General features: G+C 43.4%; 1 protein-coding gene across 3 annotated transcripts; it reads right to left on the bottom strand.

Annotated features, from left to right (window-relative positions):
- Positions 1-4,615: 4,615 nt before the first annotated feature.
- Positions 4,616-78,828, bottom strand: LOC140478673 (transmembrane protein 255B). Of its 3 annotated transcripts, none has more exons than XM_072571918.1 (9): positions 78,713-78,828; positions 74,431-74,573; positions 58,114-58,176; positions 15,734-15,823; positions 15,142-15,222; positions 11,580-11,665; positions 9,536-9,695; positions 7,805-7,954; positions 4,616-6,580 (listed from the first exon to the last, which is right to left on the bottom strand). In XM_072571918.1, the coding sequence occupies exons 1-9, from the start codon at positions 78,744-78,746 to the stop codon at positions 6,434-6,436; spliced, it is 954 nt and encodes a 317-aa protein (XP_072428019.1). In that variant the 5' UTR covers positions 78,747-78,828; the 3' UTR covers positions 4,616-6,433. The 3 variants fall into 3 exon arrangements, with proteins under 3 accessions (XP_072428019.1, XP_072428020.1, XP_072428022.1); XM_072571919.1 differs by having other exon boundaries at positions 7,805-7,951; XM_072571921.1 differs by lacking the exon at positions 78,713-78,828 and adding an exon at positions 77,942-78,126.
- Positions 78,829-121,896: the final 43,068 nt, after the last annotated feature.

Here is a 121,896-nt window from a genome sequence, read left to right as displayed (position 1 = left end):
CCCGCTGTAACCTGCCACATCCTTCCTCACTGTCTACAACTCCTCCGACTTTTGTATCATCCGCAAACTTGCTCACCCAACCTTCTAACCCTTCCTCCAGGTCATTTATAAAAATGACAAACAGCAATGGTCCCAAAACAGATCCTTGCGGAACACCGCTAGTGACGGCACTCCAAGATGAACCTTTGCCATCAACTACTACCCTCTGTCTTCTTCCAGAGAGCCAATTCCTAATCCAAACCTCCAACTCACCCTCTATGCCATATCTCTGTATTTTCTGCAGTAGCCTACCATGGGGGACCTTATCAAACGCCTTACTAAAATCCATATATACCACATCTACCGCTTTCCCCTCATCTACCTCCTTAGTCACCTTCTCAAAGAATTCAATAAGGTTTGTGAGGCACGACCTGCCCTTCACAAAACCATGCTGACTATCCTTGATCACATCATTCTTATCCAGATGTGCACAAATCCTATCCCTTACAATTCTCTCTAAGACTTTGCCCACAACAGAAGTGAGACTCACTGGCCTATAGTTACTAGGATTATCCCTACTCCCCTTCTTGAACAAGGGAACCACGTTTGCTAGCCTCCAGTCCTCTGGCACTACTCCTGTCGACAAAGAGGACACAAAAATCAAGGCCAATGGCTCTGCAATCTCCTCCCTTGCTTCCCAGAGAATCCTAGGATAAATGCCATCAGGCCCAGGGGACTTATCTATTTTCACCCTTGCCAGAATTTCCAACACCTCTTCTCTACATATCTCAAAGCCATCCATTCTACTTATTCGTGCCTCAGTATTCATATCGACAACAATGTCCTGTTCCTGAGTGAATACTGACGAAAAGTATTCATTCAGCGCCTCCCCAATCTCTTCAGCCTCCACACGCAACTTCCCATTACTATCCTTGATTGGACCTATTCCTTCCCTAGTCATTCTTTTATTCCTAACATACCTATAGAAAGCCTTAGGGTTTTCCCTAATCCTACCAACTAAGGACCGTTCATGTCCCCTCCTTGCTGCTCTTAGCTCTCTCTTCAGGTCCTTCCGGGCTACCTTATAACTCTCAATTGCCCCTATTGAACCTTCACGCCTCATCTTTACAAAGGCCGCCCTCTTCCATTTAACAAGGGATTCCAACTCCTTATTAAACCACGGCTCCCTCACACGACCCTTTCCTCCCTGCCTGATAGGTACGTACTTATCAAGGACACTCAATAGTTGCTCCTTGAACAAGTTCCACATATCAATTACGCTCTTGCCTTGGAATCTACTTTTCCAATCCACACATCCTAAGTCATGCCTCAACGCGTCATAATTTCCCTGCCCCCAGCTATAACTCTTGCCCTGTAGTACACACTTATCCCTCTCCATCACTAGAGTAAAAATCACCGAATTGTGGTCACTGTCCCCAAAGTGCTCACCCACCTCTAGTTCTAATACCTGGCCTGGTTCGTTACCCAGAACCAAATCCAGTATGGCCTCACCTCTTGTTGGCTTATCTACATATTGTGTCAGGAAACTCTCCTGCACACATTGCACAAACACTGACCCATCTAACGAACTTGAGCTATAGCTTTCCCAATCAATATCAGGAAAGTTAAAGTCTCCCATAACAATCACCCTATTACTGTCACTCTTCTCCTGAATCATCTTCGCAATCCTTTCTTCAACGATTCTAGGACTATTAGGAGGCCTGTAAAAGACTCCTAACAGGGTGACCTCACCTCTCCTATTCCTAACCTCAACCCAAACTACCTCAGATGGCAAATCTTCGTCCATCTTCCTTTCAACCGCTGTAATACTATCTTTGACAAGCAAAGCCACACCCCCCCCTCTTTTGCCCCCACCTCTAACCCTACTAAAACATTTTAACCCTGGAACCTGCAACAGCCAATCCTGTCCCTGATCTAGCCACGTCTCCGTAATAGCCACAACATCGAAGTCCCAGGTACCAACCCACGCTGCGAGTTCACCTACCTTATTTCGTATACTTCTGGCATTAAAGTATACACACTTCAAGCCACTCTTCTGTTTACAGGCACCCTCCTTTAAGATTGATGCCATATTCCTAACCTCCCTACACTCCAGGTCCTGCACCTATGTAATGGAAGGGGACAAATGGAAGCAGACCCTTTGGTCCAACCAGTCCAATCTCAAACTAAACTGTTCCCACCTGCTCATACCAGGCCCCGTTCCCTTCAAACCTTTCTTATTCAAATGTCTTTTAAACATGGTTATGGTACCTGCATCCACCATTTCCTCTGGAAATTCAGTCCACACACAAACCACTCTCTATATAAAAAAAGTTCCCCCTCGGGACCTTCTTGAATCTTTCTCCTCTCACCTTAAAAATATGCCCCTTAAAAATAGTCTTCAAATCCTCCACCCTAGGGGAAAGAGACCTGCCATTCACCTTATTTATATCCCTCATGATTTTATTAACAGCTATAGGTCACATCTCAACCTCCTATGCTCTAATGAAAGAAGTTCCAGCCTCTCCTTGTAGCTCAAACCATCCATTCCCAGCAATCATCCCGGTAAATCTTTTCTGAACTCTCTCCAGTTTAATAATAACCTGTCGATATCATTTCACTGATGCATTCTCCATGGCAGTGATATGCCAATCAGAGTGTACTTGCCAACCAATTGGCACTTTCCTCTTGTACAGTATCAATGTTCTTTTTCCTTTACATTGGTAGTTCCTGTGAATTGTCCAAATGAATGTAACACAGAAGGTTTTGACAAATTGTTTTTTAGTGTTGCTCAATTACAGAACAATCACGGTTATCCAAATGAGACGGGTGGGAGTATTTTGTTTGGATAACTGAGAGTTCAGATATGAGATTGTTTGGATAATGGATAGCATTTTTACTGGACCTTGAGATCTCGTTCAGATATTCCGAAATTTGGATAATTGATGTTCAGATAATCGAGGATGTTCTGTGTACAGAACTTGACATTAATTCTAGTATGTAATGATCTTCTCGCTATAAGAATTGGTCACTCAATTTCTGAGGTGTAATAAAATGAAAATTTCAAAAAACGTGGTCAGTTTTATTTTAAAATTTTAATAGTCATTGTATTAATTAACATCACAATATGCTAGATCTCTTTCATACACTTTCAAGATGTATATGTATCAAAGTAGTAAATTCAGCATTATTTTCTGAATTGTTTGCTGAGATGGAGATCTGAAAAATTGTTGCTGGAAAAGCGCAGCAGGTCAGGCAGCATCCAAGGAACAGGAGAGTCGACGTTTTGGGCATGAGCCTTTCAGCAATCGTGAAGAAGGGCTCATGCCCGAAACGTTGATTCTCCTGCTCCTTTGATGCTGCCTGACCTGCTGCGCTTTTCCAGCAACACATTTTTCAGCTCTGATCTCCAGCATCTGCAGTCCTCACTTTCTCCGCTGAGATGTAGGTGTAGAGTGAGAGCTTGCACTTGGTTACACAAAACAGATGTTGAAATAATTACTTTCTTAACATGAGTCACTTGATCCACAGAAGGTGCTGCACTCTCCACTTCCTGTTAGTCTCACATGAAGTTGATGTCAGATTGTTTTAAGATAAAGAGCTAGGATTTGACTGGAGGTGCAAAGTATTTATTTTCACATCCTGAGAGATCAGATCGTCAGGTCACAGCAGGAAACAGGGTGGTGTTGGGTCGTTTCTCAGACTGGAGGCTTGTGACCAGCAGTGTTCCACAGGGATTGGTGCAGGGCCCACTCTCTGTCATTTACATAAATGATTTGGATGAGAATACAGGGCGGCCCCTGTATCCACAGAGTTGTTTTCTGAGGTTTCAGTTAGCTGCAGTTTGCTGCAGCCCAAACATATTATAGGGAACCTTCCAGAACCAAGGACCAGGAGGCTGCTGGGAAGGTAAATTTCCCATTTAAATGAATGGGGTTGTTCCTATCCGTAGTTTTTGGGTTCCGCAGTCGGTCTTGGAGCATATCCCCCACGGGTACGGGAGGCATAGTTAGTAAGTTGGTGGATGATACCAAAACACGTGGCATAGTAGACAGTGAAGAAGGTTTTCTAAGATAGCAAAGGGATCCTGACCAAATGGGTCAATGGGCTGAAAAATGGCAGATGGAGTTCAATCTGGATAAAAGCGAGGTATTGTATTTGATAAAACAGACAATAGAAGAGCTTATACAGTTAATGGTAGGGTCTTGGGTAGTGTTGTAGAACAGAGGGACTGAGGGATTCAGGAACATAATTCTTTGAAGTTTGTGTCACATATAGACAGGGTGTTAAAAAGGTATTTGATATGCTTTCCTTCATTGCTCAGTCCTTTGGAGTGTAGGAGTTGGTGACATCATGTTCAGGTTGTACATGACATTGGTGAAGTGTCTTCTAGAATACAGTGTCTAGTTCTGGTTGCCTAGTTCTAGGAAGAATATTATTAAGCTGGAGAGGGTTCAGAAGAGATTTACCAGGATGTTGGTGCACATGAAAGGCTTGAGTTATAAAGAAAGGCTGAGACATTTTTCACTGGAGTGTAAGAGATTGAGAGGTGACCTTATAGGAGTTTATAAAATAATGAGGGATATAGATAGAGTTGGTGTCTTTTCCATGGATGGAAGAGTTCAAGACTGGGGGGGGGGGGGGGGGCACATTTAAAGTGAGAGGAGAGAGATTTTAAAAAAGACAATAGGCAAATTTTTTACAGAGGGTGGTTCATGTATGGAATGAACTTCCTGAGGAAGTGGTGGATGTGGGCCCAATTGCAACATTTAAAAGACATTTGGATAAGTACATGAATAGGAAAGGTTTGGAGGGATATGGACCAGGAGCAGCCAGGAGGGATTAGTTTAGTTTGGGACTACGTTCGGCATGGACTGGCTGGACACAGGGTCTGTTTCTGTGACATATGACTCAGAGAAAAAGAGCAAGGAGGGTATAGGAAATTTATATAAATCAGCATCCAACCTTAATTGGATATTGTGTCTGGTTCACACTTTCAGAATGATGCATAACAGACAATGCATAAAATATTCAAAATAATTATTCCAGGTTAAATTGCAGAGATAAATTGGGAAATTCAGAAGAGTTTGCTCTTGAAAGGGAAATTGAGAGGAAGGTTCGAGGAGGGGTTCAAGATTGTGAAGAGTCTGAACAGAGGGGACATGGAGAAACTGTCTGCAGCAATGAAATGCTCAGGAACCAAAGGGAACAGATTGAAGGTCATTGACAAAAAATGTAATGACAACATGAGGAAAAACTTTCATGCAGGGACTGTTGAACAGCGTCTTCTCCCTATTCACTTGCACATTCTTCTTCCTTCAATAATAATCCAATTCACTTTTAAAAGCCTTGAATGAACCTGCCTCCACAATTGAATAAGGAGAAGGTGAGATAATGCCACTAGATGTATTGCTGATTGAGAAAGCCAAGGTCAGTCACAGCTGATCTAGTTGTCACCTTCTTTGCAGTCACCAATCTGTAATTCTGATTGGATTATATCGTAAAGGAAAGGGAGCATTTGAGCAAGACTATTCAGAGTGCAGTCTCAACAGTATGGCTAGCAATTTGAGGGGAAGTAATTAGGAGATGCACAAAAAGATAGAGTTGGAGGAACACTGTGAGTTAGAGGGCTATAGGGCTGAAGGAGATTATGGCGATAGGGAAGTGGCGTTGGAGCCAATACACATGAATAGAGGCAGTGGGGAGTGGGTGAACAGGACTTAGTGTGATTTCAGATATAAGCAGTTGTGTTTTATAGGCTCAGGTTTAAGCAGGATTCAGGAGGACAAGAGAACATGCAAGTTTAATCCTGAAACACACAGTCCATTCAAGCCAATGCAATTAGTATAATGGTGCTTCAGAAACTGGAGTCCTGTTTGTCTATATGATTCTTTTGCACCGTTCCTAATGGATTGAATCGGATTAGCTACAGATGATAACTGCATGTAGGAGTAGGAATGTCGTCCCATTCTGCAGTATTATAGGTACTTTCTTTATAAATGGATTCTATTTAACAGTTAATAGTTTGAAAATACCGTTTGCATGATATAAATATTTACAATGGTTTAACAGAGAGCCAATACTTAATATTATCTACATCATATGTATGACATACTGATGACACAATGACTAAATAAATCTATAGGGTAAATTTTAATCTTTTAATTCATTTAAAGAGATTTTGTGGAATTATGTTGCTGGGTGAAGCAGGAGAAGATGGTTTTGTTCACACAGGCAATTCCAAGTCAGTAGCTATTAAACATTGAAATCAATAAAAATTGGAGACAAAGGTAATAGAAACTGGAAAGATTTAGAACTTGCTGCTAACTCACTATCACCAGTTTCATATCCCTCAAAATCATTTCTTTGATCTAATCTTTTTAAGCCTCAGATCTGAAGGCTCAACTTTTACTGCTGGAGCTGTTCACTTTACACAGAAGCGGGCGATCACTGATCATATCGGATATCCCAGTGGCTTTTCTGGCAAAAAGTTATACAGTGGGGCAAATGGTGGGGGGTTGTTATCCATCTTCGTGTGGCTGTGATTATAACAAGGTAAAGATGTAGCTGCTGGCATTGACATGTAATGAACAGAGGGTCTCTGAGGGGAGAGAGAGGACAACAGTATTAATCCATATTTGTGTTTTTTTAAAGTGCTATTATCCAAAATTCTATAAATGTTAATTGCAATGATTATAAACTCATCTTCTAACCAAAGTTACACTTTGATTACAGAAATGTATCTTCATCAGTGAGCTTTTATCACAGTCGTTATGAGCTAGAGACAGAGGAATGTTTGAAAATGATTCAGTAAATTTGTCTTACGAAGGTACAAAGCCCAGTTCCTCACAAGGAGGCTACAGTATGAACATTTGGATTCCTGACCCATTTACACTGAAACAGTAAAATCTCCAGCTGAGATTACAAGTTCAGAGACAGGATGATCCTCATGGACCAGTTAAGTTTGTAAGTTTTTAGCTCAAACATAGAGAAGTGAGATGAGAGGGACAATCCTGGAATTTTTAAAAATACAGGATGAGGGTATTGCTGTCATCAGACAGATAAGAGTCAACCACATTGCTGTGGGTCTGGAGTCATATGCAGGCCAGGATGATTCTTCTGTAAAGGACATTAGTGAACCAGATGCACTTTTCTGACAATCAACAATGGTTTCTTGGTTATCATTAGACCCCTAATTCCACATTTTGACTGAATTCAAATTCCACCATCAGGATTCAAACCCAGGTTCCCAGAACATTCCCTGGGTTTCTGGATGAACAGTCTGGCGATAATACCACTAGGCCATTGCTTCCCCTGTATCAAGGTACCATTTGACTGGGACCTAATGGAGGTGTCTCAGATTATGAGGGCCATGCACAAGGGGGATACAGCACAGCTGGGCCCAGTGGTTGAAGGGTCAATAACAAGGGGGGATAATTTTACGTGGTAAGGAAGGAAACTGAGGAAAAGCTTTTTTTATTGAGAGGGTGGTGTGGGTTTGGAATGTACTGCCTGGGAGGGGAGTTGAGGAGGGAAACCTTATATTCTTTAAAAAGTATTTGGACAATCACTTGAAGGGTGATAACATTCAAGGTGATTTAAATTGATGTCAGTACTTGAATGGAAAAAGAAAATATTTTTTCTTCACTGACTATTCCCAGATGTAGTGAAGTATTACTGAATTCAACTAATCCATCATGAAGGGGAGACTTCAAGAGAAATAGGTCAAATGGTAAATTGTTTCCAACTTGCAGCAGATCTCAGGTGGAGACACTTAGGAATAATACGCAAACTTTTAAACATCCAAATCAGAAAGGCAACATACCTGCTGCACTGTATCGACACCTTGTTCTTGAAGAAGGAGAGGTGCTGAGGGAGATGTGTGGGGCTGGCTCTGTGTCTCCTCTTTAGCATTACACCTGGAATTGTGAAAGTTGAAGAGCTGGACACTAACATCAGGTGCAATGAGAGACTCCTCGAAAAAGCACAAGCAGAAGGTTTCAAAGCAAACAGTATCTTTATTGGTGAGGTAAGCACCACAGCAGTTAATGTGCTGCCTTAAAACATATTCTTCCTATATTGCAAAGAGGTTGATAGTACAATGTTGCAATTAATTTTTAAAAATGCAATCAACTTCAAGAAAATGAATATGAAATGGAAAAAAATTTGGCACTCACAATGTAATATTAGTTATATCTGCTAAATATTACAATAAGTACCACCATCCCATTGAAAATGATACACCACTCATCTACCTTTTTTGCTCCATAATGTACATCCATTTTTATATCCCTTTAAATTATTGTGATTAAGCTTTATTGTCTGTTAATACTGCTGTTTTCAGTGGGGTTTTTTTCCACTGTACTTCCAATGCTTTAAAATGTAACTTATTTACTGAAACTTTAGCTTTGAACATTGTCCAGCATGGAATGTGACTAGTTTATTGGATAATTTAATAACCTTGTTCTTGTTTGGCTCCTAAAATAAACCATTCTGTTTACAAACCTCCTAAACTGGGATTAATTCCTGCCATCAACACTAACGGTTTCTAGTCTTCACCAGCTGATTTACCCAATCAGTGCCACTTGTTAAATCTTCAGGGAATAACGGAAAAAATTTCAATGACAAATGCAACATAGTGCTGTCTGGCAAGGCACTGATGTCGATATTGCCCAGAAGAGTAGAAAAGTCACAAAGTATAAGAAAGGTGACATGATGTGAACTGGAGGACAATTATTAACCAGGGGTACTTTTTAATATCATTTCACAGGATCTGGGTTCTGCTGACTAGGCCAGCATTTATGTCCCATCATTAATGTCCCTGGAGAAGTCAGGGACATTATGTAGTAGACACATGTAGTAGACACACTGTTTCGGTGTTCAAGGATTGTGACCCAGTAATACTGAAGGAACGGTAATATATTTCCAAGTCAGGATGGTAAGTGGCTTGGCGGGGGAAGTCTTGAAGGTTTTGGTGTTCCCATGTATCTTCTGCCCTTGAACTTCTCAATGGTAGTAGTTGTGAGTTTGGAAAGTGATCAAGAGGGTTACTTTGTCATGAATGGTTTTGAGCTTCTTGAGTGTTGATGTTTGATTATAGCTTTACTGTATTGCATGCTGTATTCACTGGTAAGCATGTGTATGTTCCTGTGTTGTATCTTTACCAGGTTTCTATCCTTTTGCTAGTCCTGGTGCTGCTCTGGGCATGTCCTCCTGCACTTTCATTGAATCTGGAGAGAAGCCCTGACAGAGTGAAGGATGCTGGGCTGTGAAGTTATAGACTGTGGGTAAATACAATGCTGTTGATGGCTCACAGTCCTCTGTGGGTGCCCAGTGTTGAGCAACTGCAGCTGTTTTGAATCCACCACAGTTGGCATGGCCAGAGTGTTATACAGCAGGCAGGAGGGGATAATTAAGCTATTTAAATAAGTAAAATATGTTACAAAACTGTAAGATCTTTCTCATAAGTACTTTATGTAATTGCACAGCTGTTAAGTACACACAATAAAAACACTGACTGCTAACTGAAAGAAAGAAGTATCTTTCCTCGTCTTACCGTGTTTTTAAAGTTCCCGAGAATAGCGGAGGTGGCAATTCCCAAAATGAAAGCAGATATGTTGAGTGTGGTTACCAGCCAAATCATGATGTATACAGATTGAATCTCCTGGCAACTCTTCACTCCAACAAACTCAAAGTAATTCTTCAAATAATCACCACTGCAAAACAGAAAGAATAGTTTTCTACCACACACAAGTTGATGGAGTGATTTCATACAGCAAGTTGTGAAGGAGCTTTTCTGATACAAATTTGATGGAACAGTTTGTCACTCTTTCACTGGGCTTCTTTAGCAAAATCTCACTGATCAAGGTCATTAAGGCAAGAGTCATCGGTCATAGGAAATAGTGTTTTTATAGAGTCATAGAGTTACGCAGCACAGAAACAGACCCTTCAGTCCAAACTGCTCAATGACAGCCAGTTGAGTAAACGTTAGATACAACAGAGACCAGGCACATTGTACACTTTCCACAAGGCCTTGGATAGAATGCAGGGAAAATTTACCAACAGGATAACAGGATTTAAAGGATTTTGGATCTTTGGCAAACTTGAGATTGTTCTCTTTCAAGTAGAGCCGATTAAGGGCAAATTTACAAACAGCTTTCAAGAAGAGATTATTTTATTCACTCATGAATATGGGCATCACTGGCTGGCCAGCATTTATTGCCTGTTCCTTCGAGTCGTGTTGGAGCTGCACCCATCCAGGTAGGTGGGGAGTATTCCATCACACTCCTGACCTGTGCCTTGTATATGGCGGACAGGCTTTGGGGAGTCAGTATTCCTAGCTTTTGACCGGCTGTTATAGCCACTCTATTTATGTGGTGAGTCCTGTTGAGTTTTTAATCAATGATAACACCCAGGATGTTGATAATGAGACATTCAGTGATGGTAAAACCATTAAACGTCAAGGGGCGATGGTTAGATTGTCTCTTCTTGGTGATGGCCATAGCCTGGCATTTGTGTGGTGTGCATGTTACTTGTCACTTGTCAGTCCAAGCCTGGATATTGTCCAGATCTTGTTTGAGACTAGATTAGATTCCCTACAGTGTGGAAATAGGCCCTTTGGCCCAACAAGTCCACACCAACCCTCTGAAGAGTAACCCACCCCAGTCCACACCCACCCTTTGACTAATGCACCTAACACTATGGGCAATTTATCATGGCCAATTCACCTAACCTGCACATCTTTGTGACTGTGGGAGGAAACTGGAGCCCCCAGAGGAAACCCACACAGACAAGAGGAGAATGTGCAAACTCCACACACACAGTCACCCAAGGCTGGAATCGAACCTGGGACCCTGGTGCTATGAGGCAGCAGTGCTAACTACTGAGCCACCGTGCTGCTCTTGCAATTAAACACAGATTGCTTCAGCATCTGAAGAGTCACGAATAGTGCTGAACACTGTGCAATAAACAGTGAGCATCCCTACTTCTGACCGTATGATAGAGGGAAGATATATTTTCATTTTTATTGTTCCTTGGGTGACATATAAAGCTAACTTTTTTTAGCAACTAATGTATCAACTGTAAGTAATTAATACTTTGCCTCAGTGATCTAAATATTAGATATAAAGATGTGTACAATAAACATACTGAGAACAAGAGCGCAGTGGCTCAGTGGTTAGCACTGCTGCCTCACAGCACCAGGGACCTGAGTTCGATTCTAGCCTTGGGTGACTGTCTGTGTGGAGTTTGTACACTCTCCCTGTGTCTGTGTGGGTTTCCTCCCACAATCCAGGAAGGTGGATGAGGTATGGGAAATGCAGGTTTATAGAATAGGAGAGGGGATAGGTTTGGGTGGGATGCTATTCAGAGGGTTGGTGTGGACTTAATGGCTTGCTTCCACACTGTAGGGATTCTATGATTATCAATTTAAATTGTGCAAAAGTATTTTTGCCTGAAATTGACTACTTCTGTCTTTAGGATCATTATGCATCTCTCTGGCTGAGTGCACGTGTCTCTTTCCCATTCCCAAGTGCATCTTCTCATTCTCCACCGAAATGAGCATAACCAATCTGTGCGGTACTGAGAGTTAAAATACTCACTTTGCACAATTGTACAATTCGCAGCAATAACAAGTGTTACTTCGCACTTTCAGGTTGCACGACTCTGTGAAACTCTGGCAAGGCACCTGCTCCCAACAGAAAAAACAGGCAGATGTGAAACAATTCCCATCCATGGGTCATAGAAAACCTGAAAATACATGTTCAAAAAAAACAAAATGAAGAAGGATCACTGAACCCGAAACATTAACTCTGCTTTCTCTCCACGGCTGCTGCCAGATCTGCTGAGCTTTTCCAGCAATTTCTCTTTCTGTTTCTGAAAATAATTGTTTTGATGATCATCATTATCTGATTCTGTTCAGTGTTCCAAAAAAACACATCACAACCAGCAGCTTCTGCATTGTATCTCTGAGCTGGAGTTACTCAACATCCTGTTGTGGTCACCGACTTGGCCAAGTCTCTCATGGTATTAGACGTGGCAATGTTTCTCACATTCAAGATATAACCGAAATAGGAGGGTCCTGTAGTACAGTGTTGTTGACCTTAGCTCTGGTCCAGAAGCTCCAGGTTCAAGTTGAACCTCAGGATTTTATGGCCATGGGAAGTGTATCATTATGTGGCCAAGTTGATTACCAATCTGTAAATCCTTCTGCTACACTTCCATCAAATGGGAAGAGGCAGGTTTCCTGCTCAGCCTCCATTCACAGGTTCTTGCCATGGGCAAGGGTCATTATTGTAAGGAACTAACCCCTTTCCCCACATACAATCAGCAAGGGGTATATATTTATTAAGATTACTTACATGCCCTTCAGCCCAACCAGTCCAAACCAACCCTCCGAAGAGCAACCCACCCAGACCCATTCCCCTACATCTAACACTAGGGGCAATTTAGCATAGCCAATTTACCTGACCTGCATATCTTTGGACAGTGGGAGGAAACCCACGCAGACACAAGGAGAATGTGCAAACTCTACACAGACAGTGGCCCGAGGTGGGAATTGAACCCGGGTCTCCGGCGCTGTGAGGCAGCAGTGCTAACCACTGAGCCACCGTGCTGCCCTTATATGGATATAGAAAAGTGAGAATGAATTTCTGAGATATGACAGGCTTCACACATACATGTTGTAGGCAAATAATTAAAGCAGTTCCAATCTGCTGTTGACATCATATGGTGCTATCGGTAATAACTCTTTGTGTTTATTCGCTATAACGCTACACCTTCGTCCAAATGTTGTGTAGGTTTTTATTGACCATTGGACTTTTACACACAGAAAGAGACCATTCAGCCCATCATGTCAGCACTGATTAACATTTTCTAGCTCTTGGTCCATAGACCTGGAGGCTATGGAAATGCAAGTGAATATCTAAAAACAGCTCAAATATAATGAGAGTTTCTGACTCAACCATCCTTCCCGGCAATGAGTCTCAGTTTCTCCTCAAATCTCCCCTTAGCTTTCTACTTCTTACCTTAAACCTCTGTCTCTGGCTATTGACCCTTGTATTAGTGGATAAAGTAGGAGAAAGTGAGGACTGCAGATGCTGGAGACAGGAGTCAAAGAGAGTGTTACTGGAAAAGCACAGCAGGTCAGGCAGCATCCTAGAAGCAGGAGAGTTGACATTTTGAGCATAAGCCCTTCATCAGGAATGTGGGAGTGGAACGGGGGTGCCCAAGGAGGCTAAAAGATAAATGGGAGGGAGGGGGAAGGTAGCTGGGAATACGACAGGTAGGTGAAGATGGGGAAGGTGATAGGTCAGAGCAGAGGATGAAGCAGGTAGATGGGAAATAAGATGAAGTTCAAGAGAGCGGTGCCAAGTTGGAGGGTTGGATCTGGCATGAGGTGGAGGAAGGGGAGATAGAGAAACTGGTGAACTCCACATTGATCCTGTGTGGTTAGAGGGTCCCAAGGCGGAAGATGAGGCGTTCTTCCTCCAGGCATCAGGTGGCTAGGATTTGTTGGTGGAGGAGACCCAGGATTTGCATGTCCTTGGCAGAGTGGGATGGGGTGTTAAAGTGTTCGGTCACAGGGCAGTGGGGTTGTTTGGTGCATGTGTCCCAGAGATGTTCTCTGAAACATTCTGCAAGTTGGCGTCCTTCTCCCCAATGTAGAGGAGACTACACCCTAACCCTAACCCTAATCCTCCCTGCACCTCCACATGCAACCTCTACTGTGTCCATTGCTCCCGATATGGTCTCCTCTACACTAGGGAGACAGGGCACCAACTTGCAGATCATTTCAGAAAGCATCTCTGGGACACACGCACCAACCAGCCCCACTGCCCCTAGGTTGAACACTTCAACTCCTCCCCCACTCTGCCTAGAACATGCAAATCCTGGGCCACGTCCATCGCCAAATTCTAGCCACCCAACGCCTGAAGGAAGAAAGCCTCATCGTCAGCCTTGGGGCCTCCAACCATACAGGATCAAAGTCGATTTCTCCAGTTTCCCTATCTCTTCTACCCCACCTTATCCTGGATCCAACCCTCCAACTCAGCACCACCCTTATGATTTGTCCCACCTATCCATCTTCCTTTCCACCTATCCACTCTAGCCTCCTCTCTGACCTATCACCTTCGCCCCTACCTTCACCAACTATCGCATTCCCAGCTACCTTTCCCCCAGCCTCACCTAGTTGCCCCCCTCTGAAGTGTTCAGAGTCTTCTATGTGGCTCTGAATAAACTTGAGGGCGATATGATAGATAATAACTTGGGCGGGATTAATTTCCCAAAGCTTTCTCCACATGTAAAAGAAGGAGAAAATCAGGCAAATGTTGTTGCAGATAAGGAATATCTGGAATGGTCGAAGAGAATAGAACAATAAAACTTATCCAAAGACAAATGAGGCTAGTATTGAGGGAGCTTGGGCAGCATGGTAGGCACAAGGGTTTTAACAGGTGGTTGAAGACGTCTGCAAAAAGGAAAAGTGAAAGATAGTGAACAAGAAGACTAAGGTGTGGGAAATACAAGAGAAATTCCTAACAACACTGGACATCCTTCGAAATGGCAGCTCATCACTACCTCCTCCAGATTAATTAGGGAAGGACAATAAATGTTGGCTGAACCAACAAGCCCAATTTCCCATGAGCGGAAAGAAATAAAATGGCTTTGTGTTTGGACATAGACATTATACAGTACAGTGCAAAAATTCACCAAAGATCCTCAGACAGCACCTTCCAAACCTACAACCACTTCCATCTAGAAGGACAAGGGAACGCCACCACTTACAAATTCCACTCCAAGCCACTCACAATCTCGACTTGGAAGTCTGTCACCACTCCTTCAGTGTCGTTGGGTCAAAATCTTGGAATTCCCTCCTTCAGGGCATTGTGAGTCAACCTATACCACATCGGCTGCTCACGTTAATTTCTTGCATTTCCATGTCTTAGAATGTATTGTTACAGATATTCAACTTTGTAACTATAAAAATATTGAATTATTTTTGTTTTATGTTTTTATATATTTTGGTTCCCTTCATTCTGCAAATGAAATCCATCTCTGCCTTTAAATCAACCTACAGTAAGACAAAACTTTGACTCAATTTTCAGACAAAATTAAAGTTACAAACAGTTTCTGATTATTGCTTATTCATAAATTACTCCCACTTACAGTTGCCAGGTAATTCTCATAAATAAAGTTCTGTCCACTGGTGTAATACTGGCATCTCCCTGCACGCAGTGGTCTTAAATCCTAGGAACAAAACATGCTTTTTAAAAAAAATCATCAATAATGTCATCATTCAATAAATTTCTAAAACAATCCAAACCAACATCTTCATTAAGAGAGTTTTATCAACAGATTACTAACAAAAGTTGTTCCCATTCACTCTCACTGATCTTATCACACACCCTGTATCTGACATGCACCCACACCCACATTCCCTAAGGATTGATTTAAAAAATCCCATTTCTGCTTCAGGCCCTGTTCTACACGGAGACTTGTTGCTTTGTCCCAACTCTCAGCCTCTGTTTCTGACCTCCAACTAAAGGGTCACAGAGAGATCTCTCTGTTTTACAAAAGTTCTCTGAAAGGTTGGATTAAGTAGTTGGTGCCTCAATCTAACACCTCATTTAAAGATCAGGAATAATGCTGCAAAGTTTAAGGTGAGATGAGTGCTGCAAGAGAGACACACATCCACCTGCTTGTTGAGGACTGGTATTTTGGTAACATGCTGCTCGATTGAAAGATAAATGTGACTCACAATGCTGTCAGCTGTGAAGACACCATCCACAATGACACAGATGAAAGCTCCAATAATTCCAAAACTGAGGAAGATGATGGCTGCAATCAGCTGTCATGTGAAAAAGGAAACAAATGCAAATTAAAAACTGAACTGATTCATTATTTTAGTATGAAACTCAAAAGACACTTTCCTTTTATGAATAAATGCTTAATGCTGAGCAATGATGGGTGTTACAGTTTCTGACAGTACAACTTGTGACTGATTTATTGTAGTGATGTGTAATAAGATACAGTGAAATATGTTGTTTTGCGTGCTCTACTGGGAGATTGTACCCTACAAAGTGCATCAGAGTTGCAGAACCAAGTGGTACAGCCACAGAGAAGGTGCATAGAGAGAGAGAGAGAGAGAGATCAGAATTAACATTTGAGAGGTCTATTCAAAAGTCTGACAACAGCGGGCAAGAAGCTGCAGTTGAATCTGTTGGTACGTGTTTTCAAACTTATGTATCTTCTGCCCGATGGAAGAGAATGGAAGAGAGTATAACCGGGGCGGGAGGGGTCTTTGATGATATTGGTTGCTTTCCCAAGACAGCAGGAAGTGTAGGTGGAGTCAATGGATGGAAGGCTGGTTTGTCTGATGGACTGGGCTGTGTTCGCAACATTCTGTGGTCTTGGGCAGAGCAGTTGCCATACCAAGCGGTAATGTGGCCGTCAGGATGCTTTCTATGGTATATCTATACAAATTGTAAGAATCTTAGTGGACATGCTGAAGTTCCTTAGCCTCCTGAGGACTTGGAGACATTGTTGTGGTTTCTTGACCATGATGTCAACGTGGGTAGACCAGGACAGATTGCTGGTGATTGTCATTCCCAGGAAAGTGACGCTGTCAATCATTTCCACCTTGGCCCCGTTGATAGGGACAGGGGTGTGCCCTCCACTCTCTTTCCTGAAGTTAACAATCAGCTCCTTCGTTTTGTTGATGTTAATGGAGAGATTGTTGTCTTGACACCATGCTACTCTCAATCTCCTTCCTGTACTCTGCCTTGTCATTGTTTGAGATCCAACCTACAACAATGGTGTTGCCAGCAAACTTGTAAATGGAGTTAGAGCTGAATTTGGCCACACACTTGTGAATGTGTAAGGAGTATATTAAGGGGCTGAGAACGCAGTCTTGTGGGAGACTAGTGTTGATGATTATAGAGGAGGAGATGCTGTGGCCTATTGTTCCTGGTTGTTGCAATCCATGGATCAGGAAGTTGAGGATCCAGTTACAGAGGGGAGAGATGAGTCCTAGGCCTGAGAGTTTGGAAGTCAGTTTGTTTGGAATGATGGTGTTGAAGGTGGAGCTGTAGTCAGTAAGTAAGAGCCTGACGTAGGTATCCTTGTTATCCTGATGTTCCAGGGATGAGTGTAGGGCCTGGGAGATGGTGTCTGCTGTGGACCTGTTGCAATGGTAGGCAAATTGCAAAGGATCAAGGTAATCTGGTAGGCTGGAGTTGATGTGGACTATGACTAATCTCGCAAAGCACTTCATAATGATGGAGGCCAGAGCCACCATGTAGGAGTCATTGAGGCACACTGCCTGATTTTTCATTGGTACAGGGATTCTTGAAACAGGTGGGGATTTCAGATTATAGTAAGGAGAGGTTAAAGATGTCTGCAACTACTCCCACCAGCTGGTCCACACAGGATCAATGTGCACAGCTCGGGATTCCATCCAGACCAGTCACTTCCTGTGGGTTCGTTCCTATCTAACATCTGCAGTGGTGACCATGGGTGCAGGTGCATCCTGGGCTGTTGGGATAGGTGACAGCATTTCACTGACCTTCTGTTCAAGGTGAGTGCTTATCTTTATTTATATTGTGTCTTTAATGTGGTGAACAGGAGTATGATGGCATTTGGTGCAAGTTTGGACCCTGGAAGCAGAGTTTTAGATCACCTCAGATGGGAGTGTGTCAGAATAGTCAAGTCTAAAGGCAATGATGGCATGAGTGAGGGTTCAGCAGCACCAGAATGTAATGTCAGGAAGGTTGCTTTAGTAATGGTGCTAATAGCTAACTACGATATCAAGACTGCAGACAGTCAAGCTGAACCTGGGACAATTGCCATGGAGTGGGAGTTGGTGGCTAGGGAGCTGAATTTGCGTTGGGCAAATTGAATGGTTTTGGTTTCCAAGTATTTAGTTGGAGTAAATTTTGGAACATCTAGAACTGGCAGCTGGACAAGCAGCATGCAAAGAACTCCAAGGCACGGTGTCATCAGCATACATGTAAAAACGTGTTTGGGTGGTGCGGCTGAGGGGGAGGCTGCCATGAGGAGAAGGAGATCGTGATCATTAGGGTCACCAGAGTGAAGGATACAGGACTGGGAAGAGAAACCTCTTGTTATTGCATGTCACTCGCTACAGTAATTAGCATGTGGACGTTTGTGGAGTGGGTCGTTTGCACTAAGGTACAGCTGATGATGAGTGAACTGTGTTTCTTGAAGAAGGTGGAAAGCTCCTCCGTCTGATTTGTACCTGCTCCCTCCAACTTCCCATCCTCCTGTGACATCTCATCTTTTAAAAAACGCACGTGCTCATTCTGAGATTCTTACAACACCATTCAAGTTTGCATTGTCAGGTTATCTTGTGAATTAAATTTTTAATAGTAGTTACGAATCTCACTCACATCGTTTCACCCAGTCAGGGACCTGTCGCAGTTAAATCTGTTTGCCGCTCTGTGAGAGGGTTGAAAGCATGATGGTTGCTTTCAGAATGATGGGAGATAGCAACTGTAAACTTCCACTTCCTCCAGCCCCACTGTCTGTCCTGACAGTGAAGACAGCAGCAATCACACTAAGAAAGGCACTAAAGGTGAGCAGTTTCCACCCACACGGAATCTCATTCAGGGAGGTCCCACTCAATGATGAAAAGATTAAGTGAGGACTCTACAGGGTCTGACCGCTTTGACTGAATTGCTGGGAATTGCTTTGCACAGAAGTCCTGCCCCTGCATTACCAACGTTGGACGTGAAGGGGCTGAAATCTGCTGAATTGTGGCCCTATGCTGTTTGTTTGTGCTAGCCCTGGGTTTTGTGTTGAGGTCACATCAAGGGCAGGACTTGTTCCAAGCTGCCCCTTTGCTGAAAACCTACTTGGGAGATTCTGTAAATAAATTCTTTAGCATCCTAGACAAACAAGTCCCACTTAGTGCGGTGTCATTTAGGAATATATTACAAAGTTCAAGCAGAGCAATACTGAAGAGTACAGTAAACACAGATAGTTAATGGTGAACTCGACCTCCGACTCAATAAATATGTGACTCCTTCTCCCGAAAGTCCAGACAGTTGTGTGTAATTTTAGCAGACGATATTGCTAGCTATTTTCTTTGTCATTTATGCAGTGTAAGTGTTCTACAAAATTATGAGAGGCATAGTTATGGTGGATAGTCAGAAGCTTTTTCCCAGGGTTGAAGTTTCAACTACAGGGGACCACAGGTTCAAGGGGAGAGGGGGAAATTTTAAGGGAGATGTCCGAGGGAAGGTTTTCACACAGACAGTGGTAGGAGCCTGGAGCACATTACCAGAGGAGGTAGGGAAAGCAGGCACACTGGTGACATTTAAGAGGCATCTGGATGGTTACATGATTAGGGAGGGAATAGAGGGAAACGGACTGAATAAGGGCAGAAGGTTTGATTTTTAGTTTAGTTAGGGCAAGATGATCAGCACAGGCTTGGAGGGCCAGAGGGCATGTTCCTGTGCTGGACTTCTCTTTGTTCTTTTTGTTCTGCATCTCTATGTCTTGCTGAATTTTACCACATTCTCATGTTTTACTGGATTAGGTTTATGGTGCCCACGTGACTATTCTTAGAATCTAACGTTAAAGGAGTTCAGCTCTGGTATTCGCTTTAGCTAAGCTTGGTGCTTGTTATCGTTTCCCCAAGTTATCTTAAGTCCCAGACAATATTTTATTCACATAGCTTTCATTTGGAGTATTATATTGAGTTGATATTTCTCTACTTTGAAACATCAAACTCTTTAGCTGCATTGGATAGATTTTCCCAGAGTGCTTTTCATCCAAAGCTAATGCTTCTCTGCTGGCAAACAAAATAAACAGAATATAAAATATGGCAAGTGTAATTAATAGCCAGGGCAATTAGAGAAATAAAGGAGAAATCGAGAAAGTTAACTTGGAGGAAATCAGAGGTTATGTGAAAAGATTAGCAGAAAGCATTGAACCCTAAAACCATTAATTTTAAAACTCTGATCTTTTTTACATTCTCAATGACCTTGCGCCTTTATTATCTCTATTACTGCCTCCAGAACCACAATTCTGGATTCCAATAATTCTGGCTAGTTATAAATTTCTGATTTTAATTGTTTTCAGCTGGCCTGGACTCAAAGCCTTGGAAGTTAATCTCGATCCCTGTCTACCTCGACCTCATTTTCCTCCTTCTTTTGTTATAGATATTTTTTATTGAGAAAAGAAAATTTTTTAAAGTTTTTTTTACAAAATTACAAAAGTAATACCAACAAGTATAAACACCAATATAAAATTAAATTAAAAAAGAAAAAGAAATAAATAATAACCGAAACAACAAAAAAAGAGAAAAACCCCAACTAACTACTAATCTATCCTACAAACAACCAAAACATAAAATAGGAGATCATACATTACTAGCGATATACAACAGAATAATTAAGTAACTAAGTACATGCTCAAAATAGATTTACATCAAGTCATAATAAACCCATATTTATATGGGATTCCTCTTCCCAGGAGTCCCCAGACCAGCCAGAACCATTACCACAGCTAGACAAAAGCCCTGGACAGTGTGGCTGAAATATCCGTGTCAATATAGTTCAAAAGGGCTGCCATATTTTATAGAATAATTCAGTATTTTGGTGCACCATATTTGTGAGGAAGTCAAGGGGGATATATTCCATGATTAACCTATGCCAGTTCAAAAGTCCTGGAGGGCCTTCAGCTGCCCAATTCACTAAAATATTCTTCCTTGCACAAAAGGAGAGAATGATAAATAAACTCCTCTTGTGCACATCCAGGGAGGGAAAATCTGAAGGGTCCAAAAGTAGGGACACTGGATCCAATCTAATCTTCGTACCCAAGATCTCTGTCAGGGCATTCGCTACTCTATCCCAATACCTGCGGATCTTATGGCATGTCCATAGACAATGCGTGAGTGTGCCAACTTCTGTTTTACATTTAGGACACATTGGGGACGCTCCTGCCTTGAATTTTGTGAGTCGTTCAGGTGCCACATGAGCCTTGTAGGGTATCTTTAATTGAATTGCCTGAGTTCTATTACAGACAGAGATCTTTTTGGCATTTTCCCAGATGTCATCCTACATTTCTAAAGAGACTTCGAACTCTAATTCTTGATTCCAGGTCTTAAATAATCGTTCCATGTTCTTCGATACCTTATTATATAATGAGTGATAAAGAGTACTGACTGAGGGGGCCCCCATCAGCCACAGCACTCTCCTTTCCCTTTATTGGGATTAACTATCAGTGTGGTCTTCTTTAGTATATAGTCTCATATTTGGCAATACCAAAAAAGGTCCCTGTTAGACAGTCCAAACTTCTGCAGCAACAGCTCAAAGGACATCATAACCTCCCCATCGAACAGGTCTCCCAAGCAGGAGATTACCCTGGACTTCCAAGTTTTAAATGTAGCATCTGTCAGCCCTGGCTGAAATCCTGATGCTCCCACTATAGGAGTATAAGGGGAGGTTTTTTGCAGGTTACCCTCATCTTGTCGCATTATCCTCCAGGCTTTAATTGTATTAATGCAATAGGGTTTTTACAATAGTCCATGATAACCCTCATCTTGTCCATAAATAATTAAATAAATTAAAGGGGACATTTTGCTTGGGAGGTCTCAATATCTAACCAGATTGATTGTGGGTCACAAGAGACCCAATCAGCTACATAGGATAATAAAGGAGCTTAATTGATACCTCCTAAAGTCTGGAAAATCCAGTCCCCCCCTTGCTTGTGGAAGCTGCAGCTTTTCTAATTTGATAACGGGCCGTCTTTGATTCCAAATAAAGGAGCCGTGCCAGGTGTAGAGCTTACTCAACGCCTGTCTCGGCAGCATCAGGGGGAGCATTCTCACAGGATAGAGAAGACGAGGTAGAATAATCATCTTAACTAGGGCTACTCTGCCTAACCAGGATATTGGGAGATCTCCTCAGCGTTGAAGGTCCTGCCTTAGTTTCTCTCAGTGCACAAAATTGGCTTTATACAGCTGACCAAATACTGGGGTAGCTAATCAGGCAGCATCCGAGGAGCAGTAAAATCAATGTTTCGGGCAAAAGCCCTTCAGGTATTCCTGATGAAGGGCTTTTGCCCGAAACGTCGATTTTACTGCTCCTTGGATGCTGCCTGAACTGCTGTGCTCTTCCAGCACCACTAATCCAGAATCTGGTTTCCAGCATCTACAGTCATTGTTTTTACTAAGTACTGGGGTAATAAAAATACCTAAGTATAGAAAACCTTCCAGTGACCACCGAAAGGGAAAGCAAAATCCGTCCGGTAAGTTGGATACACTGGCAAGACCTTCCAATGGCATGGCCTCCGATTTCAAAAAATTGATTTTATAACCTGAGAACAAACCAAATAGATTGACCACTCGAATTAATCAGGGTACAGATATCAAAGGATCACTTAAGAAAAGGAGGACATCATCCACATAGAGAGTGATTTTATGGTTACCTGAACCAACCCTCTGAGCCGTTATGCTCGGGTCAGTTTGTATAGCTTCTGCCAGTGATTCAATCACTAGCATGAATAATAATGGTGAGAGAGGACATCCCTGACAATATCTCCTGCCACACTGAGGCTATCCGAACCTAAAGCATTAGTGATTACGGCTGCTTTGGGATCATTATATAATACTGAAATCCATTTAGTAAATACCTCTCCAACACTGAACCTTTTCAGTGTATAAAAGAGATATGGCCGTTCTACCCGATCAAATGCCTTCTCTGCGTCCAAGGAGACAACTAAACCCGGTATTGTTCCCTGTTGACAGGCTTGTATCATATTTAAGACCCTTCTAATATCATTAGTTGATGTATGGCCCTTTATAAACCCCGTCTGGTCCTCTTTTATGATGTGTGGTAAGACCCTCTCCAATCTTAATGCTAACGTTTTAGAAAGGAATTTAAAAACCACATTTAGCAAGGATATGGGTCTATATGATAAGCAATCTTCTGGGGCCTTTCCTTTTTTAAGAATGAGAGAAATATTTGCTTCTCTCAACGAAGGCGGGAGACAGCCCTGAGTATGTGAGTGATTATACATGAATTTAAGTGGACCAGCCAGTTCCCCTATAAATTCTTTATAAAACTCAACCTGGAATCCATCTGGTCCAGGTGTTTTGCCACTCTGGAGCTGTCTAATTGCGTTGAGTACTTCCTGGGTAGTCAGGGGGGCATTCAAGACCACTACCTGCTCCGAGGTTAAACCAGAAAGGCCAAGTTTTTAAAGGACTCCATCTTCTCAGTTCTATCCTCACAGTCCTACGATTTATACAGTTCAAAATAGAACTTTCTAATGGCTGTATTAATCTTTTTACAATCACAGGTCAGAATACCAGCACTTTCTCAAATGGACGTAATAGCTTTAGGAGCCTTTTTATTCCTAGCAAGATATGCTAGGTACCTGCCGTGCTTGTCGCCATATTCATATAATCTCTGCTTTGCGAATAATATTTCCCTCTTTGCTGTTTGGGTAAGTGTGGTATTCACTTTGTAGCTTGATAACAGAGGGCCTATCAACATACGCTGCCTTCAAGTGAGCCTCGAGCAGGTGCTGTTGTTCTCCCTTTTATCTTTTCTGGGTCACAGAATATGAGATGATCAAATCTCGTGCATTAGCTTTAATGGTCTCCCACATCGTCGATGGGTTACTGCCCGTGCCTGAATTAATTTCCAAAAAGGTTTTGAATTCCTGAGAAAAATATTTTATAAATTTGCTATCCTTCAATAAGAAAGAATCCATACGCCAATTTCAGGGGCCTATCCCATCGTCCCTAGTCTTGACTTCCATATACACTGTGGCATGATCAGAAATAACTATATTACCTATTTTATGGAATTCAGAAGGATCGAGGGAGCAAAGAACATATCAATTCTGGTGTGGCACTTGTGTGGGTTAGAGTAGAAAGTAAAGTCTCTCCCCTGGAGATGAAGGCACCTCCACACATCTACTAGTCCGAGCTCCTTATTCAGATCTGCCAGTTGTCTAGATCTCAGAGATATACCCGTAGTGCTCCTAGGTATCCTACCTGTCTCTGGGTCCATAATACAGTTAAAATCTCCTCCTATAATTGTATGGCGGACGCCAAAAGCCATCAACTTAGTGAATGTTTCCATTACAAATTTAAATGGGTGCGCTGGGGGGGGCAATAAAGATTCAAAATTCCATACTCCTCTCCATATATAAGGGCTTTGATCAGTATATACCGTCCAGACTAATCTTTTATCTGGCTTAACATTTGGAAAGGAAGATTTTTCTGAATGAGAATGACTACTCCCTACTTTTTGAACTGAAAGGTGAGAAAAAAGCCTAATCGAGCCCACCCTGTTGTAGTTTTAAGTGCTCTTTGTCGAGTAGATGTGTCTCCTGTAAGAGAACCATGTCAACCCTTTCTTTTTTGAGACTTGATAATAACTTTTTCCTTTTGATTGGTGAATTACTCCTCTTGACATTCCAGGTGCACCACCTAAACGAATGGCTAGCCATGATCGTCCAAGACCCCCAGGAGGAAGAACCCCATCCAAAATACCTTGAATAGAAACCGTAGAAAATTCACAAATGAAAAAATTCTTTAAAACATTTGCACCAACACAATTAAAAACTATTCCAAAGTAAAAAAAAACAGAAAACATATTTAAAAGGAGACTTTCCCCCTTGCCCCCGGGGGCGTGATTACCTGTCAGTAACCCCACCACAACCTCTCCTAACTAGGGCCCTGCCCTTGGCCCAGGCATTGTAGAATGGAGTAGACAAATTCAAGTGTTCTATAAAACCAAAGTTAAAAGTGTGTCCCACCCACCCCCCCCACACAAATTGAATAAGCGCATGACTTGTAAAAAGGAAACCAAAGAGAGAGTAAAGAACAAGCCCCCCACCACCCCACCCCCAGGGAAAAATAATGGAAAAGAGATGAAGAAGGATAGATTGGGGGGGGAGGGCAAAATAAAATTGTTATCCAAATGGTTTCAGCACCGCAGTCTATTTAAGAGAGTCCAAGAATTCTTTAACTTTTTCTGGTGATCCAAAGTTATATACAGATTCTTCATGGCTAAAGCGCAGCATTGCAGGGTAACGCAAGGAGTATTGGATATTTAGGTCTCTCAGATGCTTTTTCGCCTCATCAAATGCCCTCCTCTTGCGGACCACGGCTGGAGAAAAGTCCTGAAATAGGATTATTCTGGAATGCTTGTGCATCATGCCCTGGGGATCCTTCCGCAGGACTCTGGAGGCTTCCAGGAGCATTTGTTTTTCTCTATAACATTGGAGCTGGACTAGAACCAGGCGGGGGCGCTGCTCCGACCCAGGCCTGCATACAGCAACCCAGAGGGCCCACCCCACCCGCACCTGGCCTGGTCCCGACTCCAACTTTAATATTTGTGGGAGCCGTCACTCCAGAAAGTCTACAAGCTGGCCTTCCTCTTCCCGTTCGGGAAGGCCCAGCAACCGAATATTTTTCCAATGGCCCCGATTGTTGAGGTCGTCGATGTGCTCCTCCAGGATCCGGATTCGCTGCTCGAGAGCCCAGACCTGACCCATGGCCGACTCGGCAGCAGTCTCCAAGGCCGTGGCCCGTCGCTTCGCCCTCCAACGCGCTGTTCGAGTTTTTCGATTTCTCTGTCGTGCTTCTGTAGCATGAGAGTAACGACTCCCACCTGGACTGGGACTCCTCAATAAAGGTGTCGATCTTCTCTTGGAGTTTGGTAATCCTGGAGATCAGATTCGCTGCAGCAGGTAAGTCCCCCCAAGGTCCCTGCGGACGTCTCTGCTACTGCGGGAGGGGATGGGGGAGGGGGTGGGGGAGGAGTCCCTGCCTGTTGCGAACTGCGGGAGTTTTTGCCTTTAGTCATTTTAAAAACAACACCAAACTGTCAAAGTTTGATGTAAAATGACTAACTATGCTGGGCAAAAGCTATCCTAAATGATTTAAAGTGTGTGGTGGAGACAGGCAGCCCACTTTGCCCGAGTCTTAGGCAGAGCACTACTCACTCAGACTTGCTGGGTCACCGCCATCTTGAATCCCCCTACTTTCCTCCTTTAAGGCACCCATTACAACATAATTATTTAACCAAGCTTTTCATTATCAACCACTTGTGTATCAGTGTGTGAAATGTTCTTTGATAAATCGCCTGAGACACTTTGTGTGGTAAAAGCTGTGCAGTATATTTAAAAATTGAGGTGCATCGATGTGTTCTGTGAAGATTTTTGTAAATATCAACAAGACATTTGCAACATTGAACTGAATATATTAATTCAAAAGAAAACACATGACTGCAGCAAAGTGTTTGTGTCAACCCTGTAATAGACAATAGACAATAGATGCAGGAGTAGGCCATTCTGCCCTTCGAGCCTGCACCGCCATTCAATATGATCATGGCTGATCATTCCTAATCAGTATCCTGTTCCAGCCTTATCTCCATACCCCTTGACTCCACTATCTTTAAGAGCTCTATCCAATTCTTTCTTAAAAGAATCCAGAGACTGGGCCTCCACTGCCCTCTGGGGCAGAGCATTCCACACAGCCACCACTCTCTGGGTGAAGTAGTTTCTCCTCATCTCTGTCCTAAATGGTCTACCCCGTATTTTTAAGTTGTGTCCTCTGGTTCGGCACTCCCCCATCAATGGAAATATGTTCCCTCCTGCCAGAGTGTCCAGTCCTTTCATAATCCTATACGTTTCAATCAGATCCCCTCTCAGTCTTCTAAACTCAAGGGTATACAAGCCCAGTCGCTTCAGTCTTTCCGTGTAAGGCAATCCTGCCATTCCAGGAATTGACCTCGTGAACCTACGCTGCACTCCCTCAATAGCCAGAATGTCTTTCCTCAAATTTGGAGACCAGAACTGTACACAGTACTCCAGGTGTGGTCTCACCAGGGCCCTGTACAGCTGCAGAAGCACCTCTTTGCTTCTATACTCAATCCCTCTTGTTATGAAGGCCAGCATGCTATTAGCCTTCTTCACGACCTGCTGTACCTGCATGCTTGCCTTCATTGACTGGTGGACAAGAACACCCAGATCTCTCTGAACAGCCCCTTTACCTAATTTGATACCATTGAGGTAGTAATCTGCCTTCCTGTTCTTGCCACCAAAGTGGATAACCAGACATTTATCCACATTAAACTGCATCTGCCATGCATCTGCCCACTCACCTAACTTGTCCAGGTCACCCTGTAATCCCCTAACATCCTCATCACATTTCACCCTACCACCTAGCTTTGTGTCATCAGCAATTTGCTAATGTTATTGCTGATACCATCTTCTATATCATTTACATATATTGTAAAAAGCTGCGGTCCCAGCACGGATCCCTGCGGTACCCCACTGGTCACTGCCTGCCATTCCGAAATGGAGCCGTTAATCACTACCCTTTGTTTCCTATTAGCCAACCAATTCTCTATCCAATCTAGTACTTTGCCCCCAATCCCGTGCGCCCTAATTTTACTCACTAACCTCTTGTGTGGGACTTTATCAAAAGCTTTCTGAAAGTCCAGGTACAGTACATCCACTGGATCTCCCTCGTCCATCTTCCGAGTTACATCCTCAAAAAATTCAAGAAGATTAGTCAAGCATGATTTCCCCTTCATAAATCCATGCTGACTCTGTCCTATCCTGTTACTATTATCCAGATGTGCCGTAATTTCATCCTTTATAATAGACTCCAGCATCTTTCCCACCACTGAGGTCAGACTAACTGGTCTATAATTTCCTGCTTTCTCCCGCCCACCCTTCTTAAAAAGTGGCACAACATTAGCCGCCCTCCAATCCTCAGGAACCAACCCCGATTCTATTGAACTCTGGAAAATAATCACCAGCGCATCCACGATTTCCCGAGCCACCTCCTTCAGTACCCTGGGATGCAGGCCATCAGGTCCCGGAGACTTATCAACCTTCAGACCTAACAGTCTCTCCAACACCAAATCCTGGCAAATAGAAATTCCCTTAAGTTCAGGTCCTTCAGCCACTGTTACCTCAGGGAGATTGCTTGTGTCTTCCCCAGTGAACACAGATCTGAAGTACCCATTTAATTCCTCTGCCATTTCTTCGTTCCCAGTAATATATTCCCCTGCTTCTGTCTTCAACGGCCCAATTTTTGTCCTAACCATTTTTTTGCCTTGGACATACCTAAAAAGGCTTTTACTATCCTCCTTTATATTCTTGGCCAGTTTACCTTCGTACCTCATTTTTTCTCTGCGTATTTCCTTCTTACTAATCCTCTGTTGTTCTTTAAAAGCTTCCCAGTCCTCCGTTTTCCCGCTTATCTTCGCTAAGTTATACTTTTTCTCTTTTAACCTTATATGTTTCTTTACTTCCCTTGTCAGCCACGGCCGCCCATGTCTCCTCCTGGGATCTTTCTTCCTTTTAGGAATGAACTGATCCTGCATCTTCTGCATTATACACAGAAATATCCGCCATTGTTCCTCCACGGTCTTCCCTGTTAAGGTATTAAACCATTGAACTTTGGCCAGTTGCTCCCTCATAGCTCCATATTTCCCTTTATTCAACTGAAATATTGTCACTTCAGATTGTACCCACTCCCTCTCAAATTGCAGATTGAAGCTTATTGTATTATGGTCACTACTTCCCAATGGCTCCTTCACTTCGAGGTCACTGACCAATTCTGGTTCGTTACACAATACCAGATCCAGAATCGCCTTATCCCTGGTCGGCTCCAGCACCAGCTGCTCTAAAAATCCATCTCTGAGGCACTCCACAAAGTCTCTTTCTTGAGGCCCGATACCATCCTGATTCACCCAGTCTACCTGCATGTTAAAATCCCCCATAACAACTGTAGTAACATCTTTGCGACAAGCCAATTTCAGCTCCTGATTCAACTTACCTCCAACATCCAGACTACTGTTTGGGGGCCTGTAGATGACTCCCATGAGGGTCTTTTTACCCTTAGTGTTTCGAAGCTCTATCCACACTGACTCTACATCCCCTGACTCTAGGTCCGCCCGCGCAAGGGACTGAATATCCTCCCTTACCAACAAGGCCACCCCACCCCCTCTGCCCGTCAGTCTGTCCTTACGATAACACATGTAGCCTTGAATATTCATTTCCCAGGCCCTGTCCCCATGAAGCCACGTCTCAGTTATCCCCACAATATCGTATCTGCCAATTTCCAAAAGAGCCTCAAGCTCATCCACCTTGTGTCTAATGCTTCGTGCATTCATATATAGAATTTTTAATTTGTTACTGCTCTCACCCTTCCCCTCAACCCTTATTTCACTCAACTTTACAGCATGATGCCTTTTCTAGTTTTCTGCCTCCTTGATACAGTTGTCTTTCTTGACTTCTCTTGTTCTAACTACCCCTTCAATTTCCTTTTTAAACATCCAGCTTGTCCCAACCCCCCCGCTACTTAGTTTAAATGTAGCGGTGTTGCAGCAGAAAACCTGCCTGCCAGAATGCCGATCCCTGTTCTATTAAGGTGCAAGCCATCTCTCTTGTAGAATTTATGGTTACCATAAAATATACCCCAGTGATCCAAGAACTTGAAACCTTGCTTCCTGCACCAGTTCCCCAACCACACGTTCAAGTCCATTATCTCCCGGTTTCTGGCCACACTAGCCCGAGGAACTGGAAGCAAACTGGAGATAACCAGTTATGGATAAAGCATTCAACCCAGGTGAATAACGGTCTGGTATGGCAACTAGGAGAAAGTGAGGACTGCAGATGCTGGAGATCAGAGTCAAGAGTGTGGTGCTGGAAAAGCGCAGCAGGTCAGGCAGCAGCCAAGGGCCAAGGACTGCCAATATATGCCAGTATTGAATGGTGGAGCAGACTTGATGGGCTGAATGGCCTAATTTCTACTCCTATGTCTTATGGTCTTATCCTCAGCCCAGGACTGTAAGAAAGCACAGAAAGTTGTGTGCACAGCCCAGATCATCACAGAAGCCAACCTCCCATCCATGGACTCCATTTTCATCTGTTGCCATGGAAGGACTGCTGACTGGTGAAGGAGGGCAGGTTTCAGATACGTAGATCATGGGGCACTTTCCGGGAAGGTGGGATCTGTACATGAAAGACAGGTTGCACTTAAACTGGAGGGGCACCAATGTCCTGGGTGGGAGATTTGCTAGAGCACTTCAGGACGATTTAAACTAATTTGGCAGGGGAATGGGAAGCAGAGGAGAGGGTAGTTGTTGAATGGGCAGAAATGGAATGCAGAGAGTCTGTCAGCATGGATACACAGTTGTGAGGGCAAAGGGATGGATCAAAGTATGTCTGATTCAATGCAAGGAGTGTCAGAAATAAGAGTGATGAACTTAGAGCATGGATCAGTACTTGGAACTATGATATTGTGGCCATAATGGAGACGTGGATTTCCCAGGGGCAGGAGTGGTTGCTGGATATTCCACACTTTAGATCTTTTAAAAAGAACAGGGAGGGGGGTAAAAGAGGAGGGGAAATAGGATTGTTAGAGAGTGCATCACAACTGCAGATAAGGATGTTGTCTACTGAGTCAGTATGGATGGAAGTCAGTAACAGGAAAGGAGCAATCACTTTATTGGATGTTTTCTATAAAACCCCAATAGCAGCAGAGAGATGGAAGAACAGATTGGACAGCAGATCTTGGAAAGGAGCCTTGGATGACAAGAGCAGAGGAGCTTCTTATCAAGAGGAAGAAGGAAGCTTACTTAAGGTTAAGGAAGCAAGGATCTGGCACGGCTTTAGAGAATTACAGGGTAGCTAGGAAGCAACTCAAAAAAGGACTAAGGAGAGCAAGGAGGGGGAAAAGGAAAAGCCTTGGTGGGAAGGTTTAGTGAAAACCCAAAGGCGTTCTAGACGTACATGAGGAATTAGAGAATGATCAGAGAGATGGAGGATGATCAGGGATAGTGGAGGGAACGTGTGCCTGGAGTCTGAAGAGGTAGGGGAGGCTCTAAATGAGTTTTTTGCTTCAGTATTCACTAGAGAGAGGGACCTTGTTGATAGTGAGAACACCGTGGACCAGGTTAATTGACTTGAATAGATTGATAATGAGGAAATGGATATGATGGAAATTCTGGGAAGCATCAAGATAGATAAGTCCCCAGGGCTGGATCAAATATATCCAAGGAAGCGAGGACTGAGATTGCTGCGTCTTTGGTGGTGATCTTTGCATCCTCTCCACGGGAGTAGTACCGGATAATTGGAGGGAGGCAAATGTTGTTTCTCTGTTCAAGAAAGGGAATAGGGAAATGCCTGGGAATTACAGACTAGTCAGTCTTACGTCTAACGTACTGGAAAGGATTCTGAGAGATAGGATTTATGATTATTTGGAAAAACATTGTTTGATTAAAGATAGTCAGCATGGCTTTGTGAGGGGCAGGTCATGCATCCCAAGCCTTATTGAATTCTTTGAGGATGTGACAAGACAAATTGATGAAGGTCGAGCAGTGGATGTGTTGTATATGATTTCAGTAAGGCATTTGATAAGGTTCCCCATGGTAGGCTCATTCAGAAAGTTAGGAGGAATGGGTCACAGGGAAAATTGGTTGGTTGGATGCAGAATTGGTTGGCCGAAAGAAGACAGCAAATGGTAGTGGATGGAATGTATTCTTCCTGGAGGTTAGTGACCAGTGATGTCCCACAGGGATCTGTTCTTGGGCCTCTGCTCTTGTAGTTTTTATAAATGACATGGATGAAGAAGTGGAAGGGTGGGTTAATAAGTTTGCCAATGACACAAAGGTCGATGGCGTTGTAGATAGTGTTGAGGGCTGTTGCAGGCTACAACAAGACATTCTGTTTCCTGAGGAAGGGCTCATGCCCGAAACGTCAATTCTCCTACTCCTTGGATGCTGCCTGACCTGCTGCGCTTTTCCAGCAACACATTTTCAGCTCTGATCTCTAGCATCTGCAGTCCTCACTTTCTCCTACAACAAGACATTGACAGGATGCAGAGCTGGGCTAAGAAGTGGCAAATGGAGTTCAACCTGGATAAATGTGAAGTGATTCATTTTAGAAAGTCGAATTTGAATGCTGAATACAGGGTTAAAGACAGGATTCTTGGCATTGTGGAGGAACAGTGGGATCTTGGGGTCCACATACATAGATCTTTCAAGTTGTCACCCTGGTTGATAGGGTTATTAAGAAGGCATATGGTTATTTGTCTTTCATTAACAGAGGGATTGAGTTTAGGAGCTGGGAGGTTTTGCTGCAGCTCTATAAAACCCTGGTTAGAACACACTTGGAATACTGTGTCCAGTTCTGGTCGCCTCATTATCGGACGGATATAGATGCTTTAGAGAGGGTGCAGAGGAGATTTACCAGGATGCTGCTTGGATTGGAGGGCTTGTCTTATGAAGAGAGGTTGAGTGAGCTTGGGTTTTCACACTGGAGAGAAGGAGGAAGAGAGGTGTCTTGATAGAGGCGTCCAAGGTAATGAGAGGCATCGATAGAGTGGATAGCTAGAGACTTTTCCCCAGGGCAGAAATGGTTCTATCGAGGGGTCATAATTTTCAGGTGATTGGAGAAAGGTGTAGGGGAGATGTCAGAGGTCGGTTCTTTACACAGAGGGTGGTGGGTACATGGAATGCACAGCCATGTGTGGTAGTAGAGTCAGAGACATTGGGGACATTTAAGCGACTACTGGACAAGCACATGGATGGCAGTAAATTGAGGGGTGTATAGGTTAGGATGACCTTAGATTAAGATAAATGCTTGGCACAACATTGTGGGCCGAAGGCCCTGTACTGTGCTGTACTGTTCTATGTTCTATATTCTATGTCAAAGACCACTCCCACCCTGGTACCCCTCTCCTACAACCTCTTCCATCAGACAGAAAGTGCAGAAGCTTGAACACAGGCACCAACAGATTCAAGAACAGCTTCTTCCCTGCCATATTAGACGCTGAATGGATCTCTCTAATTTCAAATGATGTTGATCTTGCTTTGCGCACGTTCTGTGCAGCCGTAACCTTGCATTTCTCTCTCTATCTAAGTACACTATCATCTGTATCATGGGTCGAAAAATGTGGTGCTGGAAAAGCACAACAGATCAGGCAGCATCCAGCGAGCAGGAGAGTCTACATTTCAGACATAACCCCTTCATCGTTCTGTTTTTGTTCCCAAACTGGATAACCCCCCGTTTACCCGCATTAAATATGTTTGCTCACTCACTCGAATTGTCCCACTGAGACTGCAGTATCCCTGCAACCTCTTCACAGCTCACCCTTCCACCCAGCTTTGTGTCATATGCAAACTGGGAGATTTGACAGGTAGTTTCCTCCTTAAAACATTAATCCAGGTTGTGGATAGCTGAGGTCCAAGCACTGATCCCTGTAGTACCACACGGCCTGCTGATCAGAAAAAGACCCCTTTATTCCTACTCTTTGTTTCCTGGCTGCCAGTTTTCTATTCATTTCGATATACCATTGCCAATGTGCTTTCATTTTTTGTGTTAATCTCTTCTGTGGGACTTTGTCGAAAGCCATTCTGAAAGTCCAAGCGAACCACGTCCACTGGCTCCATCTCATCAACTGGTGGGCTTGTTAGTGGGTGAACATTTTGGTGATGGCGACCACAATTCTGTGACTTTCACCTTGGTTATGGAGAGAGATAGGTGCGCACAACAAGGAAGTTTTTACAATTGGGGGAAGGGAAATTACGATGCTGTAAGACAGGATTTGAGGAGCATACGTTGGGAGCATAGGCTGTCAGGGAAGGATGTGGTGGAAATGTGGGACTTTTTCAAGGAGCAGATACGACGTGTCCTTGATATGTATGTACCGATCAGGCAGGAAAGAAATGGTCGTGTGAGGGAGCCTTGGTTGACGAGGGAGGTTGAATGTCTAGTAAAGAGGAAGAAGGAGGCTTACATAAGGTTGAGGAAACAAGGTTCAGACAGAGCAGTGGAGGGATACAGGATAGCCAGAAGGGACCTGAAGAAAGGGATTAGGAGAGCTAAGAGAGGGCATGAAAAATCCCTGGCGGATAGGATCAAGGATAACCCCAAGGCATTCTATGCGTATGTGAGAAACCTGAGAATGACGAGAACGAGGGTAGGTCCAATCAAGGACAGTGGTGGGAGACTGTGTATTGAGTCGGAAGAGATAGGAGAGGTTTAGATTAGATTAGATTAGATTAGATTAGATTAGATTACTTACAGTGTGGAAACAGGCCCTTCGGCCCAACAAGTCCACACCGCCCCGCCAAAGCGCAACCTACCCATACCCCTACATTTACCCCTTACCTAACATATGGACAATTTAGCATGGCCAATTCACCTGACCTGCACATCTTTGGACTGTGGGAGGAAACCGGAGCACCCGGAGGAAACCCACGCAGACACGGGGAGAATGTGCAAACTCCACACAGTCAGTCGCCTGAGGCGGGAATTGAACCCAGGTCTCTGGCGCTGTGAGGCAGCAGTGCTAACCACTGTGCCACCATGCTGCCCAAGTACTTCTTGAACAAGTACTTCTCTTCAGTATTTACGAACGAGAGGGACCGTATTGTTGAAGAGGAGAGTGTGAAATGGACTGATAAGCTAGAAGAGATACCTGTTAGGAAGGAAGATGTGTTGGACATTTTGAACAACTTGAGGATAGACAAGTCCCCCGGGCCTGACGGGATATATCCTAGGATTATGTGGGAAGCAAGAGAGGAAATTGCAGTACCGTTGGCAATGATCTTCTCGTCTTCACTGGCAACTGGGGTGGTACCAGGGGACTGGAGAGTAGCGAATGTTGTGCCCCTGTTCAAAAAAGGGAATAGGGATAACCCCGGGAATTACAGGCCAGTTAGTCTTACTTCTGTGGTAGGCAAAGTAATGGAAAGGGTACTGAGGGATAGGATTTACGAGTATCTGGAAAGACACTGCTTGATTAGGGACAGCCAGCACGGATTTGTGAAGGGTAGGTCTTGCCTTACAAGTCTTATTGAATTCTTCGAGGAGGTGACCAAGCATGTGGATGAGGGTAGAGCAGTGGATGTAGTGTACATGGATTTTAGTAAGGCATTTGATAAGGTTCCCCATGGTAGGCTTATGCGGAAAGTCAGGAGGCATGGGATAGAGGGAAATTTGGCCAATTGGATAGAAAACTGGCTAACCGGTCGAAGTCAGAGAGTGGTGGTAGATGGTAAATATTCAGCATGGAGTCCAGTTACAAGTGGAGTTCCGCAGGGATCAGTTCTGGGTCCTCTGCTGTTTGTAATTTTTATTAATGACTTAGAGGAGGGAGTCGAAGGGTGGGTCAGTAAATTTGCAGATGATACAAAGATAGGTGGAGTTGTGGACAGTGAGGAGGGCTGTTGTCGGCTGCAGGGGGACTTAGATATGATGCAGAGCTGGGCTGAGGAGTGGCAGATGGAGTTCAACCCTGCCAAGTGTGAGGTTGTCCATTTTGGAAGAACAAATAAGAATGCGGAATACAGGGTTAATGGTAGGGTTCTTGGTCAGGTGGAGGAACAGAGGGATCTTGGGGTCTATGTACATAGATCTTTGAAGGTTGCCACTCAGGTGGACAGAGTTTGTAAGAAGGCCTATGGAGTATTATCGTTCATTAGCAGAGGGATTGAATTCAAGAGTCGTGAGGTGATGTTGCAGCTGTACAGGACTTTGGTTAGGCCACATTTGGAGTACTGTGTGCAGTTCTGGTCGCCACACTTTAGGAAAGATGTGGAAGCTTTGGAGAGGGTGCAGAGAAGATTTACCAGGATGTTGCCTGGAATGGAGAGTAGGTCGTACGAGGATAGGTTGAGAGTTCTCGGCCTTTTCTCGTTGGAACGGCGAAGGATGAGGGGTGACTTGATAGAGGTTTATAAGATGATCAGAGGAATAGATAGAGTAGACAGTCAGAAACTTTTTCCCCGGGTACAACAGAGTGTTACAAGGGGACATAAATTTAAGGTGAAGGGTGGAAGGTATAGGGGAGATGTCAGGGGTGGGTTCTTTACCCAGAGAGTGGTGGGGGCATGGAATGCGCTGCCCGAGGGAGTGGTAGAGTCAGATTCATTGGCGACCTTTAAGCGGCATTTGGATAGGTACATGGATGGGTGCTTAATCTAGGATAGAAGTTCGGCACAACATCGTGGGCCGAAGGGCCTGTTCTGTGCTGTATTGTTCTATGTTCTATGTTCTATGTTCTAACTGTACTCGCTAAATCCTCGAAGAATTCTAATAGATTTGTCTACCATAATTTCCCTTTTGTAAATCCATGCTGACTATGACAATTAGGTGCAGTAATGCCATAATCTTAACATTGTTTATTGAGTGAGACTCAATGGTTGGTCCAGGAAGGGGATGTTCTTCATCTGTACTGGACTGCTCCTGGATTGATAGAGCCCTCACCCACATCAGCGCCAATCCTGCAGGTTCCCCTTCCATGGCACATGCCTTCCTGATTCGCACTAACTCTGCTGTGGCTTCACTGTTGCTGGGTCAACCTCCTTGATGTCCCTTTCTAACAGTAGTGTGAGTGAGGCTACACCACACAGACTGCTCTGGGTCAAGATGACAGCTCATCACCACCTTCCAAAAGCCAATGATAGCAGATGCTGACCCTGACACTACTCTGTTCAAGTACTTCAATGAAAATCATGACACATGCTAACAAAAAACTGAATGAAATGGTGCCTTTACTCGTTATCACAATTTCCTGACAACAATTAAAATCAAAGTGACAGATCTGTATTTTATTATCGACCACAACAGTCCTCAAGAAAAACATAAACAGCACCAGAAGTTTAGAAAGGGATCTGTCCCTCAGAAGTTTTTAACATGTTGGATGATCACAGTTTGTGGAAGATAAGCAAATTGATTTTGAACAACTGTGTTATATTAAATGTTTATTTACAGCCTGACCAGATCTGTGCACAATAACTTATTTGGCATCTCTTTTGGTTTTACTGGAGCAAATTTGCAATTTATTTTTAAGTCACTTTTAAATTACTTGCCCAGATCAAAACCTCGCTACATTGACACCCTTTCATCTTTTCAATAATTGATCTTAGACAGCTCCTGGAGTCCAATATATCTGTTTATGAAATTGCTTGCAACATACACAAAGGGATGTTCAGACTATGTTGACAGCAATCCCTTAATACCCAGAAATCATTACAAATTAATGTGGCACCTACATTTGCCATACCAATGACTTTTTAATTCTTTCTAACTCAATTACATAGGAATACATAGAATTTATAGCTGCTGCCCTTCCATCCTACTCTACCTGACCCTGTCAGCAGGCAGCCTCTGGAAGGACATTGATGGCGATAGCTGTTGTTTATGAAAGTAATTTCACACACTTGTTGATAAGGCTGACAATGTTATATGATCAAACGTTCTCTTTTTGGATGAGAAACTGTGCTGAGAGCCTGTGGTTTGTGATTCACAGTTTAATTCTATTCAGAAAAAGGAAGAAAACCATTTTGATTAGTAACATACAAGAATCAAAAGTTACAGGGAGAAGGCAGGAGAATGGGGTTCAGAAACACATCAGCCATGATCAAATAGCAGAACAAACTCAAAGGGCTGAATGGCCTCATTCTGCTTCCATATCTTATGGTAAACTAACCTATTTATTTCAAATAGTTAAACCACTTTTTGTTTTATATTAGATTCCCTACAGTGTGGAAACAGGCCCTTCAGCCCAACCAGTCCACATCGACCCTCCAAAGAGTAACTCACCCCCGTCTGACTAATGCACCTAACACTATGGGCAATTTAGAATGGCCAATTCACCTGGTCTGCATATCTTTGGATTGTGGGAGGAAAACGGAACACCTGGAGGAAACCCATGCAGACACGGGGAGAATGTGCAAACTCCAAACAGACAGTCGCCCGAGGTTGGAATCAAATTTGGGACTCTGGTGCTGTGAGGCAGCAGTGCTAAACACTGAGCCTCCGTGCTACCCCAGAAGCAAGGAGCAATCTGGTAGATCCATCTTGCCATAGAATGAAACATTTATGTTCTGGCTTTACCCCGGTGGCTTTCCTTTAGAAGTCAGTTTAGAATCCACACCACTGCGATGGCCGGGAATCGAACCCTGGTTCAACTGCTTGGAAAGCAGCTACACTCACCACTATACCACCACTGCTCCTGTTTCATAAATAATATACATATGTTTCTCCCCGAGGAATGTGATTGATTGACTGACTACACTAAGAAGACCCATATTGCACTTCAAAGGAGAATTAGATCATTAAAATTATTTCTCTTGACAGTTCAGATGACAAGGTTGGTTGATATCCAACTCCACTGTCAGCCTCTCCCCATCCTGGTCTCCTCTCTGTTCCTCTTTGACATCTTCCAATTTTCTTCCAAGGACACTACCCTGAGGAACTCCTGCAGAAATGCCCTGGAGCTGAGAGAACTGACTTCCAACAACCACAACCATCTTCTTATGTGTAAGTATGACTCCAGCCACTGGAGTGTATACCTCCTGATGCCCATTGATTCCGATTTTGCTTGGGCTCCTTGATGCTACACACAGTCAAATGCAGCCTTGATGTTAAGGGCTGTCACTCTCACCTCACCTCTTGAATTCAGCTGCCTCCATCCACACTCCTTGCTGCACAGAACAGTGTCAATCCCCCTCGCAATATTAGCCTTCTCACCACCACGATCCTTTCTGCCCTCCCGCTTGAATAGCTTCCTATATCAAGACTCCAGGGTCATTTCGTTTGGGGCAGCATGCTGGCTCAGTGGTTAGCACTACTGCCTTACAGTGCCAGTGACCCGGGTTCGATTCCAGCCTCGGGCGTCTATCTGTGTGGAGCTTGCACATTCTCCCCATGTCTGTGTGGGTTTCCTTCGGGTGTTCTGGTTTCCTCCCACAGTCCAAACGTGCAAGTCAGGGTGAATTGGCCATGCTCAAATGCCCGTTCTGTTCAGGGATGGGTAGGTTAGATGCATGAGTCAGGGGTAAATGTAGAATAATGGGGTAGGGAACTAGATCTGGGTGGGATACTCCTCAGGGGGGGTCGGTGTGGACTCATTGGAGCGAAGGGCCTGTTTCCACACTGTAGGAATTCTTGATTCTTTCTGCAAATCTTCATGAACAGAAAGATATCAATCTTAGGATAAAAGGGATCAAAGTGTATGGGGGAGAAAGCAGAAACAGGGGTTGACTTGGATGATCAGCCAGGATCCTATTGAATGGTGGAGCAGGCTCAAAGGGCTGAATGGCCTCCTCCTGTTCCTACCTTGTATGTTTCTCTGTTTTCCACCTGCTTTGCAACCTGCCAGTAGTTCCAGTCGACATGATCTTTAAAACTGCAACCATTTTCCACACAGTCCCTTGGTTCAAAGCAATCCCTCTTCCAGTTTTAGAGCATGAGAATGAAGAATGTAGATAGCTGTGATCTTTACATTATCACTGCCTTAGCACTGGGGTTTGGCCTCTGGGGACTGAGTGGCTTTATCCGTAATATTAAGAATATACCATTTTGCTGCTTTCACTTTCGCCCCACCAACACCTCACCACATGGCGACAGAGAACCTAACATGGGAACTAAAGGTTTGTGTTATTCCCACTGTCTGGCATGTGTGGCATGCTTTACAAAAAAAGCTGTCCCACATCCCTCTGAAGATCCAGCCAGTAAACACACTGACTTCTCCAATTCCGATCTTTCCTGCCACAGGAATTTACCAAATTATTGTTAATGGTTCTTAATGATACTTGGGCAGTCCCACTATCTGGTGAACCACTATCCAGTCTTCAGCCACGGGGCTGGGAGGAGATCTCCACTTCCCCATCCAAATCCCGCTTCTCCCTCCAGAATTCCCTCAGCTTTAAGTTTAGTTTGAAGTCACATGACACCAGGTTATAGTCCAACAGGTTCATTTTAAATCACAAGCTTTCGAAGACTTCACCTAACGAAGGAGCAGCGCTCTGAAAGGTTATGATTTCAAATAAACCTGTTGGACTGGCATCATGGGACTTTTGACTTTGTCCACCCCAGTCCAACGCTGGCACCTCCAAATCATGTTTAGATTAAGCTGATTGTTGGTTAGAATAAAGGAACCCAATGTGCTGAGCATCAATCAGAGAAGGTTAATCAAACACCTCCTTCAGATTATCCAGATACACCAAACGGTTTCAGATAAACAGCTGTCTGTCTGCAGAACCAATTCAATCTCCAGTGATGGACTTTCTTTCATCATAGCTTGGATCACTCCACAAGGAGAACCTTTTCCAGTAACTACTCCATCTCTCTGACCTCGTTGTCGTTCAGTGACACCTGGAGAAGCTACAAACTTCACTCCTGCCCAATCATTCCCTGGGAGATGATCATTTACAGGGAACCTATTTCGAGTCTGATTATTACAGTTCCAGACGTTAGGTCACGCTCAAGGTCTCCCTAACACAAAAGCTCCGGAATATACTCTCCGCTGATAACATTTATTTCAGCTTTGGGATTCATGGCACTGTTTGGTGAAAAAACCCATCCCATTCCCCAGCACCTCTCACTGTGACAATAGTTTTACTTGCTTCACTCAAAGAATAAAGAGTTACTTTTCCTTTGGACAAGAATCCCCTGTACCTTGTTTACTTTCCTCACACTCACAGCGGTGTTTGGTCTCATTGCTTCATACAACAGGATCCATTTGTACTCTCAGTCAAAGCTATTCTCTCTGTGGATGCTGATAATCCCCTCAAATTTACCCGGCAACTTCCAGCAATCGGCACAAAACTCATTTAGTTCATTCATGGGCTAGGGGCATCGCTGGCTAGGCCAGCATCCCGAATTGCCCAGAGGGTAGTTAAGAATCAACCACATTACTGTGGGTCTGGAGTCACATGTAGGCCAGACCAGGTAAGGATGGCAGATTCCTTCCCTAAAGAACAAAGAAACTTTACAGTCCAGGAACAGGCCCTTCAGCCCTCCAAGCCTGAGCCGATCCAAATGTACTGTCTAAACCTGTTGGTCAATTCCTAAGCATCTGTACCTCTCTGCTCCCCACCTGCTCATGCATTTATCCTGATGCATCTTAAATTAATCTACTCTGCCTGCCTCTACCACCTCTGCTGGCAATGCGTTCTAAATGCCCACCACCCTCTGTGTGAAGTAATTACCGCGTGTATCCCCCTTAAACTTTCCACCTCTCACCTTGAAAGCGTGACCTCTCATTACTGAATCCTTCACCCTGGGAAAAATCTTGTCTCTATCCACGCTATCTATACCCTCCATGATTTTGTAAACCTCAATCAGGTTCCCCCTCTATCTCCTTTTTGCGAATGAAAACAAACCTAACCTACTCAATCTCTCTTCATAGCTAGCACCTTCCATACCAGGCAACATCCTCATAAACCTTCTCTGCACACTCTCCAAAGCATCCACATCCTTTTGGTAATGTGGCGACCAGAAATGTACACAGTATTCTAAATGCGGCTGAACCAAAGTCTTGTACAATTTTAACATGACTTGCCAGCTCTTACACTCAATACCCCGTCCGATGAAGGCAAGCATAGCATATGCCTTCTTGACCACTCTATCCACCTGTGCAGCAACCTTCAAGGTACAATGGACCTGCACTCCCAGATCTCTCTGCCCATCAACTTTTCCCAAGGCTCTTCCGTTCATTGTATAATTCGCTCTAGAATTAGACTTGCCTATATGCATCACCTCACATTTGTCTGGATTGAAAACCATCTGCCATGTTTCCGCCCAACTCTCCAGTCTATCTATATCCTCCTGTATTCTCTGACAGTCCCTTATGCTTTCTGCTACTCCACCAATCTTTGTGTCATCTGCAAACTTGCTGCTCATACCAACAGTGCCCTCTTCCAGATCATTTATGTATATCACAAACAACAGTGGCCCCAACACTGGTCCCTGCAGAACACCACTGGTCACCTTTCTCCATTTCAAGAAACTTCCTTCAACTACTACTCTCTGTCTCCTGTTGCTCAACCAGTTCTTTATCCACCTAGCTAGAACATCCTGCACACCATGTGACTTCACTTTCTCCATTAGTCTACCATGGAACCTTATCAAACGCCTTATTAAAGTCCATGTATATGACATCAACAGCCTTTCCTTCATCTATCAACTTGGTCACTTCCTCTAAGAACTCTATTAAGTTGGTAAGGCACGATCTCCCCTGCACAAAACCATGTTGCCTATCACTGATAAGCCCATTCTTTTCTAAATGTAAATAGATCCTATCCCTCAGTACCTTCTCCAGAAACTTTCCCACCACTGACGTCAGGCTCACTGGTCTGCAGTTACCCGGAATATCCCTACTACCCTTCTTGTACAGAGGGACAACATGAGCAACCCTCCAGTCCTCCGGAACCTCACCTGTGTTTAAGGATGCCACAAAGATACCTGTCAGGGCCCCAGCTATTTCTCTCTCACCTCCCTCAGCAACCTGGGATAGATCCCGTCCGGTCCTGGGGATTTGTCCACCTTAATAACCTCTAGCCTACCCAACACATCTTCCCTACTTATGCCAACAAAAAAGGGCATGAGTGAACTAGATAGGTTTTTCTGACAATTGACAATGGATTCATGGTCATCATTAGACTCTTAATTCCAGATTTCTATTGAATTCAAATTCCACTATCTGCCATGATAGGATTCAGGTCATTTTTGGGGGACTTCAACTTTCCAAATATTGACTGGAAACACTATAGTTTGAGTACTTTAGATGGGTCAGTTTTTGTCCAATGTGTGCAGGAGGATTTCCTGACACAGTGTGTAGACAGGACAACAAGGGATGAGGCCACATTGAATTTGGTACTGAGTAATCAACCCGCCACGTGTTAGATTTGGAGGTAAGTGAACACTTTGGTGATAGTGACCACAATTCAGTTACGTTTACTTCAGTGATGGAAAGGGATAGGTATATACTGCAGGACAGGAGTTATAGTTGGGGGAAAGGCAATTATGATGCGATTCGGCAAGGTTTAGGATGCATAGGATGGGGAAGGAAACTGCAGGGAATGGGCACAATTGAAATGTGGAGCTTATTCAAGGAACAGCTACTGGGTGTCCTTGATAAATATATATCTGTCAGGCAGGGAGGAAGTGGTCGAGCGAAGGAGCTGTGGATTTTTTTGATAGGTATTTTATTGAAAAAGAAAATTTTTAAGATTTTTTACAAAATTACAAAAGTAATACAAACAAGTATAAACACCTATATAAAATAACATTTTTAAAAATTAAATAATAATCAAAAAGAAAAGGAGAAAGAAAAACCCAACTAACTACTAATCTATCCTACAAACAACCAAAACATAAAATAGGAGATCATACATTACGAGCAATAAACAACAAAATATTTAAATAACTAGATACATGGTCAAAATAGATTTACATCAAGTCATAATAGAACCCGTATTTATAAGGGATTGCTCCCCCCCGGGATCCCCGAACCAGCCAGCACCATTACCACGAGGAGAAAGTGAGGAGTGCAGATGCTGGAGATCAGAGCTGAAAATGTGTTGCTGGAAAAGCGCAGCAGGTCAGGCAGCATCCGAGGAACAGGAGAATCGACATTTCGGGCATCAGCCCTTCTTCAGGAATCTCCTGTCGATTCTCCTGTTCCTCGGATGCTGCCTGACCTGCTGCATTTTTCCAGCAACACATTTTTCAGCACCATTACCACAGCCAGACAAAAGCCCTGGACAGTGTGGCCAAAATATCCGTGTCGATATAGTTCAAAAAGGGCTGCCATATTTTATAGAATAATGCCGTTTTTTTGGTGCACCATATTTGTGAGGAAGTCAAGGGGGATATATTCCATGATTAACGTGTGCCAGTTCAAAAGTCCTGGAGGGCCTTCAGCTGCCCAATTCACTAAAATATTCTTCCTTGCACAAAAGGAGGGAATGGTAAATAATCTCCTCTCGTGCACATCCAGGGAGGGAAAATCTGAAGAGCCCAAAAGTAGGGACACTGGATCCAATCTAATCTCTGTACCCAAGATCTCTGTCAGGGCATTCGCTACTCTGTCCCAATACCTGCGGATCTTATGGCATGTCCATAGACAATGCGTGAGTGCGCCAACTTCTGTTTTACATTTAGGACACATTGGAGACGCTCCTGCCTTGCATTTTGTGAGTCGTTCAGGTGCCACATGAGCCTTGTAGAGTATCTTTAATTGAATTGCCTGAGTTCTATTACAGATAGAGACCTTTTTGGCATTTTCCCAGATGTCGTCCTACATTTCTAAAGAGACTTCCAACCCTAATTCTTGATTCCAGGTCTTAGATAATCATTCCATGTCCTTCGATACCTTATTATATAATGAGTGATAAAGAGTACTGACTGAGGGGGGGGCCCCCATCAGCCACAGCACTCTCCTTTCCCTTTATAGGGATTAACTACCAGTGTGGTCTTCTTTAGTATATAGTCTCGTATTTGGCAATACCAAAAAAGGTCCCTGTTAGACAGTCCAAACTTCTGCAGCAACAGCTCAAAGGATATCATAACCTCCCCATCGAACAGGTCTCCCAAGCAGGAGATACCCCTGGACTTCCAAGTTTTAAACGTAGCATCTGTCAGCCCTGGCTGAAATCCTGATGCTCCCACTATAGGAGTATAAGGGGAGGTTTTTTTGCAGGTTACCCTCATCTTGTCGCATTATCCTCCAGGCTTTAATTGTATTTAATGCAATAGGGTTTTTACAATAGTCCATGATAACCCTCATCTTGTCCATAAATAATTAAATAAATTAAAGGGGACATTTTGCTTGGGAGGTCTCAATATCTAACCAGATTGATTGTGGGTCACAAGAGACCCAATCAGCTACATAGGATAATAAAGGAGCTTAATTGATACCTCCTAAAGTCTGGAAAGTCCAGTCCCCCCCTTGCTTGTGGAAGCTGCAGCTTTTCTAATTTGATAAGGGGCCGTCTTTGATTCCAAATAAAGGAGCCGTGCCAGGTGTAGAGCTTACTCAACGCCTGTCTCGGCAGCATCAGGGGGAGCATTCTCACAGGATAGAGAAGACGAGGTAGAATAATCATCTTAACTAGGGCTACTCTGCCTAACCAGGATATTGGGAGATCTCCTCAGCGTTGAAAGTCCTGCCTTATTTTCTCTCATCAGTGCACAAAATTGGCTTTATACAGCTGACCAAATACCGGAGCAATAAAAATATCTAAGTATAGAACACCTTCTCGTGACCACCGAAAAGGAAAGCAAGATCCGTCCTGTAAATTGGATACACTGGCAAGACCTCCCAACGGCATGGCCTCCGATTTCATAAAATTGATTTTATAGCCTGAGAACAAACCAAATAGATTGACCACTTGAATTAGACGGGGCACGGATATCAAAGGATCACTTAAGAAGAGGAGGACATCATCCACATAGAGAGTGATTTTGTAGTTGCCCGATCCAACCCTCAGAGCAGTCATGTTAGAGTTGGTTTGTATAGCTTCCACTCGTAGTTCAATCACTAGCATGAATAATAATGGTGAGAGAGGTCATCCCTGACAATATCTCCTGCCACACTGAGGCTATCCAAACTAAACCATTGGTGATTACGGCTGCTTTGGGATCATTATATAATACTGAAATCCATTTAGTAAATACCTCTCCAACACCGAACCTTGCCAGTGTATAAAAAAGATATGGCCGTTCTACCTGATCAAATGCCTTCTTTGCGTCCAAGGAGACAACTAAACCCGGTATTGTTCCCTGTTGACAGGCTTGTATCATATTTAAGACCCTTCTAATATTATTAGTTGACCTTTATAAACCCCATCTGGTCCTCTTTTATGATGTATGGCAAGACCCTCTCCAGCCTTAATGCTAACATTTTAGAAAGAAATTTGAAATCCACATTTAGTAAGGATATGGGTCTATATGATGAGCAATCTTCTGGGACCTTTCCCTTTTTAAGAATAAGAGAGATATTTGCTTATCTCAAAGAAGGCATCAAGCAGCCCTGACTATGTGAGTAATTGTACATATTTATGAGTGGCCCGGCTAGTTCCCCTATAAATTCTTTCTAGAACTCAACCTGGAATCCATCTGGTCCAGGCGCTTTGCCACTCTGAAGCTACCTAACCGCGTCAAATATTTCCTGGGTTGTCAGGGGGCCAGAGGGAGCCATGGTTTATTAAAGAAGTTAAATCTCTTGTCAAGAGGAAGAAGGCGGCTTATATTACGATGAGACATGAAGGCTCAGTTAGGGTGCTTGAGAGTTATAAGTTAGCTGGGAAGAACCTAAAGAGCGAGATAAGAGGAGCCAGGAGGGGACATGAGAAGTCATTGGCAGGCAGGATCAAGGAAAACCCTAAATCTTTCTATAGGTACGTCAGGAATAAAAGAATGACTAGAGAAAGATTAGGGCCAATCACGGACAATAGTGGGCAGACAATGTCGCTGAGGGGAATAGTGAGATATAGGCTATTAGACTAGATGGGATTAAGCTTCACAAGGAGGAGGTGTTAGCAATTCTGGAAAGCGTAAGAATAGATACGTCCCCTGGGCCAGATGGGATTCTCTGGGAAGGTAGGGAGGAGATTGCAGAGCCTTTGGCTTTGATCTTTATGTCGTCATTGTCTACAGGAATAGTGCCAGAAGACTGGAGGATAGCAAATGTTGCCCCCATGTTCAAGAAGAGGAGTACAGACAATCCTGGTAATTATAGACCAGGGAACTTTACTTTGGTTATGGGTAAAGTGTTGGAAAGGATTATAAGAGATAGGATTTATAATCATCTAGAAAGGAATACAATTTGATTAGGGATAGTCAACATGGTTTTATGAAGGGTAGGTCATGCCTCACAAACTTTATTGAGTTCTTTGAGAAAGTGACCAAACAGATGGATGAGGGTAAAGCAGTTGATGTGGTGTATATGGATTTCAATAAAGCATTTGATAGGGTTCCTCACGGTAGACTATTGTGGAAAATACTCCCAATTGATTAAGGGCGATTTAGCGGTTTGGATCAGTGACTGGCTAGCTGAAAGAAGATAGAGGGTAGTGGTTGATGAGAAATGTTCATCCTGGAGCTCAGTTACTCGTGGTGTACTGCAAGGATCTGTTTTGGGGACACTGATGTTTGTCATTTTTATAAATGACTTGGATGAGGGCATAGAAGGATGGGTTAGTAAATTTGTGGATGTGACTAAGGTCGGTGGAGTTGTGGATAGTGCCGAAGGATGTTGCAGGTTACAGAGGGACATAGTTAAGCTGCAGAGCTGGGCTGAGAGGTGGCAAATGGAGTTTAATGTGGAAAAGTGTGAGGTGGATCCTTTTGGAAGGAGTAACAGGAATACAGAGTACTGCGCTAATGGTAAAATTCTTGGTAGTGTGGATGAGCAGAGAGATCTCTGTGTCCATGTGCATGAATCCCTGAAAGTTGTCACCCAGGTTGATAGGGTTTTTTTTACATTAGATTCCCTACAGTGTGGAAACAGGCCCTTCGGCCCAACAAGTCCACACCGTCCCTCCGAAGAGTAACCCACCCAGACCCAGTCCCCTACCCTGTATTTACCCCTGAATAATGCACCTAACATTACGGGCAATTTAGCATGGCCAATTCACCTAACCTGCACATCTTTGGACCGTGGGAGGAAACCAGAGCACCCGGAGGAAACCCACGCAGACACGGGGAGAACGTGCAAACTCCACACAGACAGTTGCCTAAGGCGGGAATTGAACCCGGGTCCCTGGCGCTGTAAGGCAGCAGTGCTAACCACTGAGCCATTAAGTTTTATTGGTAGAAGGATTGCGTTTCGGAGCCATGAGGTCATGTAGCACCAGCTCTACAAAACTCTGGTGCATCCACAGTTGGAGTATTGCATACAGTTCTGGTCGCTGCATTATAGGAAAGATGTGGAAGCTTTGGAAAGGGTGCAGAGGAGATTTACCAGGATGTCGCCTGGGATGGAAGGAAGGTCTTACAGGGAAAGGCTGAGGAACTTGAGGCTGTTTTCGTTAGAGAGAAGGAGGTTGAGAGGTGACTTAATTGAGATATATAAGATAATCAGAGGGTTAGATAGGGTGGGCAGGGAGAGCCTTTTTCATCAGATGGCGATGGCTAGCACGAGGGAACATAGTTTTAAATTGAGGGGTGGTAGATATCGAACAGATGTAAGTTGTAGTTTCTTTAATCAGAGCATAGTTGGAGCATGGAATGCCCTGCCTGCAACAGTAGTAGACTCGCCAAATTTAAGGGCATTTAAAGGTCATCGGATAAATATATAGATGATAATGGAATAGTGTAGGTTAGATAGGCTTCACATTCACAGGTCAGTGCAACATTGAGGGCCGAAGGGCCTGTTGTGTGCTGTAATGTTCTATGTTCAAACCCAGGTCCCCAGAACGTTACCTGGGTCTCTGGATTAACAGTCCAGCGATGACACCTCTCGGCAATCACTTCCCCAAAACCCTCCCACTTCGTGTCAATGGAAACACTGAGAATAGCCCTTTAATTGTATAACCTCTTAACCTACAGAAGTCTCCTCGAAAGCAAGATATCAATTCATGTACCCTGCCTGTCAGCCTGATTTACATAAACAGTAAGCAGTTTTCTTTAGCTCACCTCAGCTTTCACATATAAACACATTTAAAGTGTCTCAGTGTCCCTTTCACCAAATTGTGGGAGATGCTGAACCGATTTAAACAGCTTGGATCAGAGAGTGGCCTTTCCTTATCAGAATATCCCACCACAGTTAGAGTCCTTCTCCTAATTGAAGCGTTTTAAGCTCCCATTATCTTTCGAACATAGAACATAGAACAATACAGCACAGAACAGGCCCTTTGGCCCACGATGTTGTGCCGAACTTCTAACCTAGATTAAGCACCCAGGTTAGGATAAAAGGGTTTCTCTCCCTTTTATCTGAAACGCACATTCATTTCCTTTCTCTATCCTCCTAAGTGCTGCGTCTCTCCATCACCTCTCCCTCTGAAGTGCTCTTTCCCTTTCTTTATCCTCAAGCTCACATTGATTTTAAGTTTAATTTCATTTTGCATTTCAAGTTCTTCATTAGTGATTGAACTCTCATGAACATAACTGACTCACCAAATGGTTTGTATTGTTGTTCTTCCAATTTCAAAAGCTGAGCCATTACATCCATCATATCTACTTTCCTAGCACCCACTTTTCAGTCTAACCCGAACTCTCCAGCCAATTCTATTCATCTAAAGCTGGCTAGTCTTTGTGAATCATTGAGGGATAAATCTTCCTCTTCCCAAAGAGTCATAGTAACTGCAAAGATATTTTGGTCTAATTGTGCACAAGAAACCTGATGCGTTTCCCTTCATCCTTTTCCATTTGTTAGCAATCCACTTCCAATTAAGGAGTGTCCTGGACGAACCCCCAGTCTCTGTGACAATCAAGGCCATCTGTTGAGTAGATTGTCATTCTATTCTGACCACGCCAGGATGCAGCAAAACATAGAATGTAGAACATAGAATGTAGAACGTTACAGCATAGTACAGGCTCTTTGGCCCTCGATGTTGCGCCAACCTGTGAAATTAATCTGATGCCCAACTAATCTACACCACTCCGTTATTATCTATATGTATGTTCAATGCCCATTTAAATGCCCTTAGCATCAGCGAATCTACTATTGTTGCAGGCAGACTGTTCCACGCCCCTATTACTCTCTAAATAAAGAAACTACCCCGATATTTGTCTTAAATCTATCATCCCTCATTTTTAAGCTATGTCCCCTCGTGATAGCCTTCACCATCCAAGGAAAAAGGCTCTCACTGTCCACCCTATCTAACCCTCTGATTATCTTATATATCTCAATTAAGTCACCTCTCAACCACCTTCTCTCCAATGAAAACAGTCTCAGTTCCCTCAGCATTTCCACATAAGACCTTCCTTCCATTCCAGGAAACATCCTAGTAAATCTCCTCTGAACCGTTTCCAAAGCTTCCATATCCTTCCTATAATGCGATACTCCAGATACAGCCTAACCAGCCTAACAGCTAAAGCATGACCTCGTGGCTCTGAAACTCAATCCCCCTATCACTGAATACCAACACACCGTATGCTTTCTTAACAACCCTATCAACCTGGGCAGCAAATCTCAGGGATCTATGCACCTGGACACCAAGATCTCTTTGTTCATCTACACTGCCAAGAAGTTTACCATTAGCCAGTACTCTGCATTCCTGTTACTTCTTCCGAAGTGAACTACCTGACACTTTCCCACATTAAACTCCATTTGCCACTTCTCAGCCCAGCTTGCATCTTATCTGTGTCCCGTTGTAACCCGCAACATCCTTCGGCACTATCCACAACTCTGCTACCTTAGTGTCATCTGCAAATTTGCTAACCCATCCTTTTACATCCACATCCAGATCATTTATAAAGATGACAAACAGCAGTGGACCCAAAACAGATTCTTGTGGCACACCACTGGTTACTGGGGTCTAGGATGAACATTTCCCATCAATCACCACCCTCTGTCTTCTTTTAGCTAGCCAATTTCTCATCCAAACTGATGAACCACCTTCAATTCACTCCATATTTTGTGCAGTAGCCTACCACGTGGAACCTCATCAAACCCCTTACTAAAAGTCCATATACACCACATCAACCACTTTACCTTCACCCACATGTTTGTCACCTTCTCTAAGAACTCAATAAGGTTAGTTAGATAAGACCTACCCTTCACAAAACAGTGTTGACTAACCCTAATCAAATTATTCCTTTCCAAATGATTATAAATCCTATCTCTTAAAACCTTTTCCAACACTTTACCCACAGACAAAGTAAGGCTCACTGGCCTATAATTATAAGGGTTGTCCCAACCTCCCTTCTTAAACAAGGGAACAACATTTGCTATCCTCCAGTTTTCTGGCACTATTTCTATACACAATGATGACATAAAGGTCCAAGTCAAAGGCTCAGCAATCTCCTCCCTGGCTTCCCAAAGAATCCAAAGATAAATCCCATCTGGCCCAGGGGTCTTATCCAGTTTCAGATCTTCTAAAATTGCTAAAACCTTTTCTTTGTCGACCTCAATCTCATCTAATCTAGTAGCCTGTACCTCCGTATTCTCACTAACGTTGCCCTTTTCCAATGTTTATACTGACAAAAAGTATTCACTAAGCACTTCCTCCTATGTCCTCAGATTCCACTCTTAACCTCTCACTATTGTCTTTGATTTGCCCTAATCTTACTGTAGTCATTCTTTTTTTTCCTGATAAACCTATAGAAGGCCTCATATAACCGTAGTTTTCCCGGTATTACCAAGTGTCTGTTACAAATATGAGTTTATTACAAAAACAAAACTTTTTCAATAAAAATACAATAATTAAAATATATAGTTATTAATATAAAAACATAACATTTAATCCCCAAACATTCAAAACTCACGCTCTTCAGGAAACTTGGAAGCAAAAGAATACAGCACACAATGTTCTGGAATCTCTTGCTCTGATGTTCTGGCACATTTGGTCAAGTAATTAATTATGCATCACTGTCTCTAAAATTTCACAGATGCAGTTTACTGAGAAAATACCATCTTAAGATGTTTCATCACTCTATCTTTCAAAAGGTTTCACCCTGAAGTGATGCTTTTCAGAAATGAGAGCAATCAGCTGGGCAGCTTGTCCATGCTAAGCTTTCCTCCAAATCAGCTGGTGCTTAGTAGGCTTCTCTCCAACTGAGCCAAATAAAACAAGCCCCTGTCCAAGCCGGTCACTGTACAAAACAGCCCCAGCTGGGTCAGCAGCAAAGCAAGCAGGCATCATTGGTCACGTGGTATCTAGGAACTCTTACTGAAAACAAGGTCCACTTTAAATGACCTAGCAGAAGTGGAACTCTTTATTCAGCTTTACGTTGTAAAGGATAAAATAGACTGGAAACAGACACTTTATGGTGTGACAGTTGATGAGCAGTGGAGGACCTTCAAGGCAATTTTTCAAAGTGCTTCCGGTGAGAAGGAGGGACTGTAAGAGGAGGGGTAATCTGCCGTGGGTCTCTAAGGAAATAAGGCAGACTATTGAAGTGAGAGAGAAGGCATACAAAGTGGCCAGAAACAGCAGGAATCTAAAAGACTGGCAAAACTTTAAAGGTCAACAGAAAGCCACAAAAAGATCTATAAAGAAAAGTGAGATAGAGCATGTGAAAAAACCAGCACAGAATATAAAGATAGATAGCAAAAGTTTCTATAAATATGTAAAATGATGTTGTTGGGACCACAAATTATTTCTAATTTATATAAATGATTTGGAGTTGGGGACCATGTGTACGGTATTATACCTTCAAGCTCAGCGAGCTAACTTACATACTTGTTGAGGGAGGATGTTATAGAATCATATAAAATAATGAAGGGAATCAATAAAACAGAAATAGATGGGATGTTTCCACTGGTAGGTGAGGCTAGATCAAGGGGACATAGCCTCAAGGTTAGAGGAAGCACGTTTAGAACGGAACTGAGAAGGAACTGCTTCACCCAGAGGGTTGTTAATCTATGGAATTCCTTGTTCAAAAATATAGTTGACACAACTTCAGTAATTGCTTTTAAAGCTAAGGTTTTTGAAAAATAAAGGAATTAAGGAATATGGTTAAAATACAGATAAGTGGAGCTGAGTCCATGAAAAGACCAGCCATGCTCAAAAGGCCAAATAGCTTATTCCCTGTCCCTATTTTCTATGTTTCTGAAGAAGTCATAGTCACCATTTAAACATTAACTCTGTTCCTCTGTCCACAGATGCCAGACAAGCCAAATGTTTCATATATATTTGGTGTTTATTTCAAAGAGTTTTAGCAACTGCAGTATTTTGCTTCAATTTCAGGATCAGACTTCGTCAGCTCTTACAGGACTTATTTGAAAAACTCTCAGATCGTTAATGGTATAAAAAAGTTTAATGTGAACTTCATAAAGCCTTTAAGAATCTTTGAGACAAATTGCACGTTGTTTTACTTGAACCCATGCAGAGCTGCTAATAGCACAACATGCTTGACTACAGTCAAATATAACATACACACGCTGAGCAAAATTATGTTTTAATGCATATCCAGCTGGGTCATCTGGATTTGAAAGCCCAATTGGTTTCTTGGAAGAAAGTGCTGTAGAAGGACTAACATGAGGGGATATGAGACAGCCTTGGCAGAGGAGGGTAAGAAAAATTCAAGGAGATTATACAAGTACATTAGAGCAAAAGGGCAGCTAGAGAGAGAGAGAAGGGCCCTTAAGATCAATGAGGCCATCTTTGTGTTGAACCTCAGGAGATGGGAGAGATAATAAATAAATATTGTGTCAGTTTTTTACTGTTGAGAAAGAAGCTAGAGAACTCAGGGAAATAAATATTGATGTTTTGAAAACAATTCACATTACAGATGAGGAAGTGCCAGAGATCTTAGAAAACATAAAGGGGGATAAATCTCCCAGACTTGATCAAGTGTATCCCAGGATGTTGTGGGAAGTTAGGGAAGAAATTGCAGGACCCCTAGCAGATATATTTGTATCATCTATAACCACTAGTTAGGTGCTGGAGGACTGGAATGTGGCTAATGTTATGCCTTTGTTTAAGAACAGTTGTAAGGAGAAGCCTGAAAACTATACACCTCTAAGTCTGACATCTGTGGTGAGTAAGTTGTTGGAGGTGATTCTGAAAGATAGGATTTACATGCATTTGGAGATGCAAGGATTGATTAGGGATAGTCAGCATGGTTTTGTGTGGGGGAAACCATGTGTCTCAAACTTGATTGAGTTTTTGGAGGATGTAACCAAGAAGATTGACGAGGACAGAGAGGTGGACATTGTTTACTTGGACTTTAGTAAAGGTTCCACATAGTAGACCAATCAGTAAAGTTAGATCACATGGGATTCAGGATGAATTTGTCAATTGGATACAAAATTGGCTTAACAGCAGGTGACAGAGAGTGATGGTGGAGGGTTGTTTTTCAGACTGGAAGCCTGTGACCAGTGATGTACCACAGGGATCGGTGCTGGGTCCACGTTTGTTTGTCTTTTATATAAATGATTTAGGTGAGAATATAGAAAGCATGATGAGTAAATTCACAGATGTCACCAAAATTGGTTGTACAGTGGACAGTGATCTTGATCAACTGGGTCAATGGGCTGAGGAGTGGCAGGTGGAGTTTAATTTGGATAAATGTGAGATATTGTATTTTGGTAGAATAAATACAGGCAGGACCTATACGGTTAACGGTAGGGCCCTGCATAGTGTTGTAGAACAGACAGACCTAGGGATTCAGGTACATAATTACTTGAAACTTGCACCACAGGCAGACAGAGTGGTTAAGAAAGTGTTTAGCACGCTTGCCTTCATTGCTCAGAGCTTTGAGTATAGGAGTTGGGATGTCATATTGAGGTTGTACAGGACATTGGTAAAACCTCTTCTGGAGTACTGTGTCCACTTCTGGTTACCCTGCTATAGGAAGGATATTATTCAATTGGAGAAAAAAATTACCAGGATGTTGCTGGGAACGGAGGGTTGAGAAAGAAAGATAGATTGGACAGACTGAAACATCTTTCGCTGGAGCGCAGGAGGCTCAGGAGTGATCTTATTGCGGTTTATAAAACTACGAGGAGCATAAATAAAGTGAATAGCAAAAGTCTTTTGCCTAGGGTGGGGGAGTTCAAACATAAGGGGCATATTTTTAAGGCGAGAGGAGAAAGATTTAAAAAGGACATGAAAGGCAACTCTTTTATAGAGAGGATGTGTGGAATGAACTGCCTGAAGAAGTAGTGGATGCAGGTACAGTCACAACGTTTAAAAGATATTTGGGTAAGTTTGTGAATTGGAAGGGTTTGGAGGGATATGGGCCAAGCGCAGGCATGTGGGACTAGTTTAGTTTCGGAATATGGTCGGCATGGACTGGTTGGACTGAAAGGTCTCTTTCCGTGCCGTATGACTCTATGAACATAAAGGAGAATGCAGAGATAAGGAAAAATAGGAAAACTATGCATTTTATAGGTACAAAGGCAATATTAGCAAAATTGAAACCACACAACTGGAAAGAGGTCTTATGGCACTATCGGCAGTGTCCCTGCCTTGGAGCTAGAAATCCTAGCCTAAGTTTTGATGGCCATGACAGGCGTGTTAATTGTGGTAGCCAAGCAACTTGCAAAACCATCGGACACATTCCGATGGCTTGTATGAAATCTGGAGCCTTGATGGTCCATTACTCCAGACTGATGGAAAGTCCATGCTGCTCCAGACACTGACCCTCCCCGTGTGAGTGATAACCATTGAGAACACCAGTACTTTTCTTTTTCTCAGTTTTGTTTTGGAACTGCAAGCTCTAGTTCTGGATTGAACATTAAACAGCAGCTTGTCTTTAATTCGAAAGGAGAGAACAGAAAGACTGATGTTTATTATTGGGGGTCTGGCCTGAAAAGACAATGCAGGTTAGTTACTGCTCGAAGAACACTATAGATGATTCAGTATTGGCATGTCCTTATACCCAGGAGCTGGCAGCTAGCGGGATGTTCAATTGGTCAATCAGGGAAGGACTGGCACTGACCAGCTAACCCCAGCAACTGCTGAAAAGAAAACAGAAACTAAAGCTGAACTGGATTTGAAAGAAACGGGCCCAAGGGTGTGCTGTGGGTAGTACAGATATCCTATTTTGTTTCTTTCTAATTTATAAAAATGAGTTTTGAGATTAATGGGAGTATATTTTTAAGGAGTTATTAAAAATCTTTGAATTTGTGTTATGTGGTTTGGTTTATTCTATTTTACATTTTTTTGTAATAAACTTCTTTATATTATTAAAGCAAAATCTGCAGCATTGCTGCTTCTCTTTCAGTGAGAGATAACTTTGTTAAAACTAAATCAAAATGTGATCTTGCAAGCCAGGTTTCTGTCTGAAATTGATTGGTGGAAATATCAGCTGGGATCATAACACAAACGATGATGCAATATTTTGGCTTGGTGTTCAAATTGCAACAGTCCAGGACAAGCCTCTCCCAGGACTCAAAGTGAATTCAAGCCTCCTGAGCATGTTTGGCATGTGTCCTTTGACTGTTACAAGAGCACACTGCAAACCCACAGGAGATTTTGTTTGTTCAGTGAATATTAGGCGTTCAGGCTACATAACCAGCCCAGCTCAGCTGTGACCGGGTCAATATGGCTTGGCACCTCCCGGCCTGGTCTTTTGTTCTGTCACCTGATGCCCAGGACTTTCCAAAAGCAGCTGAAATGAAAGTGTTGAGCTTCTTAGCAAGATGCACGTACACAATCCACATGTTTCATGAGTAAAACATTGGTAAGGCGACGGACTCCTCTTTCATTCCTAAACTGATTTCAGAAGTATTTATCAAAAACATCCCATAAATAAAGGAATTTCTAACATCTAACACCACAGCATAAACAAAATCTCTCTTTTTCATTCAGAAAATTAAGACCATTTATTCACAAGAACTACACCTGTAACATCACTGCTGTAAGTATAGTTTATTTTCCTCTTTGAGCATATAGAGTCACTTTCCAAATATTTAAATCACAAACTACTAAGGTGTATATTTTTTCTTTTTACTGGAAGGGACAGCAGATATTGGTTGGAGATATGAATAGACCATCAAATAATCATCTAGTGTGGGGCATGCTATTAATAAGAAAATGAGTCAAACTAATAACATTGGCAACAGGGTTACTGAAGGTGACTCTATTCTGTATATAGACTGATTAAACTAATTGAGCGTTAAAGCTGTGGAGGATTACAATCATAGAATCCCTACAGTATGGAAGCAGGCCATTTGGCCCATTGAATCCACATCAACCCTCTAAAGGACATCCCACCTAGACCACCCTATCCCTTAACCCTGCATTTCCCATGGCTAACCCACCTAGCCTGCACATCCCTGGACACTATGAGCAATTTAGCATGGCCAATGCATCTAACCTGCACATCTTTGGACTGTGGGAGGAAACCAGAGCACCCGGAGGAAACCTGCACAGACACGGGGAGAATGTGCAAACTCCACACAGACAGTCACCCGAGAGTGGAATCGAACCCAGGTCCCTGGCACCGTGAGGCAGCAGTGCTAACCCCTGAGCCACCATGATGAGTTTCTGAAGTGTGTTAGGAATGGTTTTATTGAGCAGTATGTTGAGGGGCCAACTGGAAGACATTGTATTTTAGATCTAAAATTAAATAGCATGAAAGGGCCAATTAACAATTGTCTAAAGGGGACGTTAGGGATGAGTGTCCACATTGTGAAAGAATTTTACATTATGTTTGTAAGCGAGATAGTTCAATCTGAAGCCAAGGTGTTAAATTTGAATAAGGGAAATTATAAAGGTGTGAGCCATGAATTGGTTGAGATGGATATGGGAAAATACCTTTAAGGACAGGATTCCGTATAAGTAATGGATCCATTCCTTCAATCTGCAAGAAGTCAGAAGTGTTCAGTTCACTCTGACCAATAAAAGAAGGAATGGATTAAATAGGCTTAGGAAAAGACTTCTATAGCTGCCAGAGAAAGGAGTTTAGTGTTTTTAGAATGGAGCAAAGGAGGACCAAGAAGCTGGGCGAAAGGGAGAAAAGATTACGAATGTAATCTTGCAAAATGCATTAGAACTGATAACTGTCCAGCATGGACGAGGACGACCCAAGGGTCTGTTTCCGTGCTGTGTATCTCGATAACTCTATGAAAGTTCCTGTAGGTGTGTAAAAACATTGGGCCGAAACAAAAGTGGTTCCATTATAGTCAAATGTTTTTACCATTATAGTCAGAGTCAGGAGAATTTAAAATGGGAAATAGAGAAGTAAAATGATTATTTGTCTGTTTTCTCTGAGGAAGATACATGAAATCATACAGAATACGGGTAAGTAGGGGGAAGAGGATTCGAAGAATATTAGTATTTATAAGAAAGTCATACTGGAGAAAATAATGAAGCTAAAAGTTGATATGTCCATCTCAGGTGATCTCCATCTCAGAATGTTGAAGGTGATGGCTATAGAGATAGTTGATGCATTGGTGAATTCCTTCCCAAATTCTACAGATTCTCGAAGGATTCCTACAGATTAGAAGGTTACAAATGTTACTCCATGAATTAAGAAAGGGGCGAATGTAAAAACAAGAAATAAAGACTGTCAGCCCTGCACCTGTAGTCGTATAACAAGTAGATTCTATTCTAAAGGATGGGATAAACAGACACTTGGAGAATAATGACCTGATTGGACGCAGTTAGCATGTACGATCTTCTCTAGGGCACTCAGAACTGGGCAATAAACGCTGGTCCAGCCAATGACACCTACATTCCATGAACAAATAAAGAAATTTAAGTGATTATTAAAACACCTTACCAGTTGCTTCCGATTTTCATCCAGGAAGAGTCCCAGCAGTCCCAGAAATGATCCAAAAGCAAGCTTTGGAAAAAATATGAACATAGAAATGTGAGTTACATATATTCTAAACATAATTTTTTTTTACAGCTACTATTGCAACAAACTCAGATGAGATAATGTGTGACATTGCTGTGACTTTAAGAGTTGTATTTTAGTCCTGGTTTCTTTTAAGAGAGAGATTGAGCAAGGGATGGTGAGCAGAATGTGGGCATGTAAACAGCTGGTGAGGCCTTGGGTTTTTTTTAAGTTGGAACAATACAAGCAGCCTGATGGGTGCTGTCAACTCTCACAATCCAGGATTTCCAAGGTTTTCTTGCTTCTAAATACTGCTGAAGCTGCTGGAGTAAGCTATTTTCCCCCTCTCTCGGTTTCAGATAGAAGCTGAAGTTTCTCTTCCTACTGCAGGCGTTACATGTGAGAAAATCTGTTTTCTGAATTTGCCTTTTCGCTAAGGGTGTATTTATGGGATGTTACTGTATTGCAACAGTTAATTAGTAATAGTTACTGTATCTATTATTCCGTTATTCTAAGTTCTTCTTTCTTTAGTTGTAATTTACAATAGTGTTTGAATAAATTGTGTTTTGCTTAACATCAACTAGATTGATCAGTTGAATTGTGTCTGGAACACCACGCTTTCCACTTCCTTTTAAAATAAGAACAAGTTTGGGTCTAGGCTACCACCTTCAAATATTTCAAGGGGACCTGGTCTGGTCCGTAACAAATGTGAGTATTCAGCTATTTTAAGGATTCCATCTGTATGCAAATCCATCACAGCAAGTTGCAGAACCCTGTATTCTGTTTAACTATTTGGTACATTAGTAAATTTTTAAAAAAAGGAAAGAATTCAAATGATCAACTCAGGACAAATAGGTGTTCTTTGTTGAAATCACAGATGTACCACAGGAGAAAGCAATGCACTGGCAAATTGAGCAAATGTATAAGGTATGAGCAGGTGGCATTGTGGGTTGTGGAACAAAGGCTCAGCTAACATGACTTTGACCAGATAAGAACTTGCAGTAAACAATGAGGTGCTGGAGGCAAGGGTAGTGGGTTAACGAGGTAAAGAACATCAATTGTATAATGCCGGTTAACGAGGTGGGGAATATCCATTGTGAAATGCGAGATGACTTAATCTTTACCATTGATGTTCACTGATTATAACAGTCACCCAATCAATATAGATGTTGCCTTATTTGAATACTGCTGCACGTAGTGATTATATAAGTCATCAAGAATCTGCTGTTTGAGAGAAGACCAAAACCTCATGTCTCTTTACACATGGGTGATCGTTCACATCCCTCCAGGGGCCAGAATAAAGGTGAAGGAGGTAAAGGCATACATTGTCTCTGAATGTTTACTTCAACTGGTACAGGGATAGGGAAACAGGACGACAATATAGCGAGCCAGGTAGGAGTCCAAACGAATAGTTACGATTGGACGGTGTCAGTGATCGCGCAGAAAACCGGTATCTCGAGACCGATGGGCCCACAAGGTAAGATTTTAAACCTTGGTCCCTCTTGATATTTCTGCATGTCAGAAATGGTCTCCTCGTTCAATAGCTTTCTATTCTATAGACTCCTTGAACGGTAACTAGATTAGATTAGATTACTTACAGTGTGGAAACAGGCCCTTCGGCCCAAAAAACCCACACCGACCCGCCAAAGCGCACCCATTCCTCTACATTTACCCTTGCACCTAACACTACAGGCAATTTAACGTGGCCAATTCACCTAAGCTGCACATTTTTGGACTGTGGGAGGAAACCAGAGCACCCGGAGGAAACCCATGCAGACACGGGGAGAATGTGCAAACTCTACACAGTCAGTCGCCTGAGGTGGGAATTGAACCCAGGTCTCTGGCGCTGTGAGGCAGCAGTGCTAACCACTGTGCCACCGTGTTCACCTAGTTCACCGTGCCAACTAGTTCAGTCAAGAGACACAGTTTGTAAACACGCTGACAAACAGGTGTTTGAGTCCCCTGGGTTTGAGTGGGGTTCCAGTCCCCGGGTTTCGTTGGGTTCGAGTCCCTGGACATAAAGAGTAAGAAAAGGGGTTCGAGTGTGAAAGGGGTTAAAGTCCCTAGTGGTGAAATTTGAGGCTTTGTGAGTCTTTGTTCTGGGGGAAGAGAGTGGCCTGGACTGCGGTGCGTGTTCTCTGCTGCGCGGTTTTTTTTTTACGGGTGTGATTTTGTTGTCGGGATACAGCTGGTCTATCTTTCCTTCACACCTTTGTCTGGGAGTGGGCTGGCATTCCTCAGTCCAGTTTCCACCAAGGTGAGGATGTTTTGGTGATCTTGTGTGTGTGCACCAGGTGCTGTGGGGTTCACGGAGTGTTGGGAATCTTGGACCAATGCTTGTGGTTTTTTCCCCATCTGTGGTGGTTGAGTCAGAGTCTGTGGACGTAATTTATTTTTTTCCAACTCTGGTGTGGATCTTTTGGAGCCACCTCCTCCTCCATTTTTTTGGCTCTTCATTTTCCATTTTATGGATCATCACCAGGTGAACTGAGGGGGGGTCTCAAATGTGCATGTTTTCCCCCCATATTGAAATGAGAAGATTTCTGACCAGAGGCTCTTAAAAAAATGAGAAATGCTGAGATTAAGATTGTACTAATATTTGGGTCACAAAAGAAAGTTGAAATGTAAATTGTGCCATGCTGAGAGTGTTTGATGTTTAAAAAGTTTGTTTTTTTTAAAATGCTGCTTCAGAAAATCCTTTTAAGTAATTGTTTTGTTTTATTTGAAGCAGGATCTCAATTCAGTGTGTTTTGTGGGCTACGTAATGGGGCAGATTTTATTTTTATATTGAAATTGTATAACATTATGCCTTTTTAAAATTATCAAAGTTGTAACCTTAAAACAAATTGATTGACTGCCTTGAACGAGCCCCTGATTTGCCTGTTTAAAAAGGGACAGATGGTTCAGTGGTTATGCTTTAGCCAGACGAGACTATTGTACTAAAATATCTTTGCTGCTGTGTTTTTAATGCAGAGTGGTCACAAAAAGAAGAGTGCATTTTAATTTTGATGTTTTGTTAAGATTTTAGAGAATATTATAACATGAGGCTAAACTGTTTCAGTTTGGTTAATTATTGTTAAGACTTCATTGGCCCCCTTCATATTGCATATTCAGAAAATGCTGATCTCTACCAAAGTTGCCACTGTAATTTTGACTGTACAATTTAGAAGTTTATGGATTGTATAAAACGTGATAATGTCATAAATAGTGAACAGAGTAACAGAGAGCAAGACGACTGAGCATATTGAAATGGGCAGACACAATTTAGTGTAGTTAAATATGCGACTGTCTTCATACTGATAACCACCTTGGCAAGGAAGGAATGAGAGAGGAAATGCAGAGATACTTTCAGCAGCTAATATCATTTCTAGAATATCATATCATTCACAGGTAAAGCACACCTTCGGACCACCGCCCACCCCTCCAAGACCTGGTCCAACAGATACAATCAACTCCCCAGTTATGAGCACGAAAAGTAAAGAAGCTAACAACCGTGAAGAGGAGGTCGGTTCACTTTTTGTCAGTGGCCTTCCTATGGACATTAAACCACATGCGCTTTACCTTGTCTTTCAATCATTTAAAGGATATGAAGGTTCATTGATCAAGGTCACATTAAAAAGCCATTGGCTTTGTTACATTTAACAGCAGAGCAGGAGCAGAAGCAGCAAAGAATGCTGTGTTCACCGTGCCTGCAGCATTTCACGTGCAGATGCGCTGGTATCCTCCAGCTGAAGCAACTCCGCAAGGATGGAAGCCTCGTCAGTTTTATTAAGTATTTAACTGCGCTTACACAAGAATTCAGATTTCTCTGCGGAATGGTGTGCAAGGACAGACTGGATTTTGTTTTCAGGTTGGACTCTACTGAAGGAGATTTTGGATAACTGGTTCATTTCCACTCAACTTGAAGGGGATGAAGGGTTCACTAAGAACTATGGATTTAAGAACTTTACTGGTGAACTTTTTCCCATGTGGGAAGATCCTAGAAATTCTATTTACTGCATGGGCTATTAATTTTTGTTGTTATAATCATTGCATGTTGTGTATCAATAACTTGCCTAAATATTGGCTGTCAGAATCTTATGAAAGCTGGTAGTGCCATCTAGGTGGTTATCATGAAATGATAAAAGGTGGGAATGAGAAAGTATATAAGGTATGAGCAGGTAGGGAAAGAGTTAAGTTTTGGGTCGTGTAACAAAGGCTCAGCTAGCATGACTTTGACCAGATAAGAACTTGCAGTAAACAATGAGATGCTGGAGGCAAGGGTAGCGGCTTAACGAGGTAAAGAACATCCGTTGTATAATGCCAGTTAAGGAGGTGAAAAGCATCCATTGTGTAATGCCAGTTAACGAGGTAGAGAACATCCATTGTGAAATGCCAGATGACTTAATCTTTACCATTGATGTTCACTGACTATAATAGTCACCCAATCAATATAGATGTTGCCTTATTTGGATACTGCTCCCTGTATGTGACTATATACGTCATCAAGAATCTGCTGTTTAAGAGAAGACCGAGAACTCATGTCTCTGTGCACATGGGTGATTGTTCTCTCTCCCTCCAGGGCGTGGAATAAAGATGAAGGAGGTAATGCCATACTGTGCCTCTGAATGTTTGCTTCGACTGATACGGGGATAGGAAAATGGGACGACAAAATTACCTGCACTTTGAGCTAATTTTGCCCTCCCAGATCTGGAGCAGCTTTATTTAGCTGCACTCTTGAGTTCTGAAATAATACTTCGGCTTTTTTTCCATCTATTGCACTTTTCAGCCACAATACCCCACTCTTTTCAAAACCACTTTGTATGTTAATTCTATCCTGATTTTCAAATCCCTCCTTTAAATCAAACTCCCTTGCTATGCTTTCCATGTGCTACCATTCAACAACATATTTTTCCCCTAACTTCTTTCTTTCTTATGTTGGTTTTGATGTTAACTTATACCTTCTAATTACTGACTCATTAAAATACAAACACGTTTTCCCTTATTCTACTTACTTAACATCTGGTCAAATGCTTTTAGTAATTCCATACATTCAACCACTCATTTATTTTAGCAATTCACTCTTATATCCCAATTAAACATGGTGGCTCAGTGGTTAGCACTGCTGCCTCACAGTGCCAGGTACCTAGGTTCAATTGCTGCCTCGGGCAACTCTCTGTGTGGAGTTTGCACATTCTCCCTGTGTCTGCATGAGTTTCCTCCCACAGTCCAAAAAAAAATGTGCAGGTTAGGTAAATTGGCCATGCTAAATTACCCATAGTGTTAGGTGAAGGGTTAAATGTAGGGGAATGGGTCTTGGTGGGTTGCTCTTCAGAGGGTTGGTATGGACTTGTTGGGCCAAAGGGCCTGTTTCCACACTGTAAGAAATCTAATCTAAACTGTTAAATGCAACTTTTTAAATCTACATTACATCATTGATTAACCTCTGTCTTTTCACCCATAGTAGGGTTTGTATCTAATATTATGGCCTTTAGATGTTTACTTAGTCACGGTATTGGTTTATTGGTTTATCTTATAGTGACCTTTACCATTCAGTAATCAGACCTGCAATGGCAGTATGCATTAGTTAGGGCTGCTGTGGGTTCAAGTTCCACCTGTTCCTGAATGTTGTAATAACATCTCTGAGCCAGTTGTTTCGGAAAATACCCATACAATGCATCACACAGGTATATCCTAAATTCCCTCTGCCACAGAACAGCAGTCAATCAGATGCTGGGACATCACAGATGGCCTGTGCTCAATATCAGCGATGGTTTAATCATTTTAAACTACAGTGCCAATTTACTGGACAGCCTTTCTGAGGCATTGGCAGCAGAAGGATTAGGATGAAAATTAATCAACTAGATTTAAGTTGATTCTTTGAAGTTAAGGAAAAATAATTTTATTTATTGTCTAACAAACTGCACACAGAAACATAGAAACTAGGAACAGGAGTCCTGTCTCATCTCACTGTCTCTTTCATCCTTTTAGTCAAAGCTGTGATAGACCCAAGATGGTCAGACATTTCCCATGGTTACTATGTTGGCCAACAGTAAAACATTACTTTCCAAGATAGCAGGAAATCTCTGAGACTGACTTCAGCAATTCACTCATTTTCGAAACTAAGGAGAACCACAAGTTTCTCTTGAATAAGTTAACAAAGGAAATGGCCTATCAAAGATTTATAACATTTGCAAATAAATACCAGATGATAATCAGGGAACCATCAAGCCTGGTGTTAATTTTAAATATCTCTGATCTTTTAAGTGAACTGAACATCTGGGGCGATGTAAGCTCAAGGCTGGGGGTCCATTTCAGGCTGTGATGAGGAGAAATGTCTTCACCCAGAGAACGGGGTGAGCACTGCCACAGAAAGTGGTGGAGACCAAAATATTGAAAGTTTTCAAGAAGGACAAGGTTAAAAATCGCATAACTAGTTGCCCTGGTGAAGCAGCGGCGCTCCGAAAGCTAGTGCTTCCACATAAACCTGTTGGACTATAAACTGGTGTTGTGCGATTTTTACCTTCATCCACCCCAGTCCAACACCACTTCAAGAAGGAGTTGCATATAGTTCCTGAGGACTAAAGGGATCAAAGGATATGGGGAGAAAGCAGGAACAGGGGACTGAGTTGGATTATCAGCCATGATCGTATTGAACAGGGAAGCAGGCTAGAGGAGCTAAATGGCCTACTCCTGTTCCTAGTTTCTATGTTTCTTTGTGCAGTTTGTTAGACAATAAATAAAATTATTTTTCCTTAACTTCAAACAATCAACTTGAATCTAGTTGATTAATTTTCATCCTAATCCTTCTGCTGCCAATGCCTCAGAAAGGCTGTCCAGCAAATTGGCCCTGTAGTTTAAAATGATTAAAATACTGATATATCCACAAATTCCTGTTAAATGTTCTAATGACCTGAAACTCAGTTTGGAAGCACAGATACAAAACTGTAGAACACATCGTAAGACAGCACAAAACTGCCATCTGATTTTATGATGACTTCGACACTAAAACACAAGCAAAATTTGCAACCTCTTTAAAAAGTCTGTGGATTCTGTAATTGATGATATAAAATTTTAGGAAGGTGCTTTTAAGAGTTTCTCTCATTGTTGAGGGATTGTAAATTGTAATTTTCTTGAATAGTATGAAATACTGAGCCATGCCACTAGGCAACACTTCACCTGAAAGCAGTACCAACAGGAAGGAGTTCAATGTATGAAAACCCTGTGGCTTGTAGACATAAGAGACAACTTCTGACAATACATAATTGCAGTGGGAATAGAATAGAGAAGGCATATTTGCCAACCAGTCTCCCATGGGGAATCTTGCAGAACGCTTTACTGAAATCCATATAGATCACGTCCACCGTTCTGCTCTCATCAATCCTCTTTGTTACTTCTTCAAAAAACTCAATCAAGTTTGTGAGACATGATTTCCCACGCATAAAACTATGTTGACTATCCCTAATCAGTCCTTGCCTTTCCAAATACATGTACATCCTGTCCCTCAGGATTCCCTCCAACAACTTGCCCACCACTGAGGTCAGGCTCACCAGTCTATAGTTCCCTGGCTTGTCTTTACCACCCTTCTTAAACAGTGGCACCACGTTAGCCAACCTCCAGTCTTCCGGCACCTCACCTGTGACACAAATATCTCAGCAAGGGGCCCAGCAATCACTTCCCCAGCTCCCCACAGAGTTCTAGGGTACAGCTAATCAGGTCCTGGGGAGTTATCCACTTTTATGTGTTTTAAGACATCCAGCACTTCCTGCTCTATAATAAGGACATTTTGCAAGATGTCACCATCTATTTCCCTATAGTCTATATCTTCCATGTCCTTTTCCACAGTAAACAATTATGCAAAATGCTCATTTAGTATCTCTCCCATCTCCTGCGCCTCCACACAAAGGCCGCCTTGCTGATCTTTGAGGGGCCCTATTCTCTCCCTAGTTACCCTTTTGTCCTTCATGTATTAGTAAAAACCCTTTGGATTCTCCTTAACTCTATTTACCTCATATCCCCTTTTTGCCCTCCTGATTTCCCTCTTAAGTATACTCCTACTGGCTTTACACTCTTCTAATGATTCACTCGATCTATCCTGTATATACCTGACATATGCTTCCTTCTTTTTCTTAACCACACCCTCAATTTCTCTAGTCATCCAGCATTCCCTATACCTACCAGCCTTTCCTTTCACCCTGACAGGAATATACTTTCTCTGGATTCTTGTTATCTCATTTCTGAAGGCTTCCCATTTTCCAGCCGTCCCTTTACCTGCGAACATCTGCCTCCAATCAGCTTTTGAAAGTTCTTGCCTAATACCGTCAAAATTGGCCTTTCTCCAATTTAGAACTTCAACTTTTAGATCTGGTCTATCCTTTTCCATCACTATTTTAAAACTAATAGAATTATGGTTGCTGGCCCCAAAGTGCTCCCCCACTGACACCTCAGTCACCTGCCCTGCCTTATTTCCCAAGAGTAGGTCAAGATTTGCACCTTCTCTAGTAGGTACACCCACATACTGAATCAGAAAATTGTCTTGAACACACTTAACAAATTCCTCTCCATCTAAACCCTTAACACTCTAGCAGTCTATGTTTGGAAAGTTAAAAATCCCCTACCATAACCTCCCTATTATTCTTACAGATAACTGAGATCTTACAAGTTTGTTTCCCAATTTCCCTCTGACTATTGGGGGGGTCTATAATACAATCCCAATAAGATGATCATCCTTTCCTATTTCTCAGTTCAACCCAAATAACTTCCCTGGATGTATTTCTGGGAATATCCTCCCTCAGCACAGCGGTAATGCTATCCCTTATCAAGAATGCCACTCCCCTTCCTCTCTTGCCTCCCTTTCTATCCTTGCTGTAGCATTTGTATCCTGGAACATTAAGGTACCAGTCCTGCCCATCCCTGAGTCATGTTTCTGTAATTGCTGTGATATCCATGTTCCTAACCATCCCCTGAGTGCATCTGCTTTCCCTGTTAGGCCTCTTGCACTGACATAAATTAAACTGCATTTATCAGTCCTACCTTGTTCCTGCCTTATCCCTGCTTGCCCAGACTGTTTGACTCGCTTCTTTTCTCAACTATACCAGTCTCAGATTGAGACCAAGACTGAGACCGACTCAGTCTCTTTACTCACCATCTCCCTGGGTCCCACCCCCAACCACCCGCCCACCTTACTAGTTTAAATCCTCACAAGCAGCTGTAGCAAATTTCCCTGCCAGTATATTAGTCCCCTTCCAATTTAGGTGCAATCCGTCCTTCTTGTACAGGTCATTTCTACCCCAAAAGAGATTCCAATGATCCAAAATTTCAATTATCCAAAAATGTGAATCCTTCTCCCATACACCAGCTCCTCAGCCATGCATTCATCTGCTCTATCCTCCTATTCCTACCCTCACTAGCTCGTAGCACTGGGAGTAATCCAGATATTGATACCATTGGGAATATCCTTTTTAAATTTCTGCCTAATTCTATATTCTCCCTTCAGAATCCCAACCTTTGCCCTTCCTATATCGTTGGTTCCAATGTGGACAATGACCTCCTGCTGGCCCCTCTCCCCTGTGAGAACATTCTGCACCCTCTCTGAGACATCCTTGATCCTGTCACTAGGGAAGCAACACACCATTCTGATTTTTCTCTGCTGGCCACAGAAATGTCTGTCTGTACTTCTGACTAGAGAGTTCCCTAACACAATCGATCTCTTGGAACACAACATACCCATCATCACATTACAGCAGTCTCGATACCAGAAACTTGGCTGGCCATGCTACATTCCCCTGAGAATCCATCACCTCCTACATTTTCCAAAACAGCATTTTTATTTGAAATGGGGATAGCCACAGAAGACTCTTGCACTACCTAGGCAAAAGTGAGGACTGCAGATGCTGGAAACCAGAGTTTAGATCAGAGTGGTGCTGGAAAAGCACAGCACGTCATGCAGCATCTGAGGAGCAGGAAAATCGACATTTCAGGAAAAAGCCCTTCATCAGGAAGAGGCAGGAAGCCTCTAGGGTGGATTTTTCTACTCCTCGGATGCTGCCTGACCTGCTGTGCTTTTTTAGCACCACTCTGATCTAAGCTCTTGCAATACCTGCCTATCTCTGTTACCTTTCCTGGAGTTAACCTATCTCTGTGACTTTATCTGCAACTTTTCTCCCTTCCTATAACTGCCATCCATCACACCTCCTTGCTCTTGTAAGTTCCGCATTGCCTCTAACGGATCCATTCGATCTGATAGGATTCGCAACTAGCGGCATTTATTGCAGATATAATCCCCAGTAACACGTAAACTCTCCCTAAACTCCCACATCTGACAACAGCATATCACTCTACTAAGGGCCATTTTTTGTTTCTTTCAATCTAATCCTAAGGGACAGGATTTACACGTATTTGGAAAGGCAAGGACTGATTAGGGTTAGTCAGCATGGCTTTGTATGTGGGAAGTCATGTCTCACGAACTTTACAGAGTTTTTTTGAAGAAGTAACAAAGAGGGTAGAGCAGTGGATGTGATCTATACGGACTTCAGTAAGGCATTAAACAAGGTTCCCCATGGGAGACTGGTTAGCAAGGATAGATCTCATGGAATACAGGGAGAACTAGCCACTTGGATACAGAACTGGCTCAAAGGTAGAAGACAGAGGGTGGTGGTGGAGGGTTGTTTTTCAAAATGGAGGCCTATGACCAGTGGTGTGCCACAAGGATCGATGTTGGGCCCTCTACTTTTCATCATTTATATAAATGATTGGGATGTGAACATAGGAGGTGTACTTAGCAAGTTTGCAGATGACACCAAAATTGGAGGTGTAATGGACAGCAAAGAAGAGTACAACAGGATCTTGATCAGATGGGCCAATGGGCTGATGAGTGGCAGATGGAGTTTAATTAAGAGGTGCTGCATTTTGGAAAAGCAAGTCTTAGCAGGACTTATATACTTAATGGTAAGGTCGTAGGGAGTGTTGCTGAACAAAGAGACCTTGGAGTGCAGATTCATAGCTCCTTGAAAGTGGATTCACAGTTAGATAGGATAGTGAAGGTGTTTGGTATGCTTTCCTTTATTGGTCATAGCACTGACGATAGGAGTTGGGAGGTCATTTTGTGGCTGTACAGGACACTTGGTTAGGCCACTTTTGGAATATTGCATGCAATTCTGGTCTCCTTCCTATCGGAAAGATGTTGTGAAACTTGAAAGGGTTCAGAAAAGATTTACAAGGATGTTGCCAGGGTTGGAGGATTTGAGGAGAAAGTGAGGACTGCAGATACTGGAGATCAGAGCTGAAAAATGTGTTGCTGGAAAAGCGCAGCAGGTCAGGCAGCATCCAAGGAGCAGGAGAATCGACGTTTCGGGCATATGCCCGAAACGTCGATTCTCCTGCTCCTTGGATGCTGCCTGACCTGCTGCGCTTTTCCAGCAACACATTTTTCAGCTTGGAGGATTTGAGCTATAAGCAGAGGTTGCATAGGCTGGGGCTGTTTTCCCTGGAGCATTGGAGGCTGAGGGGTGACCTTATAGAAGTTTATAAAATCATGAGGGGCATGGATAGGGTAAATAGGCAAAGTCTTTTCCCTGGGGTTGGGGAGTCCACAATTAGAAGCCATAGGTTTAGGGTGAGAGGGGAAAGATATAAAAGAGACCTAAGGGGCAACATTTTCACGCAGAGGATGGTACATCTATGGAATGAGCTGCCAGAGGAATTAGTGGAGATAGATACAATTACACCACTTAAAAGGCTTCTGGATGGGTACATGAATAGGAAGGGTTTAGAGGGATATGGGCCAAGTGCTGGCAAATGACTCTAGATTAGGTTAGGATATCTGGTCGGCATGGACGAGTTGGACAGAAGTGTCTGTTTCCGTGCTGTACATCTCTATGACTCCGTGACTAGACTCTAAATGGTTTAACTGCACAGCAGCAAACTGCATTTGATCCAAAGATAATATTCATCTTTGATCGCCCAGCATTTGCCCTGAACTGAAGAAAAATGGTTGAATACATTGGACTCCACAGAAAACATCAGTCAAAATAACTTCTTGATTTCTAAATATTGTCAGCGTGCCTGGAAAAGTAATGTGAGTCTTATGTTTTCAAGGCATCTCTCTCAAATGCTGTCCTTGGAATCAGTGCCAAAATGAGTAACATAGTTCTTGCTACCAATGAAGCAACATGTGGTTTTAACTATCAATTTCACTCCCCATGTAGAGAACCCATAGGTCAAATAAAAACATTCATTGCTTGTTATTATATCAGGCTCACAGGATATATAGTTAGCTCCTGTGTAATCTCCTTGAGGTGCCTTAGGTTATAAACTGCAAAACAGATTCATTAAACAGTGAATATTAGCAAAGATATCCAGTGAGTTCCACAGTAATATACAGACTTCGATGTGCTTTCAAATATTGAAAATAAACAATTGTGCTTTTGCACCTAAAATGTAACGTAGACCGCTTTCAAAACAGGGCCTAAATTCATAGCCCTGTGCAGTCCTCTGCCTACCCTTCCATATTGGAGCCATACCTTCTGGAAATTGACTGAAACAAAGGAAATGTATTGATTAAAACCAGGTAGCACTGACAATCAAACATGTACTCTCAAACAAAAAGGTAAAAGCTGCCAGTGTCTTAACTGAATGGTTTAGTCTATTCCTGAAAAAATACTTTCCACTTTCAAATGATTTGGACAAACTGAGCCCAAGGGCCAGTCCAGTCAGTTTCCCCACGAGGTCTGTCAGCCAGAGGAGGTGAGTTTCCCTCCTTCATGTGGCCCCTTGGGCTCTACCCATCTTCCCCTAACAGTCCACCCACTCCACAGGGAGAACTTCTCTTCGATTCACCACTCCAACTCTGACCAGCTACACTTTCCATTCTGCTGCTCCTCCAGGGCAGAAGCAGTAAAGTGTACGAGCGATGCTTACTGGGTCTGTTTCACCTTCTATAACTCAAACTGTCTTTACTCCAAAACACCCGAAACCCCAACCATTGAGCCACATCCTGATCCAACAGCTGTTCCAATGTGGTGGTGACCTGCTGGTGGCCTCATGGGTTTCCTGGTCTTGGGAAATCCCAATTTGACTGGCTTCAGGGCAGACAGCTTTCCCCTCGGCACGCTCCTCCTCACCATCCCCCCCCCCCCAACTCATTTGTTGGGGCTCAAGGAATCTGATGTCTGATATAAACCAGCCCAGTGAGTCTGAAGGATCACCCCATTACTTCACGGTGCTCACAGTGTTAATCTCGTGCATTTCACCTCTTTTAAAAGTTCATTCATGGGAGATAGGAATCTCTAGCCAGTTCAGCAATTACTGTCAATCCCTAATTGCCCTTGATAGGAGTGGTCTGCTTGGCCATTTCAGAGGGCAGGTAGGAGTCAACCACCATAAGATATTGGAGCAGAATCAGGCTGTTCTTCTCATTCAGTCTGATCCACCACTTGAATCATGGCTGATACGTTTCTCAACCCCATTCTCCTGCCTTCTCCCATAACCTTTAACTAATCAGAGAACTATCTGTCTCTGTCTTAAATGAACTTAATGACTTTGCCCCCACAGCCCTCTGCAGCAATGAGTTCCACAGATTACCTACCATCTGGCTGAAGAGATTCCTCCTCATCTCAGTTCTAAAGGGTCTTCCCTTCACTCTGAGGCTGTGCCCTCAGGTCCTAGTCTCTCCTACTCATGGAAACATCTTCTCCACATTCAGTGCCGGTGTTGGATTTGGGTGGACAAAGCCATAAGTCACACGACACCAGGTTATAGTCCAACAGGTTTATTCAAAAGTCATAAGCTTTCAGAGCGCAGCTTCTTCATCAGAGAAAATCCACCCATCCAGGCCTCTCAGTATTCTAGGTAAAAACAATGACTGCAGATGCTGGAAACCAGATTCTGGATTAGTGGTGCTGGAAGAGCACAGCATCTGTGCTCTCTCAGTATTCTGTCAGTTTCAATCTGATCCCCCTCATTCTTCTAAACGTCATCAAGTTCAGACCCAGAATCCTCAACCCCTCCTCATATGACAAGGCCTTCATCCTCTGGATCATTCTTGTAAACCTCCTCTGGACCCCCCTCCAACACCAACATATCTTTCCTTTGATAGAGGGCCCAAAACTGCTCTCAATACTGCAAATGTGGTCCGGTCAGACCAGAGCCTTAGACAGCCCCAGCAATACATCTCTGTTCTTGCATTTGCCTTCCTGACTGCGAACTGAACCTGCATGTTAACCTCAAGAAACTCTTGAACTGGGTTTCCCAAGTCTCTTTGCACTTCAGATTTCCAAAGGCTTTTCTCTATTTTGAAAACAGTCTCTGCCTCTATTCTTCCGACCAAAGTGCAGAATCTCACACTTTTCCCACATTGTATTCCATCTGCCACTTCTTTGCACACTGTCCTCGCCTATCCAAGACCTTCTGCAGCCTTCTTATCTCCTCAACACTACCTATCCCTTTACCTATCTTTGTGTCATCTGCAAATTTAGCCACAATGCCCACAGCTCCTTCATCCAGATTGTTAATGTATAACATGGTCCCAACACTGAACACTGCAGAACTCCACTAATCACCCAATGCAACCCTGAAAAAGACCCTTAATCCCTACTCTCTGTTTTCTGCCAGTCAACCAATAACTCACCCCTAACACCATGTGCTCTTATATTACTGAGCAACCACCTGTGTGGCACATTGTCAAAGGCCTTCTGGAAATATGTCATATGTAGGCCAGACCACACAAGGATGGCAGATTTTCTTTTCTGAGGGATATTAGTGAACCCGATGGGTCTTTACAACAATCGACAATGGTTACATGGGTGCTATTAGACTAACTTTTTTTTAAACTCCAAAGTTTATTAAATTCAAATTCCACCATCTTGTCATTGTGGGATTCGAACCTGTGACTCTAGAACATTAGCGTTAATCTGGGATCACCACTAGGACTGAATTACTGCCAAGAAAAAATACCTGAGTAGTTTACAAGTTTGCAGTAAATGCCACGTTGCCTTACAAAATTAATGAAATATCAATTCTTTTGACTTTCTGTCAGCAACTTCAGTTTGTAGGATTGAAGAGAAATTTGACCTAATTAAATTGGCATGCAGCAGACAAACACTGGATTAGTGGTGCTGGAAGAGCACAGCAGTTCAGACAGCATCCAACGAGCAGCGAAATCGACGTTTCGGACAAAAGCCCTTCATCAGGAATAAAAAGTTGAGTGTGATGAATAACAGAATTGTAGAGACCATCTAAATAGCTCAGACGGTGCACGGCATGCACATTTGTAAAGCGTCAGAGGCTGAGGGGTGCCCTTTATAAAATTATGAGGGGTATGGATAGGCTAAATAGATATAGTATTTTCTCTGGCATGGGGGAGTCTAGAACTAGAGGGCATAGGTTTAGGGTGAAAGGAGAAAAATTTAAAAGAGACCTAAGGGGCAATTTTTTTCACATACACGATGGTGCATGTATGGAATGAGCTGCCAGAGGAAGTGGTGGAGGCTGGCACAATTTCAGCATTTAAAAGGCATTTGGATGGGTATATGAATAGGAAGCATTTACAGGGATATGGGCCAGGTGCTGGCGAACGGGACTAGATCAATTTAGGATATCTGGTCAGCAAGGACAAGTTGGACCAAAGAGTCTGCTTTTGTGCTGTACATCTTTATGATTCTATAAGTAGAATGGATATAACATGCAACTAAGCTCATTGCATTTAAATTCAGAGAATATTTCAAACTACTCGACAGAGTCACATCTTAAAGCCTATGATGGCAACCACAGTTAATTCCAGCCAGGCAATAAATTATATAAATGAATGTATACAGCTATATCTAAAAGGGAAGTATTCAGAAATCATTATCCAAAACACATGTGAATCTGGATTTCCTTTTTGCTGTAATTCTGGAACCAAATTGAAATAAAACTTTAATACAAAGTCTTAACTAACTTTGAGGGGTTTCCCTGTTGACAACATGTATGGAATGAAAAGGAGAGGTATATAAACTTCATAGCCAACCCCATCTCCTACATATTAGTTGCTATATCTTGCTTGATCTTTGGTAACAGGGGGGATCATCATTTCCACTGGATCTCACTATCTTCCCAACTGACAGCAGAACTTGGAACTGAGGAATGAGGAAGTGTGGGGATACAGAAGCAGTGCAATTAATCTAAATGCATAAAACAGTGTCATCACCAATGTTCTTTAAGTGAGTGTAAGTGGCTTTGGGTATTTACATGGAGTTGGGGAATATTACATATTCTCATTCACGGGAATTTCTCATTTTGACTTACAATTATTCCAGATGCATAGCCGATGATGCTGATATTCTCTGTCCTTGTTTCAGTGAAAATACCAACGGCAGTAATTACAAGTGAGAGGAGAAGCAGAATGCTTGAAAGCCATACTGCCCTTTTTTTTCTTTTCATCAGTAACTCTGAAAAAGGAAATTCCCAGTCACTTTAATCCTAAACAATATATTAGTTTTCTTTTTAATGACAGATTACATTTACAAAATCAACCTCGCAATGTCTGCTGTCCAATTAAATCCTAGTTACATAAAAGGTTGTGAAACATTTTGATACTTGTACATTCCAGAGAGAATCATCATTAATTCTACTGACTTTAATTCAAAATTATTTACAACACATACCTTCAATTTCAACCACCATTGTGTATATACCTGAAGGAAATGAAAATCTGTGGATCTGGAACCAATTACATTTAGAAAAGACTGGGTATGAGCAACAGATTTTGTTCCTTAAAGGGCATTAAGATTAGATTACCTACAGTGCGGAAACAGGCCATTCAGCCCAACCAGTCCACATCAACCCTCTGAAGGGTAACTCACCCCGGTCTAATGCACCTCGGACTATGGGCAATTCAGCATGGCCAATTCACCTAACCTGCACATCTTTGGACTGTGGGAGGAAACCAGCGCACCTGGAGAAAACCCACACAGACACGGGAAGAATGTGCAAACTCAACACAGACAGTTACCTGAGGATGGAATCGAACCTGGGACCCTAGTTCTGTGAGGCAGCAGTGCTAACCACTGAGCCACCGTGCCACCCCACGAGCCTGATCATTTTTCGCAACAATCTAGTAATTCCATCATCACCATGAACAATACTAACTGTTTATTCCAATTATTTAATTAAATATAAGTGTGTACGCATACTCGAAAGAATTAATTCTGGCCTTTTGATTACCATAACTAATTATTATAATCATTACTATAAACAACACTATAACTATTCCTAATCTAAATGATACTGCATAAAGATCATATGGGATGTTCAGTAACTCTCCTGTGACTGTTTCAAAGGAGACAAAATTCAAGTTGTTAGCCCAACGTATACAGGATGGAATGAATAAATTTTACTTACATAAATTACATTTTTAATTTTCAACGGGTTAAGTAGTTACAGACAGCTGGCTGGAAAGAGGAGTTAAGGCCGAGATGAAGTCAGCCACAATTCTATTAAATGGCAGAGTTGACTCAAGGAGTTTAATTCTGGAATAGTAGTGCTGGAAGAGCACAGCAGTTCAGGCAGCATCCAAGTAGCTTCGAAATCGACGTTTCAGGCAAAAGCCCCTCATCAAGGAGTTTAATTGCCCACTCCTGTTCCTACTTCTTATAATCTTACATTTTCAGCAAAAATTGTTTTTTGTTGCCATAATTGGCATAAGCTGCTGATGCTTGTTACACTCTGTAGGACAAATTCTGACTGTATATCCCCTCAGCAATGATACTAATGTAAATCATGTTGGAGCCATGTCGAGTGGTTCTGGGGGTGAGTGAACAAAATGGGGGCTAGTTCAGAGCAGCCCAAGTGAACTACATGAACACACGGAAACAGAAACAGCAGTCCGAGCTTCCCACTTAGCTCCATATAACAAATCTCATCAATTATCCAATAATCTCCTGCAGACCCTTTAAGGCTGCTATATCCTGACGAAGCTATTCAGAATCTGTGCTGTACAAGTTAGACTGATCCTTTCACAAATATTACAAGCTGGTCCCAGTGACAGTGAGGGCACCTCTCACCAGCAGCATTAAAGTCCAGCTGTTTTCTCATTCCAACCTCTAGTTAAATACATTGAAAATCACAGGATTCATGAAAGTAGCTATGGGACAGACTGCTATTCTGACCAGAAAGAAATATTTAGCAGTGTTTCTCGGGGGTGATATTAACATCTCTGATCTTTTGATTTCTATTAATGGACAGGACCTCTGTGCAGACAGAATAATTTCAAAGTTTGCAGATGACAATGAAACTCAGAAACGTAAAGTGTGAGGAAGACAATGGCAGACTTCAGGATGAAATGGGTGCACACATGGCAGATAAGATTGAACACAGAAGTATGAAGTGAATCATTTTAGTAGGAAGAATGGGGAGGAGGTGATATAAAAACCGCATGGTACAATGTTAAAAGGGTATGAGAATAGAACTACCTGTGGAAGTACCTACAGATTTCTTTAAAGGGAACAAGGCAAAATGAGAACTAGCTTCAGGGATCTTGGGCTTTCCTAACAGAAGCGTAACATGCAAACAGAAGGAAATTATTCCAAAAAGCCCAACAGAATATGGAGGACCTGAGATTTTGCAATGGAAAACTGCTTTTTACTCTTTTTTTTACTGCAAGCAGTGTACTGCTACAATCACATGTTGATATAACACCAAACCAAATCTCTGGGATATACTGTCCCTCCTAAATGGGCATTGCCAAAGTGTATCACTCACAGAAATATTCTGAGAAAATGCATTTTCTTGCTCTTATATTTCTGTAAATGTTTTGGTTGCAGAAATATTTAAACCTTTAAACGTAGCAAAAAAAATTCTATATTTTAAGAATCTAACAACAAATTAAATTTGGGGAATAAATAAATGGGTTCGGAGCAGAATGAGCTTTTCAACCCCTTGAGTCTGGTCAATAAAATCATGGTCAATCTGAATGTGGTACATTCCTGCCAAAACAGTCTCTGGGAAGTGACCTACTGAGTGAAAAAAGCCCTTTGCCTGAAATGGAAGACCCCTTATTTCTAAACTGTATCCCCACTTCCAGTATTTTACACAAAGTAAATCCATTGTTTCAACAGCTGCCTTGTCAAATCCTCCCAGGATTTTATATGTCTCAATAACATCACCTCCTAATCTTTGAAACTCCAAACAATACGGGCTCAGTGTGTACAAATAAAAACCGGTTGAACTGCAGATGCTATAAATCAGAAACAAAAATAGAAATTGCTGGAAAAGCTCAGCAAGTCTGGCAGCATCTGTGGAGAGAAATCAGAGTTAACTGACCTGCTCCGGTGACCCTTCCTCAGAGCTGTTCTTCGGAGGAAAAATCTCTGATTTCTCTCACAAATGCTGCTAGACCTGCTGTGCTTTTTCCAGCAACTTCTGTTTTTGTTCCAGTCTGTCCAATCTTTCTTCATAAGATAAACCCTCCACCAACACTATTGCAGGTATCACTAAACCTTCCCTAAACTGCTACTAACACATGTACACCCCCTTCTTAAAGTAGAAAGGCAAACCTACGCTAAAAACCCTGCAATGCAATGGCATAAAAAGTTACTGAACAGACATTAGAGGAGACAGAGAAACATAATTAATGTTTCACAACTAAGGCCATTTCACTACAAGACTTTTAACAAATATCACTTTTGGTTGCTCAGTTTTGAGGTCACAGTCATTTCATGTAAAATATACATTTAAAAAATGGAACAATGGCATGCATAAAGAAAATGTTTAAAATTGAACAGAAAAACCCAGGAAGACGCACATCAGACTAACGTACATTTTTTGAGAGATTCATCAATATTTTTCTTGTCTATTTCAGGTTTATCCGATCTTTCCAAAACGAGCCCATAAATTCGGCCAGTGTTTTGACCAAAAGGACAGACTGTCTTCTTGATATTTTAAAATTTGAACCCGGCGGGTTGAAGGAAAATATTCACATTCGCAAAAATTCGTTCAGCGAGGTTCCAGCCACACGTGTTAAAAACGGAGAGACGTTTGTTTTTTCAAAGTTCACTCTTTTCCAAAACCTGTCGTTTGTAGCAGATTTTTTTATTTGTAAAAAAAAACAAATCCTTGATCCTGGGGATTTTACAGAGAGGGCTCTGCTTCAAAGCAAACTCCAACTAATGTGGCCAGGAATATTTTGTGCAGATCTGAAATCTGCAAATTACATGGAATGGTATTTCAGAGTAAAGGCATCGAATGACATGCAGAAGATTGTCTTTAATTTGCCTGGAATTTGTGTTTTTATTTTGGTTTCTGAGGCGAAAGAAAAGCCGATGAGGGAAATGTGAGTCGCTTTGAGTGGAGGCTGCGGGACTGAAAGTGTTGCTGCTTGTTTCAGTGAATGAACGGGTCGAGGGGACCATTTAATGTCTGAGAACAAAACAAATATGCTGGAAGTAAGTATTTTTGAGCACAGACTCCAGTATCTGCAGTAAATTTGCTGTTACCACTTCATGTCACCGTTCACCTGATAGAATAACTATCCAGTTTATAATTTAAATAAACGGTTCCATAATTGCCATGAACAAAGTCATCAACTCACCGAGGAGGTGAAATCGGAGTTGAGTTTGTTGCATCTCTCTCTGTCTGTCTCCTCCTCAACTGAATGCAGCAGGATAGGACGCTGGAGTCCAGGAAGGAGCTGGTTCTGGACTGAGGACAGACCACAACCGACAACCCTCCACACCCTCCTGCACTCACCCAGAGCACCCCCCCCCCCCCCCCCCCCAGGGCTTACAGGGACCTCCGCTTCCGGCCCCCTGGACACGCGAGGTCTCACCCAGAGGAGAAAGTGAGGACCGCAGATGGTGGAGATTAGAGTCCAGAGAGTGGTGCTAGAAAAGCACAACACGTCTCATCCAGAGTCGTCACCCCCGAGTTGCATTCTCCAGCCTCCCCTGCCCCTCCCCAATACAGAAACAAGCCGTTCTGAGGAAGGGCCACTGGATCTGAAATTCTCTCTCCACAGATGATTAGAGATTAAAAATAAACTGCAGATGCTGGAATCCAAAGTAGACAGGCAGGAGGCTAGGAGGATACAGCAAGGCAGACAGCATCAGGAGGGAGGGGGACACAGCAAGGCAGGCAGCATCAGGAGGGAGGGGGACACAGCAAGGCAGGCAGCATCAGGAGGGAGGGGGACACAGCAAGGCAGGCAGCATCAGGAGGCAGAGGGACACAGCAAGGCAGGCAGCATCAGGAGGGAAAGCGAACGCTGCAAGGCAGGCAGCATCAGGAGGGAGGGGGACACAGCAAGGCAGGCAGCATCAGGAGGGAGAGGGACACAGCAAGGCAGGCAGCATCAGGAGGGAAAGCAAACGCTGCAAGGCAGGCAGCATCAGGAGGGAGAGGGACACAGCAAGGCAGGCAGCGTCAAGAGGGAGAGGGACACAGCAAGGCAGGCAGCATCAGGAGGGAGAGGGACACAGCAAGGCAGGCAGCATCAGGAGGGAGAGGGACACAGCAAGGCAGGCAGCATCAGGAGGGAGAGGGACACAGCAAGGCAGGCAGTATCAGGAGGCTGGGGGAACACAGCAAGGCAGGCAGTGTCAGGAGGTGGAGAAGTCGATGTTTCGGGTGTAATCCTTCTTTTGGACTGGGGTGGATGTAAGATGAACTGCAGATAAAGGGGATGGCAGGGCAGGGTGGTGAGGCGGGGATAGGTGAAGACAGGTAGAGGGTACAACCTGGTTGGTCAATGGGAGAAATGAATCCGTTGGTGGCAGGGAGCAGTGGAAGGGCAGGGGGAAGGGCTGCGTTGGGAATCGGGGGATGGGGAGGGAGGTTATTTGAAATAGGAGAACTGAATGTTGAGTCCTCTGGGCTGTGGACTGCCCAGGCGGTAGACAAGGTGTTGTTTGTCCAATTTAAACTGTGGTTTGGTTTGGCAATGGAGGATGGCAAGGATGGTCATGTCAGAAAGGGACTGGGAAGGGGAATTGAAATGGGCGGTGACTGGGTGATCTGGCCAGCCCCTGCGTGCCCAGCTGAGATGCTCGGCAAAACATTCCCTAAGTTTATGTTTGGTCTCCCCACTGCGCCAATGTAGTCATTGATATAATGGTGGAGGAGTTGGGGCACACTGCCTGTGTAGCTACTGAAGAGGGACTCTTAGATGAAGCCAACAAAGTGTCAGGCGTAGCTGGGGCTCATCCAGGTGCCCATGGCCACCTCCTGGATTTAGAGGAAATGGGAGGAGTTAAAGAAAAATTGTTGAGGGTGAGGACCAGTTCAGAGAGGCGGAGGAAGGTATTGGAGGAGGGGGACTGAATGGGGCTGTTGGAGAGGAATGTCCCTTTAGGGAAGGAAACTGCCATCCTTACCTGGTGCGGCCTGACCCACAGCAATGTGATTGATTTTTAACTGCCCTCTGGGCAATTAGGGATGAGCAATAAATGCTATTCTAGCTAGTGACACCTTCATCTCATGAATGAATAAAAGAGAGTATTGATCAGCAAGGCAGCCTTTTTGTGGAGCTGCAGAAAATGGGGGAGATACTAAATGAGTATTTTACATCAGTATTTACTGTGGGAAAGGATATGGAAGATATAGACTGTAGGAAAATAGATGGTGACATCTTGCAAAATGTCCATATTACAGAGGAGGGAGTGCTGGATGTCTTGAAATGGGTAAAGGTGGATAAATCCCCAGGACCTGATCAGGTGTACCCGAGAACTCTGTGGGAAGCTAGAGAAGTGATTGCTGGGCCTCTTGCTGAGATATTTGCTTCATCGATAGTCACAGGTGAGGTGCTGGAAGACTGGAGGTTGGCAAACGTGGTCCCACTGTTTAAGAAGGGTGGTAAGGACAAGCCAGGGACCTATAGACCAGTGAGCCTGATGGTGGTGGGGAAGTTGTTAGGGGGAATCCTGAGGGACAGGATATACATGTATTTGGAAAGGCAAGGACTGATTAGGGATAGTCAACATGGCTTTGTACGTGGGAAATCATGTCTCACGAACGTGGTTGAGTTTTTTTGGGGAAGTAACAAAGAGGATTGATGAGGGCAGAGCGGTAGATGTGATCTATATGGACTGCAGTAAAGCGTTCGACAAGTTTCCCCATGGGAGACTGATGAGCAAGGCTAGATCTCATGGAATACAGGGAGAACTAGCCATTTGGATACAGAGCTGGCTCAAAGGTAGAAGACAGAGGGTGGTGGTGGAGGGTTGTTTTTCAGACTGGAGGCCTGTGACCAGTGGAGTGCCACAAGGATCAGTGCTGGGCCCTCTATTTTTTGTCATTTACGTAAATGATTTGGATGCGAGCATAAGACGTACAGTTCGTAAATTTCCAGATGACACCAAAATTGGAGGTGTAGTGGACAGCGAAGAGAGTTACCTCAGATTACAAGATGATTAGGGGGTTAGATAGGGTTGACAGTGAGAACCTTTTTCCATGTATGGAGTCAGCTATTACAAGGGGGCATAGCTTTAAATTAAGGGGGGGGTAGATATAGGACTGATGTTAGGGGTAGGTTCTTCACTCAGCAAGTCGTAAGTTCATGGAATGCCCTGCCAGTAGCAGTGGTGGACTCTCCCTCTTTATGGGTATTTAAGCGGGCTTTGGATAGGTATATGGAGGATAGTGGGTTAGTGTAGGTTAGGTGGGCTTTGATCGGCGCAACATCGAGGGCCGAAGGGCCTGTACTGCGCTGTATTCTTCTATGTTCTATGTTCTATGTTCTATTACAACAGGATCTTGACCAGATGGGCCAATAGGCTGAGAAGTGGCAGATGGAGTTTAATTCAGATAAGTGCTGCATTTTGGGAAAGTAAATCTTAGCAGGACTTATACACTTAATGGTAAGGTCCTAGGGAGTGTTGCTGAACAAAGTGACCTTGGAGTGCAGGTTCATAGTTCCTTGAAAGTGGAGTCGCAGGTAGATAGGATAGTGAAGAAGGTGTTTGGTATGCTTTCCTTTATTGGTCAGAGTATTGAGTATGGGAGTTGGGAGATCATGTTGCGGCTGTATAGGACAATGGTTAGGCCACTGATGGAATATTGTGTGCAATTCTGGTCTCCTTCCTATCGGAAAGATGTTGTGAAACTTGAAAGGGTTCAGAAAAGATTTACAAGGATGTTGCCAGGGTTGGAGGATTTGAGCTATAGGGTCAGGCTGAACAGGCTGGGGCTGTTTTCCCTGGAGTGTTGGAGGCTGAGGGGTGACCTTATAGAGGTTTACAGAATTATGAGGGGCATGGATAGGGTAAATAGGCAAAGTCTTTTCCCTGGGGTCGGGGAGTCCAGAACAAGAGGGCCTAGGTTTAGAGTGAGAGGGGAAAGATATAAAAGAGACCTAAGGGGCAACTTTTCTACGCAGAGGATGGTACGTGTATGGAATGAGCTGCCAGAGGAAGTGGTGGAGGCTGGTACAATTACAGTATTTAAGAGGCATTTGGATGGGTATATGAATAGGAAGGATTTGGAGGGATATGGGCTAAGTGCTGGCAGGTGGGACTAGATTGGGTTGGGATATATGGTCGGCATGAACGGGTTGGACTGAAGGGTCTATTTCCGTGCTGTACATCTCTATGACTCTATGACTCTAATTAACTTGTTCATTTTTCTGGACCCATGGTTTTATAGGAGAGAGCATGGGACTCTGGGGTCCCCGGAGTGGCAATATGAATTTGTTTGTATTGTGAGAGCTTCACTTTCAGAGCGAGCAAACATTGAGAGGCATAATCTTGCTTGTGGTTTAGAAGAATTGAGAATTATGTTTTGCTGAAGGGATACCCATAGGTTTAAAAGTGTTTGATTCTGTTCAAAGATGCAAGAGCAACTTCTCCTCAGGAAAAGAGTTCATTCAGAACAGCTGAAAAATAGGGTATCTCAGTGCAAGAGTTTTAGTTTGAAAATTCCAGACCAGATTCTAACCAGAAAAGCTTTAAATAACCCAGAAGGTTAGAAACCCTGTTAGGGCTATTTCAAGCTTTAAAAAGTTTAATCTGTTGTGTAAATAATCAAAGAAATTGCTATCAGACTCTCAAGACTTGGAATTGAAAGGAACAATTCTGGATTAGTGGTGCTGGAAGAGCACAGCAGTTCAGGCAGCATCTGAGGAGCAGTAAAATCGACGTTTCGGGCAAAAGCCCTTCATAGTTAAGTCAAATCTATAAGGTGTGATGAAGAGTGAACTCTCGCTGGTATTTGTATATTGTAAGGTGTTGGAATTTGATTCTGTGTCTCCAAAACATTAGTCTGAGCCTCTGGATTATTATTCCTTTGCTGCTATGCCTCTATTAGTGTCAATCGACGGGAAGCAGAAAGTAAAGATAAATGGGGTATTTTTAACTTGGCCGCCTGTAATCAATGGCATGTCACAAACAGTGTTATAACCTCAGCAAGAGGTGAACAAGGAATGCGCTGTCTTTTGCTAGCTCACCAGCCCCACAGCTCAGAACATAAATGTATTTGTTTTACCCAATTCCAATTGTTTGGCCAGTTGCCTGTTGTCTCTGAACAAGCGGGTTACATTGTTGTATAGGATGAAATAAGTATTGTAGCAAAAAATGATCTTGGATCGGAAGAAGTCAAATCCATAAGGACAGAGGCAAGAAATACAAGTGGAAGAAGACAGTGGTGCCCCTACCAGGACAGAGAATAAATGAGGAGAAATAAGAGCATGTAACAAAGACATAAATTAATTATGGGTGACTTTAATCTTCATCTAGATTGGCAGAAATAGGATGAATTCATTCAAAAAAATATCAAAGAACAGCAAATGCTGGAAATCAGAAACAAAATCAGAAATTGCTGGAAAAACTCAGCAGGTCAGGCAGCATCCTTGGAGAGAAAACAGACTTAATGTATTGGATCTAGTGACCCTTCTTCAGAATGTTTTGTTGTTGAAGAATTCATAGTGTATTCGGGATAGTTTCCTAAAGCAGTATGTTTTGGATCCAACCAGGAATTAGTCTGTTTTGGATCTGGTGATATCTACTGAGGCAGATTTAATAAATTTTCTCAGAGTAAAAGTAAACAACAAAAGATCTTAGGGGGTTTGACAGGGGAAGTTTGTAAAGGTTGTTTCTCCTAGTGGGAGAGTCCAGAACTGAGAGCATCATCTCATAATAAGTGGTCACTCATTTAAGACCAAGATGAGGAGGAATTTCCTGTTAGATGGTTGGGAATCTGTGCAATTCTTTACCTCAGAGGGCTTTTGAAGTTGGATTGTTAAATATATTCAAGAATGAGAAAGGCAGATTTTTAACCAGTCAGGGAATCAGGGTTTTGGGAAAGGGTAAGAAAATGTAGTTGAGGATTATCAGAACAGCCATGATCTCACTGAATGGCAAAGTTCCATAGTCTTATGGTTTTATCCCTTAGGAAACAGTGACCATAACATGATGGAATTTACCATTCAGTTTGAGATGGAGAAACTTGGGTCAGAAACAAATGTGCTAAACTCAAATAGACATAATTACAGTGGACTGAGGGCAGGTCTGGCTGGAGTGTACTGGGAAGGGGATTTAGCAGCAAAGACAGTTGGAGAAACTTGGCAGACATTTAGGAAAATAGTTCACAGCTCACAGCAAAGACAGATCCCAGTGAGAAAGAAGAATTCTAGAAAGGGGTTATGCCAACTTTGATTTAATCAGAAAACGTAAGGATAGCATCAAATTGAAAGAATAAAAGACTACAATGTGATAAAGGTTAGTGGCAAGTGAAAGGATTGGGTAAGTCTTAAAAATCAATAAAAGGTGACCAAACAAAAGAGGGAGAAGACAAAACTTTGCGAGTAAACATGTAAGAAATACTGAGATGAACAGCAAGAGCTTCTTTCAATATATAAGAAAAAAGAAGTGAATATAGGCTCCTTAGAAAAAAAAGGCTGGGGAAATAATAATGGGAACGAAGAGGTGGCAGAGAAGTTAGATAAATACTTTGCATCAACCCTCACAGCAGATTATAATAATAGCAATTCCAAAATTTCTCAATAATCAAGGGGCAAAAAGAGAAGTAGGATTAAATGCAATAACTATCATTGGATAAAATTTACTAGAGGCAAGTTCCCTGGACCTGAGACAATAAATGCTAGGATTTTAAAAGAAGTAGCAACAGCGGTAATGGATGCCTTAAATTGTAGAAAAGTCCCAGACAATTGTAGAAAAGTCCCAGATAGAGCCAGAAGGTGAATGGACTATAGCCGAGTCTGAAGCTGTCACAAAGTAGTTGGGGAAAGCATGTGATGAAGATGACACAGAGGGATATAGACAAAGTCAAGCAAGTGAGCAAAAAGTAGCCGGTGGAAAACAACACAGGAAAATATGAGAGTATGCACTATGGCAGGAAGTGTAAAGGAGCTGATTGTTATTTAAATGGAGAAAGACTATAAGACCATAAGACATAGGAGTGGAAGTAAGGCCATTCGGCCCATCGAGTCCACTCCGCCATTCAATCATGGCTGATGGGCACTTCAACTCCACTTACCCGCATTCTCCCCGTAGCCCTTAATTCTTCGAGACAACAAGAATCTATCAATCTCTGCCTTGAAGACATTTAGCGTCCCGGCCTCCACTGCACTCTGCGGCAATGAATTCCACAGGCCCACCACTCTCTGGCTGAAGAAATGTCTCCGCATTTCTGTTCTGAATTGACCCCCTCTAATTTTAAGGCTGTGTCCACGGGTCCTGGTCTCCTCACCTAACGGAAACAATTTCTTAGCATCCACCCTTTCCAAGCCATGTATTATCTTGTACGTCTCTATTAAGTCTCCCCTTAATCTTCTAAACTCCAATGAATACAATCCCAGGATCCTCAGCCGTTCCTCATATGTTAGACCAACCATTCCAGGGATCATCCGTGTGAATCTCCGCTGGACACGTTCCAGTGCCCCTATGTCCTTCCTGAGGTGTGGGGACCAAAACTGGACACAGTACTCCAAATGGGGCCTAACCAGAGCTTTATAAAGTCTCAGTAGCACAATGGTGCTTTTATATTCCAACCCTCTTGAGATAAGTGACAACATTGCATTCGCTTTCTTAATCACGGACTCAACCTGCATGTTGACCTTTAGAGAATCCTCGACTAGCATTCCCAGATCCCTTTGTACTTTGGCTTTACGAATTTTCTCACCGTTTAGAAAGTAGTCTGTGCTTTTATTCTTTTTGCCAAAGTGCAAGACCTCGCATTTGTTCACGTTGAATTCCATCAGCCATTTCCTGGACCACTCTCCCAAACTGTCTAGATCCTTCTGTAGCCTCCCCACTTCCTCAGGACTACCTGCCTGTCCACCTAACTTCGTATCATCGGCAAACTTCTCTAGAATGCCCCCAGTCCCTTCATCCAGGTCATTAATATATAATGCGAACAGCTGTGGCCCCAACACTGAACCCTGCGGGACACCGCTCGTCACTGGCTGCCATTCCGAAAAAGACACTAAATGTCTATTATCCCAACTCTCTGCCTTCTGTCAGGCAGCCAATCCTCAATCCATCCTAGTAGCTCACCTCAAACACCATGGGCCCTCACCTTGCTCAGCAGCCTCCCGTGTGGCACCTTATCAAAGGCCTTTTGGAAGTCTAGATAGACTGTAGAAAGCTACAGTACAGAAAGATTTGAATGTCCTTGTACATATATCGCAAAAACTTAGCCTCCAATTTCAGCAGATAATAGGCAAGGCAAACGGAATGTTGGCCATTATTTCAAAAGAAATATTAAGTTCTCCAAATAGAAACACTGGAGGAGGGCGATTACCTTCTCAAGCCTGTTCCATCATTCAATAAGATGATGACTGATTTGCAGCCTAGCTGTATATACCCCACTTTAGAACATAGAACATAGAACATAGAAAAGTACAGCACAGAACAGGCCCTTTGGTCCACGATGTTGTGCCGAGGATTCATCCTAATCTAAAATAAAATAACCTAACCTACACACCCCTCAATTCACGGCTATCCATGTAGCATGGAGAAAGTGAGGACTGCAGAAGCTGGGGATCAGAGCTTTAAAATGTGTTGCTGGAAAAGCACAGCAGGTCAGGCAGCATCAAAGGAGCAGGAGAATCGACGTTTCGGGCATAAGCCCTTCCTGAAGATTCTCCTTCTCCTTTGATGCTGCCCATCCATGTGCATGTCCAGCAGTTGCTTAAATGTCCCCAATGACTCTGCTTCTACCACCACTGCTGGCAACGCATTCCATGCATTCACAACTCTCTGTGTGTAAAGAACCTATCTCTGACCTCTCCTCTTAACCTTCCTCCTAATATCTTAAAACTATGATCCCTCGTGCCAGTCAATCCTACCCTGGGGAAAAGTCTCTGGCTATTGATTCTATCCATGCCTCTCATTACCTTGTCTACCTCAATCAGATCACCTCTCTTCCTTCTTCTCTCCAGAGAGAAAAGTCAGAGCTTCCAAAATGGATCACTTTGCATTTATCCAGGTTGAACTCCATCTGCCATTTCTCAGCCCAGCTCTGTATCTTGTCTATATCGCCCTGCAACCTGCAATAGCCCTTGATACGATCAACGCACCTCCAACCTTTGTGTCATCGGCAAATTTACTAACCCATCCCTCAACCTCCTCATCCAAGTCAGTTATAAAAACTACAAAGAGCAGAGGCCTAAGAACAGAGCCCTGCGGGACCCCACTCAACACTGACCTCCAGGCAGAATACTTTCCATCTACAACCAGTCTCTGCCTTCTGTCAGTCAACCAACTCTGAAACCAGATCGCCAAATCTCCCTGTATCCCATACCTCCTGACTTTATGAATGAGCCTACCATGGGGAACCTTATCAAATGCCTTGCTGAAGTCCATATCCACCACATCCACTGCTTGACTTTCGTTGACCTGTCTTGTCATCTCTTCAAAGAACTCAATAAGATTTATGAGGCAAAACCTGCCCCTCACAAAGCCATGCTGCCTGCTTTTAATGACAAGCCACTTTGTCTCATATCCCTCGATAACAAAATACTTACCAATAACAGATTTTAAATTAACTATTGATCTAACCGCAAATGTTACTCATTCAAACGAGTCTACAAAATTGGTGGAATATGATTTCTCCATTACAAAATCAAATGACTTATTTTCAATTACCTTGTGTATTCCTAAGTGCACAGCTTTAACCAGTTTAATGATCACTTCTAACAGCTTCAGTAATTAACTATCATGCTAACTAGACAATTCTTTGTGTTTTCTGCTCCCCTTCTTAAATGGAGAGGTTATATTTCTGCTTCCACTCGGATGAATCAAGGGGCGTCTTGGACATTGGACACCAACCAATCCTTTTAACTCCCTGGGATGAGACGTATCTGCACCTGGAGAGTTGTGAGCCACAGCTCCATCACTTTGCTCAGTACTGCATCCCTGGGAAAGGTCATTTCACCATGTTCCTCTCTCTCCCTTCCACCTCTGATTGGCAATGTGAGATATTGTGGTTTAGGTTTTCTTTACTAACTCACTCACTAGCTCGCTATATTCATTCATACCAGTTCTCGTTCCTTCATTCATAACCCTTTACTAACCCATTGTTTACTATAATATGGGTTTATTCCTCAGCTGGCAACCACCTGATGAAGGAGCAGCACTCCGAAAGCTAATGCTTCAAATTAAACCTGTTGGATTATAACATGGTGTTGTGTGATTTTTAACTTTGTACACCCCAGTCCAACACCTGCATCTCCAAATCATGATGGTTTCATTCATTCATTTACAAAACTGCATTTTGTAGTACATTTGGTCTATAACAGACTAAATTTATAACAACTCTTTCTAATCAAAGCAAACCTTTCAAACCCATTACACTGTACTGCATTTTCACACCTTATCAGCCCTTGCTACAAGCAGTATTTACCTCTGAATAGGTGTTAATATCGTAAACAATACCATCTCTGTCACCATATCTCCACAAAACATTATAATATTAATCAGCCCTTACCAACCATCTGCTGGACCTGAATACATTACAGAACACCAAACAGTTTCCACAATTAGCATGTACTTGTTAAATACCTTTTAACTGGGGCATTATCCCTTTAAGAAACTGACTGTCAATACAGTGCTTAAGTGAAATTGCATGAATGAATAAAACTCACACCAGCAAATAGTAAACAAACAAAGAACCAAGAAAATGTACAGTCCTTCAGCCCTCCAAGCCTGAGCCAATCCAAATGTACTGTCTAAACCTGTTGGTCAATTCCTAAGCATCTGTATCCCTCTGCTCCCCACCTACTCATGCATCTGTCCAGATGCACCTTAAATGAATCTACCGTGCCTGCCTTTACTACCTCTGCTGGCAACGTGTTCCAGGCACCTACCACCCTCTGTGTGAAGTACTTCCAGCGTGTATTCCCCTTAAACTTTTCACCTCTCACCTTGAAAGCGTGACCTCTTGTTATTGAATCCTTCACCCTGAGAAAAAACTTGTCTCTATCCACCCTGTCTATACCCTTCATGATTTTGTAAACCTCAATCAGGTCCCCCCTCAATCTCCTTTTTTCTGATGAAAACTAACCTAACCTACTCAACCTCTCTTCATAGCTAGCACCTTCCATACCAGGCAACATCCTCATAAACCTTCTCTGCACCCTCTTTAAAGCGTCCACATCCTTTTGGTAATGTGGTGATCAGAACTGTACACAGTATTCTAAATGTGGCCGAACAAATGTCTTGCACAAACCTCACAACCCAGCTGCAGTAATCAGTTTAATATACTTTTTCTTTTATTAAGTGCAGGTACAATTTCTAACTTATGTAGAGCATATAGGTCCAGTATTTTTACTAACATTTACTAACTCAAAAGACAAAAGGACACACACCTGTTAATTATGCAAGCAGACCGAACAGACACTCTTAATCCCATCAGAGGTAGCAGCCAGCACTTAGCACGTTTTAACCCATCTCCTGTCTCTCAGGAGCCCCTCAAACCTTTGTGTAACATAGATAAAACAATGTAACTCTACAGTAATGGGATTTTAATACAGGTAAGAACACCTGATGAAGGAGCAGCGCTCCAAAAGCTTGTGCTTCCAATTAAACCTGTTGGACTATAACCTGGTGTTGTGTGACTTTTAACTTTGGACTATAACTTGGTGTTGTATGATTTTTAACTTTGTACACCCCAGTCCAACACCAGCACCTCCAAATCATGTATAAAGGGGCTCTTGTAAGAATTGTATTTTGGGAGTATATTGCCATTTCAATCTTGGGATAGTTGGGGTTTCTGAATAAAGAGATTATTTTCGCTACTCACTGATTTCCATTGTTATTTGAAGACAATGCCACAGCAGCAATTCTGTATATACACAGCAGAATATATTTTGCGTCCTCGATAATGAAGGCTGAAGCAAAGTATTTCATCTGCCGCTTTTTATCTCCCAGTAATACCTTCCTCTCACTCTCCAGAAAGCCAACACTCATTTTCTTTCCTCTTTAGATACCTATTGAACTCTTGCTATCTGTTTATATGTTTCTAAGTATTCCCTATATCTGCTGTTACTTCCTTTTTGGTTACTATTCCAGTTCACTCCTAATAGCTCTGATTTCATGTCCACACAGTGCTCTTATTTAGATAGAATCATAGAATAGAATCCCTACTATATGGAAGCAAGTCTTTTGGTCCATCAAATCCACACCAACCCTCCGAAGAGCATCCTACCCAGACCCACCCTATCCCTGTAACCCTGCATTTCCCATGGGTAATCTATCTAGCCTGCACATTCCTGGACACTCTGGGCAATTTAGCATGGCCAATGTACCCTAACCTGCATATCTTTGGACTGTGGGAATAAACCCACACAGACATGGAGAGATGAGCAAAGTCCACATAGACAGTCACCTTAGGCTGGAATTGATCAGATCCCTGGTGCTGTCAGATGGCAGTGGTTATCACTGCTGCCTCACAGCACCAGGGACTCTGGTTCGATTCCTATCTCAGATGACCGTGTAGAGTTTGCACATTGCCCAAGTGTCTTTGTGGATTTCCTTCAGGTGCTCCGGTTTCCTCCCACAACGTGCAGCTTAGCTGAATTGGCCATTCTAAATTGTCCATAGTGTTAAGTAGATTAGTCAGAGGGAAGTGGGTGGGTTACTCTTCGGAGGGTCAGAGTGGACTTGTTGGGCCAAATGGCCTGTTTCCACACTGTCGGGAATCTAATCTAACCACTGAGCCACCTTGTTTGAAATATTAGTCTTAGCCCTAATCTTCTTCCATTCCAACTGGATATAAAATCAATCATATTCAGTCTGAGGTCTTTAATTCATCCTGCCACTTTACACAATGCCAAATCTAATAGAACCAGAATGTGCTGCTGTCAGAAACTGTCTTGAAAGATTCTATGAACCCTGTAGCAAGACTGCTACTGATAATCTGATTTTCCGTGTTTATGTGTAGATTCAAGCCACCCATCCCTTTATCACAAGCAGCCAGCACTTCTCCTTGGATACTTCTGATGGACAGGAATGTTTTGATATTTGTCACACAAGGAAAACTGGATGGTGGGGGTAGGTCGGAATGTGCAACTTGAAACATAAACAGCTGAGCCATGACCTTACTGAATGGCAAAACAATCTTGAGTTGCCCTCAGCTCCTTTGTATACCATTCTCTCGAGTGGCTTCTTTCACTTGCTATCCCTCATCTTCACTCAAACTATTCTATATCCTCATCTCCTAAAATAAGATCTCTCTAACTATTTCCCTAATCCTATCCTTAATTAACAGTGCTATCCCTCCACCTTTATCTAGCTTCCTGTTCACCCTGAATGTCAAAATCCCCATCAATATTCAGGACCCAATCTTTGTCCCCCCACACCATGCTAAGGGCTATCAGATCATATTTATGCACTTTGTTTTGTTTGCTGTGAATGCTATGTTCATGAAAATCTTAATTCTATCTCTAAGCATGGCTCCATAAACTCTCACAAAAATCTTAATAATGTGCGTTCTGGAATTTTCAATTCTCCAGCCTCAACTTGTATTTGGAGGAAAGCATTTTAAGATTCTGCTATCTAATAAATTGCCTTCTGATATCATTCCAAATTGGTTAGATTTAATTTTAAGACTTTGCACTAAGCTTTGTCTGAGAGGAAATATTTCCAATCCAGTGATCAATGCCTTTGATCTTCTCAAACTGTTCAATTAGAGTAATACTTAAAAACATAGAAGATAAGAGCAGGAGTAAGTCATTTGGACTCCTTGTTCTTCTAAACTCCCGTGACAACAATCTGATCTGATTCAATCCTTCCTCATGCGTTTGTCCTGCCACTGCAGGAATCAGTCTGGTAAACCTTTGTTACACTCCTAATATAGCAAGATCATCCTTCCTCAGATAATGAGACCAAAACTGTACACGATATTCCAGCTATGGTCTCACCAAGACCCTGTATAGTTGCAGAAAGACATCCCTACTCCTGTACTCGAATCCTCTTGCGATAAAGGTTAACAGATCTTTCTCTTCTTTACTGCTTACTGCACCTGCACACCTACTGTCAGCGAATGGTGCATGAAAACAGCCAGGCCTCATTGAACATTCTGCTCTCTCAAAGCCATTCAAGTAATAATCTACCTTGCTATGTTTGCTACCAAAGTGGATAATAACCTCATATTTATCCACATTGTACTGCGCCTGCCAATGTTTTGCCCTCTCACTGTTCAAATCACATTGAAATCCTCTTCCTAGCTCACCCTCTCACCCAGCTTCGTATCTTCTGCAAATGTGGAGATATTACATTTAGTTCCAATCTGAATCATTCATTTATTCTGTGAGTAACTGGGGTCTCAGTACCTGATCTCTGCAGTACCCCATTAGTCAATTTCAGAAACATTTATTCCTACTCATTGTTTCCTACCTGCTGAACAATTTTCTATCCATCCCACAACCCCCAATTCCACATACTTTAATGTTACGCATTAACCTATTATGTGGGACTTTGACCAAAGCCTTCTGAATACATAAATAAATAATATGAACGGCTCCCCGATCAGCTCTCAAAGAATAAAGAACCTGACAGCACAGGAACAGGCCCTTTGGCCCTCCAAGCCTGCATTGATCCAGATCCTTGATCTAAATCTGCCGCCAATTTTCTAAGGATCTGTATCCCTCTGCTCCCTGCGCATTCACGTATCTGTCTAGATACATCTTAAATGATGCTATTGTTCCTGCCTCTACCACCTCCGCTGGCAACGCATTCCAGGCACCCACCACCCTCTGTGTAAAGAACTTTCCACACATAATACAATAAGCTTCAATCTGTAATTTGAAAGGGAGAGGGTACAATCGGTAGTGACAATATTTCTGTTGAATAAAGGGAACTATGGAGCTATGAGGGAGGAGCTGGCCAAAGTTCAATGGTGCAATACCTTAGCAGGGATGGCAGTGGAGGGACAATGGTGGATATTTCTGTGTATAATGCAGAAGATGCAGGATCAGTTCATTCCAAAAAGGAAGAAAGATCCTAGGAGGAGGCAGGGATGGCCATGGCTGATGAGGGAAGTTAAGAAACATATAAAGTTAAAAGAGAAAAAGTATAACATAGCAAAGATAAGTGGGAAAACGGAGGACTGGGAAGCTTTTAAAGAACAACAGAGGATTACTAAGAAGGAAATACGCAGAGAAAATATGAGGTACGAAGGTAAACTGGCCAAAAATATAAAGGAGGATAGTAAAAGCTTTTTTAGGTATGTGAAAGGCAAAAAAAAGTTAAGACTAAAATTGGGCCCTTGAAGACAGAAATAGGAGAATATATTACAGGGAACAAAGAAATGGCAGAAGAATTGAATTGGTACTTCAGATCTGTGTTCACTGGGGAAGACACAAGCAATCTCCCTGAGGTAACAGTGGCTGAAGGACCTGAACTGAAGGGAATTTATATTTGCCAGGAATTGGTGTTGGAGAGACTGTTAGGCCAGAAGGTTGATAAGTCCCCGGGGCCTGATGGTCTACATCCCAGGGTACTGAAGGAGGTGGCTCGGGAAATCGTGGATGCGTTGGTGATTATTTTCCAGAGTTCGATAGATTCGGGATCAGTTCCTGCGGATTGGAGTGTGGCTAATGTTGTACCACTTTTTAAGAAAGGTGGGAGAGAGAAAACAGGAAATTATAGACCAGTTAGTCTGACCTCAGTGGTGGGAAAGATGCTGGAGTCTATTATAAAGGATTAAATTACGACACATCTGGATAGTAGTAACAGGATAGGTCAGAGTCAGCATGGATTTATGAAGGGGAAATCATGCTTGACTAATCTTCTGGAATTTTTTGAGGATGTAACTCTGAAGATGGATGAGGGAGATCCAGTAGATGTAGTGTACCTGGACTTTCAGAAAGCTTTTGATAAAGTCCCACATAGGAGGTTAGTCAGCAAAATTAGGGCGCATGGTATTGGGGGCAAAGTACTAACTTGGATTGAAAGTTGGTTGGCTGATAGGAAACAAAGAGTAGTGATAAACGGCTCAATTTCGGAATGGCAGGCAGTGACCAGTGGGATACTGCAGGGATCAGTGCTGGGACTGCAGCTTTTTATAATATGTTATAATAGAAGCATAGAGGTTCTTCTGCAGCTGTACAGGGCCCTGGTGAGACCACACCTGGAGTACTGAATGCAGTTCTGGTCTCCAAATTTGAAAAAAGACATTCTGGCTATTGAGGGAGTGCAGCGTAGGTTCATGAGGTCAATTCCTGGAATGGCGGGATTACCTTACACTGAAAGACTGGAGCGACTGGGCTTGTATACCCTTGAGTTTAGAAGACTGAGAGGGGATCTGATTGAGACATATAAGATTATTAAACATTTGGACACTCTGGAGGCAGGAAACATGTTTCTGCTGATGGGTGAATGTCGAACCAGAGGACACAGCTTAAAAATACGGGGTAGACCATTTAGGACAGAGATGAGGAGAAACTTCTTCACCCAGAGAGTGGTGGCTGTGTGGAGTGCTCTGTCCCAGAGGGCAGTGGAGGCCCAGTCTCTGGATTCATTTAAGAAAGAGTTGGACTGAGCTCTCAAGGATAGTGGGATCAAGGGTTATGGAGATAAGACAGGAACAAGATACTGATTAAGGATGATCAGCCATGTTTATATTGAATGGTGGTGCAGGCTCGAAGGGCAGAATGGCCTACTCCTGCATCTATTGTCTATTGTCTACTATCTCCCTTAAACTTGTGACCCTTGTAATTGAGTCCCCCATTCTGCACCGTCTCCAAAGCATCCACATTCTTTTGGTAATGTGGCGACCAAAACTGTACCCAATATTCCAAATGTGGCCAAACCAAAGTCCTATACAACTGTAACATGACCTGCCAACCCTTGTACTCAATATCCAATCCAATGAAGGAAAGTATGCCGTATGCCTTCTTGACCACTCTACTGACCTGCATTGCCACCTTCAGAGAACAATGGACCTGAACAACCAAATCTCTCTTTTCTGCCACCTCCAAACAGACCGCACCACCAGGGATATATTTCCCTCCCCTCCCCTATCAGCGTTCCAAAAGGACCACTCCCTCCCGTGACTCCCTCGTCAGGTCCACACCCTCCACCAACCCAAACTCCACTCCCGGCACCTTCCCCTGCAACCGCAAGAAATGCAAAACTTGCGCCCACACCTCCCCCCCTTACTTCCCTCCAAGGCCCCAAGGGATCCTTCCATATCCGCCACAAATTCACCTGCACCTTCACACACATCATTTACTGTATCCACTGTACCTGATGTGGCCTCCTCTATATTGGGGAGACAGGCCGCCTACTTGCGGAACGTTTCAGAGAACACCTCTGGGACACCCGGACCAACCAACCCAACCACCCTGTGGCTCAACACTTCAATTTCCCCTCCCACTCCACCAAGGACATGCAGGCCCTTGGACTCCTCCATTGCCAGACCATAGCAACACGATGGCTGAAGGAAGAGCGCCTCATCTTCCGCCTTGGAACCCTCCAATCACAAGGGATGAACTCAGATTTCTCCAGTTTCCTCATTTCCCCTCCCCCCACCTTGTCTCAGTCCCAACCCTCAAACTCAGCACCACCTTCCTAAACTTTAATCTTCTTCCTGACCTCTCCACCCCCACCCCCACTCCGGCCTATCACCCTCACTTTAACCTCCTTCCACCTATCTCATTTCCAACACCCCTCCCCAAGTCCCTCCTCCCTACCTTTTATCTTAGCCTGCTAGGCACACTTTCCTCATTCCTGAAGAATGGCTCATGCCCGAAACGTCGATTCTCCTGCTCCTTGGATGCTGCTTGACCTGGTGTGCTTTTCCAGCAACACATTTTCAGCTCTGATCTCCAGCAACTGCAGTCCTCACTTTCTCCTCACTTCTCCATCAGCCTACCATGGAGAACCTTATCAAAAGCTTTACTGAAGTCCATGTATATGACATCTACAGCCCTTCCCCCATCAATCAACTTTGTCAACTCCTCAAAGAATTCTATTAGGTTTGTAAGACATGACCTTCCCCACACAAAACCGTGCTGCTTGTTACTGATAAGCCCATTTTCTTCCAAATGGGAATAGATCCTATCCCTCAGTATGTTCTCCAGCAGCTTCCCCACCACTGACATCACCGCTCTATAATTACCTGGAATATCCCTGCTACCCTCCTTAAACAAGGGGACAACATTAGCAATTCTCCAGTCCTCTGGGACCTCACCCATGTTCAGGTTCACCCAGTCACATCCTCAAAGAATTCCAATAGATTTGTCAAGCATAAAATCCCTTTTGTAAATCCATGCTGACTGTGTGTCTGATTTCTGTTTTCTCAGTGCTCTGCTCTAAGTGCCCTTTTTAAATTGTGGGGTTACATTAGCTACCCTCCAATCTGTGGGAATTGTCTCAGAGTCAAAAGAGTCTTCGAAGATGACCACCAATGCATCCTCTATTTCAAGAGCCACGACCTAAATTACTCTTTAATATTCGAGTCAATATAAGCTGGTTCTGTGCAATCTCTCCACATGATTGTATGTTTTGGAGGTTTGGTATTTCTGCCAATATTTTGCTGCAGTTTTGCTGAGACAACAAAAAGTGCAGACACTGGAATCCAACGTAGACGGCAGGAGGCTGGAGGAGCACACCAAGGCAGGCAGCATCAGGGGGGAGAGGGACACAGCAAGGCAGGCAGCATCAGGGGGGAGAGGGACACAGCAAGGCAGGCAGCATCAGGAGGGAGAGGGACACAGCAAGGCAGGCAGCATCAGGAGGGAGAGGGAACACAGCAAGGCAGGCAGCATCAGGAGAGAGAGGGAACACAGCAAGGCAGGCAGCATCAGGAGGGAGAGGGACACAGCAAGGCAGGCAGCATCAGGAGGGAGGGGGACACGGCAAGGCAGGCAGCATCAGGAGGGAGAGGAACACAGCAAGGCAGGCAGCATCAGGAGGGAGAGGGACACAGCAAGGCAGGCAGTATCAGAAGAGAGAGGAACACAGCAAGGCAGGCAGCATCAGGAGGCTGGGGGAACACAGCAAGGCAGGCAGCATCAGGAGAGAGAGGGATACACCAAGGCAGGCAGCATCAGGAGGCTGGGGGAACACAGCAAGGCAGGCAGCATCAGGAGGGAGAGGGACACAGCAAGGCAGGCAGTATCAGGAGGGAAAGGGACACAGCAAGGCAGGCAGCATCAGGAGGGAGAGGGAACACAGCAAGGCAGGCAGCATCAGGAGGCTGGGGGAACACAGCAAGGCAGGCAGCATCAGGAGGGAGAGGGACACAGCAAGGCAGGCAGCATCAGGAGGGAGAGGGACACAGCAAGGCAGGCAGTATCAGAAGAGAGAGGAACACAGCAAGGCAGGCAGCATCAGGAGAGAGAGGGATACACCAAGGCAGGCAGCATCAGGAGGCTGGGGGAACACAGCAAGGCAGGCAGCATCAGGAGGGAGAGGGAATACAGCAAGGCAGGCAGCATCAGGAGGGAGAGGGACACAGCAAGGCAGGCAGCATCAGGAGAGAGAGGGAACACAGCAAGGCAGGCAGCATCAGGAGGGAGAGGAACACAGCAAAGCAGGCAGTATCAGGAGGGAGAGGGACACAGCAAGGCAGGCAGCATCAGGAGGCTGGGGGAACACAGCAAGGCAGGCAGCATCAAGAGGGAGAGGGAACACAGCAAGGCAGGCAGCATCAGGAGGGAGAGGAACACAGCAAAGCAGGCAGTATCAGGAGGGAGAGGGACACAGCAAGGCAGGCAGCATCAGGAGGGAGAGGAACACAGCAAGGCAGGCAGCATCAGGAGGGAGAGGAACACAGCAAGGCAGGGAGCGTCAGGATGCTGGGGGAACGCAGCAAGGCAGGCAGCATCAGGAGGGAGAGGAACACAGCAAAGCAGGCAGTATCAGGAGGGAGAGGGACACAGCAAGGCAGGCAGCATCAGGAGGTAGAGAAGTCAATGTTTCAGGTGTAACCGTTCTTCAGGACTGGAGGGGTGGGTGTAGGGGGTGCTGCAGAAAAAGGGGTGGTGGAGGCAGGGTGATGAGGTGGGGATAGGTGAAGACAGGTCGGGGCTACGACCTGGTTGGTCAGTGGGAGGAATGTTTCTGGTTGGTGGAAGAGAGGGGGAGAGGCAGGGAAGGGAGTCAGGGGATGGGAAGGGAGGTTATTTGAAATTGGAGAACTTAATGTTGAGTCCTCTGGGCTATAGACTGTTTTGCTGCCGACCATTTAAGGTTAGAATACCCTTTCTTATTACATCTGATGTTAACACATTCTGAGCATGTAAGAGATTTAAATATACACTCTGGTTAGTTGTAGGTTAGATTAGTAGACAGTTGAATTTTGTTCTTTTTTCTTTTTTGGTATTTTTTTTTCTTTTGCTAAATTTTGGCTATTGTATATTTGATTTAATTGTATATCAATGTTTGTATATGAGAGTTTTGTTTATTTTTGTAAACTTGTAAAAATGTTAAATTTCCAATAAAAATACCTATATAAAAAAAAATCCTTTCTGAGGTGTGGTGCTGAATCCATATTCTATCCAGATCTCCGCACAGCTGTAATTTAATTCCATCCATTCATTCTTCAGCGCTCCCAAGATCTTTGGTCATTTGTTATCTTTCTGTCACTAAATGGCACACTAGGTTGTAATAGTTTCTGATCTGGAACTTGAACTCACTCTGTTACCGGTGTTTTTAAAACACACTGATCAACTTTGTCGGTTCAAAATCAGGATAATTTCCCGCACCAGATTCCATCAGCCATAGCTTTTCGTAATCAATCTATCAAAGTTGTTTTGTTGGCAGGATATCAACAAAAAATCACAGTTAAGTCAAACTCCTAGACACACATACGTTTCTACTTAACGATGACTATATATATTTCAGAATTCTTTTTTAAAAGTTAACTATTACTACATTATTTAGCAATAAATCAGAAAGTGTTCAGTATTTCCCTTGTTCTGCTTGGTGTTGGCTATGGCAATGATTGGGATGCTACAGCTGACCTTCCTGCTCCTCGTCTCAGCAATCAACACAGTATCAGCCGAGTGTCCATCCTGTGTGCTGCCTCCTACTTGTGTGACATTAGATATGGACTTGAAATCAATGACAATAGCCTTCATTGTTAAATATTTTAATGGCAATCTTTGCTTTCTCTCCAAAATAAAGCGGGGGAACAGACAGTGACTGACACTGGGCAAATGGATTCTAACTGGATCCATCATCATCAGGAGAGGAAGGAGAACAGTTTTCAAAGGGAGATTGAAAAAGCAAATTGTGAACCAACAGTAATTGAAACTCAATTCAGCAGCACAATAGGACAATTCAGCGGTGAGGGCTGGACAGTGAGAATTTGCTCACTTATTGTAATTACTGCAAAATGGATATCCAGTCTGAAAGAAAGTAATGACATTTTACCAGCTAAAGACTGCTATGTTGTCTTTACAAACACAGGATGGCCCATAGTACTTTACAATCAAATCAGTATTTTTTTTAAAAGGTTGACACTTTTAAAGTTAAAGATCACACAACACCAGGTTATAGTCCAACAGGTTTATTTGGAAGCACTAACTTTCGGAGCGCTGCTCCTTCCTCAGATGGTTATGGAGTAGGATGAAGGAGCTGCTCTCCAAAAGCTAGTGCTTCCAATTAAACCTGTTGGACTATAATCTGGCATTGTGTGATTCTTCACTTTGTATACCCCAGTCCAACACCGGCACCTCCAAATGTTGACACTTCTATAATTGTTACACTAACTGTGGGATTGTGAGATCACATGTGCTTTAATTCAAAGGGTGATGTCTCAAAGTCTAAGTGGAGATGTCCTCAGCCAAGTCCAGGTGGACAGCTGTCGGTCAGGGCATCCCAATACAGTCTGTCAAGGACAACGTCAAGGTAAGGGCTTGAACATGGTCAGTCAGCCATGGGGCAGTCAGGGTTAGGGGAGTGGGCCTCAGTCGGTTCTGCAGGTCCTGAGCCACCAAAGCAGGGGTTAGAGGTATGTCAATCATTGCAGGTGCACAGAGACCAGCCCAGGATCTGGTCACTTATCAGGAAGGTCACTCAAGGGCTGAGTCATGGTCAGTTCACAGAAAGTCAAGGGGTGTTATCAGGAGTCACAATTGTTATCGGAAAAGTTGGGAAAGTCAGTTATAGGGATTGGAGGCAGCATGGTGGGATGCAGAGCGAATGAGGACTGTTAAGGGGTTAACTCAACATAATGTGGGAGACAATAGTGCAAAGGAGGACCTCGCTTTCTGTGTTGGTTAGGTATTGAGGGCCACCATTGTCCTTCCTTCCTTCAGCAGGAACACTGTGCATCCCCATGAATGGCACTCAGCTGCAGACATGGGGCTTGGGGGGTAAACTGGAGAGATAAAGATCTACATGGAAGAGTTGGGTGGGAATGTGTGACAGTTCAGAACTAATAGAGCAAGGGAGAAAGGAACATGAAGGTTTGGGGAGTCACTGAGATTGGCTGAGCCTGGGACTCACTCTGGGAAAAGTGACCTATTTTGCCTTTAATCCTCAGCTGAATCGTAATTGCACAATGGAAGTGAAAACTGGCTGCCACTGATCCTGGAGAGATTTTTTTTATCTCTCTGTGGGAGCAATTGTTGGTGATGTGGAACCCTTGAGAGGGAGATGGCATTAATCAGTCACTTCCACAGAACAGGATTAAGACATCTGTAAACATCGAACTCTGTGTGTAAACTGGAGGCAGTGATAAATCTGAATTAGAAAGAAATCTAGCTGAATGATAGTGGATAAAACTTCTCTGGTTAAGAAACAGGGCTAGAGAGCTAAGATTAGCTCCAAAGTCCTGAGCACACAGGCTGCCTGCAACACCCACTTCCCACAAAATGAACAAATAAAAACATGTAAATCTTTCCAAATCACCAGAAAGACTAATTTATCTTCCATCTGGGTAAAAACAATGACTGTAGATGCTGGCATCAGAGTCTAGATTAGAGAAGTGCTGGAAAAGCACAACAGTTCAGGCAGCATCCAGGGAGCAGTAAAATCGACGTTTCGGGCAAAAGCCCTTCATCAGGAATACCTATATTCCATCTGTGCTCACTGAATTTAATCTTCTAACATTAGACTTTTAACTGAACATTCCAAAGTTTAATACTCTGAGCAATTGATTGATTAGTGTCTTAAGAAAGTACAAATTATTTCAAAATTATGAATATGTTTATTTTACAATCAACATTTAGAGTTTTGCAATTTGTCATGTGACCAGGGGACTAACGTGTGTGTGTGTGTGTGTGTGTGTGTGTGTGTTTGCATGCGTATGTGTGTGCACCTGTGTGTCCTCACACCCCAACCAATATCCCTCCCCACACCAGTACCAATGCACATGCATGTAAGTGCATGCTTCTGCACACACACACACTCTTGCACTCTTTTCCTGCAACAGTTTCTGTATATACAATAGAATAGTCAATAGGTGCAGGAGTAGGCCATTCTGCCCTTCAAGCCTGCACCACCATTCAATATAATCATGGCTGATCATCCTTAATCAGTATCCTGTTCCTGCCTTATCGCCATAACCCTTGATTCCACTATCCTTGAGGGCTCTATCCAACTCTTTCTTAAAAAATAATCCAGAGACTGGGCCTCCACTGCCCTCTGAGGCAGACCATTCCACACAGCCACCACTCTCTGGGTGAAGAAGTTTCTCCTCATCTCTGTCCTAAATGGTCTACCCCGTATTTTTAAGCTGTGTCCTCTGGTTCGACATTCACCCATCAGCAGAAACATGTTTCCTGCCTCCAGAGTGTCCAAATGTTTAATAATCTTATATGTCTCGATCAGATCCCCTCTCAGTCTTCTAAACTCAAGGGTATACAAGCCCAGTCACTCCAGTTTTTCAGTATAAGGTAATCCCACCATTCCAGGAATTGACCTCGTGAACCTGTGCTGCACTCCCTTAATAGCCAGAATGTCTTTCCTCAAATTTGGAGACCAGAACTGCATACAGTACTCCAGGTGTGGTCTCACCAGGGCCCTGTACAGCTGCAGAAGAACCTCTTTGCTTCTATACTCAATCCCTCTTGTTATGAAGGCCAGCATGCTATTAGCCTTCTTCACTACTTGCTGTACCTGCATGCTTACCTTCATTGACTGGTGTACAAGAACACCCAGATCTCTCTGTACTGCCCCTTTACCTAAATTGATTCCATTGAGATAGTAATCTGCCTTCCTGTTCTTGCCACCAAAGTGGATAACCATACATTTATCCACATTAAACTGCATCTGCCATGCATCTGCCCACTCACCTAACCTGTCCAGGTCACCCTGTAATCTCCTAACATCCTCCTCACATTTCACCCTGCCATCCAGCTTAGTATGTTTTAATAGATTGCTATTTTACACCCACCACCATTCCTAGCCTTCTATTCAAATGACTGATTTTCCTGAATAATCAATATGGTCATCTCAAAATCCAACATTTCTGTCCATTATTGCTGATTATTACGTTTTATTTGCAAAATATTTACAATATTAATATTGTTACTTGTTACAGATGGTTAACTCTATCTGTTCATGCTGATTTGATTTGATTTGATTTATTATTGTCACACGTACCTAAGTACAGTGAAAAATTTTGTTTTGTGAGCAGTACAGGCAAATCATAGCAAACAAGGATATACAGATAATAGTGTGCTTAGACAGAGTGAGGCATACAGGATTACAGCTACACAGGAGGTGCACAAAGCAAGAGCAACATTATTTGAAGTTAGAGCGGTCCATTCATCAGTCTAATAATGGCAGGGAAAAAGCTGTTCTTAAACCTGATGGTGCATGTGTTCAAGCGTCTGTATCTTCTGCTTGATGGAAGAGGTTGGAAAAGAGCATTACCAGGGTCAGAGAGGTCTTTGATGATGTTGGCAGCCTTTCCATGGCAACGTCAAGTGTAAGTGGGGTCCATGCATGGGAGGCTGGCTTCCATGATGGTCTGGGCTGTACACACAACCTTCTGTCTTGGGCAGAGCAATTGCCATACCAGGCCGTGATGCACCTGGATAGAATGCTTTCAATGTTGTATCTGTAGAAGTTGGCGAAAGTCATTATGGACGTGCCAAATTCCCTGAGCCACCTGAGGAAGAAGAGATGTTGTTGTGCCTTCTTCACCGTCACACCTACATGGGATTCCAGGACAGATTGTTAGTCATGTGTGAATTGTAGTGTTGATTGACCCCACAATTGTACCACATTATGCATCACAGTTAGGCTTGCTACACCCTCCTGCCTGTAAAAAGATCCAATTCCAGGAAGAGTCTCTGGATGGTGATGTAGAGACCTCTGGCTAATGTTTGTCTAATTTCTAAGGAGATCTGTATAACCTCTGCAGCAGAGACCTAATTGAGCATAGGTTGGTACATTCATTTCTGGTATGAGTTTGAACTGCTCGTTGTGCTAAATTTGAAAAAGACATGATGAATACAGCTGTAAACAAGTTTGAGTTAGTTTTAGGATTGATGTAATGCCATTTACTTTAAGTACATAGCAGTGTATCTCAAAAATGTGCTTGTTAGTGCTCCCATATTAACATGGATTATCTCTCACTTGCTATCTCATACACTTTCGCAGTTTCATTCTGGTCTGCTAGTTATATTAGTATTTTGAATTTGCTAAGACTGGAAGTCACTTAAATCATCAGGATTGCCAACTCCAGACTCCATGAAGTCTTGTGGCTTCGGGTTAATATTGAACAAAGAAGCCTCCTGCTGATTACCACTTATTGTCCTCCCTCGGTCGATGAGTCAGTACTCCTCCATGTTGACCAACACTTGGAGGAAGCCCTGAGGATGGCAAGGTCACAGAATGTACTCTGAGGAGGGATTTCAATGTCCACTAACATTGAAAGAGTGGCTCGGCAGCAGCACTACTGATCGAGCTGGTCAAAGAACAAAGAATAATACAACACAGGAACAGGCCCTTCAGCCCTCCAAGCCTGCACTGACACATTTCGCCCTTCCATACTAAAACTGTCTTCACTTACAGGATTCTATCCCTCTATTCCCTTCCTATTCATGTATCTATCCAGGTGCTTCTTGAGTGCTGCTATTGTGTCTGCTTCCACCACCTCCTCGGGCAGCACATTCCAGGCTCTCACCACCCTTTGTGTGAAAAATCTGCCTCACCCATCTCTTTTAAACTTACCCCTCCCACCTCCAATCCCCAAACTGCCCCCTCGCACCTTGAACCTGTGTCCCCTCATAACTGACCCCTCCACCCTAGGAAAAAGTCTCATACTTCCCATTCTATCCATGCCAATCTTATAAACTTCTATCAGGTCACCCCTCAACCTCCTGCATTCCAATGAAAACAAACCTGGTCTATCCACCCTCTCTTCATCGCTAAAATCCCCCAAAACCAGGCAACATCCTGGTAAACCTTTTCTGTACCCTCTCCAAAACATCCTTCTGGCAGAGTGGTGACCGAACTGTATGCAATATTCCAAGTGTGGCCTAACTAATGTTCTGTAAAGCTGCATCATAACTTGTCTATCCTTATACTCATTGCCACTTCCAATGAAGGCAAGCATGCCACAGACCTTTTTTATTTCCTTATCTACCTGCGCTGTCACCTTCAGTGATCTATGGGCCTGTACACTCAGATCCCTCTGCATATCAATGCTCAAAAATGATTTGGTCAAGTCAAGGAAATAGCTGCTAGATTGGGTCTGCGGCAGGTATTGAGGGAACCAACAAGAGGGAAAAACATACTTGATCTCATCCTTACCAATCTGCCAGCTGCAGATGCATCTGTCCATGACAGTATAGGTAAGAGTGACCACTGCACTGTCCTCAGGGAGATGATGTCCTGCCTTCACATTGAGAATACCCTCCATTGTGTTGTGTGGCACTATCACTGTGCTAAATGGGACAGACTTCATGAGGCACTGTGGGTCATTAACAGCAGCAGAACTGTACTCCAGCACAATCTGTAACCTCATGGCTTGGCATGTTTTGATGATGCTGTTACTTTATGAAAGGTTATTCTGTCCTTGGGTATTTTTGAAGAGGTGTTGTAAAGGCAGAGGTACTGTTGAGTCTAGTTTAAGAGGCCATTGGATTTTTTTTTAAACACTTTAACAATGGAAGGGGAGTGACCACGTCTGCCAGTTCAGGCTCTCTAGTTTTTCTTCAGCTGTAGCAGTCACTCTGCGTGAGTACAGGAGAATTGCAAGCTTCAGTAAAGGATTCCTCTGACTTTCTCTGAAATCTCTCTCTGGGTGTTGTTCCCTCCTGCCTGTAAGAATCGGTGTTTGAATCTACCTTTCTACCAAGGGATGTGTTTATGGGATGTTACTGTATTGGAACAGTTAATTAGTAATAGTTACTATATTCGGTCGATTAAGTTTTCCAATAATTAAGTTATTATAAATTCCACTGTCTTTTGTTCATGTTTCAACTGTGGTGTTTAAATAAATTGTGTTTTGCTTAAAGCCCAGCTGCATCACTCCTGATATATCCACCCACATCTACCTTTAAAACAAGAAAAAGTTCGGGCATAGATTACCTTCTCAAAATATTTTGAGGGGGGAAGGTCTGATCCATAACAATACCTTCAGTCAACCATTACCATCAAGTCAGGGATCAACCCTGGTTCAATGGAGAGTGCAGGGGGACATGCCAGGAGCAGCACCAGGTATACCTGAGGATGAGGTGTCAACCTGGTGAAGTCACACCAAACAGCATAAGCTGCAAGTAATAGACAGAGCTAAGCGATTCCACAAACAATGGGCCAGACCTAAGGTCTGCAGTGCAGTCACATCCATTTGTGATTGGTGTGGGGTGATTAAACAACTCACTGGATAAGGCGACTCCACAAATATCCCCATCCTCAATGATGGAAGAGCCCAGAATATCAATGCAAAAGAAAATGCCGAAGCTTTCACAGCAATCTTCAGCCATAAGTGCCGAGTGAATGATCCATCTCGTCCTCCTCCAGTGATCCCCAGCGTCACAGATACCAGTCTTCAGTCAATTCAATTCACTCCACGTGATATCAAGAAACAGTTGGAGGCACTGGATACTACCTTATATATTACTGATTGATTGAGCAGTAAGGTAAGATTTAGAATATGAAAAGGGTTATGAGGAATTGTGCTGTATTTAATTCACCAATGCTCCTTTAATAAAACCTTCCAAACCCATGACCACATCTATCTAGAAAGGGCAAGGGCAGCAGATACATGGGAACATGAATACTTGCAAGTTCTCCTCCAAGCCCTCACCATCCTGACTTGGAAATATATCATTGTTACTTCACTGTAGCTGGGTCAAATTCCTGGATGGGTCTACCTAAAGCACATGGACTGAAGCAGTTCAAGAAAGAAGCTCACCCCCACCTTCTCAAGGGACAAATAGGGACAGACAATAATAGTGGCCCAGCCAATAACGCCCACATCCCAGGAGAAAATAAAAAGTGTTTATCAAATATTTGAATTTTTTTTTGAGGATTGTTTGTATAGTTTCACAAATTTTATTTACATGGAATAAACCTGTTTGGATACACCATGTAGCCATCATACCCTGAGGTGGGACTGGAACCCAGACAGTTGGTCTGGAGGTAGGGACATGTCACATCATCACACCTGTCTTTTCGCAATTCAGTTAAGGCAGACAAGGAAGAGAAAAGGATTATTATCTCAATGAGTTAAGCAGATGCTTGGGGTGAATTGATTAATTTTGTGTTAGGGTGGATAACAGAGGGCAGCATAAAGCGGGCAGTCTGTGAGTTAATGGAGTCATGTTCCACCTGCCACAAAGGTACGGCAAAATGGACTAATTAAAAACCTTCTTTGAGCTGAATTGAATTAATCTGAATTTATTGTCACGTGTACTGAGGCACAGTGAAAAGCTTTGTCTTGTGAGCAATACAGGCAGATCACAGAGTTAAGTAGCATAGACAAGTAAATAATAGGTAAACAGCGGCAAAAATAAAAACACAGGTACAGGCGAATGTTAAGAGTTTGTGAGTCCATTCATCATTCTAACAACAGTAGGGTAGAAACTGTTACAAAACCAGATGGTGCATGTGTTCAGGCTTCTGTACCTTCTCCCCGATGGTAGATATTGTAGAAACACATTGCCAGGCTGGGATGGATCTTTGAGAATGCTGGCGGCTTTTCCTTGACAACGGGTCTGGTAGATGGAATCTATAGATGGGAGGTTGGCCTTTGTGATTATCTGGGCTGAGTTCACCACTCTCTGTAACTGTCTCCGATCTTGAATGGTACAGTTGCCAAACCAGATAGTGATACATCCAGACAGAATTCTCTCGATGGCGCACCTAGTCAATAATAAGTTCCTTGGTTTTGCCGGCACTGAGAGCTAGGATGTTCTGAGTGCACCATTTTTCCAGGTCTTCCACCTCCCGTCTGTAATCGGTTTCGTCACCATCTGAGATTCGAACAACTATGGCAGTATCATCAGTGAACTTGTAAATGGCATTAGTCTGGTATTTGACGATGCAGCCATGGGTATACAGTGAGTACAGTAGGGGGCTGAGTATGTACCCCTGGGGGGCTCCAGTGTTGAGTGTTAGTGAGGATGAAATATTGTCCCCAGCCTTCACTGACTGTGGCCTGTGGGTCAGGAAACCGAGGATCCATTTGCAGAGAGTGGGGCTTACTCCGAGATCACTAAGTTTAGTAATCAGTCTTGAGGGGTTAATAGTGTTGAAGGCTGAATTGTAATCAATGGGTAGGATTCTTACAAAGCTGTTCTTGGTGTCAAGATGTTCTAGGGAGGTGTGAAGGGCAAGTGATATAGCATCTGACGTGGATCTGTTGGTCCGATAGGCAAATTGGAGTGGGTCAAGAGTAGTGGGGAGGCTGGAGTTGATTAATGCTATGACCAGCCTTTCAAAGCACTTCATGACCACCGAAGTTAGGGCCACTGGGCGGTAGTCATTGAGACATGCTGCATGAGCCTTCTTAGGCACAGGGATGATGTTGGCCCTCTTGAAACAGGCAGGGACAGTGGCCTGCTGCAAGAAGAGGTTGAAGATGTCCGAGAAGATCTCTGCCAGTTGATCTGCACATGCTCTGAATGCACAGTCTGGTACTGGTTTGTGGAATGACCTGTAAGACTGAGTATGCAATAAACTTTATCCACAAAAAAAGATGCCTTGCTTTCTGTTTCACCAACTGACTTGTATCTGAATTGATGTTTGGGAACATTTGATAAAACACAGGGTACAGACACTCTCTATCTCAATCTACCCCTTCCCCAGGCAATCCATTCTTTCACAGGATTTCCCAAACCCATATAGTGGCAGCAAGGGAGGCTGAAGAGATTTACAAATGATGAGAGTCATGAATGACAAGGGCCTTTCCCCCAGAGATTTATAGAGATTTACAAATGATGAGAGTCATGACTGACAAGGGCCTTTCCCCCAGGGTGGGGGAGGGTTCAAAAGTAGGGGTCATATTTTAAAGGTGAGTGGAGAAAGATTTAAAAAGGAGATGGGGACAACTTTTTCATACAGAGAGTGGTTTGTGTGTGGAATGAACTGGCAGCGGAAGTGGTGGATATGGATACAGTTACAATGTTTAAAAGACATTTGGATAAGTACATGAATACCAAAGGTTTGGAGGGATTTGGGCCAAGCGCAGGCAGATGGGATTAGTTTGGTTTGGGATTATGATCAGTATGGACTGGTTGGACTGAAGGGTCTGTTTCCACGCTGTGTGACTCAATGACTTACACCTTTGAATTTCAATGAACATTTCACTGCCAGCTGAGAATAATGTTTCCTGACCATATGCTTCTGGGTGATTCTCCTGCAAAAACATATTTTCTCCATAAATGATAATTACAAAAAAGATCCCAGATGATTTTCTGTGCAAGCTGCTTAAAAATTAACCATCCAAATGCTCCAAACTAAAGCAGAAGTTTCAGAATCTTCTCACTGGTTGAAGAAAGTTATTGAGCTTGGTCCAAAATGGGGAACAAAACTGAATGATAAATAAAAAAGAGATAAAATGTTGATGATAAAGGTGATAAATAAAATATTGAAGCAAAATTCTAGGTGAAATTACAAGTTATATTTATAAAATAACCACTGGCTTGAGCAGGTATACCCATGGCAATGTGTCTAAATTCAAGCTGCATACCAGTGCAACTTTTTGAGCAAAACATAGACCCATCCATGTCTATGTCTGAAGATTCACACTTACCTTAGATCTATGCCCCTGGTTACTGACCCCTCTGCTAATGGAAATAAATGTCTACCTATCCAACAACGCAAAGTGGCCGAGCAGAATCTCTCTCTCTCTCTCTCGCCCTCCCTCTCTTTCTCTATCTCTCTGTTTCTCTCTCTCTCTCTCTCTCTCTCTCACACACACACACACACACACACACACAACTACAGACCCATACACTCACACAGACACTCTCTCATACACATGCACCCTCTCAAAGACTTATACCCCTTTACATTCACATACCCCTTTACATTCACAGTCACACACATACATACACTCTCTCACAGACACTCATATTAATACACATATAAGTTTGTGGGGTGAATTTGTATTTGCAGAATTATAGTTTATTTCACTCAAAACCTGCATGAATCCACGTAAGATTCTGTAAATCCCTTTTTTAGATTAGAATCAGTGAACATTGGAGCACAGACAACCTCACACAGGACACTCACACCTTCAATGCATTATCTGACATGGCATGGCACCTATTGTTAAAATTCAATTGAGAATGTAACTTTTAAAAAAGGTTCTGGGATTTACATATGAAAGAACTGAAACCAACATGGTCATTCTAAAAGATGAGAGATTTAACAAACAATCCAGGTCTTTTTCAATATACAATTTCAGTTACATCACACTGTAAACTTTTGCTATAAATTCTGTGTCCAATTAAACCTGTTGGAATATAACCTGGTGTTGTGTGATTTTTAACTTTGTACACCCCCAGTCCAACACCGGCACCTCCAAATCATACCTATCCACCCAGTCTATGCCCCTAATAATCTTACAAACCTCTATCGGGTCCCCTCTCAACCTTCACTGCTCTGAGGAAAATAACTCCTGCATCTCATGGGCATCTCTTTTTCTGACTGTCTGCCATATAGCACTTTGCCTAACATCTCACAAAACTCAGGCAGCTAACATGCTCTGTACTACCCCTCTTCCCCCCGTCAATCTTCATTGTTACTTTCACAAAGTATAGAATCCCTACAGTGTGGAAGCAGGCCATTTGACCCATCCCATCCAAAGAGTATCCCACTCACACTCTCTATAACCCTGTATTTCCCAGGCTAATCCACCCTAAACTCACATTTTAAGACTGTGGGAGGAATCCAGAACACCTGGAGGAACTCCACCGAGACTCAGGGAGAACATGCAAACTCCACACAGACTGTCACCTAAAGGTAGAATTGAACCTGTATCCCTCGTGCTACAAGGTAGGGATGCTAACCACTGAGCCATCATGCCACCCCAAATATATGAACAAAACATAACCTTTCCTTAACCAAACTGTGCTGACTATCCTGATTAATTTATGACTCTCTAAGTAATAGTTAATCCTAACTCACAATATTGATTCCAGTCATTTGTCCAACTCTGACCAGCCTGACTGACCTATGATCATGTGCTCTAGCCTTTCACACTTTTTGAATAATGCTACAACAATCACTGACCTCAATCTTCTGATGGATGTTCTGTTTGATTGGTAGCACATCCATACACCTAGCATCACCGACCCTCAGTAGCAGCAGCGTGTACCATCCACAAGATGCACTGCAGAAATTCACCAAAAATCCTCAGACAGCACCTTCCAAACTTACATCTAGAGGGACAAGTGCAGTAGATACATGGGAACACTCCTCCCTGCAAGTTCCCGTCCAAACCACTCACTGTCTGCCTTGGAAATATATCCTTCACTGTCACTGGGTCAAATTCCTGGAATTCCCTCCCTAAGGGCATTGTGGGTCAACCCACAGCACATGGACGGCAGCAGTTCAAGAAGGCAGCTCACCCCCCACCTTCTCAAGGGGCAACTAGGGATGGGCAATAAATGCTGGGCCCAGCCAGTGAGGGAATTAAAAAGATCAATATGTTATAGGCAGCAATTATCTGCTGGATTTAATTGATCTGAAACAAGGAATTTACAAATACTAAGATCATTCATTAATTTTTTTTTCATTCATGGGATCAATGGCATCTCTGGCTAGCTCAATATTTATCGCCCATCCCCAATTGCCCAGAGGGCAGTTAGGAGTCACCCACACTGCATTGAGTCTGGAGTCCCATGTAGGCCAGACCAGGTAGGGATGGCAGTGTGCTTCCCTAAAGGAGATTAATGAATCCAAAATTGTTTTCAGTTTAACTTGTTGAGGTTCTAGTAGGCATTGAAACAAGGTCCTTAAAAAACAGTCACGATTTGGAGATGCCAGTGTTGGACTGAGGTGGACAAAATTAAAAACCACACCCCAGGTTGTAGTCCAACAGGTTTAATTGGAAGCACTAGCTTTCGGAGCGCTGCTCCTTTCTCAGGTGGTTGTGGAGATTAAGATTGTCAGACACAGAAATTATAGCAAAACTTTACAGATGATGTAACTGAAATTATATATTGAAAAAGACCTGGATTGTCTTTTGGACTATAATTTGGTGTTGTATGATTTTTAACTTAAAAAAACAGAGAACAGAAAGTATAGGTTTGTGAGCTCTCTAGTCAAGATCAACATCAGAACAAAAACAGGAAGGTCAGAAATCACACACCAGGTTACAAACCAACAGGTTTATTTAAAACCACAAGCATTCGGAGCACTACCCCTTAGTCAGATGAGGTGTTGTGATATAACCTGATAACCTGGTGTCCTGTGACTTCTGACCTTGTTCACCCCAATCCAATGCCCAACTCCACATCACAAAAACTGCGAGTGGTGGAGAAACTCGGCAAATCTGGCAGCATCTGTGAACGAAACTCAGAAGAAGTCATTTCAAACTCTGCAAACAATCAGCCGGCTTCTCTCTCTTTTTCCAGACCCACAGAGTTTCTCCGGCAATTTGTTTTTACTTCAGATTTCCAGCATCAGCAGTGTGTTTATTCCGTTTTATTTCACATCAGATCAGCTGGTTCGGTCAAAAGCATGATGCATTCTTCAGTAAAGGCTAACTGTTTGTCTCAGTGAGGGAGCAGTGATCTGGTCTAACTCCCCCTGGTCTCCGTGGGATGTGAGAGAAGCCCCTGCCCTTGGATTAGCGCAGCCCGCGGTTCCCACACGGACCGTCCTGTGGACAGACCCACTGTCCGGGCCCTACCGCCTCCTGCTGGGAATGACCACATCCCGGGGCTCACTTGGACAGAAAACAGCGGGGCCCCTGTACCCCTCTGGGAGAGGGACACTCAGAGAAGACGGATGAGGAAAGGATAAATACAAACTGAAGGAGGGAGACAGAGAGAGAAATACTGACAGAGAGAAATACAGACAAAGAATTCAGACAGAGAGGGAGAGAAACAGAGTGGCAGAGATAGAGTGAGAAATATAAACTGAAGAAGAGAGAACTATAAAGGGAGGAATAGAGAGAGAATTACAAAGTGTAATGAGAGAGAGAGCCTTGCTGTCAGATGTGCTGAGACCCGGTTTGGTGGGTGTCTCTGGGAAAGGAGATGACTGTCAATGGATGAAGTTTAATCTCAAATCAAAGTTGCACCCTGACCAACATCAGGAGCTGCCTGCTGTCAGTGAACGAAAACAGCAGATTTATATTTAAATCTGACCTTTTTAATTAAAGAAAAAGCCAACACACCAACAAACACCGGACAGCAGCGGCTCCGCCCCACTGTACACTCAGTGAGTTTTGTTCCTATCGCAACCTGTTTCTAAAACACAAACTTGAACCACAACAATCCTCCCCAATTTACAGGGAGCTGGGCTTTTCAACACAGTCTCGTGGCATTAAAAATATAAAACGAAACAGATATTAACGATTTCTTTCACCCCATGGTCTTTATTAACGACAGCCATAACTATAACAACCAGAGTGAGTTAAAACGCTTTTAAAAAAATTTGGTGTGGGTGGAAGTGAGCGTGCTTGGGGGCTAGGAGGGCAGATTGCTGCTGGTGTGTCTGATATCATTGACCTCCTGGGTACCAGAGTGTCTGAGTCTGGAAGGTACTGTGAAGGATCTTTGGTAAATCTCGACAGTACATCTTGTGGATAGTACACACTGCTGCTACTGAGAGTCCAGTGCTGGAGGATCGGGATGTTGGAGCTGGTGTGGATCAAGTGGGCTGCTTTATCCTGGATGGTGCCAAGTTCCTTGAGTATTTTTGGAGCTGAACCCATCCAGGCAGGTGAGGGGTATTCCATCAGACTCCTCACTTGTGCCCTGACCATGGTGGACACGCTTTGGGGAGTCAGGAGGAGTTACTGACTGCAGAATTCCTGGCCTCTGACCTGCTGTATTAATACAACAAATCCCATTGAGTTTTTGGTCAGTAGTAACCCCAGGATGTTGACAGTGGGGGATTTGATGGGGGTAACACCATGGAATGTCAAGGGGCAATGGTTAGATTAGATTCCCTATGGTATGGAAACAGGCCCTTCAGCCCAACCAGTACATACCGACCCTCTGAAGAGCAACCCACCCAGACCCACACAATGGGCAATTTAACATGGCCAATTCACCTAACCTGCACATTTTTGGACTGTGGGAGGGGAAACCGGAGCACCCAGAGGAAACCCACACAGACACAGGGAGAATGTGCAAACTCCACACAGACAGTCGTCCAAGGCTGGAATCGAACTCCGGCCCCTGGTGCTGTGAGGCAGCAGTGCTAACCACTGTGCCACCCCTAGATTGGTTAGATTGTCTCTTATTGGTGTTGGTCATTGCTTGTCATTGTGTGGCATGAATGTTACTTGCTACTTGTCAGCCTAAGCCTGGATATTGTCTGGATATTGTCCAAATATTGTTGCATTTGAGCATGGACTGTTACACTATCTGAGGAGTCACGAATGGTGCTGAACATTGTGCAAACATCAGCAAACACCCCCACTTCGGACCTTATGATGGAGAGAAGGTCATTGATGAAGAAACTGGGCCTAGGACACTACGCTGAGGAACTCCTGCAGAGATGTCCTGGAGGTGAGATGACTGACCTCCAACAACCACGTCCATCTTCCTGTGTGCCACGTATGTCTCCAACCAGCAGAGAGCTTTCCCTCTGCTTCCCATTGATTCCAGTTTTGTCAGGGCTCCTTGATGCCACACTTGGTTGGATGCAGTCTTGATGTCAAGGGCTGTCACTCTCACCACGTCTCTGGAATTCAGCTCCTTTGTCCATGTTTGGACCAAAGCTGTAATGAGGTCAAGAGCTGAGTGACCCTAGCAATGGTGACCCCATCATTGAGGATGAGAGTCTCTGCTTCTCATTAAATAGGAGGCTGGTGGGTGGGGGTGGATGATTGTTAACTTCTGTATTTAAGGTAAGGTTGTCTAAATAACACTAGAAACACTCTTGGAGTTAGACCATTGAATCAAACAGTAATGTTGGGCCAAATGGCCAAACTCAGCTCCTTTATCTTACGGTTTTACTTTATGCCTTTGTGCTTCTTTCCAGTAAAGATTAAGGAGGAACGAGAAGAATGAAGAAAATGAAAAAGAGTAAGAGTGAAAAGAAACAAAATGTTCACATCATAATTGAAAAGTTTTTGAAAAGTTACAGACGGCACTGTACTCAGACTTCCAGCACTATCAGCCCAATGCTGATGGAAAACTTACAGAAATGCATTGAAAATGAACGTATGCTTACAAAGGTAACCCACATGTATTTTTAGTTTTACAATTTCATTATTCATCAAGAAACTCTAGTGATTCAACTGTTCCTCCAAAATTCTGGTTGTAGTTGAAAAGTAAAGTTAATATCGTCCCATTCTTTCAGAGAGACAACTGGTGGTGGTTCAAACTAAGGGTCACCATGGTAACTGCAGCTGGTGTGGGAATTGAAGTCATATTATTGCCATCACTCTTCATCTCAAACCAGCTGTCGGTTTTTTATTTAATTCACAGGATGAGGGTTTCACTGGCTAGACCAACATTTATTGCCCATCACTATTTGCCTTGAGGATCAACCACATTGCTGTGGGTCTAGAGTCACGTGTAGGCCAGATCAGGTAAAGATGGTAAAGTTTCCTTCCCTAAAGGACATGACTGAACCAGATGGATTATTCCCCAACAATTGACAATGGTTTTCATTGGACGCTTAATTGAAATTACACCAATTGCCATGGTGGGATTTATGGTGACTCCCCTACAGCCTCACAGCACCAGGCACAGGGTTTAACTCCAGCCTCTGGCGACTGTCTGTGTGGAGTTTGTACATTCTGTGTGGGTTTTCTCTGGGTGCTCTGGTTTCCTCCCAGACTCCAGAGATGTGCAGCTTAGGTGAATTGTCTGTGCTAAATTGGCCATAGTGTCATGGGGATGTATAGATTAGGTGGGTAAATGTAGGGGAATGGGTTTGAGTGGAATACTCTTTGGACAGTCGGTGTGGACATGTTGGGCTGAAGGGTCTGTTTTCACTCAGTAGGGATTCTAATTCTAAAGATTAGAGTGGTGCTGGAAATGCACAGCAGGTCAGGCAGCATCCGAGGAACAGGGAAATTGATGTTTTAGCCCTGATGAAGGGCTCCTGCCTGAAACATTGATTTTCCTGCTCCTCGGATGCTGCCCGACCTGCTGTGCATTTCCAGCACCACACTCTAATCTTGACTGTAATCTTCAGCATCTGCAGTGCTCACTTTCGCCTGTTCTAATTCTAAACCCAGGTCCCCAGAATATTACTGGGTCTCTGGATTAACAGTGCAGTGATAATTCCACCAGACCATTGCATCCCCAAACATGAGCTAGCCAACTCCTTGTTGGAAAGTATAAAGTAGTTGAAGGCCAATTGACAAAATGAGATACCTTGCTGTAAAAGATGTGGCAAAATGGCAGCTTCTGCAGAGAAAGTAAGTTGCTTAAAACTTCAGTATTATCAGATGGAAGGCCATAAAAGTTAAAGGACTCAATTCTCCCCTCAAAAAAAGGATGTGAAAGTCAGATCTGATTCTAGTTCCCAACCCTATCATGCAGGACAGCTGTCACCTTTCTGGATTTCAAGGAGGAAGCATCCCTATTGGGTTGATGGGCCAATCAGTACCTTACCATCTCGAGGGGATTTAGAATTAGCTTTCCTGTCAAATGTCCTCACATAATACAGTGAAACAAATCACAGCTTATGGTGCCATCTTAGGTACAAAGGTCCCTAAGGTCCAGATTCTTCAGTACACATTCTTAGGAAACATAAAGTGAGAAAAATAAAGAAAAGAAATGTTGAGAATTATAGACCTTCATGGCATCTTTAGGTGCAAAGTACAAAGTCATAGAAATAAATGAGGAAAATAAAAACTAACAACTTCAAAATAACAATTCTTCCAACCCAGACCCCACCATTCCCTCACCCCCAGACCTCACCATCCCCTCACCCCCAGACCTCACCATCCCCTCACCCCCAGACCCCACCGTCCCCTCACCCCCAGACCCCACCATTCCCTCACCCCCAGACCTCACCATCCCCTCACCCCCAGACCCCACCGTCCCCTCACCCCCAGACCCCACCGTCCCCTCACCCCCAGACCCTACCATCCCCTCACCCCCAGACCCCACTGTCCCCTCACCCCCAGACCCTACCGTCCCCTCACCCCCAGACCCTACCATCCCCTCACCCCCAGACCCCACTGTCCCCTCACCCCCATACCCCACCGTCCCCTCACCCACAGACCCCACCGTCCCCTCACCCCCAGACCCTACCATCCCCTCACCCCCAGACCCCACCGTCCCCTCACCCCCAGACCCCACCGTCCCCTCACCCCCAGACCCCACCATCCCCTAACTCCCAGACCCCATCGTCCCCTCACCCCCATACCCCACCGTCCTCTCAGCCCCAGTCCACACCATCCTCACCCCTAGACAACACCATCCCCTCACCCCCAGACCCCACCATCCCCTCACCCCCAGACACCACCGTCCTCTCATCCCCTGACACCACCATCCTCTCCGCCCCAGACCTCAACATCCCCTCACCCCCAGACCCCACCGTCCCCTCATCCCCAGACCCCCCACCCCCATCCCCTCACCCCCAGACTCTACCGACCCTCACCCCCAGACACCACCATCCTCTCCGCCCCAGACCTCAACATCCCCTCACCCCCAGACACCACCGTCCTCTCATCCCCTGACACCACCGTCCCCTCACCCCCAGACCCCACCGTCCCCTCATCCCCAGACCCCCCACCCCCATCCCCTCACCCCCAGACTCTACCGTCCCCTCACCCCCAGACACCACCATCCCCTCACCCCCAGACCTCAACATCCCCTCACCCACAGACCCCACTGTCCCCTCACCCCCGACCCCATGATTCCCTCACCCTCAGACCCCACCGTCCTCACCCCCAAACCTCACCATCCCCTCAGCCCCTGACCCCACCATCCCCTCACCCCCAGACCCTACTGTCCTCTCACCCCCAGACCCCACTGTCCTCACCTCCTGATCACACCGCTCCCTCACCCCCAGACCCCACCATCGCCTCACCCCCCCAGACCATGCTAGCTTCTCTTCACCTCGAGGCTGGGAGTGCAAGGAAGTAAGAAGAAAAAGAAAAAAGCCATGAAAAGAGAAATAAGTTGAAAGAAATGCAGAGTGGATGAGCTCCAGCTGAAATGTCAGACTCTGTCACCATCTGGGTGAAAGTGAGGACTGCAGATGCTGGAGATCAGAGCTTAAAAATGTGTTGCTGGAAAAGCGCAGCAGGCCTGTTCCTTTGATGCTGCCTGACCTGCTGCGCTTTTCCAGCAACACACTTTTAAGCTCTGTCACCATCTGGGATTGAGTTGAACAATCAGCCATGATGTTATTGAATGGTGCAGCAGGTTTGAAGGGCTGAATGGCCTACTCCTCCTAGTTTCAGTTGTTCGATGGTTCAGTGGGACAGCAGCAAGTGATAGAGTAAATAACTGAGAGGACACAAGGACAACTTTTCACCAACTTCAACCTCCAGGCCCCTTGGTATGGATGGCATGGGAGTGGGCTGGGGTCTTTGTTGGTGAATCCTCCTGTGGCCTTTGGCTGCTCTGAACCCACTCGGGCAGCTGGGGGGTCCCTGTAGGTCTGCCCAGACCATGACCCCACCTCCTGGCAGTAACCTACACCCCATACCCCTCTAACACTGTTGCATCAGGACACTAGAGAATCCTCCTTCTGTCCTGCTGAGTGAGACTGTTTGTGAATCTCATTGACTCGGAAAGGCAGATACCCACATTGCATGAATGAATAAAAATAAAACATTGCAGATATTTCACTCCATCATACAATCACTATTCATTACAGACAGATTGCTAGTGGTGCTCAGGAAATGTTGGAACACACACCTGATCCAGTCTTAATTTGTTAATAATTCCCTTTCTATGATTTAAGATACAAGGTGAAGCAGATTAGAAGTTGCTGTCTGGTATTTGAGTGTGAGGTTAGTTGCTGAAACGTGGCAGAGGAGTAAGTTCTCGAACTAGAATTGGGTTCTAGGATCTAGCAGGGCCATTACAGAGGTACTGGGGCTTTGCAAAGGAGGGTTTGGTCCTGGATAACTGAGCTTCATTTTAAAAGTTTTGAAGATTCTCTTTGGATTAAGCCGAGGTGCCGGGCATTTCTCAGTTACACATACATATAATAAGACTATCCTGGAGCAGTGATCTTACACATGCCTGCCTAGTTCCCAGATACCTTGCAGATTTTGGTTTACAGGATCTTATTGGCAGTTTGACCCTCACCACCATATTGCCTGACACACACTCCGACCCCTTTCCCCAACCGCAGCAATGCTGCCATTCTCACCAAACCTGGCCGGAAATCCGTATTGAAGCATTCACCCCAAGCATTTCAGGGCACGAGTCTTGTTGGGAAGACTCTGGCTCTGGCCGTTATGCTGTCCAGGAAATCCCCAAAACCATCTGGTAGTGTTGTTTCTCACCAAGCTGCCATTTGTTTCAACTACTGCAGTAGCCTCAGGGAGAGTAGAAATAATCCCAGCATTTGGTTACTGATTATACCTACAATGACAAAGCAAGGACATTCTTAAGACAAACTAGGAGAAAGTGAGGACTGCAGATGCTGGAGATCAGAGCTGAAAAATGTGTTGCTGGAAAAGGGCTTATGCCCGAAACGTTGATTCTCCTGCTCCTTGGATGCTGGTTGACCTGCTGCGCTTTTCCAGCAACACATTTTTCAATTCTTAAGACAATCTACTTAATCACACAAGGTGTTTAATTTTGACATCTAATTACTAAAACACGACTGGACACCTTGGCAATGTTTAGCAGGAAGGAAATCACCAGGAAATATTGATCCTCAACATCTTCTTGATGCTTCCCTTGTGTCCTGCTGTTTATCTCTCAATCCTTCTGAAACACTTCCAGCTTTGTTCCCTTTCATCCCACAATTGAGAAAAAGCCTGTTCAGGCGAGATCTATTTAATATTTCCCCATCAAGACCAATGGATCATTGTAAGGGCATAAAATGTTGCAGACACTTGCTAGATAAGTGAAGATTGCTGTGGTTGATGTGAACAGTGGGACAGGCTTCATGGGCTTCTCCTGCATGTACATGCATCCCGCAAGTACAAATTCATGAAATTGATTGCTTGCCAACAGGTTACACTTTGGAAACGTTGGTGCGTGCAAACAATGCTTGGCAGGCCCAAATTGTGAATGCTGGGAAAAAAAAACATACATTTATTTGCCAAATCGGAAGTAAAATGCAAAACATATGGTGGAGCAGATGCTCAGAACATGTTACACAAAGAACCCGAAGGAATGGGAAAATCTGACATGCAAAGTCTTCTTGATCACAAGAAGCTCACTAAAAAAATTGACAACATTTAGTATGTCAGTTGAGAGCGTGAAACTATTACAATATCAATTTTGCTAAAATGACAGACATGTTGGCAAAACTTTGTGTCTTGCACTGATTAGAACAAATGCAAGAATGCCAAAGTTTAAATTACCACAACAATTTATGCAACTGGAGGAAAGGGTCTCGATAAGTTAATTCTGAATAGCTGAGGCTTTGCGATGGCTAAAGCAATGGGGAACTGTAGACTCTCCAGTCTCCCAGGCAATTTGAGAAATGTGCAAGGTTTTGTCCACCAAGAACAGACCCTTGTATACTTTTACATGTACCTTTCACCAAACACAAATCGACCACGTTAAAAGTTCTATAATTTAAGTTCTTAAATTGTTATTCATACAACATTGAACATTACAGCACATTACAGGCCCTTTGGACCTAAATGTTGCTCTGACCTGTGGAACCAATCTGAAGCCCATCTATTCTACACTATTCCATTTTCATCCATTTGTTTATCTAATGATCATTTAAATGCCCTTAAAGTTGCACGCAGTGCATTCCACAAAACTACCTCTGCTATCTGTCATATATCTATTGACCCTCAATTTAAAATTATGTCTCCACGTGCTAACCATCACCATCCGAGGAAAAAAGATCTCACTCTATCTAACCCTCTGATTATCTTATATGTCTCAATTAAGTCTTAACCTTTGTCTCTCTAACGAAAACAGCCTCACGTCCCTCAGCATTTCCTCATAAGAACTTCCCTCCATACCAGACAACATCCTAATAAATTTCCTCTGCACCCTTTCCAAAGCTTCCACATCCTTCCTATAATGCAGTGACCAGAACTGTACACAACACTCCAAGTGCAACTGCACCAGAGTTATGTCCAGCTGCAACATGTCCTTATGGCTCCGAAGCTCAATCCCTCTGCCAATAAAAGCCAATAAAATAATACATTGTGTACCTTTTTAACAACCCTGTCAACCTGGGTGGCAACGTCCAGGGATCTGTGTATATGCACACCGAGATCTCTCTGCACATCTACACTACCAAGAATCTTACCATCAGCCCAGTACTCTTTATTCCTGTTCCTCTTTCCAAAGTGAATCATACCACACTTTTCCGCATTAAACTCCATATGCCACCTCTCAGCTCAGGTCTGCAGCCTATCTCTGCCCCTCTGTAACCTGTAACATCCTTCAGCACTATCCACAACTCGACCAACCTTAGTGTCATTCAAAAATTTACTAACTCATCCTCTATTCCCTCATCCTGGTTGTTTATAAAAATGACAAACAGCAGTGGCCCCAAAACAGATCCTTATGGTACCCAGCTAGTAACTGAACTCCTGGATGAACATTTCCCATCAACCATCACCATCTGTCGTCTTTCAGCTAGCCAACCTCTGATCCAAAACACT

This window comes from Chiloscyllium punctatum, chromosome 6, assembly GCF_047496795.1.
Source record: "Chiloscyllium punctatum isolate Juve2018m chromosome 6, sChiPun1.3, whole genome shotgun sequence".
NCBI lineage: Eukaryota > Metazoa > Chordata > Chondrichthyes > Orectolobiformes > Hemiscylliidae > Chiloscyllium > Chiloscyllium punctatum.
This window is presented reverse-complemented; position numbering and strand designations above follow the sequence as displayed.

What these genes read in the sequence shown, in the direction of transcription:
- LOC140478673 (XM_072571918.1), bottom strand. Translation starts at nt 78,746, where the DNA reads ATGCAACAAACTCAACTCCGATTTCACCTCCTCG. An exon ending in ATGAGAATTACCTGGCAACT is followed by an intron (nt 11,666 to 15,141) that starts GTAAGTGGGAGT and finishes TGTTGGGAGCAG; the next exon opens with GTGCCTTGCCAGAGTTTCAC. An exon ending in TCGGGAACTTTAAAAACACG is followed by an intron (nt 7,955 to 9,535) that starts GTAAGACGAGGA and finishes TGCTTTTTCGAG; the next exon opens with GAGTCTCTCATTGCACCTGA.